We start from the raw sequence: 142,166 nt of genomic DNA, 5'->3' as shown, positions 1-142,166 counted from the left end.
CATGCTCATATTTGAAAAGCAATCATAACCTCTGTTGGAGAGCAGTGAAGGGGAAAAGGACCTGGGGGTCCTGGTGGATGGGAGGTTGACCATGAGCCAGCAATGTGCTCTGGTGGCCGAGAAGGCCAATGGCATCCTGGGGTGGATTACAAGGGCTGTGGTTAGTAGGTTGAGAGTGGTTCTTCTTTCCCTCTGCTCTGCCCTGATGAGGCCACATCTGGAATATTGTGTCCAGCTCTGGGCCACTTAGTTCAGGAAGGACCTCAGGGAACTGCTTGAGAGAGTCCAGCAGAGAGCCACAAAAATGATTAGGGCAGTGGAACATCTTCCTTAGGAGAGACTGAGGGAGCTGAGGGCTCTTCAGAGAAGAGACTGAGGGGTGACCTCACTCCTGTTGATAAAGATGTGCAGGGTGAGTGCCCAGACGATGGAGCCAGGCTCTGCTGGGTGATGCCCAATGACAGCACAAGAGGCAACGGTGGAAGCTGAGGCACAGCAAGTTCAATGGAAACAGGAGGGAGAATTATTTCCCTGTGAGGGTGGCAGAAGACTGGAACAGGCTGCCCAGGGGAGCTGTGGAGTCTTCCTCTCTGGAGATATTAAAAGTCTGCCTGGCTGTGTTCCTGTGTGATGCTGCTCTGGCAGCGGGGTTGGACTGGGTGAGCTTTGGAGGTCCCTTCCAGCCCCTAACACTGTGATTCTGTGATCCTTTTCTTCAAAGCAAAGGAGAAAACGTGCAAGAAGCCTTTATCTCTGCAGCTGTCACTGGTAACCAGCTGCTCTAAGGAGTTTGAACTTGTGTGGTTTATATCCTAAATACCTTGCAGCAGTCAAAAGCCTTCTGAAAGACATCAGGCTGTCCAGTTTTATTACTTCTAGAGGGCAAAGGCTCTGTCTGTGTACCCTGACAGCTTTCCTCTTTAGACTGATGGGTATCAAATGCCCTTTGAGTGCAATTCAAGAGTGAAACTCTTCTGCTTGACTGTTTTCAAGCTGCTTCATCTGATCACCTGATTGCAAAGGCCTGTAGTGATAGGATGAGGAGCAATGGTTTCACACTACAGAAGAGTTAGGTTTCAATTGGATGTCAGGAACAAGTTCTGCACCATGAGGGTGGTGGAACACTGGCACAGGTTACCCAGGGTGGTGGCTGGGGCTCCCATCCCTGGAGATGCTCAAGGTGAGGCTGGACAGGGCTCTGAGCATCCTGAGGATGCCCCTGCTGACTGCAGAGGGGGTTGGACTGGATGAGCTTTGGAGATTCCTTCCAAGCCAGACCATTCTGTGGTTTTTATGTTGAAGGCAGAGGGCAACATCACCATCATTTTGCTGACCTTGTAGCTAAACATTACAGTAAGACTGAATTTATATGAAGTTGGGAGGCAGCCACCAGCCAGGCTGGCTGAGTGCCTGTAGCATCCATTGCTGGCAGGTTTACTTTCAGGTGATGATTTTCAACCAAAGGTGTGGGGGTAATCTGAATGTTTGTAGGCACCTGAAGAAATCATGATGCAAATTAAGAATATACACAGCCTGATTTCCTAAGGGGGAATGAAAAAAACAATCAAAGAGGTTTCAGGATCAGACCACAAAGGAGGAGGCATTCATTTACCAACTGTTTGCTGTTCAGCTCCACTTCCACCTCTCCACATTGATTTTCTTTCACAGTGACATACTCCTCATCACTGACAAGTCAATTCCAAACAGCAAATCCACTTTTACAAGTGTTCAGCTCCTGTTCCTCTTGGGCTTCAGGAATGCCTGGCTGGATTCCATATGAGGAGCTCAGAGTTTGCCTCTGACAGACCTGTCTGACTTGCTGATTATCTGGGATGCTTCCTCAATCACCAGGAGAAAAATTAACTTCCCATTTGGACAAAATACCTGATGAAATAAATGTGGGCTAAAAACAAATGAGTTAGCTCTAAGCTCAGTGGCACCCTGGCCTGCATCAGGAATAGTGTTCCCAGCAGGAGCAGGGAAGTCCTCCCTGAAGGTGTTTGCAGCCAGGCTGGATGTGGCTGTGAGCAACCTGCTGTAGTGTGAGGTGTCCCTGCCCAAGGCCAGGGGGGTTGGAACTGGGTGATCCTTGAGGTCCCTTCCCACCTTTACAATTGTATGATTCTAGGACACAAAGCTTCCAGATCAGAAGCATAAAGATGTGATGTGTTTTGTTTAAATAAGGACTTCAGGTTGGGTCCTTAAGGTGTGTGCTGTAACCAGAGAGTAGTGAGAACCCAGAATTGCTTTCTTCCCCAGGAGTACCTGGGACTGTGCCTTCAGAAGGGCTTACACAGAATGGCTCAAGCTGGAAGAGGCCTTTAAGCTTATTGAGCCCAACCATTAACCCCACCCTACTAGATCACCACCAACCCATGCCTCTCAGGACCACATCTGTGTCTTTGTCAGATATCTCCAGGGGTGGTGACTCCACCACTGCCCTTGGCATCCTGTTTTCAGGGCTTGAGAATTCTTTTGGGGAAGACATTTTTCCTCTTGTCCAACCCAAACCTTCCCTGGTGCAACTTGAGGCTGTTTTCTCTTGTCTCATCACTTCTTGCTTGGGAGAAGAGACCAATCCCTACCTTGCTCCAACCTTCTTTCAGGTAGCTGTAGGGAGTGGGAAGGTCTCCCTGAGCCTCCTTTTCTCCAGTCTAAACCACCCCAGCTCCCTCAGCTGCTCCTCAGGAGCCTTGTGCTCTAGACCCTTCACCAGGCTTTGTGGCTCTTCTTTGGATGTGCTGCAGTGGAAGGATGGGTAAGGAATGAGTGTAAGTCTGTCCAAGCACCCCTTTTCTCACTCAAAAGCTGTGTTTCCTCATAGTATGAAAAAGAAGCATGGTGATTCTCAGCAAGTCTGTGTGAGAGAGCTTTCTCCTGGACAGTTTTTCTTCATTAGTGTAGTGAGACCTTCTCTTCCCATTGCCTCCTGGTTTGCCCTGCAAACTCAGGGTGGCTGTTCTTATCACCGTGGGGGAAGGCCAGGAAGAAGCAGCAGGGCTTGGAGCTGGGAGAAGAGCCAAGGAGCAGGTCTTGGAGCTGGGAGAAGAGCCACTCATCTCCCACACCATTCCACTGGAGTGCTGTCAGGAGCTCTCAGAGGGGCAGCACTAGCACTAGTAGGGTGGTCACCAATCATTACAGGCATTTTCTTCCCACTGGACAAGCTGCAGTCTTCAGCAGCTAGGACAATTGAGGCAGCTGTTCCACATCTCTGATATTTAAGCTGGATTTTCAGTGTCAGAATGATTGTCACACTGAAAGCCCTTGATGATTGTCACTGGGGAACTTCCTGAATGAAAAGACCATTGCAGACCTGAGCCTCGTTAAAGGCTGGGAATGCCAAGCACTCTTTCTAGCTCAAGAGAGAAAGCAATCAGGACCCATTCTGCAGGAAAACCAGCAGTGGATTGCAAGAGTGGGGCAGAGTTAAATGCTGGAAATTCACAAACCAAGCACTTTCTCAGACTGGGCAGAGGCAACCAAGTAGGGGCTGGGCAACCAAGATGCGTAGCAGCTAGTGTCAGAGGATAGGTCATGGCTGCTCTCTGCTTTAGCCAACAGGGTGACAATCCTAAGATGCATGAGATCACCCTCAGTTGCTCACCTGAGAGACCAAGTGGTGGTTGAGGTGGGCTGGAAGCTGGTAGGGCACTTGATAATGCAGCTGGGAGCGTGCACAGCAGGTGGAAGATGGACTTCCTCGTACCAAACATGCTGGAGCACCTCAGGCTTGTTCTAAAGATAGTTCTGGTTGCTACCTGAGAAAGTCTAAGGGAGGGCTACAAGGGTGCTGAAGAGACTGGAGCACTGCCTTAGGAGGAGAGGTTGAGAGACCTCGGGGTGGTTAGTCTGGAGAAGACTGAGAGGGGATCTGATCAATGTCCATGAATATCTGAGGGCTGGGGGTCTGGAAGGAAGAGACAGGGACAGGCTCTGCTCAATTGCACACTGTGATAGGACAAGGGGCAATGGATGGAAACTCCAGCACAGGAGGTTCCACCTCAACATGAGGAAGAATTTGTTTACTGTGAGGGTCACAGAGCACTGGACTTTGGCTGCCCAAAGAAGTTGTGGAGTCTCCTTCTCTGGAGACTTTCCAGCCCCATCTGGACGTGTTCCTGTGTGACCTGTGCTCTATGGTCCTGCTCTGGCAGAGGGGTTGGACTCAAAGATCTCCAGAGGTCCCTTCCACCCTCTAACATCCTGCGATCCCTGTTGCTTTCAGGTTATGTTTATATGGAATTGCAATGAACCTACTTTTGGTTGGTTGGTTTTATAGTGTCACATCAGAGTTGTGCTGCTGGATGCACTTTTAAAAGGAGCAGGAGGAGGTACTGGTGTCTGCTTTCAAAATAAGTAATGGCACTAAAGCCATACAAAAGAACTTATTCAAAGAAGCAAATAACAACCAAAAACACACACACACAAACCCACCCAACCCCAAACCACCAGACTAAACAAACAAAAAGCCAAACCCCAAACTAAACAAACCAAAACCCAAACAAAACAAGCCTGAGCCAATCTTCAAATGTTCCCATTAAAAGGAAAAGAAAACACACACACAAACCAAAAGCCAAACCAAAACCCTGAGACAAATACAAACCAACCTCAAATAAAGAGACACTCAGGTGAGAAATTCTTGTGTGTAAACCAGCTTCAGCAATGGCTGCTGAGGAGCTTTTTGTGCTCCTTCTCTTTGGCACAGGTGGGCTCCTGTTGGCTTCAGCTGCCTGTTGTGAGAGCAGCTGATTCATGGGATCATAGACTGCTAGGAGTTGGAAGGGAGCTCAAGAGAACACAGAGTCACTGCAAAGAAGGGGTGCTTAGGGCAGGTCACCCAGGAGTGCATCCAGGTGGGCTCTGAAGATCTTTAGAGGTGGACTCTACATGGCAGGTGTGCCTCTGCTTTGGGGTTTTCAGCCTTTGCTCCTGGATGTGGTGGAGATGTGGTGCAGTGGGCATGGTGGTGTTGGGCTGACAGCTGGATTTGATGATATTAAAGGTCTCTTTCCAGTCTTCATGACTCTCTGTTGAGCTCTGTGAGCTCAGCCATGGAGGGGTGCAAGGCAGGTGTCTGCTAGCATGCCTGGGCCCTATGGAAACACTCCTTTGCAAAGCATGCACTGCAGATGAGGTTCAGATCAGACACTGACTTGAAGCTCCACACCACCTATGGTCTGCAGCGGGGCTGTGGCAGACAATCTGCTTTTGCTGCAGCAGGGAGCAAGCTCCTTTTGATCTGGTCCTCAACCCCCTGGTGTGGAGACCCCTGCCAATGACTTCAAAGGGCAGCCTATTCCAGGATTAAATACTCTGGTGAAAAACTCTTCATGGCAAACACAGACATGTTTCTATGGCATTCAGAGGGGGACAAGATGAAGTTCTAACCGTGGCTTTCTATGCACACACTGCACTGTGTGGCCAGAATGCAAAAGCTCTTGCCCCCATACAGTAAACTTCCCAGCTAGCAGAAACAGGGATCAAAGTCATCCCTGTGCTGCCTGCTTTTCCAGAGGTCCCCAAAGCACTCAGTGTGGATGTGTTAGGAGAACAAGAAAGCATTTCAAAGGTTCTAAAAAGAAATCTGGCAAAGCCAGAGGCATTCCAAATCCACCTGGATGTGTTCCTGTGTGACCTGCCCCAGGTGATCCTGCTCTGGCAGGGGGGTTGGCCTGGGTGATCTTTCAAGGTCCCTTCCAATCCCTAACTCTGTGATTCTGTGAAAGCCTTATAGCTTTAGATGTAGGTTTGCAGGCTGGAGTTATCCAATGTGTGTCTGGGTCCCAGGGAGTTCACTTTTACTTAGACTAGGCTTGGTTTAGTAAATATTTGTTATCTAGGGTAAAACTGTAGTGCTCTTGCAACCATTTTTGTGGCTGTTTATTCAATGACACACTGAGAGTGGCAGGTGTTTACTGATCAAGTATGTAGATCTCTCTGCAATGGATATAAACTCCAGCACAGGAGGTTCCACCTCAACATGAGGAGGAACTTCACTGTGAGGGTCACAGAGCACTGGAGCAAGCTGCCCAGAGAGGTTGTGGAGTCTCCTTCCCTGGAGACTTTCCAGCCCTCTCCGGCTGTGTTCCTGTGTGACCTGAGCTGGATGCTATGGTCCTGCCCTGGCAGGGGGGTTGGACTTGAAGGTCTCCAGAGGTCCCTTCCAACCCTTAACATCCTGTGATCCCTGCTGCTTTCAGGTTATGTTTATGTGGAATTAAAATGAACTTGCATTTTCTTTGTACTGCTGCTTCAGACTTTTGTTAGATACACTCTCAAAGGAAGCAGGAGGAGGAGGTTCTGTTGCCTGGCTTCAAAACAGGTCAAGGCACTAAAGCCATTCCAAAGAACATACATCAAAAATACAGAGCTCTGTGCAGCAATTTCTCTAGAAGGAACTAAGTATTTGATTAACTAGAAATGGTTGTGAGGCTAATTGTCCAAAGGACCTTCCACTGAACACAGGAGAACTTTCACCCCACGACAAGTATTCTCACTGGGCAGCTGCACAGCTCCTGTGCTCAAGCCTCCTCAAGCAACCTCCAGGGCACAGCGGTGTCTCTGGAAGGCTTTAGTGTTTAACATATATCCCCTCTCAGCCACTCTTATCTGATTCAATTTCCTTCTGAGGTTCTGCCTCTGGGACTTTTTAATTTTCCAGGGTGTGGGTTTTGTCTTTCAGCAAGCTATCGCTCCTCACGGAGAGCCACCCTCCATACCTTTGCGTGCAGTAAACCCTTGGGGCTGAGGAGGAGAAGCATACAGCTCTGGGTGACACCTCGTTTCGTCAGCTCTGCCAGCTCCCTAAATATCCTGAGTGCTTAGCTCGTATTCACTGAGTCATTCCAGCTCACTAAGGGTCTGTGACTCCCTCGTAACCCAGGAATCTGTGCTTTGAAGGCGCCACTTTCCTCAGTTCTCTGCCGGGTACCAACAGCTTTGCAGCGGCTTCCTCAGCTGTCCACGCAGCTCCCCTGCTCTTTGAAAGTCACGTTTTACTCAGGCTTGAAAGCACTTCCTCCCACCTCCACCGCACGCAGAGAGATTTCTCTATCAGTGGTAGTTTGAAATAATAAGAATAATAACAACAACAACTGGAGGAAGAAAATGGCTTCGGAAAGGGTTGTGTTCCCATCGTATTTATTTGCTGCCAGTCTCTTTTGTAGCCTGGCTGGCATGAAAGTCACCTGCTGGCAATACTATTTTGTTGTTAATGCCTCTTTCATTACTGCCACTCTCAACACCTTCAGAGTAGTCAGATGATTTCCTCCCTGGAGGGCTGTGGTCCCCACTGCTGCAGGCTGATCTCCACCAGCCAGCTCGCTGGCAGGTCTGAAGTCATGCCAGCAGTTCTTTAACAGCCATTTATTCTTGCTTATGCCCACAGCTGACCCCTCCAAAGCTGTACTGTTTTGTGTCATTGATGCTAATTGATTCTCCTAAGCTCCTGTGGTGTACTTAAGAACGCAGAGTGCCGCCTCTGCCTTGCAGGAGGCAGGGGACTAAACCAACTTGCTCTCACCAAAATTCTGCATTCATACAGCAGCGACCAATGAATGCTGCTTGCTCCAGTGCACACCCCTTCCACTCCCTCAGAGTCTGAGGGTGGTGAATCCTCATTCCTTCTGAAACAGGTCCAGGTGCATGGGGAATACTCTCAAGGCTATCATCATCTTTGGCTTTCAGCAGTGATAAACCTTTGGCAGAAGCTCCTGTGGAAGCCATGCTGCTGCTGGCTCCCGGGGGCTACCTGAGGTGAAAGCTGGCTTAGATGTCTCCAGCCACAGTGGTTTGGAACATTCTGTCTACTGTTTCAGACAGCTCTGGATTGCCATCAGAAATCTCTTTTTCCACTGGAACAGATAAGGGAAAAATTCTATTTGGATAAGCAAAGCAGTGAGGAGTAGAGTTTAATTGTTTGGGATCACATTTTGCACTAAAGCTGATCAGAACCAGAGATTTTTTCCCCTCAAGATTAAACCACTTTTGAGGGTCCTCCCACCCCCTCCTTTTTTTCCCCAAGGAGGTTTCCACATCCAGGATGGAGTTCAGAAGAAAGATAATAAATAAAATAATCTGACTCCAGAAAATCCAAGACTACTGATGCCTGCTCAAACAGGGTTTAACACACACACCTCTATCCAAATAGGAGCAAAAGCCCTGCTTTGTTTGAAACCACAGCTTGCTAATTTGTTACCTGCTGTAGGGAGCTGATATAAAATCATAGAATTGTCAGGGTTGGAAGGGACCTCAAGGATCAGCCAGTTCCAACCCCCCTGCCATGGGCAGGGACACCTCACACTGCAGCAGGTTGCTCACAGCCACATCCAGCCTGGCTGCAAACACCTCCAGGGACGAGGCTTCCACCACCTCCCTGGGCAACCTGTGCCAGGCTCTCACCACCCTCATGGGGAACAACTTCTTCCTCACATCCAATCTCAATCTACCCACTTCTAGTTTTGTTCCATTCCCCCTGGCCCTATCGTTATCTGTCACAACAAAACATGCTGCAAAACCTAATGAGAGCAATTATTGGTTTAACTCCAGGTCAGTTATCACAGTCCTCTTGCATCCACAGGCTCCAAGGTGTGTGCATCAATATTGCCTGGCCAGTGGCATTGGTATGTGACACAGAGCAAGGTTCATCAATACCTACCAATCTTTTAAACCCACTCTGTTCTGGAGCTCTGGCACATGGATATTTCCATTCCTGCTTTTATCCAGGCCAGTTTTAAGGTTTCTCATCTGCCTCTGTGCAATGCTATGGTCTTCTCCACTGGTCAGGGCCAAAATCATGGCAAATGAGCAAGGCACACCTTTCCTAACTAGGAAATGCTGTGCTGGACTGAACATCTTTTTATTGAAATAGGCAAAGAGGTGTGGGATTTGGTTGGAGAAAATTGCTCTCTACAACTCCCTGAAGGGAGGTTGTAGCCAGGCGGGGGTTGGTCTCTTCTCCCAGGCAAGCAGCACCAGAACAAGAGGACACAGTCTCAAGCTGCACCAGGGGAGGTTTAGGTTGGATGTTGGGAAGAAGTTCTTCCCAGAAAGAGAGATTGGCCATTGGGATGTGCTGCCCAGGGAGGTGGTGGAGTCCCCATCCCTGGAGGTGTTTAGGAAGAGCCTGGATGAGGCACTTGGTGCCATGGTTTAGTTGATCAGCTGGTGTTGGGTGATAGGTTGGACTGGATGATCTCAAAGGTCTTTTCCAACCTGGTTAATTCAATCCTGGGTAGTAAAATTATGTTTGTTGGGTCTAGATGTCTTGGGGGATTTAGAGTCAAAGTTCTCTCCTGTAGCTGTCATGGTGGGGGAGTATTTTTTTTTTGTTTTGGAGGGGTTTGAGGTGGCTTTGTTGGGGGGTTGGGTTTGTAGTCATCAGGTGGGTTTCTTTGGTTTTGTTTGGGGGTTTTTGTTTATTCTTGGGGGTGGTTTGGTTGGTTTGTTTCATTCCTGAACAGAAACAGCCAGAGCTAACTCATTCATCAGCCTTTGCTCACCCTGAGCCTTCTGTAGCTTAAAAAAATGACAAAATTCCATTGCAAGGCTTGTGAAGGACACACTCACAGCTGGACACAGTGTGGCAGGGCTTTATCACTGGTTCTTAAGGCTGGGTAGAGGAGACTGTGTCACTTGGCTTTGTGGGAGGACTCTGTTGCCCTTTGAGGGGCCTCCTCTCATTAGGAGTGGGACCAGTGCTTGGGAGCTTATATGAGGAGAGCCTGAGGGAGCTGAGGGCTCTTCAGCTTGGAGAGGAGGAGACGGAGAGGTGACCTCACTCGTGTTGAAAGATGTGCAGGGTGAGTGCCAAGGGCATGGAGCCAGGCTCTGCTGGGTGATGCCCAATGACAGCACAAGAGGCAATGGTGGAAGTTGAGGCATAGGAAGCTCCATGGAAACAGAAAGAGGAATTATTTCCCTGTGAGGGTGAGAGAGCACTGGAAGAGGCTGCCCAGGGGGGTTGTGTAGTCTCCCTCATTGGAGATATTCAAAACCTATCTGTGTGTGTGTTCCTGTGTGATCTGCTCTAGGTGCTCCTGCTCTGGCAGGGGGGTTGGACTGGATGGTGTCTCTCAAGGTCCTTTCCAGCCCCTGACATTCTGTGAGGGTATCCATGCTGTCCTTGACAGAGGTCACTTGGCCTCAGCTGGACACATAAATAACTGGTCTTCAGCTGCCACACTCAGGGCTGTGTGCCCAAGGGGGTGTCTCTTTGGGATGTACCAGCTGGTGCAATAAAAGTTACTGCATTTTCCTCCAAACTCTGCTTGCCTTAGTGTAAGGACATCTGAAGAGGAAAATAACAACCCCCCCCCAGCTGGCTCCCCATGTCTTTAATTAACACACATCTTCAGGCACTATACCAAGAAATCCAACCTCCCCTTACTTTACTCTCAATACTCCTATTTGACTAGAAATTACTGTAATTAACTCCAGATTTCAAAATATCAACATGTGGAAGTGTTTGTGTACCCTCTAAATGAGTGCTGCTGGAGGAGCACAGCCATTACAAGATGCTGAGAGAATTCCCATTCACCAGGCAAAGGAAGACATTAAGGAAGTGGAAAATAAATGGGAAATTAGAGCTGTAAAATTATCTTAAGTGGGGAAAATCTGAAGGTAAAATGAAACCATTACACTGAACCACAATTCAGCCTAATGGGGACAGCCTTATTTGATTACAAAGCAAGCCAGGGCTGTTACTCATTATTGCATATGCCATTATGGTAGCACTGAGTGTGTTTACCTCCAGTGCAGGCACAGTAATGAAGCTGAGAAACTGGCCAGGTCTAAAGGCTTGCTGTGTTCCCTTTGGTGGAAAGATGTGGCTTTTATAGCTCCTGGAGACTTAGATATGAACAATCAATATGTAGTTGAATAGTGCTGTGGCAGGGGGGAACAGGCAGAGATCCCAATCTCTTGCAAAGAGTCTCTGAGGCATCAGCCAGCTCAGGAAAGAGGCTTACAGTTAATGGCTTTAATTTGCTCTGCCTTTTCCTTCTTGTTCTCTTCAATTCTTCCTGGACCTCCTTTCTAGGACCCAAAGCTGACCCTTTAATTTCACACCCTGTTGGCAGGTCCCAGCTCTTCTGTGTGTCTCTCACCTTACCTAAAACTGTAGGCTCAGGGGCTTGTACAGGAGTAATCCCAGCTGAGGAGAGCTCACAAGTATCTTGGACACCAAAACTTTGGATCCTGGCTGTGGCAGCCAGGAACAATTAGAGTAGATGATGTAATAATGGCCACTACAGAGGTGTTTTGATTCCAACCAAAATATTAGCACAGAGAACAGATAAAGTGGTAAAAAATGAAGGAGAGGGAGGGGGCTCAGAGAACACAGAGCTGGCTTCCATTATTGCACCTAATGGCTAACATATATTTTATGAGAAATAAAAAGTTAGAGGTGTCTTCTATTATGTATGCTACTCATGGCTGGGCATAAGGATTCCTCTGGTGTAAGGCCAAGTATCAGTTAGAGGAGCACACAATCAGCTCTGCTGTTAATGATCTGGCTGGAGTGAGTGGAGTGGGAGAACTGGGGAGCTGTGTACCCAACAGGCAGCAGATGATGGCTGGATGAGCCAGCACTTGGAAAAGAACATACCACAACTGAGCCACAAGAAAGAAATCAATCAATCTGTTCTGCTTTGCTATTGCTTTCCCTTTTGGAGGGGTAGAACTCACCACACTGACATCCTGGGTTTGAGTTAGAAAACAATAATTTAAGGCCTAAGCATCAGACTGACACCGAGTGTTGCACCAGGCAGTTTTATTGTGACTGGCAGAGCTCCTTGATCAGCACAAGGATCTGAAATCTCTCTAATGGTGTGCAGGCCACTCGAGGTAAAGCAGTGGAATGAAGGATGGAGAGCAAGTGTTCCATTCCCTCAGGTGTCTGCTTCCCTTGGTCTACTTTTGAGCCTTCCCAGTGCTTTCAGCTGACACTTTCATGAGTTTTCTTCTCATGCTGATTTTCAGTATTGTCCTACCAGACATCTCCATTTCCTCTCCCACTGAAAAGTTTTTCTTTCCTGTGTGTGCTGCCTAGAGTCCAGCAAACTGCCAGCCTAGTTCAGAGCAGCACAATGCCAGCCTGAGGCCACCTGAACTCATAGTGCTGTGCCTCAGGCGTGAACCAGTCTATCAAGGGGCACAGAGCACTGGAACAGGCTGCCCAGAGAGGTTGTGGAGTCTCCTCTGAAGACTTTCAAGGCCGATCTGGATGTGTTCCTGTGTGACCTGAGCTAGATTGTATGGTCCTGCTCTGGCAGGGGTCTTGGACTGGATGATCTCTTTGGGTCCCTTCCAACCCCTGACATCCTGTGAGCCTGTGAACTGAGCCACCACTGGCAGGTCCTCAATTCTCATTACTCATCTCTGAGACCAGTATAGAGGATGTCAGTTCCTAGAGGAGGCTTTGGATGGAATCCAGAGGAATTGCACAGCTAGCTTTGCTTGAGCTGTCGTGGCCAGCACGTGGCAGCAATGCTTGCAGGGCATGGCATGGGTAAAGCTCACCCTGTGTCCCTTTTCTGTTGAGAATTGCCTAATGGAATGATGGTGGAACTCAAGGGCCAGCCTGCAAGGTGCAGGAAGACTGTGTGACAGGGGATGGAGTCATCCAGTTATCCTGCCAGGGTCTTTAGGGCATGCCAGAGAAGCCTGGGCATGCAATGTAGGAACTGTGGATCTGAATCCTTGCTCTGCCCCTGGCATGCCCTCCTGTTTCTGCTGCTGCAGACAGAAAACAGAGCCAGCTTATGAATGCCCCAGTGCTTTAAACGTGCAAGCACCATGGTTTAGTTGATGTAGATGGTGTTGGGTGATAGGTTGGACTCTGTCTCAAAGGTCTTTTCCAACCTGGTTAATTCTGTATTCTGTAAAATGGAACAAGTTATGGGGGAAAAAAACAAACACCAACAAACACACAACCCCACCAAAACCAAACAACAAAACCAATCCACAGTGACCAGTTCTTCAGGAGTTCTGTAGACCTTTCCCATACTCTTTGTCATGGAAAGTTACTCTGAATGCAGAAGGGAAAAATGTTGTTCTTCTAGCCCTGTTAAAGAGATTAAGTTCTGGGGTATGGAAATGCAGAGCAAACACTTCTAGCCTCTTAAAGGAAGCTGTGCTAACAGGATTTTGTGGAGACTAGGGGTTTGTACACCGTCTGCCCAGCCATTATCCACAGGGAGTGTTCTACATGCACCAAGAAAGAACTGAGTATTAATGTGTGAGATTTAGCCTGGGTAATCCTCTTTGAACTCCTTTTGAAGTTCTGCTGCTCAATTCACATGCAGAAGCTGAGGAAAACTTCAGGTTTTTACCATGCAGACAAACGGAAACAGTCCTGAGAAGGAAGGAGGCAGAGCTTGTTTGCAGCTCTGCATCTAATCTGCTTAACCAGCAGACAGCTCAGGAAAGCAGATTTCTTCAGTGGGTTTCTGGCTTGAATGAGTTTTCCCTGTGACAAGAGTGTCCCTCCTTTGCTGCAGATACTGCAGATGCTCAGCAGACAACCTCCAAGTCATTGTCTGGGTTGGGAAAACTGCATCTGAAACTGCTGAGCAAGTAGCTTAAGGGCACGGCCGAGGAGGGGAATGAGCACAGGTTTACAAGTGCTTTGCTGCCTGCTTTGGGGATAAAGACTCCTTCCCCTCCTGAAGTAAAGCTGAATTGTTTGTAGCCAAAAAATGCATCCCCTTTCTGTTTCCAGGCCAGTTTTGGTCACTGTGTTTTGCTGGCTTTTCTAATATCTAAACTATTTTTACCCTACTGTATTCTTCCCCATGTTAATATCAAATCTTTCTTCCATCCTTTTCCTCCATGCCTGTGCTGTAGTTTCCACAGTGTTCATATGTAAATTATTCTGATTCACCATTTAAAAACTGAATCCTTAATGATAATTTAGCAAAAGGCTACCACAGGATGTTAGCAGTTGGAAGGTCATCGAGTCCAACCCCCCTGCCAGAGCAGGACCAGAGAATCTAGTACTGGTCTCACAGGAATGCATCCTGACAGGGCTTGAAAGGCTCTAGAGAAGGAAGCTCCACAGCCTCTCTGGGCAGCCTGCTCCAGTGCTCTGTGACCCTCACAGTGAAGATGTTTCTCCTGCATGTTGAGGTGGAACCTCCTGTGCTGGAGTTTCCACCCATTACCCCTTGTCCTATCACATGGTGCAAGTGAGCAGAGCCTGTCCCCTCCCTCTTGACCCCCAGCCCTCTGATATTGATAGACATTGATCAGATCCCCTCTCAGTCTTCTCCTCTGCAGACTAACCAGCCCCAGGGCTCTCAGCCTCTCCTCACAGGGCAGTGCTGCAGTCCCTTCAGCATCCTTGTAGCCTTCCACTGGACTCTCTCAAGTAGAACCCTGTGTAAGTCCAGTATTACTTTTCCTACACCTCTGGTATTTATCCCAGGAGCTCTGAAAGGACAAACTGCAATTCCACCTGCTGCTGCTTTCCTCAATTAAATTTCATTGTCAGTGTGAGGAGGAAAGATGCCAAGCTTTATGGTACTCACATCAGCAGCTAATTTGAAGCTGTCAGTACAGTACCACAAGTTGACATGGAGCTACCCCTGGGAAAACCTTTGTCTGCTTACCTCCTGGAGACAAGAGATGACAAACAACAATGAAGTGTACACTGTTGTCAAGAGCAGTCATGGAAGATCTTCTGCTAATTGCTTCCTCCCAGTACCTTCTGGAAAGCTATTTATTTATTTAGCCAGATAAACCAGCTAATTCCAAGTGGCTGGATGGAAGCAACATCATCATATCCCTACAGAAAGACCCTGAGTAGATTAATATTCAGATATCAACATGTGAAGGACAACCAGGGGAATGGGGAGTGTAGTGAGAGATTTACAAGAAAAAAAGGCAGAGTGTTCTTTATTCTCTCTCTTTATTCTTATTTTTGACCTCTTCAACTGGCCAAAAGGTTCTTTGTGTTAACTTTCCCTGTAATGTTGCCTGGGATAGCCACAAGCTATGGTAAGAGCTGCAGGCAAGGCGAAGAAGGGGAAGTCAGGGCAGGTTTCCTTTACTGCTGCTTCTGAGGACAAAGGCAAATCATCAGCTGTGGGAGTTAGCCCAGCAGATATGGATGTCCAGGGCAGCTGGAGGTGAAAAGCTTTGAAATACCTGACTATACCAAGAGCTGCAGCAAAGGTTTGCTTTTCAATCAAAATAATTAGTAGCAAAGCCCCAAACCATTGCAGCACAGAGGCTTTTTTTCCATCCCCCTTAATTACTTTCCATAGGGAAGATGTTAAAAATTCAAATGTTGCTTATCAGAAGGCTACAAAATTGATGGCACAAGAACCCCAGGCCTGGCTGTTCAAACACAGACTGCTACAGTGAGATGGAACCTTTTTGTCTCCAGCATTTTGCTTTCAGCTCTAGGCTGGTATCTGCTTGTTGGCTTCCATCCATGCACAGCCTCAGCATTTGCTTTCTGTGACAGGCAGGTTGTAATGAATGGCACTGGCACCTGAGAACTGAAATCCTCACTTTGTTTAAAGTGAGAGCCCATCATCATTAGGCAAAGCTGTATCCCAGAGAAAATGAGGCATGGAAATACATATTCTGATGGGAAGCAATCAAATAATGCTCTAGAAATCTCCAGGGTGGTTAAGAGTGCAGTGTATGAGACCTGGAATTTGGCTTGTTTGGTGCTGTTCACAAGGGGAAAGCTTTTGGTTTGGTGGTTCCCAGCCATGCAGACAAATATGCCCTCTCCTGGAAAGCACATTTTGCTGCCTAATGACAAGGGGCGAGGAAATGCATTGATTAGCCATTGGAATGGCTTCACAGCCCGAGTCAGAGCACGTCGGAGGGTGTAGGACTGGGTAGATTCAGATTGGATGGTAGGACAAAGTTCTTCCCCATGAGGGTGGTGAGAGACTGGCACAGGTTGCCCAGGGAGGTGGTGGAAGCCTCCTCCCTGGAGGTTTTTGAAGGCCAGGCTGGATGTGGCTGTGAGCAACCTGCTGTGGTGTGAGGTGCCCCTGGCCATGGCAGGGGGGTTGTCACTGGATAATCCTTGAGGTCCCTTCCAGCCCTGACAATTCTATGATTCCATGATAGATCTTCCAAATGCAATTAAAATAGCAAGGTTACTTAGAGTGAGTTTATAGCTTTCCAAGTAACTGGGACAGCAGGGATGGGATATGAATAAACTCTAGCATTGCATCTAAATTGAGGAACTGTGGCTGCTTGAAGCAGAGGAGGACAATGAAGAGTGCAGGCTGGTAAGATGCTGGCAGCTGAATCAGAGCAAGCAGTTTTATGTGGTTTGAAAGTTGTTTGTGTTAGGTGGCCCCAGGAGAAGGATGCTGAGTGAAGCCAAGGCCAGAGGAGACCCCTGTGCCCCAGACTCCCAATCTTTCCATGGGGTACTTCCTCCCAAAAGTCAGGGAGGGGTTATTGATTAACCCATTCTGTCTTGCTGGAAGAGCAGGGTTATAGGAAGGAAGAACTGCTGCTGCAGTAGGTTGGACTTGATGATCTCTGAGGTCTTTTCCAACCTGGTTGATTGAATAACACAAGGAAGGACAGGCTGATGCCAAAGTGTCATAGAAAGTGTGCCATGGTTGTGTCTTTAGTGATGTGGCTGGGTTGCAGTGTTTGACAAGCTGCCACAGACATTCCCTGCCCAGATCTGAAGCCTACAGAAGTTCAGGAGATCCTAAGCTGATGGCTGTCTGTGTGACAACCTTTGAGCTTTTTCATACCTTCTGCACTGGAAGTTTGACTTAAGCCCCACTGCCACAAGTGTCATCAGGCTGCATTTTCTGTGGGGACTTCTCCTGAGGAAAAAAAGAAAGGCAGAAGCTATCTATTCTCAAGTCTTTTCCTCAGGAATGTTTTCATTATCAAAGGGAAAAATGATGGTGGATCTTTTTCCTGCTTCTGCTGAAAACCTCTTCAAACACATCTGGGGATTTAACTTGTTGGAACTTCAAAATTGTCTGGTTCTGTCAATGGGGTTTGGAAGCCCTCCATCCCAATCAGCTCTCTGAAGCAAGGATGAGCAGCAATTTCTTCTTTGATTACTCTTTGCTCTATAGGAAATATTTCAGCATATTTGGTGCTTACTCTTCTGTGTCAATGGTGGAAGTGTAGCTTTTCTATTACCTTGTGATCCTTCTTTAATATTGGTTTTCCTGTGATATCTGCTTGCCAAGCTTCTAGCTGAAAGCTAAGGCTGTCGTTAGATCACTATTATTACCACTTTTCTTACAAGGAGAGAAAATAAAGATGCAGTCAGTGCTGATTTTTCCAAGGTCAGGGAGAAAAGGAGCATGCAGGGGGCACTTAAGGGATTAACAATAAAATAGAAATCACCACAACTGGCCTTCCACTATGCTGTTAAAATCACCAGGCTGCAGCATCACTGATGCCATTCAGCCTCTGTGGAAAAAGGCCACTGATGGAATCACTCACTGCAAGCTGACAGCTGCCCTTTGAGGCTGACCTTTTGTTGTACCAGTTCTCCCTGCCTCGGATGGTAATGCATCAGCATTTCCCATTTCAGACACCTGGATGTGGAGCAAAGAGTCCAGAGAGTTACTAACAGTGGAAGAACCTCCAGCAGCAAAAGGCAACATTTCTAGAGTTGCTACTCAACCTTTCTTTTTTCTGGAGAGGTCATAATGAGTATTTTTGTTTAGGGCAGGATTGAGCTTTTTGGAGAATAAACCTTAGGAGTGACTGAAGGAGCTGGGGCTGTTTGGTTGGGAAAAGAGGAGGCTGAGGGGAGACCTCATTGCTGTTTATAACTACCTGAAAGGACATTGTAGAGAGGCTGGTGCTGGTCTCTTCTCACAGGTAATTAATGATAGAACAAGAAGGAATAGCCTCAAGCTGCCACTGGGTAGGTTTGGACTGGAGAGTAGGAAACAGTTTTTCAGGGCAAGAGTGGTCAGGCATTGGAATGTGCTGCCCAGGGAGGTAGTGGAGTCCCCAAGTCTGTCTGTGTTTAAAGGTGGTTTGGATGTGGTGCTTGGGGCTACGGTTTAGGGGTGAGCCTTGTAGAGCAGGGTTCTGGGTTGGACTTGGTGTTCCTGAGGGTCTTTTCCAACCTGAATACTTCTGTGATTCTGTGAATTCAGGCTTGTCCTCTCTCACCACAAGTTTGTGTTGCATGTGGTCCTGGAGCTTGCAGCCTGAACCTTTTCAAAGAAGGAAAAACAGGAGGTGTGCATTCCTAACACTCATGGGTGTCCAGTGCACTGCACCACAGGGAAGGATGTAGAGTGAGAGCAGCAGATCCTCAGATCAGCCACTCTGTTCTGGTGACCATCTCCCACTACATACTGCTATTCACTGATGAAGACACAGACTGCAAAAAGAAAGTACCCAGCTCAAATCAGACACTGAGTTTATAAATGAATGATGTTCTTCATAGGCTCACAGGATGTTAGGAGTGGGAAGGCACCTCTGGAGATTGAGTCCAACCCCCTGCCAGAGCAGGACCTTAGAATCTAGTGCAGGTCACACAGGAATGCATCTAGATGGGGCTGGAAAGTCTCCAGAGAAGGAGACTCCACAACCTCTCTGGGCAGCCTGCTCCAGGGCTCTGTGAGCCTCACAGTGAAGAAGTTCCTCCTCATGTTGAGGTGGAACCTCCTGTGCAGGAGTTTCCATCCATTACCCCTTGTCCTGTCACAGGGTGAAGCTTAGCAGAGCCTGTCCCTTCCTTCCTGACCCCCAGCCTTCAGATATTGCTAGACATTGACCAGATTCCCTCTCAGTCTTCTCTTCTCCAGACTAACCAGCCCCAGCTCTCTCCTCATCAGGCAGTCTCCAGTCCCTTCTTCATCCTTGTAGCGCTCCCTTGGACTCTCCCCAGCAGATCTCTGTCCCTCTTGAACTGGGGAGCCCAGAACTGGATGCAATATTCCAGGTGAGGTCTCTGCCTTCCTGCTTTCTTCTGACCTGCATTTGAACATGGTCAGTGTCTTACACAGCTTGTTGGGCTGTGTGGAGAGTCATGTCAAGGCTCTCCATAGTTTCTGGCAGAGACCACTTCCCAGGCACACATTTCCTGTGCAAAATAGGAGCTGTAGCTGCTCACAGGTTGGGCTCAAAGTCTTTATGCTGTGTAAGAAGTCAGCTTAGGGTATCTGTTAAGCAGGCATAAAGCTTTGTGCCTGTTCTTCATCTGGCCTGTCCATGTTGCATGAACAAGCATGAAGCTGCCTCAAGAGACCTCCAACACTTTCCCTCTAGTAAGCTTGAAGGCTCAGGTGGACTGTACTGTGTACTTCCTACAGCTCATGTGGGTAATAGCACATAGCTGAGGCACATGGGAAAAGGGCTCAGACTTCCATTTCAGTGACTGCAGAGTCTTATTCAAGGCTCTCCAGTGAGGCCATTAACTAAAGTTGGAATGCAAGAGACATTTTGATCCAAAGGAGACAAAAATAGAGAAGCCTGCAAGTGTGGCTGTGGCAGTTGTACAAATCAATGTTTGTCCTTTGGGCTACATCTTTGAAAATCTCCTCTGACATATGTAGAGGAGCTAGGAGAGCAGGGCTGGCAGGGCCATCTGCTTGCCCTTCCACTGCAAACTACACGAAACCTTCCCACTGGGCCTCTTCTGTCTCTCAACTCAGCTGCCAGGGAGGTCATTGGGACTGGGCCAACGCTTTGCAGTCCTGACCCAGATAACAACACAAAGAGGGCACTGACCTTGTGGTCTGATTGCTGCCTCTAAAGTTCTCCTCACAGTAGTTGTGGTGTGGTTACTTGGGGGAAAAAAACCCCCACCTCACTCTGTCTGGAAAGTGCTTTACACAATCCCCCATGAATATGTAATTCAGGGAACTGTGTTATAAAAATGCTAGATTTCCTGATAGGATGAGGTAGGGAACGTGAGTGATGAATTCCTGGGGGTAATCTGTTTTACATGCAGTGCTTCAAAGCACAGAGCATGAGCAGCTGCCTCCTGTGCTCCTGGGAACTGCATAAATAACAACAATAATCGGGATTAGGGGAAACTAATGCAGTAATGGTCACGTGTGCCTGAGATTACAAGGTAATGCATCAGCCTGCAGAGCAAGACAATGCTTTAAGGTTGAAGGAATACGTTGTTGTGAGCAACCTGCCCTGGAGGAAATGGTCAGAACACATCACTTGTGAATAACTGGTGGTATTTGTAACAAATCTGGTATATGAGAGAGCTGCAGCATGTTAAAATACAGCAATCGGTGTCTGGATCTGGCTTGAGACTGATGGAGTGTGGATGCCTGTACCCAGAGGTCTGTTCTGTGTGGGTCCTGGGTGCAGATGCTTATCTTAATAGTTTTTCCCCTCCTATTTATTTAAATAAGGATTTCTCAGCTCTTTGATGTATTCCCAAGCCTGATCTAAAGCACTCTACAATCAATGGAAGTGTTTGAGAAGCATCAGATGAGACCCACTTGAATGGGTCCTCCTCAGCTGGCCTCTTTTGGGGATGAAAGTCTGATATTTTGGGGTGTCTGACTCTTGGTGGGGCTTGCTCTGCATGCCAGATCAGGGGGGATGGAGCAAAACTAGAAATGGGTAGATTCAGAGTGGATGTTAGGAAGAAGTTCTTCCCCATGGGGGTGGGGAGACACTGGCACAGGTTGCCCAGGGAGGTGGTGGAAGCCTCATCCCTGGAGGTGTTTGCAGCCAGGCTGGATGTGGCTGTGAGCAACCTGCTGTAGTGTGAGGTGTCCCTGCCCAAGGCAGAGGGGTTGGAACTGGCTGATCCTTGAGGTCCCCTCCAACCTTAACAATTCTATGATTCTAAATCAGCCTCATTTTAAACAAGGGCTACTTAACTCTTAACTGAGACCTAAAAGTCCAACATTGTAGGCTTACACTGCTACATCATTCAATATTCCATGCCTGCCACTTCTCAGATGTCCTTTGCTCAGTCCCTGTTGCTTGTAGCAGCCCTGAATTCAATCTTACTTGATGTGGATGTCTTCAAAGTTTATGTTGTAAGGGTCAGAACCTCTCCCCTCTCTGGGGCAAGAGAACTGTGCTGGTCAGTGTTTCCCTCTGCAGTGAATATCTATTCAGTATTTCTGTTGTGAAGGATTCCACCCAAGGTATGATTGGCATAGCCTTTGCTAATCAGAAAATGCATTGAATGATGACCTGGCTGACAAACGACAGCAATTTGTAATGTGGTTGGGAGCAAGAAACTTCAGTAAGTGCCAAGAGTTAATGATGTGAATAACTGGGCTGGGAGAGGAAAAGAGCAGTGTTGATGCACAGAGAACTGTGAAAATGACAACAGCTAAAGTAAGTCTTTGGGGAAAAGCTTGGCCTGGGAAGACCCTGAGCTAACAGAAATGGCCTCTGTCTGCTGGTAACAGGGAAGTGCTTTGGAATATTCTGAACATCTTCCTTACAGGTGTCAAATGTTGCCCAGATGGGCAGGTCTGGGAGTGGTATCAGGAAATCCCAATGCTGTCAGGGGTCTTCTCCTCCTTTTATTTAACTATCTGCAGCTGTAGGTCACATCAGGGATTTGTAAGTTTGAACTAGAACTATGGGGGGGGGGAATGAGTAGAAGTAGAAGGTGGTAGACAATCCTCCCAGGTTACCACTGACTGCCAGTAGCTGGTCTGACTTCTACCCTAAAGATAGCTCTGCCCCAGTCTCATGGCTTTATCCCTGCAGGCTCTGTCTGGCTGTCAAACTGAAGCTGTGTAGATCCACCCAGCTTACATGACCTGCATGACCTGCACCTGCCTGAGCTTTGTTCTCCTGCAGGATGTCTCATGTCACAGTGTGGTTCCTTATGCTGAAAAGGCCATCCCTCTGCAGGCCATCCTGCTCTGAAGAGAAACTAAGGGTGAGCATGGAAATATCTAGTCCAGAGCAAGCTGCTGTGCAAGGAGATAGCTTCAGGCTCAGTGAGCTTTCAGAGAGATTTCTGCTTGATTGTGGAGCATCACATCTGGTTCTAAACTAGGGAAGCCCACTGGTGAGACAGCACAGGTCACTGGCTGGGATCATACCTACCATTTCATCAGACCATTCCTTACCTTCACCAAGTTCAGTGCAGCAAAATTCATGACACCGCCGTTCTATGCACAAAGGAGACCTCTAATGCCTAACTAGTGCTCAGCCTCCAACCTTTCATTATCACACAGGCAGGCAGGGGCAGATAGAATAAATCAGAAGCACTCTGGAGCAATCAGCAGAGGACCAAGGACTTGAAAGCAGGATTACTCACTCGCTTTATGTACTGCCTCTACATGACAGCTGAGGTGCAGCAGAGGAAAGATGGGATGGGTTTCATGATTAGTAGCTGGTTTGTACTTGTCTTACAGCTAGCAAATGCTTACTTCCAAAGCTCACAGCCCAGTGCCTTTCATTAGTGATACCTCTGTGTAGTTAGGTGTTAGCACAAGAGACAGCCTAGAGAGCTGAGCTCTGTAACCACCTCTGAGTAATTTCCTGCGTGAATGCCTCGGTGTCATTTATTGCACTTTCATGGGCATGGCTGAGAACTGGCCAGCATCTTCACAAGATTTACTTCCCCATATTAAACTCTTGCAGGGTGAGCAGTGAGCATTGATTTTTGTTGTAACATCTCACTTTGAGGATGTTCATCATATTGCAAAATACAAGGCTGTGCTTATCAGAACCACCTCACCTGGACCTCTCACTGCCTTAGTCCAATTTGTCATTCCTCTAAGTGTTTCATGTTGCTGTTCTGCAGCCCTTGCATACTGAAGGACACTCAGAGTCTTTTAATCTGCCCAGCAGGAAAAAGTTGATTAAAAAAAAATAATCATCTTCAATTCAGTCCCAAAACTCTTACCAATTATTAAATCTTTCTGGATCTCTCCACTTTACAATGGAATCAACAGAGCTCAAGCTATGCCTTCATAACTCTCTTGAATTGCAGGCTGTAATTCTTGTGAAAACAGTTAACAACTCAGGCAATTTACTGTGGAGTTTAAGAAGTGGTTAACCCCTCTGGGAGTAGCTGTAAGTATAGGCTTTCAGGCTGTATAAAAAAGCAGCCAATCTGGAAACATCCAAAATACCTGGGAATGAAGGATACACATCAAGATATGGCCAGGTGGTCATGCAGGGGAATGTGCTGCCCAGGGAGGTGGTGGAGTCACCATCCCTGGAGGTGTTTAAGGAGAGACTGGATGTGGCACTTAGTGCCATGGTCTGGTTGATGTGGTGGTGTTAGGTCTTAGGTCAGGCTTGATGATCTCAGAGATCTATTCCAGCCTCAGCAATTCTGTGATTCAGCTTTGCTGTGCTGTTCTGCTCTGGGTTTCTCTCGGGGCAGGACTTTCACTCTGCACACAGGAAGGAAAAAGCACATCCAGCCTGCTGTTTCTGAAAGTACCGAAGCAGAGAGATGTGCCTTTGGATTTCCCACGGAAACAGTGAACAAAGCTCACTAGCTTCCCCTCTTCCAAAAGCTGCCTCGCTTTTGATTCGTGCTATTCATGGTCTCTCTTGAGGTTGTACTGTAGGAAAGCTTCCAGCTTCTTCCTGCACCTCCAAATACCTTTCCCTACTCCCCAGGATCCCCACTTCCCTCTCTTCTCTGAGATCAACTTGCTCAGCTACTTCAGAGCTGTGCTTTTGCCCATCTGCTTCCCTAAGATCTCCCCCTTCCTTATCTCTGTGGGGCTCTGCTGAAGTCACAGTACCACAGTACCTTAGGGGTTGGAAGGGACCTCAAGAGATCATCCAGTCCAAGCCCCCTGCCAGAGCAGCATCACTCAGGGTAGTTCACACAGGAATGCATCCAGGTGGGTTTGGAAAGTCTCCAGAGAAGGAGACTCCACAACCTCTCTGTGCAGCCTGCTCCAGGGCTCCGCCACCCTCACCGTAAAGAAGTTTCTCCTCATGTTGAAGTGAAACCTTCACTGTTCAACTTTGTAACCACTGTTCTTTGTCTTTTCACTGTGCACCACCCAAGAGAGCTTGGCCCCCTCCACGTGACACCCACGCCTCAGATATTGATAGACATTGATCAGATCCCTCTCAGCCTTCTCTTCTCCAGACTCAACAGCCCCAGGGCTCTCAGTCTCTCTTCACAGGGGAGATGCTCAAGTCCCCTAAGCATCCTTGTGGCTCTAATAAGATCTCTGATATTCCCAGCTGCTGGACTTTCTGTCATCTATTTAGACTTGAGTTCCCTCAGGCACCAGGAAAGACAACTGACAGAGAACATTTCAGCTGTTTTGGGGTTCTTTTGTGGACATGTGAGAGAGTAACAGGGCCTGAAGGTGCAGAAAATCCACCCAGCCTCTGCAAATCAGGCTTTAAAGTAACCTCAGGCTGGATAATCAGAAATGCCACTAGCAATCTGGAGAGCTTATAGCAGCTTTCTAGCCCTCTACAAGAAAGCTGGGGAGGGACTTTTGACAAGGGCTTGTAGTGATGGGATGAGGGGCAATGGCTTTAAGCTGAAAGAGGGTCGATTTAGAATGGATATTAGGAAGAAATTCTTTACAGTGAAGGTGGTGAGACACTTGAACAGGTTGCTCAGGGAGGCTGTGGATGTTCCCTCCCTAGAAGTGTTCAACACCAGGTTGGATGAAGCCTTGAGCAACCTAGGCTGGTGGGAGGTGTCCCTGCCCATGGCAGAGGGGTTGGAACCAGATGATCTTTAAGGTCTACTCCAACCCAAACCATTCTATGATTCTATGATATAGCCTCTGCCTTGAGCCCTTACACCTGTAAATTAGCAGTTCTGTGTTCTGGCTTTTTCTGTGTGGAAAAGGAGAACAATTGTGGTTCAATACACCTCACAAATGTGCTTCTCTGCTTTCCTAGCCTGCTAACTCTTCTGTAGCTGCTGCTGCTCCAAGGGCAGCTTCTCCTCCTCCAAGTCATTCTGCAGCTCTTCTGCATGCCTTTGGCTTGTGGAGCTTAATTTCCTCCAGCCTACTGCTCTTGTGCTTTTGTGTCTCCTGACCAAAAAAAGGAGTGTATAGCTTTCCATTAACTGGATCACAAGCACTCATATTCCCAATGCCAAAGACATTTCCCAGGGCAGACTTTGAATCCTATGACCAAGTGGTGGCTCAGATCAAAAACTCGTGGCCAAGCAAAATACTTAGCACCTTCTGTTTACTGTACAGATGTTCCTCTTTAAGATGCACTTCTGTGGAGAGAGATTTATAGACTTCACTCCCTGTCATAGCTGGCTACCATTAAAGGGGACTTATGCTGAAGCCCCCCCCAGGCAGCAAGGGCTCATATGCAGTGTGGCTCACAGCAGAGAAGTCCCAGGGTTTGGAGGGATGTGTGATTCCAGCTACTTCAGTTAGTTTCTGCTGTCCTCTTCTGCAGTGTATTTTTGCTTGATTGAGATGTCATACTTTCTTTGATACTCCAGCATGGTCAGAGCTAACAAAATATGCCTTTATTCCCTCCTGCCCTTTGCAGTCTCAGCTTTAATTCTGAAGATTTGGCCTATAAGCTTCAAGACAGATAAAGAAGAGAGTCTCCAAGATCAAAGAGGTGGTAGCAGATGAAAGGGGAACTAGAGAATGCCTTTAGGGATTAATGAGGAGTCTTGAGGAAAAAGGCACTGAGAACTCAGTCAGTCACTACCAAACTGTGTAGAAATATCTTCTCTGTGGGGAAAAAAAACCAAGCAGAATTACATAAAGAAGAATGGTTGCTCTTCTTTAGGCAAAAGCTGAATTTCTGATGATGGTGTGAAAGAGAGAGTGAGGATACATGGGAAGAAAAATGGGGTCTGCCACCATCCTGGAGATGAAAACAGAAAAGCAATGCTCAGGGAGGAAAGTTAAAGGATTCATTATTTATAAGTCTCTTGAGACCCCATGTAAAACAGCTCATGTTCTCCATGCACCCCTGTGATTTGTAGCAAAGGGAATGAGCTTCCTCTCCTGAGATGCTCAGGCTGTGCTGAGAAAAGTTAAGGTTTCTGTAAGAAGTCCACTAGAGATGCATGATCCTGGGCTTCACTCAAGCAGGAGAGGTCCCCATGCTGCAAGCATGTAAGCATGAGCCTCTGCTGACCTGCGCTGAACCTCTCCAAACCCTCTGCCTGGGTAATGAGCATCTGAAAATCCTAATGTGGAGCTCATTACTTCATTACTTATCACTTGTATTCTTCCTGCTGAATTTAATTAGCTTTCATAGGCTATGGGAGAGGAGTGAATGTCTGCTATCAAATTCTGGGTCATGATTGTATCTTTCTCTGAAGTATAATTAGAGAAGCTATCCACAGGAGTGGATGGCAATAACCCGTCCTGCATCACTGGATGTGTGGAGGCCAACCACAGCAGCAGGGAGTTGGACTTGATGCTCTTTATGGGTCCTTTCCAACTTGAAATAGTCTGTGATTCTAACAGCTTTGCCATGTGGCACCTGAGAGCATCCTTTGGCTTGCTGAACACAGAGAGTCAATAAATGCTGAGTAAAAGCCTGATATGGCAGGACAAGGGGAGATGGTTTTAAACTAAGAGAGGAGAGATTTAGGCTAGACAGAAGGAAGAAATTTCTTGTAATGAGGGTGATGAGACACTGGCACACGTTGCCCACAGCAGTGTTGGACACCCCACTGCTGAAAACATCCCAGGTCAGGTTGGGTGAGGCTCTGAGCAGCCTGATCTAGTTGAAGATGTCTCTGCTGACTGCAGGGAGATGGACTGGATGACCTTTAAAGGTCCCTTCCAACCCAAACCAATCCATTAGTTTATGATTCTAGAATTTCTCTGAAGCAAACTCAGCCTGCAGCAACTCAAGCTTGGGTCTGTGAAAAGGTTCAACCTGGGTCAGACTCTTCTGATAAGAGGGATGAGAAAATGATGTGTTGTCTAGCTTGATAAAGGAGAGACAGGTGGAGGACTGGTGGATTAGGAAGGTCAGAAAATCTTAAAGCAAGCTTTGGCAGACAGCATTAAGGTGTTGGTAGCTGGCAGGCTTGCATAACCTGAAGATGAGGTCAGTTACTCCTTGCCTAGCTGTAGACTTGGTGGAGATTTGGGATAGTTACAGAATACAGAATTAACCAGGTTGGAAAAGACCTCTGAGATCATCCAGTCCACCCTATCACCCAACACCATCTGATCAAGCAAACCATGGCACCAAGTGCCTCATCCAGTCTCCTCTTAAACACCTCCAGTGCTGGTGACTCCAGCACCTCCCTGGGCAGCACATCCCAATGGCCAATCTCTCTTGCTGGGAAGAATTTCTTCCTAACATCCAGCCTAAACCTCCTCTGGTGCAGCTTGAGACTGTGTCCTCTTGTTCTGGTGCTGGTTGCCTTGGAGAAGAGCCCAACCCCCACCTGGCTGCAACTTCCCTTCAGGTAGTTGTAGACAGCAAGAAGGCCTCCCCTGAGCCTCCTCTTGTCCAGGCTAAGCAACCCCAGCTCCCTCATAGGGCCCTGCCGCAGTCCCTGCAGCCTGGGTCACCTCGCTCCTTGGCTCTCCTTTACTTCAGGGGAAGTCAGGAAAGCCTTTGATTTAGCACCAGCATGGCAGATACAGCCTCTGAAAGGGCTAAGGACAGCTAAGGATTATGGTAGTGTTCATTTCTCATATTTCTGGAGTTCACTAGGACTTTCCCATGGTCCCAGGATGCTGGAAAAGCTTTGTGCCACTCGGGTGCCTGTCTCTCAACGGTCAGGAAACCACTGACAGTATCTCATAGGGTCCAGTTCCATTGCAGCTTGTAAAGCTCACACCTTAACAGGCATGGAAAGGTCCCTTCCAGCCTCAGGCTTTTGAAGACTGGACAATGTTTACTACCACAAATGCCATCCCAACCAGGTAGATTTCAAAGCACAGCAGACTGCCCCCTGGAAAGGCAGCATACTGCACTGCTGGCTGCCACTGGCTCTTCTGGGAGAAGAAAACAGCCTAGTGAAAAAAAAATCCAACAGGTTTAGAAATCATTTAAGGGAAACAACAAAAGCAATCCAAAAGTATACATTCTTGGGCTGTTAAATTACAGTAAAAGCCTGAGGTCATTATTTTATCATTAGCTTAATGTAATTGGTTAATGAAGGCTTCCAAGAATATATGGCTTGGATAAGAGATGCAATTAAATTGCTGCCAAAGTCATCATCTTTGCAGCAAAGGTTTCCAAGCGGCTATCAGTGTCCCAACAGCATGGGGGGCAGGGGCTGGTGAGGAGAAGTAGTTTTCATTTTACCCCAACATGGAAGTTTTCCATCATAAATCATTTACTGATCACAGGATGCTAGGGGTTGGAAGGGACTTCCAAAGACCATTGAGTCCAAACCCCTTGCCAGGGTAGGATAGAATCCAGCACAGGTCACACAGGACCAGATGGGGCTGGAAAGTCTCCAGAGAAGGAGACTCCACAACCTCCCTGGGCAGCCTGCTCCAGGGCTCTGTCACCCTCACAGTGAAGAAGTTTCTCCTCATATTCTTGCAAGAGAATCCCCTCCTCCTTCCACGTTTCAGAAAGGTGTGTGTTTAACGTGTGTGACTGAGAAGGAGGAAATGCAAGACTTAGGAAAGGACTAAGCATGGAAATGATAATAGCTCTCTAGCAAAATTCTCATGCTCATTTTCATTTGGTTGGTTGTGTTTTGTTCCCCCCACACACACACTTTATAACCTCTTGGGACTATAATTTGCTTCAAGAGCAGCTGTATCAGGCTTCAGAACAGACTGACTACTCCTGCAAAACAAGGCTTTAGCATCTTTCTACCAATACTATACATTTTTAGCAGGGAATGAAGGCAGAGTTTTATCTTACATAATATATCTATCTTCAGCAGGGAATTAAGGCATAGTTTTCATGGAATCTCAGAACTGTCAGGGTTGGAAGGGACCTCAAGGAGCAGCCAGTTCCAATCCCCCTGCCATGGGCAGGGACACCTCACACTACAGCAGGTTGCTCACAGCCACATCCAGCCTGGCTGCAAACACCTCCAGGGATGAGGCTTCCACCACCTCACCTTACCTTTATCTTGTTACATTTCACTATAGGGAGGTTAAAGCTCATAGTGGAAAGGATCCAAACAGCTCTGTTTGTTTAATTTGCATTTGTTCCTTGGGACTGCTTCAGTAGCTATGGAAGAGCTGCTTTCATTATTTAAAGACCAGGGAATCCCAATGAACTGGTTAACATTTGCTTGTAAACAGCAGAGAGTGCCACTGGTGCACCACAGCTGGAAAACAGTGCACATTAGCTGCAGTTTCTACATGTCTGCTACCATTTCAAGCACCATGAAGTCCCCTGAGGGAAACTGTAGAAAGAATTGTTAGCTGTGGAAAATCCCCTTGGCCATCCTTACACCCCCCCCCCAATCTCTCTCCAGCCAGGAGAATACAAAAAATGCTGAAGTGTAAACAAGCTGCAGCTCAGTTTCACTGTGAGTTGTTCCAGAACTCTAAATCTGCTCTTTGGTTTTCGACACAGACTTGTCTTCAACTCTCAAATTGAGATGAAATGACAATGGACACAAAACCAAGATGTGTGTGCATCATCCCTGGGGTTAACCCAATGTTTGTAATGATATTTCCACCTGTTAATCTTTTTTCCTTGATCACAGAATCATTCAGGCTGGAAAAGACCCCTAGGATCACCAAGTCCAACCACTGACCCTACTCTACAAGGTTCACCCCTAACCCATAGCCCCAGGCACCACATCCAAACCACCTTTAAACACAGCCAGGCTTGGGGACTCCAGCACCTCCCTGGGCAGCACATTCCAATGCCTGACCACTCTGTGACAAAACATTCCCTACTGTCCTGTCTAAAGCTACCCAGTGGCAGCTTGAGGCCATTCTCTCTTGTTCTGTCACTAATTACCTGTGAGAAGAGACCAGCAGCAGCCTCTCTACAAAAGCCTTCTGCAAAGGTCATGATTTTGCATGAATGTTTATGGATGAAGCCCCACAACTGGGTCATCCGAGCTTTTAAAAGCATTTTCAAATGACAAGTTTCCTGGAGAGGAATTTAGCAGCTGCTGGAAACTATGGAATTGAATTGAAGGGTTTTAACTCCTGCTTTTCATACAGAAATTGTTCTGATTCACCATTTAGAAACTGAATCCTTGATGATAATTTAGCAAAAGAACTATCACAGGTCACAGCATGTTAGAGGGTGGAAGGGACCTCTGGAGAGCTTTGAGTCTAACCCCCCTGCCAGGGCAGGACCATAGAATCCAGCACAAGTCACACAGGAGCACATCCAGACAGGGATGGAAAGGCTCCAGAGAAGGAGACTCCACAACCTCTCTGGGCAGCCTGCTCCAGGGCTCTGGGACCCTCACAGTGCAGAAGTTCCTCCTCATGTTGAAGTGGAACCTCCTGTGCTGGAGTTTATATTCATTGCCCCTTGTCCTATCCCTGGGAGCAAGTGAGCAGAGCCTGGCCCCTCCCTCTTGACCCCCAGTCCTCAGATATTGATAGACATTGATCAGATCCCCTCTTAGTCTTCCTTTGTCCAGACTAACCAGCCCCAGGGCTCTCAGCCTCTCCTCACAGGGTAGTGCTCCAGCCCTCCCTTGGAGTCTCTCCAGTAGATCACTGTTGTCTTCAGCTGGTTGAGGTTAGACAGAAGATTCCTCCCACCTCTACCCATGCTCCCAGCACAATGCTGAGACAGGAGAGAACAAAGAGGCTGCCAAGGTCACTGGCCAGGTTGCCAATCTTTCAGAAGGTATAGATGGATTTCCCCAACCCCAAGCAATTTAATGAAGAAGGCTGTAGTGCTTGGGGGATGCACAAACTGTTCTTGTGCTGAGAGGTTACAAAGCATTTCTGGAGAATATGAAGATTAATTTGCACCTTGCTGCTCATTCCTTATGAAACTAGGTGCTGGGCTTTTGGAGTTGTCAGTGTAGAGAGCTGGGAACTGCGCCATCTGGGGCAGGGGGTGTGTTCATATGCCCTATGCCCACCCCACGCATCATTCACCAGCATCATAGAATCAATAGGGTTGGAAAAGACCTCAAAGCTCACCGCTCCCTTCCATCCTCCCTGCATGTACAGACCTCGAGTAAGGTAAACTGCAGGTGGCTGCTGTTACCTCTGCCATTGCCTGTTTGGTATTTCCTGCCTGCAGTGCAGGAGTGAGGTCCTGGAGAGGGAGGTCACTGATTGCTTTGATCACCAGAAGCAGCAGAAGACACACTGCTGGGGCAGCCAGCCCAGAGTTGTCATTCACCCTACCTGCTGGCTGGGGATCTGTACTCTGGTACTGACAAAGAGGGCAAATCTGAGCCAGCTCACCTGAATTAAACTCTGACTTGCAAGTAATGTCCTGAGGCTTTCAGCAGCTCATCTCAGAAAGAGAAAAAGGGCATTTTTCTTGGAGTTCTGCTCACTGTCCCCCCCACCCCCGAGCTTTCTTCCTAATCTAAATGTTGGATTCTGTGGCTCCTGGTGGCATCTGTGCCACACAGCCAGCACTACAAAAAAGTGCTCTCCAGACTGGCAGAAGCTTCTCATAATTAACCCAGTTTTCAGCCAAAGAAGGAAGCCAGGATTTTTCAGACTTGTGTACTGAAGAAGAGCTACAACTACAGCCCAGGGCAGGATGGTCTGCTTCTCAAAAGGGATAAGCACAAGCAGGGACTTTTAATGCAAGGGGGAAAACAGCTCATTTGAACTCGGGAATCAGGGCTGGCTTAACTCAGCTAGGGAAAGCAGCCTGGATAGTCACTGTTCTGGGTTGGTAGCAAGGAGCAGAGGAAAGGATAGGTTGGAGTTGATGATCTCGAGGGTCTTTTCCAACCTGGTTAATTCTATTCTATTCTGAGAGAGAAGATACTACTGGAACACGATCAGGTAGGTACATGCTGCAGCAGCACAGTGGTTTTCTTGTTTTGGAGGGATTTCAGATCCTCATCTGTAAGAAGGAGAGCTTGCATGCTTTTGGTGCTGACTGTAGGCAATTTATTCACAGGATGTTAGGGGTTGGAAGGGACCTCCAAAGATCACTGAGTCCAAAACCCTGCCAGAGCAGGACCAGAGAATCCAGCACAGCTCACACAGGAACACATCCAGATAGGGCTGGAAAGTCTCCAGGGAAGGAGACTCCACAACCTCTCTGGGCAGCCTGCTCCAGTGCTCTGTGACCCTCACAGTGAGGAAGTTCCTCTTCATGTTGAGGTGGAACCTCCTGTGCTTGAGTTTATATCCATTGCCCCTTGTCCTATCCAAGGGTGAAGCTTAGCAGAGCCTGTCCCCTCCCTCCTGATCTCCATCCCTTAGATATTGATAGACATTTATTAAATGCCCTTCTCTGGACATGTTCCAGCAACTCAACATCTTTCCTAAACTGAGGGGCCCAGAACTGGACACAGGACTCAAGGTGTGGCCTGACCAGTGCTGAGCAGGCAGAATGACCTCCCTGCTCCTGCTGGCCACACTATTTCAGAGGCAGGCCAGGATGCTATTGGCCTTCTTGGCCACCTGGGCACACTGCTGGCTCATTGAGTCTCATTGAGTCAAAGTCCTCCAAAGGGATTTGCTTTCTAGGCAAAAAAGAGAAATGTGTGTAATGATATCCTGAGTTTTGTAAGCTTGTGCTTCTTGAACAGAACAGAATTAACCAGGTTGGAAAAGACCTTTGAGATCGCTGAGCCCAACCTATCACCCAACACCATCTGATCAACTAAACCATGGCACCAAGTGCCTCAGCCAGGCTCTTCCTAAACACCTCCAGTGCTGGTGACTCCACCACCTCCCTGGGCAGCACATCCCAATGGCCAATCTCTCTTGCTGGGAAGAATTCCCTGAAGGTCTCCCATAGAATTCTCCACCCAGGAGACTAGAAAAACTCCTCCTTCAAGACTGTCTCATGCTCTTTACCTGGCAAAGTGAGGCGTTTGCAGCCACTTTCTGAAGTGAAAATGTGATGGGTGACAGCTAGGGAAATATATTGCCATTAATATTGGGGTCAAGTCTGGGGCAGCAGCCTTCTCCTTCCTTCCCACTCTGAGGCAATGGTTTCATTGGCTTCAGCAAGCTCCTGCACTCCTTCCTGGGCAGCATCACTCACGTTCGTGAGGGTCTGTGCTTAAGACAGATTGGCTTTCACTTTGTTTTGCACGTGCTGCAGTCTGAAACCTGGCACCCCTGAAATGTGAGCAGTTTGTGTCTGCCTGAACTGCCTGTCATCTGTCTTCTCTGCTTCCACAATCAGCAGCTCATTTGCACTGCACATATGACTCAGCACAACTGCATTCATTGCCCTAGAGGAGCCTCATTTTACACGGTGTAAGCATCAGTTCATCTAATCCTCTCTGGCTGCAGAGACTTTCTCATATACATCATTATGATGTTGTTATTATCATTACAGCAGCAATATTAATAAAGAAATTGCAGGGTGCTGCCACAGTGAGCTGCAGGTTCTTTCCTCTGCCTGATTATTTTGGTGAGGAGACACTTAATTTCTTCCTACCACTTCATTTCTTGCACCTTTTATGCTCTGTGGAGTTAAGGCACTTTCTTTTGCTGACAGTGACAATAGGGATGTTCTGTATTTTCTTCATGATAGTATTAGAAGTAGTAATACAGGTTTGCATTTGTGCTTAAAAACAGATGAAGTAGTCCAACCTCAGAAAGTGAATTCACAATGCATTATATCCTGGCTCTGATATCTTGGCTCTGATCTGAAACATCACAGTATCACAGTACATCAGAGGTTGGAAAGGACCTCAAGAGATCATCCAGTCCAACCACCATACCAAAGCAGCATCACCCAGTGCAGTCTGCAAAGGAATGCATCCAAGTGGGTTTGAAAGTCTCCAGAGAAGGAGACTCCACAATCTCTCTGGGCAGCCTGCTCCAGGGCTCTTTCACCCTCACTGTAAAGAAGTTTCTCCTTATGTTGAGCTGAAACCTTCTATATTCAAGCTTGTGCCTGTTGTTTCTTGTCTTACTACTCTGCACCACCAAAAAGAGCTTGGCCCCCTCCACTTGAAACCTACCCCTCAGATATTGATAGCCATTGATCAGATCCCTCTCAGTCTTTTCTCCTCCAGACTAAACAGCCCCAGGGCTCTCAGTCTCTCTTCACGGGGGAGATGCTCAAGTCCCCTAAGCATCCTCCTGCCTCTCCCTGGGACTCTCCAGCAGGTCTCTGTCTCTCTTGAACTGGGGAGCCCAAAAGGAGACACTTATAAAATCCAAACTTTTAACTCCAAGATATGAAGGAATATAACAGATGGCTTAGCCACAAAACAGGACTCTTACCCAAATGATTTACACTGATTGCACAGCAAAACAGTCAGCCACTTGTTGACTTTATGGGGGAAACAACAGCCATATTTGACCTAGCTTTTTGGAAACCTTTGATTTATCACTACAAGAAGTGGCTGAAATGTCATTCCTCAGTCCCTTCTCTGTTATTTTTCTTTCTATTTCTGCCTTGCTTCAATTTGTGATCTTTCCTTACCCTATTCTTTGACTTCTAGAAAAGCCAATCACATCCTGGGCTGCATCAAGAGAAGCATAGCCAGCAGGTCAAGGGAGGGGATTCTCCTCCTCTACTCTGCTCTGGTGAGACCTCACCAGGAGTACTGTGTCCAGTTCTGGAGCCTCTGTTCCAGGAAGGATCTGGAGGTGCTGGAAAGTGTCCAGAGAAGGGCCATGAGGATGAGCAGAGGGCTGGAGCTCCACTGCTATGAGGACAGACTGAGGGAGTTGGGGTTGCTCAGTCTGGAGAAGAGAAGGCTCTGAGGAGACCTTATTGTGGCCTTCCAGTATCTGAAGGGGGCTACAAGAAAGCTGGGGAGGGACTTTTGAGGGTGTCAGGGAGTGATTGGACTGGGGGGAATGGAGCAAAACTAGGAATGGGTAGATTGAGATTGGATGTGAGGAAGAAGTTGTTCCCCATGAGGGTGGTGAGAGCCTGGCACTGGTTGCCCAGGGAGGTGGTGGCAGCCTCCTGCCTGGAGGTGTTTGCAGCCAGGCTGGATGTGGCTGTGAGCAACCTGCTGCAGTGTGAGGTGTCCCTGGCCATGGCAGGGGGGTTGGAACTGGCTGATCCTTGAGGTCCCTTCCAACCCTGGCAATTCTATGATTCTATAAAGCTATAAGAGCAATGAAGCATGATGAAACTCAAGTTAAATTAATTTCTAAATGGTATATTTTCCCTCAACCACAGACTTGAGGGGATTCATTTTCAATGTGCTCCGTGCTGGTAGTTAATTAGGAGAAGTCACTGCCTACGAGGACTCCAGGTGGTACACTCGACATTCCAAAAAGCCTTTGCCTGCTTCTAGACAGCCTTGAAAAATGTATCCCTGCAGTGATCAAATGGACCAAAATAGCTAAAAATAGAAAAGCTGCAAGGGGGCTCCATTGTTTAATCAAAGAGATGGACAGGAGCTGGAAATGGATGAGTCTTTGGGAAAGGCTACAGTAAATATGGCAGCCTGCTCCATGCAAATGTGCTGACAAAATCCACTCTCCTCCAAGAGGCAGGTAGGGCATCACCTACCTGGGGCAAACCTGGTGTTTTCATAAAGGCTTTAAGGCTGGGCATGCTGGAAGGTGCCCAGTGAAGGACCATGAGGATGAGCAGAGGGTTGGAGCTGCTCTGCTACGAGGACAGACTGAGAGAGTTGGGGCTGTTCAGTCTGGAGAAGGTTCTGAGGAGACCTCATTGTGGCCTTTCAGTATCTGAAGGGGGCTACAAGAAAGCTGGGGAGGGACTTCTGAGGGTGTCAGGGAGTGATTGGACTGGGGGGAATGGGAAAAATTTAGAAATGGGTAGATTGAGATTGGATGTTAGGAAGTTGTTCCCCATGAGGGTGGTGAGAGCCTGGCACAGGTTGCCCAGGGAGGTGGTGGAAGCCTCATCCCTGGAGGTGTTTGCAGCCAGGCTGGATGTGGCTGTGAGCAACCTGCTGTAGTGTGAGGTGTCCCTGCCCATGGCAGGGGGGTTGGAACTGGCTGAGCCTTGAGGCCCCTTCCAACCCTGACAATTCTGAGATTCTATTCTTTTTTATCTTGAATTAAATATTGTTCTTTGCCCAGAATTAAATCTGCATTTTCAGTCTTCCCTCACACCATCTCAGTAATTAGTTCCAGCATCTCTCTGTGCCAGTCACTGCCACCATCATTTTTGTTAATTAAAACCAGCCATGACAAGAGGAAATTAAAAATGTAAATGCCTCCAGTTTCATCCCGGTTGCTGCTGTGGAAGTTTGGAAGCTTTGAAAAGGCAACCATTCATTTGCTGCTGTTGTACTTGTTTTTGGAGCAGAGTGCTAAGGCTGAGGTTAGTTAATATCATAAATATGAACATGTAGGCTGCATTTCAGCAACCCATGAGCAAATCAATCAAATGCTGCTTCCAGGCAGCATCTCTTCTGCTGAGGAGAGAGTGATTGGCCAAAGCTGCATGGCAGCAGCGTTCTTATCCTTATCTGTGGGCAACATCAGCTCCACTTCCACCACAGCTTTCACTTCCACTGGGTGTGAAGCAACCCAGAAGAGCTGGAACTGCTTGTTTGTTTTCCCTTCTCTTTTACACCCATTACTTTTCCTTGCACCTGCTTTCTTCACTGCTGCTGAGAGGAAAAGGGAGGAAAAAAAGAGGATCAAGTTCATCCTTGCAGTAAATCCACTGATGTGAGCTCACATCAGAAGACTTCAGTCTTTTCAAAGGCAGAATTACCACAAGCAGCAAGAGGGGGTCCGTGTCGCACGAGGGCTTTGTAACAGAGCCAGAGCTCTCATCCTTTATTAATGAGGATTTTCTTTTGACAGATGTGCTTTGTATGCCAGCAGCTGCAAGTGTGTTACAAGAACTTTTATGGGAGGTGCCTGAGTTACTTACAGCTAAACATTGATTTTCCAAGAGGAGGTGGTAGCAAATCCACAGCGCAGCAGTTAATGAGCAGCTTTCGCTACACGGCCTCCTGCTGCTCATCAATCCTGTTCTTTGAGGGGACACGGAGAGGGCATCACGCTGGGACATGACAGGCTCACGTTTTTCCTAGCTGTGCCACCAGCCTGCTGGATGGCCTGGGTGAGCCTCTTCATCTGCCTGTGAGACAGTTTTCCCTACAGCAAAGTAAGCATCGTGAGACTTCTTTCTTTTAGAAGGTGTACGGCGAGGAATGTTAACTGCAGCACAACACAGGAGGATTCCTGACTCAGTTACAAGAAGATGCACTTTCTCAAGCAGATATCCACTGCTGATCTCTTCCTGTTAATGGTTTTGCCAGGCCACTAGCACCAGTGAACACCAGCAGCAAACACTTAATGGGACTAATTGTCACCGTGGGGACCATGCAATTAACCAAAGGAAGGCTTTTTGGTATCTAGGGTAATGTTGCATTTTGACCAGCAAAGGCTTCCTTCATGTAGATGAAAATCACAGTCTATGGCTTACACATTAGAATCACAGAATCATAGAATTGTTAGGGCTGGAAGGGACCTCAAGCATCATCCAGTTCCAACCCCCCTGCCATGGGCAGGGACACCTCACACTACAGCAGGTTGCTCACAGCGACATCCAGCTTGGCTGCAAACACCTCCAGGCAGGAGGCTTCCACCACCTCCCTGGGCAACCTGTGCCAGGCTCTCACCACCCTCATGGGGAAATACTTCCTCCTAACATCCAATCTCAATCTACCCACTTCTAGTTTTGTTCCATCCCCCCCAGTCCTATCCCTCCCATACACACTCAAAAGTCTCTCCCCAGCTTTCTTGTAGCCCCCTGCAGAAGGCCACAATTAGGTCTCCTCAGAGCCTTCTCTTCTCCAGACTGAACAGCCCCAACTCCCTCAAGTCTGTCTCCAGAGCACCTCCAGCCCTCTGCTCATCCTTGTGGTCCTTCTCTGGACACCCTCCAGCACCTCCAGATCCTTCCTGTAATAGAGGCTCCAGAACTGGACACAGAGCTCCAGGTGGGCTCTCGCCAGAGTGGAGCAGAATGGAGAATCACCTCCCTGGCCCTGCTGGCTCTGCTTCTCTTGCTGCAGCCCAGGCTCTGCTTGGTTCTCTGGGCTGCAAGTGCTCACTGCTGGCTCCTGTTGAGCTTCTCATCCACCAGCACCCCCAAGTCCTTTTCTTCATGGCTGCTCTCCAGCCAGTCCCTGCCCAGCTTATACTGGCCCCTGGGATTGCCCTGACCCAGCAGCAGGACCTTGCACTTGGCCTTGTTGAACCTTATGAGGTTGTCATGGGCTCACCTCTCCAGCCTATCATTCCTGCTTGAGGAAATGCATCATTTTCTCACCCCTACATATTTCCTAGTCTGTTGTGGTCTATCCACAAGCTGACAGTGTTGCCTAGTACTAAATACTGTCTCACACTAAGCTGTCTCAGACAGGGACTCACTGAACCGAACACGGCAGAGATTGCAAAACTGCAAATCAGATTGTTTTTGAACTAATCAAAGAGGCAAGAACTCATTTTGCCCAGTAGCTCTTCTGAGGATTGAGAAGATCCATATGAAAACTGGAAAGGAAAAAACCCAGGCTGCTGGCTGTTAGGAATGCAGTTGTGCTTTTCATTGAACTTTGTAATGAAACAAGGGAGAGGCTTAATTATACAATCCCAAAGGTAATATAGGGAATAATCAAGTTTCTGTTTGGTTCTCTTCTTATTCCTCTCTGCCATCCTCCCTGTGTAATTTCTAATCTTGCTAAGATAATTGTTGCATTACTGTCTTGATGTTTAATGCATAAATAAGGATAGGAAGTAGGTGAGAGCAGAGCTGATGTTCAGAGTGCCAGAGTGATTAGCCTCATCTGTTGCACAGCCACTGTCCTGTCAGTCACTAACCAGTCCTTTCAAGTTCTAAAAACAGGGGAAACAAAGCAAAAATTGAAGAAATGTGGTATCATCCAGAGGGGGTGGGGAATGGCTAAGGCTTTTTTGTGTTTGGTTTTTCTTTCTTCTTTGTAAATCAGCAATCGTCCCTTAGTAAATTGTAGCACAGTGGATTACTCATGCTTGCTTCTGTTCAAATTGCTTAACAAAGGACTATCAGCAGGAGCAGGGAGGACATTCTGCCCTGTACTTAGCACTGGTTAGGCCACACCTGGAGTACTGTGTCCAGTTCTGGGCCCTTCAATTGAAGAAGGACAATGAGACACTTGAAGGTGTCCAGAGAAGGGCAACAAAGCTGGGGAGGGGTCTGGAGCACAGCCCTGTGAGGAGAGGCTGGGGGTGTTTAGCCTGGAGAAGAGGAAGCTCAGTGGAGACCTCGTTGCTCTCTGCAACTTCTCCCAGGCAACCAGCACCAGAACAAGAGGACACAGTCTCAAGCTGCACCAGGGGAGGTTTAGGCTGGAGGTGAGGAGAAAGTTCTTCCCAGAAACAGAGACTGGCCATTGGGATGTGCTGCCCAGAGAGGTGGTGGAGTCACCCTCCCTGGAAGTGTTCAAAAAGGGATAGGATGTGGCACTTGGAGCCATAGTTTAGTTGTCAGGAGGTGTTAGGTATTAGGTAGTAGGTTGGACTTGATGATCTCTGAGGTCTTCTCCAACCTGGTTGGTTCTATGACATTTTGGCATCAGCCTGTCCTTCCTTGTGTTATTCAAAGTGTGCCATGGTTGTGTCTTTAGTGATGTGGCTGGGTTGCAGTGTTTGACAAGCTGCCACAGACATTCCCTGCCCAGATCTGAAGCCTACAGAAGTTCAGGAGATCCTAAGCTGATGGCTGTCTGTGTGACAACCTTTGAGCTTTTTCATACCTTCTGCACTGGAAGTTTGACTTAAGCCCCACTGCCACAAGTGTCATCAGGCTGCATTTTCTGTGGGGTTGAAAACTGGCTTTCTCCTTTAAACTGAGCAAGAAATCATACCACTACTGGCCAGGCAAATCATCTGCATCTCTCCATTTTGGTGAGTTTTGGATGCCAAGCAGCGTTTCTGCACTCTGGGAAGTCTGGAGACTTGAAATCTTCTGCTGCTTAAGGCTTCATGGTTAAAACACTTTTGACAAATACAAAACCTTATGGGTCTATGCTCACCTAATTTCTGTAGCACATCTGCTGTTCTCAACAATCTTGCGTTTAGGGTGAGCATAGAAGGGTCTTGTATTCAAATAGTCATAGAACCATGGAGTGTTTGGGGTCAGAAAGAACCTCTGAAGGTCTTCTTGTCTGCCCCCTGCAGTGAGCAGGGACATCTTCAAATAGAGCAGGCTGCTCAGAGCCCCAACCAACCTGTCCTGGAATGCTTGCAGGGATGGGGCATCTACCACCTCTCTGGACAACCTGGGCCAGGGTTTCACCACCCTCATTGTAAGGAAAAACCAAACAAATTCTATCTTAGAAAAGCTAGACTCTATGCTCCTTTAATTTAAACCCATTACCTCCTGTCTCACTGGACAAATAAGAGGAGGATTAACTTGTGGCAGTACAGTCTCTCTTTCTGGCATGTTTCTGAATGCCTTTCCTCTTGCAGAGAGAAGGCAGCTCTTGTTCTACTGAGGAGATAATGAAGGAATGAGCTTTGCACCTGAGCCCTCTGAAGCAAAAACCTCAGCACCTAATGGTGGCTAAGTAAGATTGATTGCTAGAGACAGGAGAATTGTGGCTGCCACTGGGCTGGAAATGGCCCTGCAAAGGCTATCACCTATTAGATTTGCTATAATCAGAAAGCCTTAAAAAGAGCACTCATAGCTATGAAACACAAGAAACTTAGTGTGCTTTTATCCTGTCTAAAGGCAAGTCAGAAGTTTTGAGCAGTAGATATTACCATTTCTTCTCCCAGGCAACCAGTACCAGAACAAGAGGACACAGTCTCACACTGTGCCAGGGGAGGTTTAGGCTGGAGGTGAGGAGAAAGTTCTTCCCAGCAAGAGAGATTGGCCATTGGGATGTGCTGCCCAGGGAGGTGGTGGAGTCACTGTCCCTGGAGGTGTTCAAAAAGGGATTGGATGTGGCACTGGGAGCCATGGTTTAGTTAGGCATGAGGTGTTGGGTGGTAGGTTGGACTTGCTGATCTCTGAGGTCTTTTCCAACCTTATTAATTCTATGATTTCAGAGAGATAGTCTACACAAAAAATAAAGAGAAAGATATAGGAACTTGTGGATTTGTTTGAGAGCTTCTTAACAGGTTAAACAAAATCAAGAGGGCTTTGTAAATATCACTGCTCTGACTTCCAATCTCCTTTGGTTTAAATATTGTATAGCTGGTGCTAAATCTTTCATTATTTTTGTAATGCCTTGTGCTCTGCAGCTTGCCCCCCCAGGATGTGCTTCAGATTGATCACTCTGCCCTCAAACTGGGGATATTTTCTTTAAAATTCTGTCGAGAATGGGGAGCCAGAGGACTGTTTTATCAAGGAAAAGTCATCTGCAATAACCCACTATAGGAAAAGACCATCTGTATTCCCCAGCACATGCAAAATGTACCAAAGAGTAAGGATGTGAAAATGCAAGGATGAAGATGGAACTGAACTGGTAAGCAGGGGAAAAGTGCCTTGGGCTCATAGATTTAGCTCTTCACAGAACCATAGAGTGCCAGGGGCTGGAAGGGACCTGGAGAGATCATCCAGCCCAGCCTCCCCCTGCCAGAGCAGGATCACCTAGAGCAGATCACAGTGGAATATATCTAGACAGGTCTTGAATACCTCCAGAGAGGGAGGCTCCACTGACTCATCTTGCCAGTGAAAAAGTGGCTATGCAATTTGTATCACAACTGAGGATCAGATCTCTTCTCATAGCAGAAATTCCAATGTTACTGGAAGAAACAGCTTGCAGGGGAATAGGAAATAAAATGAAGGAAGCCTTTCATGAGCAGCTGAAGAGCAAGCAAATTGAACCAGGGGATGTTCAGAATGGATATCAGGAAACATTTCTTTGCTTGAAAGGGTGGTCAGGCATAGGAAAAGGCTGCCCAGGGAGGTGGTGGAATCACTGTTTCTGGAGATGTTGAAGAAACCTGTGGATGTGGAACTTGGGGACATGGTTTAATGGCCATGGTGGTGTTGGGCTGATGATTGGCCTACAAGAAAGCTGGGGAGGGACTTCTGAGGGTGTCAGGGAGGGATAGGACTGGGGGGAATGGAGCAAAACTAGAAGTGGGTAGATCCAGATTGGATGTGAGGAAGAAGTGTTTCCCCATGAGGGTGGTGAGAGCCTGGCACAGGTTGCTCAGGGAGGTGGTGGAAGCCTCATCCCTGGAGGTGTTTGCAGCGAGGCTGGATGTGGCTGTGAGCAACCTGATGCAGTGTGAGGTGTCCCTGCCCATGGCAGGGGGGTTGGAACTGGCTGATCCTTGAGGTCCCTTCCAACCCTGACAATTCTATGATTCAATGACCTCTGAGGGTGTTCCCAACCTCAGCATTTCTATGCTGCAGTGATTTTCAGAGTAACAGGATCCCAGACAGTGCCATCAGCTTGCAATTCCTCAGCCACATTCCACTTTGGAAAAACCTGCCTTCTTAGGTTCCCTCATGCAGTGTGCCTTTTAAATGTCACTTCCATATTAATTGGTCTTGAAAAAACACCCAACAAACAATTGTTAGCTGCTTCCAAATATCACTTGTGTGAAAAAGATAATCTCCATAGGTTTGTGCATCCCTCTATAAACTGCCCTGCAAATTTCCCACATGCATTTCACAGAGCTCTGAGCTATGACCCCACAGTGAGTGGAGTTAAAAAGAGAAGAGTAAAATGAAGAAAAATTCTCAAGTAGTTTATCTTCTCTGAAGCTTTGCCACACTGATTGGGTCACTTCAGGCAAGCTTAATGAGGCGTGGAAGAAAACTGTATCCTTTTGGAAGCAAGTCCTAGATTCCAGAGATTTCTTAGTCTTGCATTTTATCCTAACTCCCATTTGAACAGAGGTCATACTTCTGAGGCATGAGATGAGTTTAACTAGTAAAACTCTTTAAAAAAGGAATTTTATGCAAAGTCCTGGAGGGACTTTTCTTTGCATTTGATATTTGTGTGTGTGTGTGGTTTGGGGTGGGCTGGGGGGGTTTTTGTTGTTTGAAATTTCCCTTTGTTTTTCTCCTGTGCTGAAGACAGAAAAGTCAAACAGAAAGATAAATACGATCAAATATGGGAATATTGCCACAGTATGGAGGGCCTTAAAATCAATTTAGCACATGGCTGAAGCCAGTCAAACTGTCTCTTGTGTATATGAGAATCAGCAAACCCAACAGCTCTAATTATTGCTCTGACATCCCCTGCAGGTTGGGAGAACAGCTTCACATTTTGAAGACTGTTCTTTTAGAGGAGGATGTGAACATTTTAGAACACCACCAATAAAGCCAAGACACAACTCTCTCTCTTTCCCAGGGGAACAAGCTCAAGCTGTGCCAGGGGAAGTTTAGGCTGGAGGTGAGGAGAAAGTTCTTCCCAGAAAGAGGAATTGGCCATTGGGATGTGCTGCCCAGGGAGGTGGTGGAGTCACCATCCCTGGAGGTGTTCAGAAAAGGCTTGGATGTGGCACTTGGAACCATGGTTTAGCTGTCAGGAGGTGCTGGGGGACAGGTAATAGGTAGGACTTGATGGTCTCTGAGGTCTTTTCCAGCCTGGTTGATTCTATGATTCTAATACAGCTGCTGACATAAAATAGAAGCCAACATACACAGCTCAGGCTGGACTCTGAAGGAATGCATTTTATTCATAGCTGCTGAGGCTGGGCTCTAATCCCAGTCAGGTTTGGGGTTTTTTAATAGAGTCTTCAGAGGCTGATTTTCACATCTCTGGATCCATGGCATTTGTCTCTTAATAGATACTGTATTTCAGCCAAGTCATTTCCCACCTTGCAGGCATTTTGAAGAACAGGACCCTTTGTATGTCAAACGTGATGGGCCTTGGGAGGCTTTTTAACATTACCTTACTTTTATCAGTGATCATAAAACTTGCTTTTTCAGCACTGTGTCAAAGTCAGATCAAATAATTACTGTACTTAGGGGAAACATTTACATAAGCTCTTTAAAACCTGAGCAGCAACACACCACCACAGAAAAAACCCAAAAGGTAAGGTTCATTTGATTTCTTTCAGTAGCTTAATGCCACATGAGAAAGCAATTGGAAGTGTGAAAACCAGCCATGGCCTCATTGAAGGAAAAGCTCTTGTGACCTGCTGCTGCTCCACTGGCCACAGATTTTTCCCTGTCCCATGGTTCTCAGACCTAATTGCTGTCAAGTGCCACTTTGCTCCACTTCTCACACGTGGAGTTTCTGCAGAGCTGCCTTCTACCTGCTCTGACCAGTCTGTCCCCCAGGCACAAGTGATCCCTTCTGCCAAGGTGGAGGCCATCCAAACTGTGCAGCTTCTCACAGCCAGTGTCCCATGCTTCTGGGCTGCTCACCCTCCTGGTTTACTATCAGAGCTTTTGACAGGGTCTTCTTTCCTCCTTCAACCAAGCCTCAGAGGCCATTTGCTAACCTTTCCTCTATGATTACAGTATCACAGTATAACTAAAGTTAGAAGAGACCTCGAGGATCATCGAGTCCAACCTGTCACCACAGACCTCAGGACTAGACCATGGCACCAAGTGCCACATCCCTCTTGAACACCTCCAGGGACGGTGACTCCACCACCTCCCTGGGCAGCACATTCCAATGATGAACGACTTGCTCAGTGAAGAACTTTTTCCTCACCTCGAGTCTAAACCTCCCCTGGCACAGCTTGAGACTGTGTCCTCTTGTTCTGGTGCTGGGTGCCTGGGAGAAGAGACCAACCCACACCTGGCTACAGCCTCCCTTCAGGGAGTTGTAGACAGCAATGAGGTCTCCCCTGAGCCTCCTCTTCTCCAGGCTAAGCAACCCCAGCTCCCTCAACCTCTCCTCACAGGGCTGTGCTCAAGGCCTCTCCCCAGTCTTGTTGCCCTTCTCTGGACAGGTGCACAAGTGATGCACAAGTGCTCTTCCCCTGCCTGCCCGAGAGCCACAACCTCCGAAGCAGCCTGTAAAGCATCACAGTAAGCCAGCTTCAGAGGCTGATTTGTAGAACATTTTTTAATCAGCATTTGGGTTCCAGCAGCTGTGTAGAATTTCTCTCCAACTGTCACAAATCTGGATTATTAGTTTATTCTCCTGCTGCCTATATACACGCAGAGCTCTGCCAGCCTGCTGCATGACTTTGTGACTCTTACAGAGGTGTTCCTAGGTGATCGTTCTTTGCTTTATTTAAACTGGAAGAGTGGCAAATCCCAAATCAAGTTCACCAGGAACTCTGGTGCACTTACATCTTGTGTTCCAAACCCACTATCTCTTCTTCCTGCCTGTGATCAATTTATTGTTACTCTAGAGGAAAAAGAAGTCATGGCACAGCTAGGTGAAAAGTCACAGGTCATCACTGTGCCAACTAAAGAAGGAAAGCAAGCTTTGTGCCTTTTAGTGCCAGAATTTTCCTGGTACTTCTGGGTTTTGCTTCTGTTTGTCTGGAAGGCTTTGGTCCTCCACCTAGTAAATATCAGTATACCAAAGAGATCAGGGCATTTTGCAGTATGCTTTCTCCAAAAGAGCAGTAAGGTTCACCAAGGAACCCTCATCCTGTAACAAAACATACATACATAGAAACATACAAAACATACATACATTGCCTAATGTTCCAAAAGTTGTTTTACTAGGAAAAGAATGAGCAATTACAAAGCTGCTGCTGAGGCTGAGTGTGTAATGCCTTAGCATAAACTACTACATGGAGCTGCTCATACTTCTCAGAGGAGCTGGGGGGTGTGCATTCATAACCTGTACAAGCATTGGTCACCTACAGCACTAAGTGAGAGCCAAGTCACTGCCACGGGAACTGAAGACCCACCAAATGTTGTGAACAAAGCCTTACTCTGATGTCTCTGTCTGCTTGCTGATGCCATTTGTGTTTAAACAGGGACTTTTCTCTTTCACAGGCTGCCTAGGCCTTTGATTTGATTCTTAGCATTTCGTTATCTTACCAAGCTTTAAGCATCCTCAGTTCCCCATGAGCTTTCAAGAAGCCCAGCAGCTGATAGCTCCATAGCATCACCGAGTCATAAACCAGGCCAGACCATGGAATTCACATCCCATTTTGTGGAGAAGAGACACAGGACTCCTTCCCAAGAATGAATTGTCCTGGTTCAAGTGGCTGGATTCCTTACCACAGGCAGCCTGCACTGCCAGCTACTGAATTAGTTTGTGCCACATTGAAATCTTCCAAGGCAGACTTCCATCCAAACCCTGGAAGGAGGGCCACACTTTGACATCAACTGCCAAACCTCACTGGTGCTTGGGAGGAGACCAGTTCTAACATATAATTCTCTGAAGAATGTGGAAACCATTTAATGAAAATGTTCTACATGACCAAATAAGAATAACTGAAGGCTTATGGCCTCATAGAAATAATTATCCAGCCTAGATCTTGGTTTGCAGGATCCATGACATGCACCAGCTAACACTGTACTGGATACCCACGTTTACTGAGGTCTCTGGGCCTCTGAATTTGGTTTCTGGAAAACCTGCACAGCTCAAAACATTAACAGCCTCTCTAATATGTAATACAGACAAGGACACTTTGCTTTCTCAATATCAAATGTATCAAATGCAATGAATTACTCTACTCGCATTGTTATTGGCTGTAGTCATGGAGTGGCAGATGGCTCCTTAAAATCAATCTTTGCTGCTTTTTCTGTGGTTTTTTGGTTGGTTTGGTTGAGTGGTTGGTTGCTGTTTTTTATTTTTTCCTGAAGCATTTCTTCTTAGAGATTTCTTCCTCCTTCAACATTTATGTCATGGAACATCAGGTTGTCAGGAACACTAACTGATTTATGAGTCTTAGCTGTACCACGTTGTTTCACGTGGATTTCAAATCCCAGCTTCACTCCTATTAGAGAAAATGCACAGATGCTGATAAATTGCTCATGGGCTACAAGAAAATATTACTTTCTGTCCATACCTAATAAAATAGCAAACAAATGCTTGCTCAGCTTGGGAAATCAAAGCACTGAAATACTCCAAGCTCCTCTCCTTTTACCCATTCACTGGATCATTTAGGGGCAAGGGTATCTGCTGCACAGTGCCTGGCACCCCAGGCACAAACACTCCCGTGCTTACCCACAGCAGCTATGCATGCACAGAAGCCACTCTCTGAACTTCAGTGGTAATCACACTACAAAAAAGCTCAGGGTTATAGTAGTGGACATTCTGATTTCCCTTCTAATGTTTGAAGTTCAAATCAATCCAGTGGGCATTGGATGTGGATCTCTCAGATTAGCATTCTCATCCCCCTGTGCCTGTGAGTGATTACACACAGATCTCTCTCTGTTTATCCAGTGTATTTCTCAGGGGATTGTTCACAGTCAGTGTACAGGGTAGGGCACTGCTCTTCTTTTGCCTTACTGGTTTCATGTAAACCCTCTAGGTTGCAATTTAACTCAGAACTTCCATGAGTTCTGAGCATTTAAGATGCTCTGCAGATGCAAACAGATAAATGCTGCCTCAACACCTCATAAACTGAACAGACAAGAGAAAAGTAGAGGGGGGGAAAAAGTGTGCTTCCTCATCTTGTACTGAGTGGGAAGTGAGACAAAGTGATGTAAATTCTGATCAACTCACTCTGCCTGGGTACTGTTTAATGCATTAGATGAGGTGGTTCAATTTAGAGATTGGCAAGGTTGGGGTAGAACTAGCCTGAGTTCTCTCTCCTATTCATTAGACCCTCTCTTTGTCTATTGATAACTTCTCTGATGCTGTGTGTCAAAGTATTTATCAGACATTTATGAGAGGCAAGGCTGGTGCAGCAGTAATTTGCCTGCTCAAGACTATCCCAGTCAATTAGCTCATGGCCCCAATACTTGGAAGAGATGTTAGCTGGGTAACAGAATAATCCTTTTGTAATAAAAGCTTTCAGTCTTTCCTGATTTGTTTCATGGCTCATTCAGAGGATTAAGCCACCCCAATACTGATGGTCCAACATCACTGCACTGTATGGACTCCAGCTCCTAACTCAGAAAGGAATGGGACAAAACCAGCACCACGGAAATTGAGTTTAATTTGTGAATGAAGCAATCATTTGTTCTACATTTCATCACCTTTGTAGACACCTAGAAAAAGAGAAATGCTTAAGGTTAAGGAAAATAGTTTGAGATTAAAAAATCAATACAATGGAGAAGTTCTTCCTTGGATGACAGTCACAAACAACCAACCAGTGAGATTGCAGACAGTCATTGCAACTCTCTTCAGCGTTTGCTCCACTACCTTTGAACATTCACACTTACATGTCCAGAAAGCTCAGGGGAGCTGGATCAGACCACACATGCTCACTTGGAGGAGACTTTCAAGACCATTTTTGAGCGTTTTAGCTGAAAGCATTTGGGAAGGCAGACAAGGAATTGTGTATTTGGCCAAAACCATTTGGTTTTGCATGAAACTGATAAGAGATCTAGGTACCAAATATTTCACACTCCAAAAGTCACATACTGACTTTATTTTGATCTTAACTTTAGCTGAACTCTGAAGTCCCAGGAACAGAATCTCTAGCATCAATACCTTTTCTTTGAGGCTTTTTCCCTCTGAAAATACACCAGGAAAGACAAAGATCCCTGGTAGTATAGTAAAGTTAGGCTGTGATTAAGTGACTCTTGACCTTAGATACTTTTCCTTTAAAAAAAGACCCCAACAACAAACTAACCCTGCTTGCTTGATTTTAAATAACAAGGTTTCACTAACACTCAAAACAAGGGAAGGCACATGGGGATTCATTGAGATGTTTCCATTCCCTTCCTTCAGTGCAGCTCTAGGAATACCTGCAGTGTTTCAATGCACAGCATGCTTTGCTCGATAAGAATGTGCTTGCTCATGCTTCTTTGTTGGAGAGGAGTGCTTGGCTGAAAGAGGATCCAATTCTCTGCTGATGCTGACTGCAAAACTCCTGGCTGTCTTCTTGAGAAAAGACAGCGTCGTGTCAGGTCAAGTGCTGGGGAAGCTGTCTTCTTTCCTGAGCTGTGATGTGACATGGCTGTACCAAACCTGCCTTTATGCTCTGCTATCTCAAGCTGCAGGTGCAGAGGGACAGCTTGTTTCAGATCAGCCGTCTGCCATTCGAAGAGGTTGCGGCTGTGGGGGCAGAGGACACGGCATGGAGCTGGGCTTGTGTAAGGCAGACAATGCTGTGAGGCTGTACAAGGCAAAGGACAACTGTGCAAAATGTGCTTTGTGCCTGAGTCCTGATAGAATGGCCTCAGTGAATAGTTTTTTATTATCAGCCCCCATTCAGCAAGGGACACTTCACTAGAAGAGAACTTAAGAAGGCTTGAATGCAGAGAGTAGAAAAGATAACACTAAGGCAACAGCAACATCATTTGTAAGTCAAATATAACCCTGCCCCACAGCAGATATGAATTGGTTACACATCCTGACTTCAAACTGGAGTTTGTATAATGGAATGTAACAGTGCACAGTTTAGGACTGTGGTGGCTCACTGGTGGATCCCAAGAGCTCCTGGAGCTCTAACTTGAGGCAATGGAAATTAAATATGTCCCAGAAGCTTTCACAGGATGATTCCTGCAGTAATTACTACATAAAAGAGAAACCTAAAAGAAGGAAACTGCGAACATGTGTCTACCTTGGGCCCACTTCTTCTTGTTCAAACACTCAAAAAAAAAGAAGAGCCAAAAGCTATGCAAAAATCATAGTTCTCGTTACTTATTTATTCATGAATTTATTAACATGGGTTTAATCATCAGCTTCACAGGCTCATTCTCCACATATGCTTTGTGAGGACAACAGCTCAAGCTGTGTGGAATGAAGGCTCTCTCACTGGGTATCTTATCGTGGCCGTTTGCTGCTCCCAGAGGTTTAGTGAGTTTCACATCCTTCCTGACCAGGCAGCCGAGCAGCTTGCAGTTTGATATGTGCTGTTTGTACAGCAGACACAGCTGTGTCTCTGCATTTACAGAGGAATGAGAGGACTCAGTGCCTTAATGTATTTTGCATTCTTGCTAGGCAAAGACTTAAATGTACAGTAAGGGGTGAAAGAGGACATACTGTTAAACAGCTCAAAACAGCCACAGGCATCTCTGGCTTTAGTTCACATCCACTTGCTGTGCATCAGTCTCTGGGTCAGTGAGTATCTACAGATGGACCCTAGGACTCACACATAGTTCCTACAAGGCATACCTCTTCTTTCCCCCTGACATCTCACAGTCTTTTGCCTTTCAGCTCCTCCAATGCTCCTTATCACTGCTCACAGAACTTTTCCTCATCTCCTCTCCCTCATCTCCTTCTCTCTCCCTCTGATGAATCTTCAGTACATATTTGTCTGGCTGATGCAGCCTGATTTTCACCCTATCTGACCCTGAAAACCACTCTCAGATTCCTAATTTTTCAGCCAATTTGGTTACACAGACCGGATTTTCTCTTTGGTTTCCCCTTTTCTGCTACCTTTCTCCCTGTCTTTAACCACCTTAAAGTATCTATTCCCTTCAAGCATTTTGTTTATCCTTGGTTGCCCAGGGAAGTAGTAGAGGCCCCATCCCTGGAGATATTCAAGGTGAAGTTCAAGAGGGCTCTGAGCAACCTGATCTAGTTGAGGATGTCCCTGCTGACTGCAGAGGGGCTTGGCTTAGATGACCTTTGGAGGTCCCTTCCAACCCAGACCATTCTATGATTCTGTGGTTTTCTGATACCAAGAAAGCTGATAGAAAACTGTCAAGAAGAGCCCCTGCTTCTATTGTGTAAAAAAAAAAAGGTTCCAAAGCACCCTTCTGGAAATCCAACAAACCAAGCAAACAGCCCTCCAAAACCCAGAGCAGCAGCAGGTTATCCAAGGACATGGTATAAAGGCAGTATTAGCAAAAAATAACTGAAATGCATGAAAGTAGTGTCTGTCTCAAGCTCCTGCAAAACTGACCTCTGGAGGTGTAGATCATATAGAATCACAGAATCATAGAATCAGTAAGGTTGGAAAAGACCTCAGAGATCATCAAGTTCAATCTATCACCCAACACCTCATGACTAACTAAACCATGGCTCCAATTGTCACGTCTAATCCTTTTTTGAACACCTCCAGGGATGGTGACTCCACCACCTCCCTGGGCAGCACATCCCAATGGCCAATTACTCTTTCTGGGAAGAACTTTCTCCTCTCCTCCAGCCTAAACTTCCCCTGGTGCAGCTTGAGACTGTGTCCTCTTGTTCTGGTGCTGGTTGCCTGGGAGAAGAGACCAACCCCCACCTGGCTACAGCCTCCTTTCAGGTAGTTGTAGAGAGCAATAAATCCTCAAATGGTAGGGGGGGAAAAAAAGGGGGGAAAAGCCTCCTTCTTCTCCAAACAGTTCTTTATCAGCTTTAAGAGCAGAGAGAGAGATTTTAGGAGGAGGTTTTGAAAAACAAGCTTCAATATTAATGTGACTTGAAAACGGCATTGAGCAATGCAGTGTGTTTCAAGAGCAGATTTCTGTGAGAGTGTTGGAAAAGATATCGGGGGAAAAAACCAGAGGAACAGCAATATTGCATCTTCTGTGACAAAGTGACACTGCAGCATTGCAAAAGCCATGTAGCCGGCATTATGATCTTGCCATCTTTGGCCATCTAGTGGCATCTTTTTCACTGTGAAAAATAACTCACAGTTGTTAGCTGTTTTGAAAAGAAATAAGGCTCCAAACAGTGCATGCATGTCAAGTCATGGGCCTGGAACTGTATTGTTCAAGCCATCCTACTAATGCTGTAGGGCACAGGGAAAAGTTCTGGATGCTTCAGTGCTCTGCAGCCCGGTGTGCCCCAGTGTGAATGTGCAGTGTTCTTGCATGTGGATGTATTAGCCAGGGTGGCCTTGCCAAGCATGAGTGACAGCTTGGGGGCAAGATGGAAGACAGGCTGGATTAGGCAGGACTTGATGCCTTAGGGTGCAGTATATCCTGGAAGTGTTCAAGGTAAGGCTGGATGAAGCTTTGAGCAGCCTAGTCTAATAGATGGTGCCCCAGCCCATGGCAGGGTGGTTGGAACTAAATGATCTTTAAGGTCCATTCCAATCCAAACCATTCAATGATTCCATGACTGAGGCATGCAGCAGCCTCATAGTGGTTACCACAGGAGGGCTGCCACTGTTGTGTTTCGCCATGTAAGAGGTAACTTTGGAGAAGAAATGACTACAGTAAAAGAAACTCTCTGGCACTAGCAGCAGGTCCAGCAGGATCCATACACCTGGCAGGGAGCCCTTTGCATGGTGAGGTGTTCCAGGAACGCTGCTCACACTGCCAGCACGCACAGGTTTCCTTGTGCAGCCAAGGCAGACCAGGCACAGAATCATTTTGCTGGGAAAAGGCTTTTATCAAGTCCAGCTGTTAAGCCCACACTACTTAGATCACCACTAACCCATGATCCTCAGCACCACATCTACATGCCTTTTAAATACCTCCAGGGATGGTGACTTAACTGCTTCCCTGGGATTGTCCCGTGGTACTCAGCTCTGGTGAGCCACACCTCAAGCGTTGTGTCCAGTTTTGGGCACCTCAGTCCAAGAGAGATGTGGAGGTGCTGGAGCCAGGGCAGAGGAGGGCAAGGAAGCCATCAAGAGTCTGGAGAATAAATCTGATGAGGAGCAACTGATTTTCTTCCCAGCAAGAGGGGTCAGGGATTGGAACGAGCTGCCCAGAGAGGTGGTGAAGTCCCCAAGCCTGGATGTGTTTAAAGGTGGTTTGGATGTGGTGCTTGGGGCTATGGTTTATGGGTGAACTTTGCAGAGTAGGGTTCCGGGTTGGACTTAGCGATCCTGAGGCTCTTTTCCAACCCGAATGTTTCTGATTCTGTGGCAGCCTGTTCCAGGGCTCGAGACCAATTTCGGGGAAGAAATTTTTCCTATTGTCCAACCTAAACCACCCCTGGTGCAGCTTGAGGCTGTTTCCTCTTGTCTTATCGCTGGATACTTGGGAGAAAAGCACAACCCCGCTCCGCTCCATCCTCCTCTCAGGCAATTGTAGGGAACGAGAGAGCCTCCCTTGCGCCTCCTTTTCTGCAGGCTACACAACCCCGGCTCCCCCAGCTGCTCGCTCCAGGCTGCGTGACTCACAGCCAGCGCGGCAGCAGCCCTGTCCCCGGGCCCGGGCGGCTGTTCTGCGGTTGCCCGAAGGCACCGTGGGGCGTGCTGGGCAGCGGACACCCCGGACCGGTGCCTGACGCCGCTGCAAGCACACCGCCGCCGCGCTGAGAGGGGCTGGACCCAGCGCAGGCTCCCCGAGCGGCGGCGTGCGCGGCCTGCCCCGGAACTGCCGTTCCCGAGCCGCGGGGCCCCGGCGGACCCCGGAGGCACGGACCGGCCGCACCGCCGCGGCGGCGCTTCCTGTGCGGCGGCGCTGGGCAGGGCCGCGGCGCGCTTGGCCAGCGGCTGCCCGGGCAGGGCCCGCTCCGCCGAGCCCGGCGTTCCCCGGCCTCGCCATGCAGCGCTTCACGGTGAACATCAAGCTGCCGGCGCGGACGCTGACGGGAGCCCTCAGCCCGCCGAACAGAGGGGCGGCCGACTGGTGAGGGGCCGGGCCGCAGGCGGGCGGGGCGGTCTGCGGCGCTCGGGGAGGGGAGAGGGGCGGCTGAGGCGGCCCCGGGCACTCCCCGCGGAGCCCCCCCCGGCCGCCCCGCGGCTCCTTTTCCTCAGCCGTGGGTTGGGCTTCCGCTGTCCGGCCCGGGTCTGCTGCTTCCTGCGGGGGCGCCGCTTTTTGAACCGGGACGCTCATACAGCCTGGGCACCGAGGTGCAGGCAGCTCCCGGGGCTGCCAGGGGTAGAGATCCCTGCGGGCAGCTGACTCTGTCCTCATGCGAGGGAGTCGCGTCCTGTCGTGCCAGGGTGGTCACTGGAATACTCGGGTCTTTTCCTGTTAGTGGCAGTGGACATGTTGGAGAGTTGTGTCCAAGGCAAGCTCCCTTCTGCTGGGCATTGGCTTCCAGCTGAAATCCGCCTCCGCTCCCAGTTCGTTGCTGGCAGAGCGCGAGCAGGGAGCCGCTGTGGAGTTGCTGTTGTCCGGATCCCAAGCAAGAGCAAAGCCATGGCCGTAGATGAACGTGACTCAGTCCCCCCTGGCAGCGACATTTAATTTCTCTGAGCAGAGGCCCTGGGGCTACACACTGTAGAGAGCAGGACATCCACTTCAGGTTTCTATTTCAGATGTTTTGGAGGCTTGATGTGCAAAGCCAGCACGTATTTGGGGGTTTGTGTTCATTGCTCTGAACGCTGAATTCGCACAGCTCTGCTGTAGAGCATTGTGCTCCGACTGCGAATCTTCAGGAGAGAAAATGATTGAGCTGAACCAAGTCACTTTTTTTCTCTGACTTGTGGCCTTTAGGTTGTCTTCTTGCAAAGCTGTGAACGTGGAAGTTCTTAGTCTGAAACATTGTCTTTCTCCTTTGACTGTTGCCACTTGTTTGGCATGCTCCGTAGCTAGATAATTGTCATCAGTGGCCTCGTTAACCCCTCCTAAAGTTAGACGAGCCTCGGTAGGTAATCGTTGTTCAGATGCTCTGTGTTTGTCTAAGAAGAAAAATAGGGGAAGGCAGTTGATATAATTTCAAATACATTGCTTATCTGCATGCCTCTCTAGCATTTGGGAGGGCACTGCATGAAAGCCTACATGCTGTCTTAAATTTGCAGAAGAGAATTGCTGTGAAGGAAGATGAAGAGGTTCTTTGTGGTAGCTTAGAGTTCCATCAGCAAATGGTTCAGCAGGGACTGCAGCAACAGCATTTTGTAGAGCTTTTAAGTTTTATTTAGTCAACTTTTGCTGCTTGATGTTTGTGGCTAGTAGCATGCATCCAGCTTACAAAAGCATAAGTCTCTTTTTTGCTGTGAAGTGCCTTGTGTTCTTTTCTGTTTGATTGATGATGATCTCTGCTTTCCTAGGGGCTGGCAAGGTTTGATTGCATATGGATGTCATTCACTTGTGCTGGTAGTTGATGCCAATACTGCTCAGACTTTGCAGGTTTTGGAGAGACACAAAGGTAGTGTTGTCAAGGTGAGATGTACATTTTTTTTAAGGTATATTACTTGAATCTAGTGCATATATTCTTTTACTAAGTCATTGTTCAATACTTGACATTCTCTTGCACTTGATTTTCATGTAAAATCTATTGTAAAATGCCTGTTGGTTACATGATTTCTTTTGCAGCTAAATCAAACCATACATGGTGAAGTTTGAGCATGAGATTGGTGGCATGCCTTTATAGAAGGTATATTGTTTAGCCTGGAGAAGAGGAGGCTCAGGGGAGACCTTATTGCTGTCTACAACTACCTGAAGGGAGGTTGGAGCCAGCTGGGTGTTGGTCTCTTCTCCCAGGCAACCAGCACCAGAACAAGAGGACACAGTTTCAAGCTGTGCCAGGGGAAGTTTAGGCTGGAGGTGAGGAGAAAGTTCTTCCCAGCAAGAGAGATTGGCCATTGGGATGTGCTGCCCAGGGAGGTGGTGGAGTCACCATCCCTGGAGGTGTTCAAAAAAGGCTTGGATGAGGCACTTGGAGCCATGGTTTAGTTAGTCATGAGATGTTGGGTAATAGGTTGGACTTGCTGATCTCTGAGGTCTTTTCCAACCTGGTTGATTGTATGATTCTATGAAGGTAGAGAAGTATGTGGTAGTGTTACAGACACAGAAGTGTGCGAGGACAGAGTTTCAAATTAACATTACAAAATCCCAGCTGAACATCTTTGTTGATCTTTCCTTTTGAGGAGGCAGCCAGTGTACCATTTGACTGGAAAATTAATTCAGAGCTTTTACTTCTCTTCTTGCCTATAAAAAAAAGGAACAATATCAGACAAAAGTGAACCTTTTACTTTAGGAATGAAAAAAATGGTTAAAATGGAGCAGGGAAGTCATTGTGCCTGGAGAAGAGGAGGCTCAGGGCAGACCTCATTGATCTCTACAACTACCTGAAAGGAGGTTGTAGCCAGGGAGGGGTTGGTCTCTTCTGTCTGGCAACCAGCATCAGAACAAGAGGACACAGTCTCAAGCTGTGCCAGGGGAAGTTAAGGCTGGAGGTGATGAGAAAGTTCTTCACAGAGAGAGTCATTCGTCATTGGGATGTGCTGCCCAGGGAGGTGGTGGAGTCACCATCCCTGGAGGTGTTCAAGAGGGGATTGGATGTGGCACTTGGTGCCATGGTCTAGTCATGAGGTCTGTGGTGACAGGTTGGACTCGATGATCCTCGAGGTCTCTTCCAACCTTAGTGATACTGTGATACTGTGACTGTCAGAGTTGCCCAAACATTGCTGTCACCTTAGAACTTGTGCTACTGATATGAATAATCTCTTTGGTGACAAATGTGAGGTGACTTACTTGACCCTGAGTAAGGAGAGGTTGTTTTTGTCAGTTACCTCAGAACAAAGGTATGTATATGACAGCTATCATGGAGCAAGCAGTGCCCTGTGAATCAATACCATGCATGCCTTTTGGGTAAAGCATAGCCTTAGTTGTCTTCAGGCTACCCTTTAAAATGGGCAAATCGATTCCAATTGTGTGAAGAAATTGTGTGAAGATGAAAGTGGTGTGGCAGTGGGAGCTGTAATAATGACTTTGCTTTAAAATCTCCACTTAGCTTGATAATGACTTGTAGCAAAATTAGGTTTTCATCCACGTTGTGATAGCATTTTAATGTCCTGCAGTTATGCTCACTGGCTTTGAGAAGGAACATGATTTCAGTAGGAAAGCAAGTGCTGAACTCCAAAGAGTTTTTATTTAATTTCTAAGATAATTTTTCAGACCCACTCTCTGGTGCTTTGTTAACAGAAATAGACTGTGAGGAGATGACTAGTTTATGAGGAGAAAGAATGAAGGGCAATTCTCTTTCTAGCTTTGAGAAATTACTGAGCCCAGGATCATTGCAGATAACAATAGGATAGAATAGAATAGACCAGGTTGGAAGAGACCTTCGAGATCATTGTGTCCAACCTATCATCCAACACCACCTAATCAACTAACCCATGGCACCAAGCACCCCATCAAGTCTCCTCCTGAACACCTCCAGTGATGGTGACTCCACCACCTCCCCGGGCAGCCCATTCCAGTGGGCAATCACTCTCTCTGTGTAAAACTTCCTCCTAACCTCCAGCCTAAACCTCCCCTGGCACAGCTTGAGACTGTGTCCCCTTGTTCCGGTGCTGGTTGCCTGGGAGAAGAGACCAACCCCCACCTGGCTACAACCTCCCTTAAGGTAGTTGTAGAGAGCAATAAGGTCACCCCTGAGCCTCCTCTTCTCCAGGCTAAGCACCCCCAGATCCCTCAGTCTCTCCTCATAGGACATCCTCAAGTCCAAACTGAGCTGTGGTTTGGTTTGTAAATGCTGTGAGCCTAAAGAAGCTGGGGCAGATCTGTAAGAAGTCTGCTGTGTGTGACTTAACCTTTGGCACCAGTGAACTCGGTCTACAGGGGATCCTCTCTCTGCAGAAGCATTGCTTCAGCTGGGAAGAATTTCAGATCATAGCCACTCTGTGCAACAACAAAAAAACCCCAACCAGCCAACCAAACAAAAAGTGATTATTTCATAATCCTCCTGCAGTCAGTTCAACTGATTTGATTGAAGGACTTCCTGGCCTTTGGGTCTTTTTGTAACTGTGTCTGCAATATGTAATGGTTTCACTGAAAACAGATCCAGACTAGTTGTCCACATGATGTTTGTGGGGTGCTGATAACTTTTATGTCATGGGTTAGATCTGATTTTTCAATTGGAATGCTACAAAGACTAACTTTTAGGAAAGAAAATGTACTTTACAGGAACAGTGTTTTGTTTGAGGCTTGACATTTCACTGGTGTGTGTTCTGAGATGCTAATAAAAGGTGATAATAAGGGGCTTTAAACTAGGTGAGAGTGTGAAAACCTTTACCTCTGGTTCTCTGTTTCTGACCAGTGCTGCTGCATTTTGAAATCAGGATAGAGAGTCAGTGACCAGTCCAGTAAGAAAACAAATTTTTCAGTAGGGGGATCATGTGTGGGGACTCTGTTGGAGCAGTGTGATTACTATGAGAAAAGAGGGCTTGGGGAGCACCATGAGCTCTGGTTGAGACTGGCTGCATTAAAGGTCTCCTTTTTGTTGTTCCTAACTTCATGGCAGCTGCTCCCTTGGGAAATGAAACTTTCCAGGCTTGGGATTTGCTGCAGAGTAATACACATTTAACTGAGGAACTGACAACTTTGCAGGTTTCTGTAATTACTTTTTTTGATAGTAACATGCAGGTCTCCTCCTGAACAGCAGGGAAGCAGGAATTGCATCGCTGAAACTGCAGAGAGAGGAGAGGCTCCCAAGAATTCCTCCTTATTCTGGTAGAAAGACACTTTGAGTTTATAGCTGGAGCTCTTTAGAGGCTTTTTGCTATGTATAATTTATTGGGCTAGACATTTGAGATGCATCCTGGTCACAGCTCTGAGACAGGCAGTGCAAAAGTGGCTGCAGTCTTCTGAATGCTATGATAAACCTAATTCAGGTTGTAGAGGTAGTGGTGCCTAAAAGACAACCCTTTTTGTGTGGGGTTTTTATCAGTGTCTTTCAGGATCTGCAGTAAGCGGTGTGTTTAGCCTCACCCTTTCTCTGTCAGCTGTGAAAGAACACAGCCAGCTACCTAAAGTGTCATTTTTGTGATAGGTAAATTCCCACTAGCTTGGCACTCAGGTTTCTTTATTTTGCTGTCTTCAGCCTCTCCTAGGGGCATAAGTTCACCTTTAAAGCAGACGGCAAAACAAAGCCCCGTTGACTAGATAAGGAAGGAGTCAGACTTACCTCTTTATCAGTATCACAGTATAACCAAGGTTGGAAGAGACCCCAAGGATCATCAAGTCCAACCTGTCCCAACAGACCCCTCAACTAGACCATGGCACCTCACCTCCACAGAGTCTTGTAGCCAATGTCTCAAACTTCGAGACACCCAGTTTTCATGAGTATTGCTAGCTTGCAGGCCCTTGCAGTTGAAATCCCAGACCAGAAAGCGATATGTGGAAATGAATAGTGGCAGCATGCAGAAAAGGATGGGAAGGATAACACATGTCAGGACTAGCTTGATGTGAGACATCATACATGTTTTAGCAGTTGGACTGCATGATCTTAAAGGCCTTTTGCAACCTAAGTGATTCTGTGTGGAAGAAAGACTAACCTTCCTTCCTCCCCAGTACACCATATACTTACTTTCACCAGATTAGGAAATGCTGTGTGTTAGGATGCATGTGCAAGTTGGATTGGAAACTTAGAGCTTCCATGCTGTTTGGGAATCGGTGAGTCTGAGTTTGCAGATGCAGACAGAACCTCAAATATTGCCATTGACTTTCTTCTGCATATTTGAGTAAGGTTTTATTGTATACAGTTGCATCTGTTTATGGATTGTTGTAGTCACCTTCAAGAGCAAGGGTTGCCCATTGATTTGGTCTGGAAATACCGAGCATGCAATCGTGCAGCACGGTGGCAACACACCTTACACCGCACAACTGATGGTAGCTGAAGTGTGTGCTTACACAGATGCTATTAATGTTAATTGTTGCTGTGCTGCTTAGTTAATTATGATTTGTTTATCCACCTGGGAAATGTGTAGTATGGTGTGAAGGGTTTGCCTCCTCTGACCACTTTTGCCCTGTCTCTTCAGGTGAAATGGGCTAAAGAAAATTACCATCACAACGTGGGCTCTCCGTACGCCTTGCGCTTGGCTTCTGCTGATGTTACCGGGAAAATCATTGTGTGGGATGTGGCCACAGGGACAGCTCGCTGTGAGATACAGGAACATGCAAAGCCAATTCAAGGTAATGACAGAGCATGCTCTCTGTGTGGAGGTCACAAATCCATCGCCTAGCTGTGGCAAACTCCACCCTGCCGTTGAATTCTCCTCTTGAGATGACTACCCTTCTCTCTCTGCTCCTTGTCTCTGTAGGCTCCCTGGCTCCCAGAGAGAGGTGCTGTGAGATTTAATTAATTTTGGTAATATTTTCTAGGACCTTCTAATGAAGAGTTCCAATCTGATGTTATTAATGTGATGGATTGAAATAATGTTTACAGTAGCAAGCTCATCTTCCTGCTTTTGAATTGGTGATGTAGTGCACTTTGCATTGCACCTGGATGTGAATGCCAGCTGCAGTTAGGAGTTCTGCTTATGCATATATGCCTTGACAGTTATTTAGGTAGTTCATCATTGAATGTACTAGCATGGTAATATACACTTGCAGTATAACTAGAGAGCATCTGTGCAGTTGTCTTGATTCATAGGAGTGAAGAGATTTTTGTCTGCATACCAATGTTAAGATGTGAGAAGTGGCTGTGTACCTCTTAGCAGAGAAGACTCTTGTAAGTAAGGGAGGTTTCACATGGGGTTGGAGCTAGCAGAATGAAGACTTGGAACTGAGTAGCACACCTTTGAATTAGGTTTCCAGTGTAATATCAGTAAACATGAAATGCAAGGATTAAAACAAACAGTCAAGAGAAGGAGAAAGTTTGGAGGCGGTATAAAGAACCGGGTTTAGCTTTCTTGTGAGATCATTTGGTGTTGGTGTTTGCTGCTTTTGTTTCTGTTCTGTGGGTGGAGCACAGTGCAGCTGGGAAGGTCTGAAATAGATGTATAATTCATTGGGTTGGAAGGGAGCTGTAAAGGTCATCTAGTCCAACCCTACCTGCAGGGACATCCCCAACTAGATCAAGTTGCTCAGGGGCCTGTCAAGCCTGACCTTGAATGTCTCCAGGGATGTGGCTTCCACACCTCCTTGGACAGCCTGTTCCAGTCTTCCACCACCTTCATACTGATTTCTTCCTGGTGTCCAGTATATCCCAAATATGGCCAGTGTAGCCCAAAAAAATAATTCTTCAAACAGTTTCTGGGCAGCTGGATGTTTGAAGATACTTTATCCATTTCCCACAAAGTCCTGATAGCAGTCAGGGATTTCACAAATCTTTGGGGCAAAAAATAACAACAACAACAAAAAGCCTCTGCCAGAAACCCTAACCAAGCAAATTAAAAAACAAAAAGAAGAAAGGCCCTGTGCTCAGCACTGGTTAGGCCACACCTTGAGTCCTGTCTCCAGTTCTGGGCCCCTCAGGTTAGGAAAGATGTTGAGATGCTGGAAGGTGTCCAGAGAAGGGCAACAAAGCTGGGGAGGGGTCTGGAGCACAGCCCTGTGAGGAGAGGCTGAGGGAGCTGGGGTTGCTTAGCCTGGAGAAGAGGAGGCTCAGGGGAGACCTTCTTGCTGTCTCAACTCCCTGAAGGGAGGTTGTAGCCAGGTGGGGGTTGGTCTCTTCTCCCAGGCAACCAGCACCAGAACAAGAGGACACAGTCTCAAGCTGTGCCAGGGGAGGTTTAGGCTGGATGTTGGGAAGAAATTCTTCCCAGCAAGAGAGATTGGCCATTGGGATGTGCTGCCCAGGGAGGTGGTGGAGTCACCATCCCTGGAAGTGTTTAAGAAGAGCCTGGCTGAGACACTTGGTGCCATGGTTTAGTTGATTGGATAGAGCTGGGTGATAGGTTGGACTTGATGATCTTGAAGAGCTTTTCCAACCTGGTCTGGTCTGTTCTATTATATTTCTTTTCTATTTGTGAAGATTTCTTTTTGCTTGTGCTGCTAGAGGCTGGAAGCCTGGCTTAGATGTGAGTGCTGTCCTGATTGTTCTGATGAGGGGTAGAGAATGGAAGGTGTGGCCTCTGCCCAGGTATAACACAATGAAGATAATATGTTGGAAAGGAATAATTAAGTGGCTTTTTCCTTTGTTTTTGTGCTTATCTATTAGTAGTGTCATCCAGCAAATATTCCCTTTCATTAGTTAGCAGCTTTTGCTTCATCAGTGGAAAAGTCGAGGTAGTGGTTAGGAAAAAAGCCTCAAAAGATCCAGGATTTAATTCCATGTTGCATCACACACTCAGGAGCATTTTTGTGTTCCTTTCATTGGTGCAGCTTGCAGTAGGCAGTAGTACTCTCCTGCATTAGTGAAGCTTGGTGTCTTGGTTCTGCTTACTTGTGGTAGGCACTTTTCTGCCTGGTGGCTGGAGCTGGCTAAAGCACTGGAGTGTGGTTAGCTTCGTGGCTGCACTGCTCTGCCTGGTCTGCTTCCAGCGCCTGAGCTCCTGCTGCTGGTGGCCTGCTTCCAGCTTTGGGCTGGCTCTTTCAGAACCAGCTGGGAGGGATAACTCTGCATGTTCTGCATTTCTGTTGTTTTTCACTGCTGTTGTCCACACTAGCAATATGCTTACAGATTATTTCTGAAGTTAAATTTGGAGATCTATTTCTTTTTCCCTTCTTTTCCCCCCCCCCTGAGAACCAATCTCAGTGAATTTCTAGGTACAGTTTATGTTGGTCTATAATTGGGGTTTTTTACTTGGAATTGCATTACTGTGGAAACCCACCTAGGCTGTCCTGTTAATGCTCTGGGTTTATTTATCCTGTGAAACTAGGTGGAATATTGTAAGTCTGCTGGTGTGGCACTGCAAATTTATTCAACTGTCTGCAGTTCATTTGCTTGGTTTTATTTCTTTCTGTATGTGTGTGTTATAAGTTGCTTTTCATTTACCCCAATTCACTGCATGTTGGATGGTTTTGCCCATGCTATTGTAGGATTTCTCCAGGTTTCAGACCCACTGAAGGCTTTCCAATCTGCCAACTTCCTTCTCTGGGTTGGGGGGAAAAATAAGCAACAGAATTCAATTTTCTGTTCTGTCCTCTTGATTTGGTTCATCAATAAACTCTAAACCAAAAGCAGCTTTATTATGCTTTCCATCTGTTTCTGAGGCCTCTGGCTTTTTGGAAGCCTGGAGAAAATGGTGCAAAGAGAGAGATGGAGCACCAGAGTGATCTGCAGATTCTCTGTGTGTTGTCCTACAAAGCTCTTGCAGAGAACAGCTGGAGCCTCACTGATTCAAAGAGGAGAAAAGGGATTCACTCATTATTTGATCCAAACTCATCTGAGGAGGAGTTAACCTTTTGTTAACACACAGTGTAACTAATCAGGACACACATGGCTAGATTGCCTTTCCTCCCTCTGAAACCCAGTGAGAAGCCCTTAGCAGCTGAGCTGATAAAACAGGGGAGTGACTGAGGAAGGAAGAGAGGCCGGGACATGAACAGGTCATGCAGTGAGTGGTAGGGGCTAGACTGGGGGCACTTAATCCATTGCCTGCCTTACCCATTCTGTTGCCTAAAACACTGCCCCAGGGAGCACTTGGTGGCTCTAATATAGCTCCATTCAGGTAGCTGAGGTCTCTCTGGTCTCAGTGACTGAAATCAGAAGTCCATTTATCTTGAATCCTTCAAAGATGGCCAGCCATGATGATTGGCAGCCATACCTCTTCAGACTGCCCCTAGCATTTCACCACTGCACTTGTGTTCTTGATTGTGTGTTACAGGCAGCTTCCTTTGACTCTTGAACTTAAGACTGTGTTTAAGAAGTGTTTGAAGTGGAGAAGACATTTATTTGCAGCTCCAATACTAACACCAAATATTCATTTGGGATGGTGTTATGGTTCATGATGTTATCCTGAATATTAATTGGAGTGGTTTATATTCCTTTCATTTGGACTCTACAGATAGGAATTCACTCTCTGAAAAGATCTGACTTCTTCAGCTGGAATGTGAATTGTCTGCATATGTTTAGACAGGTGTAACCCAGTTTCTTGCTGCTTGTTGAAAAGAGAAATCCAGGCCCTAAGAGAAACTTGAGTTTTTAGAGCTGTGAAACAGAAGCATCTTGTTCTAAACAAGTCCTTCTTCATTTCATTAAAGAGAAGGTATTGCAGAAGAAGAAGAGTTTTAAAATGGAGCAAACATGGTTTGAAAATTCATTTCACTGCTGTTCCTTCTTTCTTTTGACAGACATGCAGTGGTTGTGGAACCAAGATGCTTCTAGAGATCTGCTGCTTGCAGTTCATCCCCCCAACTATATTGTGCTGTGGAATGCAGACACGGGCACCAAACTCTGGAAGAAAAGTTATGCTGAAAATATCCTCTCCTTTTCATTTGACCCCTTTGATCCATCACACTTAGCTTGTAAGTCTATTTGTGCAAGGTAGTGTGACTTGAATATGTGGCCAGGAAAAATGTAAAACTGCAATGTTAATATTGAGACTAAAAGTAATGGGTTGGAGAGAGCAGAATCACAGAGTGTATCTGCTTGGAAGAGACCTCAGAGATCATCCAGTCCAAGCCTTGACCCAGCACTGAAGGGCTAAGTGCCAGCTCCACAGGCTGCTTAAACACCTCCAGGGATGCTGACTCCTCCACTGCCCTGGGCAGCCTGTTCCAATGTTTGACAACCCTTTCAGTGAAGAAGTATTTCCTAATACCCAGCCTGAACTTCCCCTGGTGCAGCTTGAAACCATGTCCTCTTGTCCTGTCATGTGTCATCAAGGAGAGGAGGCTGTCCCCTCCTCACTCCAACCTCTCTTCAGATAGTTGTAGAGAGCAGCGAGGTCTTCCCTCAGCCTCCTCTTCTCCAGACTGAACACCCCCAGCTCCCTCAGCCCCTCCTCACAGCCCACGTGCTCCAGGCCCTTCTCCAGCCTCTTCTCTGGACATGCTCACAGCACCTCAGTGTCCTGCCTGGAGTGAGGGGCCCAGAACTGAGCACACCACCTGAGGTGTGACCTCACTAGTGCTGAGCACAGGGGGATGATCCCCTCCCTGTCCCTGCTGGCCACCATGTTTCTAATCCCATCCAGGATGCCTTTGGCCACCTGGACACACTGCTGACTCATGTTCAGCCGACTAGCAACCAGGAAAATGTCATCAATGCCAAGAAGACATCTCAAAACCAAGACAGGGGACAGGGTGGAATCTTCTATAGTATGATGCCACTGTGTGTGTGAACAGATGAGCTAGGCACAAGCAGAGAAGTTAGAGATCTGAAAAGGAATGTTTTAGGCTTTACAGAAGTTGTAAAGTGTGTAGCTAGGGAGCTGGAGGAAGGCCACTGTGGAGAGCCCTGTTAAACTGACATTAGAGGCTGTGAAAGGATCAGTGCTGAGGAATCAGCGAGATGAACAGACGAAGAGTAAATGTGATTTCCAGCAGAAAGGACCTCAGCATGAACTGCAGTTTCAGGAGCAGTTCAGCCATCAAGGGGGATGTAGTGCAGAACTGTACACACTTTAGCAGAAAGAAACTTAGAGAAAGAAGAGTCACTGTTGTATTCTTCAGGTTAGCTTCATCACTCCTGGTCTGTAATGAGGCAGTGCACTTCCCAGGCTCTGTGCTTGTATCAATCTGTCATGCCATTCAGTGTTCTACAAAGACACTGAGTGCAACCTTAGCTACATCTTGCCACTTAGCTGAACCTTTGTTCTTCAACATAAATGAGTTAATTGTTCTTTGAGCCATAGAATCAGAGGATCATTAAGGTTGGAGGAGACCTTTAAGATCATCAAATCCAACCATCCTTTGCATGAGAACAATAAATGGTGACACAGAGTGGTCAGAGTGTGGGCAGCCTTGCATTGTTTGCATTGTGGAGCTTAGAGAAAGCAGTTGATGAGGCAGAGTAAGTTCTGAACAGCCAAGGGGTTGCTGCCAGGAATTCCCACACTATGTTTTTCAGTGTTGGCTTAAAGCAATTGTATTTTGTGGCTATGAATGAACTGTAATGGCCCACCTGCTGCATTGAAGTAGAAGGTGCTGGCTTTCTAGGCTGATGGATTTTCTACCTGATACAATATTACTGAGCTGAAATGTCAAGAAAAATGGAATGCTGCATTCAAACTGCAGGTTGTATTTTGCTGCACTAAAACTTGTTTCTCTTGCTACAGTGCTCACCAGTGAAGGAATAGTGTTCATCTCTGACTTCTCTCCTTCCAAAGCTCCTGCCAGCTCAGGGAAGAAAGTTTACATCTCTAGTCCCCATTCCAGCCCTTCTCACAACAAGCTGGCTGCTGCTACAGGGGCCAAAAAGGCCCTTGATAAAGTCAAAATCTTAATCAGTAATGAAAAGCCAAGGTGGGTTGCAAATATTTCTCCTCAGATAATGTGTTTTTCTATGCCTCTATATATGATATATATATAAAATTAGGAGAAAGCCTGTAAGTTAATGAGTTGAAAAAAGAAAATGGCAGATAGATCATAGAATGCTCTGGGCTGGAAGGGACCTCCAAAGCTCATCCAGTCCAACCCCCTCTGCAGTCAGCAGGGACATCCTCAACTAGATCAGGCTGCCCAGAGCCCTGTTGAGCCTCACTTTGAATATCTCCAGGGATGGGAGCCCCAACCATCTCCCTGGGCAACCCATTCCACTCTTCCACTACTCTCATGGTAAAGAACATGTTCCTAATACCCACTCTAAATCTGCTCCTCTCTAGCTTGAAGCCATTAGTAGGATGTTATTTAGGAATATAATATTGACAGTCATTCATCCAGGTCTGTTCATAAAACAGCCACATCATCCCAGCATGCTTCTGGAAGTTAATGTCATCATCTTCTCCCTCCACTAAGAGATTTTCATGCAGGTGTGAATTCAGAAACATCTTCTTAGGGGGAAAAAAAAAGACAGGAATGGGCTGACATCATGAATTTCAGTTGTGGCATGAGAGGGGCTATGATAAAAGCATAAAGGGCAGAACTGTTGTTCTGATGTGCATAACCCTGCAGCAGAAGGTGGGGTTTTTAAGTGAATAGTGAAATCAGGATTCATCCATACCCTATTTGTGTCTTTTCTGACCTTATGAAACTAAAGTTGTTGCATTTTGAATGGGGTTTTTTGGTGGTTGGTGGAAATCCTTTAGGCCACTTTCTTATGTGATGTAATTCTGCTTTTTTTCCCCCCCTCTCATAGTTTCTATTTGAGTAATAAACATTCTTCTCAAAGCTCTAGTGCATCTGAGAATAAGCTAAGCAGGCCATTATCAGCTAGCAGATATGAAATCTAGACTGTGTTTTAATGAGGTGTTTAAAATGCAAACATCTGAGAAGACTTAATGCCTTCTCTGGTAACCATGTAAGAAACTCTGACTTTTATGTGAAGTTGATGGGCACAGACCTTGTCATTTTGTGGTCTGTGTTGCCTGACTTGTGCTGCACTGGGCAGAACACCTCCTCTGCAAATGCTGAGACAGCACAGCCCTTTGGTATGCCCTGTAATAACAGCAGATCATTTTTTCTCCCCTCTTTTCCATCCTGACCAGTCTGGAATGAGGAAAAGGGAAGAACAAATGTAGCAGCAGTGATTTGTCTGGGTTTCTGTGAGTTTGGAGAGACTCAGCAAGGAGGAGCAGGAGGAAAAGTGACTCATACTCCTCAAGCAAGGAATGAGATGCACAAGCCACCTGTGGGGGTTGGGGGTGTGGAATCATGAGGAGATGAAAAACAGAAGCAACCCCACAAAAGGTGTGATGCCTTACATGAGTTCAGAGGCTTTCAAAGCTGAGCACAGTGTGAGGGGGATTTTCTTCCAAGTGACTTAAACACAGTTCAGTGGATGGCATGTGCCTTCTAATGAACCTCTTCAGCTTGAAGGCAGTCTCCTGTTAACAGTGAAGCAAATGATGGAGAGTCCTGCCCTTTGCCTCTTCGTTTGAGTCTGGGGAGTGGTAGTCTTGGTAGACTGGTTCTGTTCATTTCAAAGTAAAGCCATGTGCCTAATAATGCAAAAATGGCACTCAGCAATATGTTTAAGGGTAATTTCCCATGAGCAGCAGTAAAGGTCATGGCAGCCACTGCACTGCTCATAATGGAGTTGCTCTGTGTGTGAGATGTGCAGGAGCTGGCTTGTTGCATATGGATCACATACCATGGTAAATTCACAGTCTTCATAGACAAAAGCCAACAGACCGTGTGGCTTGTGAAGGTCAGTGGTGCTTTGTAGCAGTTCCATGGAATTCTGCAGTGGCCCAGTGATCAAAGCAGGGAATGCCTGGAAAAGATGGAGCTGCAGGCAGATGTGTCCTGTGCGTTGCAGCAGGAGGTATTGTTGGCACAGTGTGATTGAAGGTTGTTTCTGATGTCTTTCAGTGCTGAGTCTGTGACACTCAACGACTGTCTCCAGCTGTCATTTTTGCCTTCCAAAAGAAACTACATGCTGCTGTTGTACCCCAGAGAAATCCTGATCCTTGACTTGGAAGTGAACCAGACTGTGGGTGTCATTGCAATTGAAAGGACAGGTGTGCCTTTCATACAGGTAATGACAGTTTGATTGCTCTCTGCCGTTGCAATAGTTTCCTGAGATCATCTCTGAGTGCATGGTGAGGCCACATCTGGAATCTTGTGTCCAGTTCTAGGCCACTCAGTTCAAGAAGGATCTCAGGGAACTGCTTGAGAGAGTCCAGAGCAGAGCCACAAAGATGCTGCAGGCAGTGGAACAGCTCCCTGCTGAGGACAGGCTGAGGGAGCTGGGGCTTGGAGCAGAGGAGCCTGAGGGCTGCCCTCATTCATGTTGATAAAGATGTGAAAGGCAGTGTTGGGAGGACAAAGCCAGGCTCTGCTCAGGGATGTCCAGTGACAAGACAAGGGGCAAAGGGGGCAATCTGGAGCAGAGGAGGGCCCATGGGAACAGGAGGAAAAACTCTTTTACTGTGAGGGTACTGGAGCCCTGGAGCAGGCTGCCCAGTGAGGCTGGGGAGTCTCCTTCTCTGGAGACATTCAGAACCTGCCTGGATGTGTTCCTGTGTGACCTGCTCTGGGTGACCCTGCTCTGGACTGGATGATCTTCCAAGGTCCCTTCCAGCCCCTGATGTTCTGTGATTTGTGATCCACTGATAGTTGTGTTTTGAGTAGTTCTGGAGGATGAAAAGAATGTAACTCATCAGAGAGACAAATCTCCTCAGAACCAAGCACTGTTTAACTCAAGTTCTCTGAAGCCTGCAGCAAAGCCAGTTCAGTTTGCAGTGTTACCCAAGATGCCAGTGTGGAAACAGTGCTGTGGGGAAAGTGCATTTCATTCTCTGGGGGTTAAGCAGCTTTCACAGAAGTTAATGCTACTTCTCTGATCATCTGCTTTTGCTTAATTAGGCAGCTGAGTCTGGTCCCAGGTCTTCTTGACCTGGGGGTACTGGTTGATAGTAGGCTGAACATGAGCCAGCAGTGTGCCCAGCTGGCCAAGAAGGCCAATGGCATCCTGGCCTGCACCAGGAACAGTGTGGCCAGCAGGAGCAGGGAAGTCATTCTGCCCTGTGCTCAGCACTGGTTAGGCCACACCTTGAGTCCTGTGTCCAGTTCTGGGCTCCTCAGTTTAGGAAAGATGTTGAGATGCTGGAAGGTGTCCAGAGAAGGGCAACAAAGCTGGGGAGGGGTCTGGAGCACAGCCCTGTGAGGAGAGGCTGAGGGAGCTGGGGTTGCTTAGCCTGCAGAAGAGGAGGCTCAGGGAAGACCGTCTTGCTCTCTCCAACTCCCTGAAGGGAGGTTGTAGCCAGGTGGGGGTTGGTCTCTTCTCCCAGGCAACCAGCACCAGAACAAGAGGACACAGTCTCAAGCTGTGCCAGGGGAGGCTTAGGCTGGAGGTTAGGAAGAAGTTCTACACAGATAGAGGAATTGCCCATTGGGATGTGCTGCCAGGGGAGGTGGTGGAGTCACCATCACTGGAGGTGTTTAAGAGGGCTTGGTGCCATGGTTTAGTTGATGAGATGGTGTTGGGTGGTAGGTTGGACTGGATGATCTCAAAGGTCTTTTCCAACGTGGTGTGGTCCATTCCACTCCACTCCACACTCCACTCCATCTCTGAGGTCTTTTGCAACCTGGTTAATTCTATTCTGCTCTAATGTGGTGTCTCTGTGCCCCAGGTAATTCCCTGTTTTCAGCGGGACGGCTTGTTTTGCCTGCATGAGAACGGTTGTATCACGCTGAGGGTTCGTAGATCTAACTGCAGCATAACTGGGACTCCAAGTGAAGAGCCAGGTATGTTTGTTTTGTGGCAGAAATGTCCAGAAATGCCCTTTGGGACATTTTGATTCATGCTTTACCCCCAATATTAACCATCACGCCTCACAGAGGATGGTGAGTTGCACCCTTTCTGCTGGTGGCTCTTTTCCCCCCTTCTTGTCCATTAAATAGAAGTTTATGGTGCATTTGCCCCAAAATGGCTTGTGAGTTGTCTGATACTCAGTGCAAAATAAGATACATTAATATCCTGAAAATCTTTGTATCACTAAATAATACTTTAATTGTGAGATGGCTTAGTAGTCCCATGTTCAGGAAGTTGATGAATCTGCTCTCTTTTATCATAGAATCAATAAAGTTGGAAAAGACCTCAGAGATCAGCAAGTCCAAGCTGTCACCCAACACATCCTGACTAACTAAACCATGGCTCCAAGTGCAGTGTCCAATCCCCTCTAGAACACCTCCAGTGATGGTGACTCCACCACCTCCCTGGGCAGCTCATCCCAATGGCCAATCTCTCTTTCTGGGAAGAACTTTCTCCTCACCTCCAGCCTAAATTTCTGCTGGCACAGCTTGAGACTGTGTCTCAATGCTCTTCTTAAACTGAGGGGCCCAGAACTGGACACAGGACTCAAGGTGTGGCCTAACCAGGGCACAATGACTTCCCTGCTCCTGCTGGCCACACTATTCCTGATACAGGCCAGGTTGCCATTGGCCTTCTTGGCCACCTGGGCACACTGCTGGCTCATGTTCAGCTGCTGTCAACCACTACCCCCAGGTCCCTTTCTGCCTGGCTGCTCTCTGCCACTCTGACCCCAGCCTGTAGCGCTGCCTGGGGTTGTTGTGAGCAAAGTGCAGCACCCAGCACTTGGACTTGTTAAATGCCATCCTGTTGGACTCTGCCCATCTGTCCAGCCTGGCAAGGTCCCTCTGCAGAGCTCTCCTACCTTCTAACAGATCAGCTCCTGCTCCCAGCTTGGTGCTGTCTGCAAATTTACTACTGGGTATATATTGTTCACCGTTTTTCCTAGTTGTTACACAGCAAGCAAGTGGATTTCAAGTGAGGAGCTCACTCAACCACAGAGCTCACTGATGCTGCAGCTTTACCTCTGTGTGTTAATCATGTTGTGTGCTTGCCACTCTCATGCTTTGTCTTCTGTGGGCTGTTGATGTTGCAGATGCAGAGCCTGTTCAGGAGCTGATTTACGATCTAAGAAGTCAGTGCGATGCAATCAGGGTAACAAAAACAGTTCGGCCCTTCAGCATGGTTTGCTGCCCAGTGAATGAGAACTCTGCAGCTCTCCTGGTCAGTGATGGCAGAGTCATGATCTGGGAGCTGAAATCCAGCCTCTCTGGCAGAACTGCACGCAGCAGGTAATGGGATTTATTTGCCCTATCAGAGCTTTCCCCTGGTAGATTTACAAGTGCTGTGTGCTATCTAAATACATTGCAGAAGCAGCAGTGATGCCCTTGTGTATATATATGGCAGCGTGTGATTGAAAGGAAGAGAAGCAAAATATATCATCCAAATAGATTAGTTCCCTTGCTTTGGGAAAATGAAGGAACTGTAGTTACTCTTCTTGCTTTGAAGAAGAATTCCATTCTGAGTGGTTGGAATAAGGAAAGATAGAAGCAGAGAAGCATTTCAGGGGCTGGAAGGGACCTGGAAAGGTCATCTGGTTCAACCCCCCTGCCAGAGCAGGAGTAGAATGGACTTTCACATTCACACAGAATCACCAAGGTTGGAAGAGACTTCAAAGATCATCAAGTCCAACCTGTCACCACAGACCTCATGACTAGACCATGGCACCAAGTGCCACGTCCAATCCCCTCTTCAACACCTCCAGGGATGGTGACTTCACCACCTCCCTGGGCAGCACATTCCAGTGGTGAATGACTCTCTCAGTGAAGAACTTTCTCCTCACCTCCAGCCTAAACTTCCCCTGGCACAGCTGGAGACTGTGTCCTCTTGTTCTGTTGGCTCATTTCATTTGGCTTTCTTCAGACTGTATCATTTTTCTCAGGAATGGATCCCTCACTTTCAGTGACATCAAAAGACTTCAACATGAGCCTGGGAAGGACTGCTTTTAGCAGGGGAAAGGTTTTCTGCCAGATGAGTGTGAATTTGCCACAGAACAGTATGAGGCTGCACAGCAGGTGGCTGGAGCACGGTGGTGTAGACAGTATTTATTTATGTAGAGCTCTGAGAGCTTTGGATTTTGAGCAGTCTCTGAAATGATACATGAAGTAGAATAGTTCTTTGAGCAAGGTCTTCTGCAATAAAGCTGTGATGAATGAAATAATTAACTCAGAGCCACAAGAGGAACACTGAGTCTTTAGCACACTTCTAAAAGTCAGTGGTGCTGGATTTTCAGCCCAGGTCCTTTTGTTGTTCATCTGTGAGTTAATGCTCTTATCCTTGGTGTTCTCAAAAATGCTGTTGGGTGGATTCTCCTCATGCATATCCAAGAGAGCTGCTTAGGATCTGCATCTTGCTGGGGTTTACTTCTTGAATTCCTGGGCTCCATTCTAAAACACTGGGTTTTGTCATGATTATATAACCAGGGAAAAGGGAACAGTACAAGACCCACTGAGCTTAGAGGGGTCAGGTTCTGGATGCAGTTAGATTGTGCTGAAAAGGAAAGCATACTTCTAGTTGGCAGAGTCTTTAATGGCTTTTTTTTTTAAGGAGTCTTCCTCCATTAGTTCTTAGTCCTGCCAGAGTTGATGGTCTTAAGTAAAATTTGAACTCAAAGTCTGTTAAAATAAGATTCTTAAAGAAAAAGGCTTTGTGCCTCCCTTAGTTTCATTTTTATATGCAGATAGGTGCAGGCAGTAGTCTTTAGTCTTTGCTTATGACATCAGTCTGCCCTCAAGCCTCAATTGCCAAGGCTAGAAGGGCCATTTGAGTCCCTTCTTGATGGAGGCTGCACTGAAACCCAGTGACAGACATTGGGCAAAAAACTAACACAACCCCCTGATGAACAGATAGCTCCCAAGGCTATAAACCCAGGTAATGCTGTTAGTTTTCTGCTGTAGCTTTGCATATGCAAAGGCACTCAGGTTTCACATGTTTAGGTGAAGAGCATTGCTTCAGTTCAGGCTTTCATTGTCTGGAATCTATAGAAGAAGTTATTCCAGGTTAGGCAAAGCCCTTCCCCAAGCCTGGGAATCTATTATCATAGAGTCATAGAATTGTTAGGGTTGGAAGGGACCTCAAGGGTCAGCCAGTTCCAACCCCCCTGCCATGGGCAGGGACACCTCACACTACAGCAGGTTGCTCACAGCCACATCCAGCCTGGCTGCAAACACCTCCAGGCAGGAGGCTTCCACCACCTCCCTGGGCAACCTGTGCCAGGCTCTCACCACCCTCATGGAAACAACTTCTTCCTAACATCCAGTCTCAATCTAACCAGTTCTACTTTTGCTCCATTCCTCCAAGTCCTATCACTCCCTGATACCCTCAAAAGTCTCTTCCCCAGCTTTCTGGTAGCCCACTTCAGATACTGGAAGGCCACAATTAGGTCTCCTTGGAGCCTTCTCTTCTCCACACTGAACAGCTCCAACTCCCTCAGTCTGTCCTGATAGGAGAGCAGCTCCAGCCCTCTGTTCATCCTTGTGGCCCTTCTGTGGACACCTTCCAGCACCTCCAGATCCTTCCTGTAATAGAGGCTCCAGAACTGGACACAGTGCTCCAGGTGAGGTCTCACCAGAGTGGAGCAGAGGGGAAGAATCACCTCCCTGGCCCTGCTGGCTCTGCTTCTCTTGCTGCAGCCCAGGATGTGATTGGCTTTCTGGGCTGCAAGTGCTCACTGCTGGCTTCTGTTGAGCTTCTCATCCACCAGCACCCCCAGGTCCTTTTCTTCAGGGCTGCTCTCAAGCCAGTCCCTGCCCAGCTTATATCAGTGCCTGGGATTGCCCTGACCCAGCTGCAGGACCTTGCACCCACAGTTGCTTAGCTGCATTCATCAGCAGTTTAATATTCAGGCACTAGCTCTACTTACAAATTCAAATGCAGTGTATTTGCAAGCCTCTTTTCACTGCTTCCTTCAGAACAAGGGATACCCCTGTCTACTTTTCAGTTCCAAAGCAAGGTGAAGTTTATTTTGCATTCTGTGTATTTTTCTGTGCCTTATCTCCTGGAAAAGTTGTTCATGGGAGCTGATGGTGGGAATAAGCTTCTTAAAGTGTTCTCAAAGTAGCAAGTTTTCAGAACACTGAAAGAACATCCTGAGCAACTAAAAGAGCCCAAGAAAACCAAGAATTGAAGTCAGCAGATGATCCAGTTTTCACTAGGCCCTTGTTTTCATTTCTTTTACAGCAGTTCAAGTGCATCCCCTTTGTATTCTCCTGTCTCCTTTTGTGGAATTCCTGTAGGAGCATTCCAAAATAAACTCCCAGACCTCTCACTGGACAACATGATTGGTAAGAATTTCTTCCACTGATATCACTGCTACTCATTTCTGTATTTTTTTAAAGCTGAATAGCTCCCACCACCTCAGTATTGAGAGGCATTCCAGAAGAATGGTTACCTTTCCATTTTGAAACTCATTTTTTGTTGGAAGAGTGACCAGTACTGCTCAGAGAGAAAACAGTGCAGGTTTCAAGTTGCTTTTGGGGAAAGCTGGTGGAGGCAGCTTACCTTGGTGGGAGGGTCTTCTGCACTTTGATGTTTAAAGAGGATGTTTGGGGCATGATTTTTCTCTTACCTGCATTTACTGTAGTCATTTATGTCATAGAATAGAAATAGAATTAACCAGGTTGGAAAAGACCTTCAAGATCGAGTCCAACCTCTCACCCAACACCAGCTGATCAACTAAACCACGGCACCAAGTGCCTCAGCCAGGCTCTTCCTAAACACCTCCAGGGATGGTGACTCCACCACCTCCCTGGGCAGCACATTCTAATGGCCAGTCTCTCCTTCTGTGAAGAACTTCTTCCTCACATCCAGCCTAAACCTCCCCTGGTGCAGCTTGAGACTGTGTCCTGTGGAGTGGAGTGGAATGGAATGGAATGGACCACACCACGTTGGAAAAGACCTTTGAGATCATCAAGTCCAACCTCTCACCCAACACCAGCTGATCAACTAAACCATGGCACCAAGTGCCTCATCCAGTCTCTTCTTAAGCACCTCCAGTAATGGTGCCTCCACCACCTTCCTGGGCAGCACATTGCTACTGTTCTTTTGTACCTTGCATCACTCAGACTGGTACACAGCAGTGGACTGAAATGTTTTGTGTGCTCATCTTTGTTGTGTCTGAGCAGATTTGTTGCATTGCTAGCATTAGACTGCACTCAGTCTGTTGCTGTTGGGAGTTAGACCTCCATAAGGCTTTGAACTGGACTAATAATTTAAAGATACTTAAAAACCAAATGCAACTAAAGAAATGCAAATATTTAAAAGTCAATCTCTTTAAATCTAGAAAAGAAATCTATAAAACTATAAATAAATCTATAAAATATTTTTAACTAACCTTCAAGCCCTCCACAGCCTCTCTGGGCAAACTCTGCCTCCGTTTCACCACCTTCATTGTGAACATTTTCTTCCTTACATCTAGGAATCTAAGGAGGATTCCTAGATACAAGAACTATTTCTTCCCTGTGTCTAGGAGTCTCCCCTCTTTCAGTTTCAAGGCATCCCCCCTTGTTCTGCTGGATGGATTGTCCTCATCTTTCTTAAGAGCCCCCTTTAAGCAGTGAGAAGCCACGGGAAGTTCTCCTGGGAGCCTTCTCTTCCAGGCTGAAGAGCCCCAACGTTCTCAGCCGTTCTTCATGGGGGAAGTGTTCCATCTCCACTTAAAGTTTTATACTAACAAGAGGCTTAATTTTTCAGCAGGGCAAGGCACAATTGCTGGAGAAGAGCAGTTGAAGAATTCTGTTGTGCAGGAGGTGCACCTCAAATTTCTGCTGACTGGGCTTCTTTCAGGCCTTCCCCTGCCTCCCTTTGCCATCCGCATGTGCCCACCTCTCACAACAAAAAACATCAAACAGTATGAACCAATCCTTGCTGTTGGTAAGTGCCTTGGATAGATTATTCTTTGCTCTGAAAAGAGCAGATTCTGTATTAAGTACAAATACAGTTTCTACTGAAGAAAAATCTTTTGACCTTGTGTAACATGGATATCAAACATTGTACTACTTTGCCTCCATCATAGTCTTCAGAGTCTTTTTCTCCTGCCCTGGGTTTAAGTAATGCTACAGAATCACAGGATTATTGAGGCTGGGAAAGACCTCTGAGATCATCAAGGCCAGCCTATGACCTAGCACCACAATATCAGTTAAACCATGCCACCTAGTGCCACATCCAAACTTATCTTGAATGCCTCCAGTGATAGCAACTCCACCACCTCCCTGGGCAGCCCATCCCAGTGCCTGCCTTAAGAATTGCAATATATTGGCAAGTTAATGGTTAAACCTGATGATCCAGAGGGTCTTTCCCAACCTAAACCATTCTAGAGGTTTGTATTTATCCTTTCATTCACTCTGACATTGGCCCATTGTTACACTTGCTATTTCACATGCTGCTCTCACTTTATCCTAAGCATCAATAAACAGGGTTTGCTGCAGCACTGAATTCCAGGAATAAATAAATGAACCTCACAGACACTGTGGGTTTGTTCTGATGTTGGTACCTAAAAACCACACTTTCAGCATGTTGTGTTTCCTGAGGGATTCTGCTCTGCCTCGTTACACATGTAGTTAAGCTCATCTAGATGCTAGAATAGTTACCTGTGGGCACCTGATTTATTATTGCCCTAGCTCCTGATTTTTCTGACATGCCCTTTCAGACCACTACAGGGATTTCACAGTGTGTCCATGCAGGCTGCTGTCTTTGCAGACTGGAACAGCAGACACAGAGATTTAAAGACTGTGATAAGTTGTTAAATTAGGCCTCCAGGTCTGGGTTGTTCAAGTGTGCTCTTGATGTATGTAAGCTATCAGTTGATTCTGGGCTGTGCCAGCCACTTGGGAGATTCTCCTTATTCTTAAGGTTGACTGCTCTCTAGAGCCTTCTTAGGTTTCTGAACAGGACTGAGGTCTACCACAAAGCAGAATATTATGCAGGGGCTTATAAAGAGGCTATCACTCCAGTAATGAAAGTGCCATAATAATGCATGAATGTATTGTGTACTTACTGTAATACTGCTAGTATTACTGAGCTAAGGGTGGCATCAGTAGCTGTGCTTTAAACTGGGGGCAAGCTCTCATTACATGATGTGGTGCTGCTAAAATGTAACTCTGTTTTATATGAGCTGTAGCAGTTAAAACAGGTGAAACATAATGATCAGGAAACTGGACAAGTGTGTATAAACTGCATGTACAGCAAGGCCTGGCTGCATTCTAGGCTTGAGGTACCTGAAGGGTGTCTTAGGTACCCATTGTTGTATTTAGTAAAGTTGATATGTAGAAGAAAAGAAGAGAAGAACAACTAAGGCTTCCAGTGTCCAACAGAAAATTGTAGCTCTCAGCACCTCAGAAGATTTGTTGATCTAGTTGAAACTAAAAGCTGCTAAGTTCCTGATGTGGCATTTGGAAGAGGTCATTGCTTCAGGGATCAGAAAGCAGAATTGCATTAAGGATTTGGCAAAATCTACCCATGAGTTTCCCCTGAGATTGTTACACTATCACAGTCTCACAGTATCACCAAGGGTGGAAGAGACCTCGAGGATCATCGAGTCCAACCTGGCACCACAGACCTCATGACTAGACCATGGCACCAAGTGCCACGTCCAATCCCCTCTTGAACACCTCCAGGGATGGGGACTCCACCACCTCCCTGGGCAGCACATTCCAATGGCCAATCTCTCTTTCTGAATGACTCAGTGAAGAACTTTCTCCTCACCTCGAGTCTAAACCTCCCCTGGCACAGGTTGAGACTGTGTCCCCTTGTTCTGGTGCTGCTTGCCTGGGAGAAGAGACCAACCCCTTCCTGGCTACAACCCCCTTTCAGGTAGTTGTAGAGGGCAATGAGGTCACCCCTGAGCCTCCTCTTCTCCAGGCTAAACAACCCCAGCTCCCTCAGCCTTTCCTCACAGGGCTGTGCTCAAGGCCTCACCCCAGCCTTGTTGCCCTTCTCTGGACACCTTCAAGTGTCTCGATGTCCTTCTTAAACTGAGGGGCCCAGAACTGGACACAGGACTCAAGGTGTGGCCTAACCAATGCAGAGTACAGGGCACAATGACCTCCCTGCTCCTGCTGGCCACACTATTCTTGATGCAGGCCAGGATGCCATTGGCCCTCTTGGCCACCTGGGCACACTGCTGGCTCATGTTTAGGTGGGTGTCGATCAGCACCCCCAGGTCCCTCTCTGTTTGGCAGCTCTCAGTCACTCTGACCCCAGCCTGTAGCTCTGCATGGGGTTGTTGTGGCCAAAGTGCAGCACCCGGCACTTGGACTTGTTGTTGGTGCATAACAGTTAATACTTGAGGCATTTCTTCCTCTTCAGCAATCAAAACAAAACATTCTTTACCTGCCACTGCCTGTGCTCTGCAAATGCAAGAACAGTGAGCATATTTTCTCCAGACTCCCCAAGGCAGGCAAAAGGTGGTGATCCAAATAGATTTCACTGCCTGCAGAGAATCTTGGAGGTTTTGGTATTTGGAGTCTGAGCTCTAGAAATCAAAATACCTTTGCTAAAATTAAAAATGTCAGTCAGAGGTGTTAAAAAAAAGAAAAAGTGGGGAGGGGAAGAGATGAATAGCTGAAGATCCTGCATTTTCACTAGAGTTTGAAGAGGAACATAAGCCAAGTCTGTATTTACTGTTTTGGGTTTTTTTTACACCACTCTTTCTAGGTACAAGTAATGGCTCTGTCCTGGTCTTTCATCTTACAAGTGGACTCTTGCACAAAGAGTTAAGCATCCATTCCTGTGAAGTCAAGTAAGTTTTCAGTCTTGATTCCTACTGTTATCCTTCTGGGAGATAAATATCAACCCATCTAACTAATGTTGTACCAGCAAGGTGCATGGCTTGCTTCATTGTTTATGCCACTCAAGAAAATCAGCTGTTGAGAGGTCTGACCTAGCAGTATCCTTGCTATGTGTGAGCAGAAACAAGCTGTCAAAACTGGAGTGAAAATGACACTGAACTAAATATTTGTGTTGCATCTGTGCCCTGCTGGGCTAGGATGCATATCAAGTACTTCCAGTTTCTTTAGTGCATGGTAGTACACAGTCTTCTTAGGGCAGGAAACTTTATGACAGTGTCTTCCCAATCTAACAGTGACTCACAGATGGTATGCTTTGAAACAGGTTGCCCAGGGAGGTGGTAGATTCAGATTGGATGTTAGGAAGAAGCTCTTCCCCATGAGGGTGGTGAGAGCCTGGCACAGGTTGCCCAGGGAGGTGGTGGAAGCCTCATCCCTGGAGGTGTTTGCAGCCAGGCTGGAGGTGGCTGTGAGCAACCTGCTGTAGTGTGAGGTGTCCCTGCTCGTGGCAGGGGGGTTGGAACTGGATGATGTTTGAGGTCCCTTTCAACCCTGAAACAACTGTAGTTTGTACATCAAGGTTTATTTGCTTTGCCCCATTGGGGCTGAAATTGCTACTGAGAGTTCTAGCCCTAAGTGAAGTAAAAAAAAGAGGTTTAACACCAAATACAGGGCTCAGTATTTATCCATGCTGAGAACACTGATAGACAACTCGTGTCAGAGTTGTGACTTGGAGTCTTCATCAGGTTGTGGTCTCCATTTCAATGTTGAGTTGGTGCAAAGTACAGGTGACTGAGAATGGGGAGCTCTGAGAATTCATTATGGAGAGACCTGCTTTGAATCTGCCACCAAAATCCCCAAAGTGCATTTGAGGTGTGATTAGGCAGCACTGTAAGAGTAGAATTCCCCTTGCTGTTCTAAACCATTTGGGGTTTTGGTTTCATACCATTAGCTACTTACTAGTTGCACTTTATTTTCTATTGGGCAGCACAGGGCATTACTGCTTTGGTTTTTTCTCATTAAGGTGATTAGAGAATTCAGAATAAAAATCCCTGATAACATTTCACAGCTGTGGGAAACAACAGCAGCAGAACAACCAAACATTGGAAAACTGCTTTACCTTTTAGTTAAGTTTTTATGTATTCTTAGTTTGGGGCTTACACTCTGTAAAGGTTCTGAAGCTTTTGGAAAGCTTCAGGAAGATGTTGTCTTTCTAGGAGTTGTCCTAACTCAAGTGCTATGTTCAGACCAAAATCAATATGATTGTCAACTTTATTTAGAATAGAATAGAACAGAATAAACCAGGTTGGAAGAGAACTTCAAGATCATCGTGTCCAACCCATCAACCAATCCAACACCACCCAAACAACTAACCCATGGCACCAAGCACCCCATCAAGTCTCCTCCTGAACACCTCCAGTGATGGTGACTCCACCACCTCCCCAGGCAGCCCATTCCAATGGGCAATCACTCTCTCTGTATAGAACTTCTTCCTAACATCCAACCTAAACCTCCCCTGGCACAGCCTGAGACTGTGTCCTCTTGTTGTGGTACTGGCCGCCTGGGAGAAGAGACCAACATCCGCCTGTCTACAACCTCCCTTCAGGTAGTTATAGAGAGCAATAAGGTCACCCCTGAGTCTCCTCTTCTCCAGGCTAAGCAACCCCAGCTCCCTCAGCCTCTCCTCATAGGGCTTGTGTTCCAAACCCCAAGAGGAAAGAGTTAGATTGGATGTTAGGAAGAAGTTCTTTACCATAAGGGTAGTGGAACACTGGAACAGGTTGCCCAGGGAGGTAGTTGTGACCCCATCCCTGGAGATATTCAAGGTGAGGCTGGACAGGGCTCTGGGCAGCCTGATCTAGTGGAGGATGTCCCTGCTGAGTGCAGGGGGATTGGACTGGATGAGCTTTGGAGGTCCCTTCCAACCCAAAGCATTCTGTGTGGTTCTGTGAATTAGAAGAACCATAGAATAACTAAGTCTGATACCTGCTCTGTCTTCTCAGTGGAGCAGTCTAAGCTGTTGTGGTGTGAAAGGAGATGATAATGCAGCTTTGGTGCAGGTGAGAATATAGTTGAGATGTGTAGCTTCTGGCTGAGCACAAGTGGTGCCTTTGTAATGCCTCTCAGTGCTGATTTAGTGTATTCTGATAACTGTGAGCAGAGCAGTGCTTATTCCTTTCCACTGAAGCTTAACAAGGTCAAGGTTGCAGCAGGTTTAATTGTTAAAATGAAAATCTGGTTACAGGAAAGATGTGTATAGCCTGCAGACAAAACTTGGAGCTGACTGCATTACAAACAAGCTTTAGCAGCTGAGTTGCAGTTGAGCCTCCTTGGGGAAGCTGCTTTACAAACATTCATCACCTACTGGGAAGAAAATAACCTTCCTCACCCGCAGAAAGATGACTGAAAAATGGCAGCCACTTGTGTCAGCCAGGTTGGGATGCTAGCCTTATTTCTGTGCAGTAGTAAACACAGGTTGCCTGACAAGCATAAGCAATGCTGCAGTGGAATCCTGTGTGTTTGGAATGGAATCCTGATGCCTCCATGATGAGAGCTGCCATTAGCTCAGGTACACCATGTTCAGCACTCAACTGTAATTTCCTCTTCTTAACAATCTGCTTTGGCTGCTGATTTTCACTTGGGGACATGTGCACCATACAGATACCTCTGAAGGACAAGGACAATTGGTTTTGAATAATGAAATTGGAGGCTGTGCTTTCTGCTAATATGATTGAGATCTTAGCAGCATTTTCATTTGAGAGATGATTTGATTTCCAGTTTTCCCTTTCTCTTTTAAAGTCATAGGATCACAGATTCTTGCAATTATTGAGTACCAGCTGCCTTCTCATAAAGTCACAACCATCCATGCTCAACTAGAAAAGTCGTTTGTGTTTTTAGCCTCTGTCATTTGTTTGCACTGGAAGCATTAATCAAAATGTCTGAACTTGACCCCTGAAGTAACTGAGGCAAGCTGAATTCATAGAATCCCTAAACTTCAGATTCTTGAGCCTCAGCAATAGTTTGCAGCTGAGTGTAACCCTTAACTCTAGTAGGCAAGATGTCTTCTTTTAGGAAGTGTGTCCAGCAGATCAAGGGAGGTTCTCCTGCCCCTCTATTCTGCCCTGATGAGGCCACACCTGGAATATTGCATCCAGCTCTAGGCTCCCCAGTTCAGGGGGGACAGGGATCTGCTGGAGAGAGTCCAAGAGAGGGCTACAAGGAGCACTGCCCTATGAGGAGAGGCTGAGAGACCAGGGTCTGGTTAATCTGCAGAGGAGAAGACTGAGAGGGGATTTAATAAAAGTTTATAAATATCTGAGGGCTGGGGGTCAGGAGGGAGGGGACAGGCTCTGCTCACTTGCTCCCTGGGATAGGACAAGGGGCAAATGGATATAAACTACAGCAGAGGAGATTCCACCTCAACACGAGGAGGAACTTCACTGTAAGGGTTACAGAGCACTGGAACAGGCTGCCCAGAGAGGTTGTGGAGTCTCCTTCTCTGGAGACTTTCTAGCCCCATCTGGATGCATTCCTGTGTGACCTGTGCTGGATTCTTTGTTCCTGCTCTGGCAGGGGGGTGGGCTTGATTTCCAGAGGTTCCTTCCAACCCCTAACATCCTGTGAGCCTGTGAAATTGTGCAAATGGGCTCTCAATGGGGAAGGGCATTGCTTGTTTCCTTCATTAAAACTTGAATCTTCAGATTCTCAGGTGCTGTGAGTGGCAACAAGAAGAATGGTATTGTTTCAGGGGCAGGCAGGTAGCTAAGGTTTCCTTTTCCTTGTGAGTATCTTGGGTTTCTGTAGCTTTGTATTGGTATTGACAGATGGCCACAGAACAGCAAAGTAAAGGACATGTCCTGTTATATCCGAGCTGGTGAGAGAAGTGCAGAAAATGCCTTTGGTCTTTGGGAATGGGATAACTCCTGGCAGTAAGAAGGCATGCTGAATGTTCTGTGCTTTTTCCAGAACCACAGAGCAGAATAGTTGATAACAATCAGATAGGTGTCAGAATTCCACTTCCTTTCATTTCAGAAAGCTCCCTGTGTTTGCAACCCTGCAGGGACTCCAATGTCTCTGCAGTGTTATTGCAACTGTAGGCTTCTATTCAGTCATCCCTGTGATGTTTCAATTAATAATTGAATACACCTCTTTTTGATTGAAAAACTATAGGCTTCTATTCAGTCATCCCTGTGATGTTTTAATGAATAATTGAATTCACCTCTTTTTGATTGAATGAACTTTCATAGCTCCTGTTAGGAAGATGAGTGACTTTGCTTGAGGACTTGGAATAAAGCTTGCTGCTTGGGTTTTATTTGTTTGTTTTTAAGATAGAGCTACACTAATGATAAATATGTCTGTACTTTGTATGTGGAAAGTACTGTGGGAGTGATTTATTCCCTCCTCCCCCTGGCTTTGATTGCATTGCCTTTGGGAACCTTCCCCTTAGTACAATGTGAGCTGGATTTACTGACAGAAAATCCTAAGTACTGTTGTTTGTCTTTCTCATATTTCAAATCTGTTCATGCAAGACAGGCCATGATTGTACTTTTGATGTAAGAGAAGAATTAGCTGTCCAGCAGATGGTTCTTGAGTAATCCATGCTTGAAGGATTTGAGGAACACCTAAATCCTCTTATCCATGTCAAAATGAACTTGGGCATATGTATGTATTGGAGCAGTCCCAGTTTTCTCTTAGATTAGTTCCTTGATTTATTTCACAGATGAAGCAGTTGGCAATTTATGCTGGCACAGAGTGTGTGTGGGAAAGGGGAGCAGAGGATTGTCTCCTTTTGGAACAGTACCACCTAGTGCCACTTGCTCTCTTTCTGTGGCCTGTGCTGTATTTGAGGGATTGTGGTGACCATGTGTTGTACACAGTGTAACCTGACATCCTTGTAACTCTTCAAGGTAACTTGGTTTGTGGATGCCTAAGAAAAAGGCCAAGATTTCAGTTCCTGTGTGATAACCTTTGACATCTGTTCAGGCCCTCTCTTTCAGTTTCATCTTTCTTTCTTTCTCTGTACTCAAAGAATCAAGTCTCCTCACTCTACTATCCATACAGCTATTTTCCTGTATCCTGTCAGATTTGAGTGACTTGGTTGTTCTTCCCATTTGGTGAAGCACTGATTCAATCAGTGCAGGGCTTTTAGTCTGCTCTGGTGCTGAGTATCTGTGAGGGATTTGCACAAAAGCTGCCAGTGCTTCCAAGTGAGATTTTTGTTTCAACCAGAGCAGGAGCTCGTGTAGTCTGAGCAGAGAGCTCTTAGTAACTTCACCTTGTACTCGTGAACATGTAGCTTCTTTGTAGGCTTAAATGTAGTGTTGCCATCAAGTGTAGAAAATTACTTCTGGGCTGTTGTCAAATTGAAGAATATGCATGGGGGGAAAAAGTAAAAATTGTGCTTCAGTCCATTTGAATATTTTGGCTAAAGTGCTCCTTTTGCTCTCTTCTGATGACAGGGGGATTGAGTGGATAAGCTTGACCGGCTTTATTTCCTTTGCCACATCAACACCTAACAATCTGGGACTAGTAAGGAATGAGCTGCAGCTGGTGGACCTACCAACAGGTCAGTATCTCCTGAGAAATCTGTAGAAGAGGCTGACAGATTTGCTGGGGAGTGACAAACCTAAGTTCTTACTGTCTGTCATGACAAAATAAAGCAATGCAGAGGAGTTTTAACTGGTTCTGCTCTTCTGTCCTTGGGAAGCTGGGTAATGTGTTCCATCTGGTGCTCTCCAGACAGACTTGAAACAAAACCTCTGCAAAGATGTCTGTGGTTGGGACTTACTGACAGGATGAATGTATGTCAGCAGGAGGTACAGAAGCATTCACACAGCACGGGTATTAGTCAGATATTTTGTTCACAAAATGCATAGGTTTCCAAATGTCTTTTGTCTCAACCTGCCCCCAGTCTTTCATGTGCACCTGAAATAGTGTGGAACCATTTTTTGTGGTTTGGAGCAGCAGCAGATAATTTTTCAGGATAGGCCAAGCATGTGGCCAGAATTTGAGTGTGTGTATGAATGTAAAATTTGTGGATTCATAGAATGGTTTGAGTTGGAAGGGACTTTAAAGATCATCTAGTTCCAACCCCCCTGCCATAGGCAGGGCACCTTCCTCTAGACCAGATTGCTCAGGGCCTCATCCAGCCTGGCCTTGAACACCTCCAGGGTGGAGGCATCCACAACCTACCTGGGCAACCTGTGCCTGTGTCTCCCCACCCTCACTATAAAGAATTTCTTCCTAATCTCCATTCTAAATCTACTGTCCTCAGGCTTCAACCCATTCCCTCTCATCCTGTCACTACAAGCTCTTGTAAAAAGTCCCTCCCCAGCTTTCTCGCAGGCCCCCTGCCAAGCACTGGAAGGCTGCCCTAAGGTCTACCCAGAACCTTCTCTTCTCCAGGCTGAGCAGCCCCAGCTCTCTGAGTCTATCTACTTAGAAGAGGTTCTCCAGCCCTCTGATCATCTTTGTGGCCTCCTCTGGACCTGCTCCAGCAGTTTGATATTCTTATGCTGGGGACATCGGAACTGGATGCAGTAGTCCAGGTGTGATCTCACGAGAGCAGAGCAGAGGAAAGGAGAGGACTCACTTCCCTTGTAACTCACAAACAAAGTGTGCATTTTAATAATGAGATAAGACACTTTTGTAAAGGATTTGTAAGGTTAACAAATAAAACCACTTTCTAAAAGACCCTGTTGATAGCAAACCCAACAGGTTATGTGTGTTTTTCAGCTCTCCTGGCCTTCTAATGCATGCCAAATACATTTGTGATTGAGCTCAATATTTGCACAATACTAGGAGGTGTAATTTGGGAGCTGAGACAGCCCCAAACAGGAAGCACTTCAATAATTTTAAATTAGTTTTGGAATGTGAAAAGCTGAAGCCACTTAATGTGTAATTGAAGAGCCTGAATCTTCCAACACGTGGCTAATTCTGAATTGGTTTGTGCAGCATAAAGTGGCTTTGCACATTCTTTTCTAAAGAGCAGGGAGAAGACTCAGTTTTTGTATTTACAGGGTGCTGCACAAAGAGGCTGTCATTTTAATGTCACAATACTGTAATTTTTTTCCTGATGGTGTCTTTTGTTCACTTGTTTCAAATCAAGAGAGAAAAGACACATGCTTCGCCGAATTGCTTTTCGTGTGAAATGGGAGTTTGATTTTTCACTCAGCTTGGAAATCAGTATTGGAACAGTGATAAACAGAAGTGAGGAAGGGCTCAGTATTTCTGCAGGCAACCAAGTTGCAAATAAATGGGAATACTGATCTCTACAACCACCTGAAGGGAGGTTGTAGTCAGGTGGGGGTTGGTCTCTTCTCCCAGGCACCCAGCACCAGAACAAGAGGATGCAATCTCAAGCTGTTCCAGGAGAGGTTTAGGCTGGAGGTGAGGAGAAAGTTCTTCCCAGAAAGAGTAATTTGCCATTGGAATGTGCTGCCCAGGGTGGTGGAGTCCTCATCTCTGGAGGTGTTCAAAAAAGGCTTGAAGCCATGGTTTAGTTAGTCATGAGGTGTTGGGTGATAGGTTGGACTTGATGATCTCTGAGGTCTTTTCCAACCATATTGATTCTATGGTTCCCCCACACTGACACCACAGTGTATGTTTTGCTGAAAAAGCATAACTTTTCCTCTTTTAAAACTTAGAAGAAACCGCATAACTGCTTGATTGTGGGTTCTTCCATTCTGGTGCTCAGGAAGCTGTGCTGGTTTGCATTTACTTCATGAATACTTTGGCAAAATTCTCATTTTCCTTTCTGAACACCAAGAGGGAAGAAAATTCCTGGGGTGTTTGATCACTAATGAAGACAGTAGAGGTGGGAGGTTTGCTGTAGCCTGGCCTCTGACATGAGAGCTCTAACAGTGTTGTTGCTGACTAGATTCATTGACATTAATTAGTGTAAGATCAGTAATTGAGCTATGAGCAGCCACAGGGGTGGCCGAAGTGTGAACATTTGAATTTGCTTTGAATGCCAAGGAGAATGAAACTTGCATAGGAGGTGTTGTGGTACCCTGGTGTTTGTAGGTCATTGTTTTCATGATATGTACAATACCTTCACTTCTACAGCTCATTGTCCAAGGGGATGCAATTTTTGAAGCTATGATGCTAAGTTTTTAAGCCTGGAAAAGGAGAGACTGGCTCTGCCAAGTGTAGAATGAGTTAGTGCTTCATCGAGGAAGGATTTTCAGATGAGGTTCATGGCCGAGGGAATTTCTCTTAGAAAACTTGAAATCTACTGATGAGTTTCCAGCTTGTGGAATTGAGAGCCTGGCTCATTGGCTTTGAGTGGAAAATAATAACCCTTTGAACTCTCTCTGTATATGTGTGTCATGTTCATGATGCATCAGTTTCAGTTGTGCTCTTGAAGCAAGTCAGATATTATATTGGACAGCAGAGTTGACATTGCTTTTGGTCCTTTGAAATGCAGTAAAACTTTGACAGGGACAAGTTAAATGTAAGGTCTGGTAGGATGCTTGGAGATGTTCTATTTACAAACAGAATAGTTTATAAACTATTTCTATGTTTAGTTCAGTAACTATTTCTGTTTTCCCCTTCTCCTTTTTGGTGTTGCAGGCAGGAGCGTTGCATTCCGTGGGGAGCGAGGCAATGATGAGCCAGCTATTGAAATGATAAAGGTGTCTCATCTGAAGTAAGTAGATGAGCCTGGGGAAGTTCATAAATGATACTTTAACTCCTGAAGATCTCCATGACTTGACAGAAATAACAGAAATTCCAGGAAATAAAAGCAACAGCCTTCTCTGAGAGTCTGGGAAAATCTTGCAACAGCATCAAGAGAAAAATCAGACTATTTGTTCCAAAATGGGAATGTCTCTCTGCTTCACTTTGTCTCATCAGGATCATATCACACTGCAAGCTCAGTCACTAATGTTGTACTTTGCTTAAGGACATTTTGATGATATTAGGGAGAATAAAAATCCTGAGCAACTTTTGTCAGCTTTGATTAGGTGATGAGTGAATTCCCTTTGCTGTGAGTTAGGCCTTACTTAAAACTACAAGATTGGCATTAAAGGTGGGATGGATTTTCACATTTATTCACTTATCCAAGTAAATATTTCACACCTGTATAATAACTGTCTGCTGGAAAACCAGAGGTGAGGTATGGTTTGAGAAGTCACCTCTCCAATAAAGACAGGCTGAGAGAGTTGGGGCTGTTCAGTCAGGAGAAGAGAAGGCTCTGAGGAGACCTAATTGTGGCCTCCCAGTATCTGCAGGGGGCTCCAAGAAAGCTGGGGAGGGACTTTTGAGGGTGTCAGGGAGGGATAGGACTGGGGGGAATGGAAAAAAAAAAAAAGATGTGGGTAGATTGAGATTGGATGATGGGAAGAAGTTCTTCCCCACGAGGCACTGGCACAGGTTGCCCAGGGAGGTGGTGGAAGCCTCATGCCTGGAGGCTTTTGCAGCCAGGCTGGATGTGGCTGTGAGCAACCTGCTGTAGTGTGAGGTGTCCCTGCCCATGGAACATGAGGTCCCTTCCAACCCTACCAATTCTATGATTCTACGTCAGCTGATGAATGACCAAACTGTTTGCCATCAAATCCACGTTTTGACTTCAGGCCTGTGACAGGAGGCCCTGGTCTTTCTGTTATCAAAACTAATACTAGTAGTACTCTGCACTTTCCTGTGTAAATAAAGTAGTGTTGATTTGAACAAGGCATTGTCTCTACATTTTAGTAGGTTTATTTCTTTAGAGAAGGGAAAAAGCTTGTGTGTGTTCCAGAGAATCTGCAGGAGTTCAACCACATAATGAACTTATTACTGCATTAAAAATGAAGGAGTGCCCTGGGCTTAGATGAAGAGAACAGAATGTTAAGTGAGCAGAAGACAGACTAATGCAGTTGTGAACAGTAGCTGCAGAGCCTCTCTTGGTTTTCAAGTTGAATGTGAGAAGTGGTAGAAGGTGTTTTGCTCATCTAGCTCTGCAGATGAAAGGTCTGAAGTCATGACCGAGAAGCGGTTTAGAGTAAGAGGATTTTATGTTCATTTATCACTGGATTAGGAATGTGTTATGCATCTGGAGTGGAGGGAAGAAAAAATGTGTCCAACCACAGCCTTGGCATGTCTGTCTGCTATCTTGTGCAGTCATCAGCTCAGGTTCAACATGGCTAAACTAGAGGCGCTGCTGCTTTCCCTGAATTCCTGCCCTTGGCTTCTGAATAGCAGTTGAGCAGTACCCCTTGACAGAGCTGTCTAATTCCTCTGGCTTTGAATCATAGACTTGTTTTGGTTGGAAAAGACTTGTAGGAACTCTTTCAGCTTTGAAGGAGGACTGTTTTTCAGAAAGACTCTCTTGCACCTCATTAACTCAGAGAAAATCACAAGTTTCAGAGTGAGATTTGAGTCATGTGAATTTTCTCTGCTTCCTCGGGTTTTGAGCCTTTCCAAAGTGCTGATACTAACATCACTTGTGAAGTAAAATGCTCAAATTAAAGGGTAATGACTACTTTTGATGAAGTAAACTCTTACTTGTTTTAGGCAGTACCTAGCTGTAGTATTTAAAGACAAACCACTGGAGATCTGGGATGTCAGAACATGCACTCTGCTCAGAGAAATGTCCAAAAACTTCCCAACAGCGACTGCTTTGGTAAGGAATAACATCTGTTACTTCCTGTGTAGTAAATGTAGTGTGCAGAAATCTATGAACAATTTTGCATCAGAGTACTACTGCATCTGTAGCACACAGGTAAGTGCTTTCACCCTTCTGTTTTCATTTGTCATCAAAGAGAGGCAGGAAAAACAAAAGGTGATCCTGGTATAAAATTCTGATCGACTGCTTGGGTGGTGGAGGGAGCAGTATCATAGAAAGCAATCTTCATTGAAATCATTATAATGAACAGGAAATTCAGAGACTAAAGCTCTGTGTTTTCCATATTTTCCTGGACATTTCTCTCACAGGAGTGGTCACCTTCTCATAACCTGAAAAGCCTGAGGAAAAAGCAGTTAGCGGCTCGCGAGGCCATGGCCCGGCAGACAGTTGCATCAGACACTGAAGTGAGCAGTGTAGAATCTTCTGTGATCAGGTATTTCTCACTCTCATTTTATGAGATCAGTTGCTGGTTTTTTACCACATGCCATTGTTCTGTAGAACAGAATGTTTTGGAACCCATTCTTGGGGCCATGGTGTTTGTTCAGCCTGGAAAAGAGGAGGCTGCAGGGAGACCTAATAGTGGCCTTCCAGTACCTGAAGAGGGCTACAAGAAGGATGGAAAGAGACTGTTTAAAAAGACCTGCATTGATAGGAGAAGGGACAATGGCTTCAAACTAGAGCAGAGCAGATTTAGATTGGATGTTAGGAACAATTTCTGCACCATGAGGGTGGTAGAACACTGGGGCAGGTTGCCTTGGAAGGTGGTTGGGGCCCCATCCCCAAAGATAATATGAGTGAGGCTTGACAGGGCTCTGGGCAACCTGCTCTGGTTGAGGATGTCCCTTATGATTGCAGATGTCCCTTATAACTGGATGACCTTTGGAGGTCCCATCCTACCCAAACCATTCTGTGATTCTAGGAAACCAATTTTATGGGCCTCCCTTTAGCTTTTAGGTGTGGAACTTTGATTTACTGCTGAATGAAAGAAACGGGGTACCTGTGTCTGCCAAGTGTGTCTGTAGCAGTCTAGTAGTTGGTCCTTGCAGTAAAAAGCTCTTTATTTGCCCCTGAACATTTCCACAAGTGTATGAATGACTTAACTGCTGCTTCTGGAGCAATGGTTCTGCAGGATGTACACATTTTTGCTCTGCCTGTGTGCATTAGCTGGGGAGAATTTGCCTTGCAATTGTAATTTCAAGAAAGAAATATTTGTATCTCCTTGTGTTCTCTTTCAAGTTTGTTACAGGAGGCTGAAAGTAAATCAGAGCTGAGCCAGAACATCTCTGCCAGAGAGCACTTTGTGTTTACAGGTGCTGATGGGCAGGTTTATCATCTCACAGTAGAAGGAAACTCTGTAAAAGACAGTGCAAGAATTCCTCCTGATGTGAGTTTCAGTTTGCTTTAATTCATTTATTTTTTTCTTGGCTGTGATTGCCTGAAAAAATACCACAGGCTATGCATTGTAGGGGTGAGGGGCCAGTAGTGGTAGATGGCCATTGCATCAGCAGTTTGAAATGTGAAATAAAGATTCCAGCTTAAACACTGCAGCAATTCTCTTTTCACAATCTCCTGTATTGCTACTGAGAACACTGTGGAAAGAAATGGGTTGGGTTTGTGTGTTTGGTTGGGGTTTGTTTCACAAGTTACAATCTTCACAGGCTCTCTCAGAATAAAGTCCAGGACAAGAATTTTATTAAAGCACATATAAAAATGAAACTTGCATGGGAAAAGGAGATGGTTTTGAAGCATGGTTGTGTTCTGTTAGTGGATTTCTCTTATGGTTTAGTTGATTAGATGGTGTTGGGTGGTGGGTTGGACACCATGATCTCAAAGGTCTCTTCCAACCTGGTCTGGTCTGGTCTGGTCTATTCTATTCCATTCCATTCCATTCCATTCCATTCCACTCCATTCCATTCCACTCCATTCCACTCCATTCCACTCCACTCCATTCCATAAGCAGTAAGTCTGCATTCAGTACAAGGGCTGGGGTGATGTGTGGTAAATGCTCCTCTTCCAACCTGGTTTATTCTGTTCTATTCTCTTATGTCATAGGGAGAGCTTGAGTGGGCCAGAGCTCTCTTTTGTGAGTGTTAAGTGTGGGTTTTCCCCACTTACTCTGAAGAACAATCTTGCTGCTTTTTTTCCCCCTTCATTTTTCCACTTGCTCTTGAAGGCTTTGATAAATGAAGCTCACAAATAGGAAATCTTTTCTTTTTGCTTAGTGTTGTGATTGATGAGCTCTGTCACGTCGCTGTTCCCTTGCAGCAAGAGACACAGAAGTGATTTGCATTGCTTTAAACCCAGAATTTCTCACAGGGAAATTTCTTTTGGAGCACATTGAAGGAAATGTGCCTGACTGGATAAATGCTTCTATTCAACAGAATTATTTCCTTCCCTCAGTGGGCAGAATTTGGTCTTACACATCATGTCATTTATTTATTTTTCTGAGACAGAAATACTAGTGCTGAAATGTTTGTTCCTGTGTTTGGCTCCATTAATCACAATATTTCACTCTGCTGCTTCAATAATTGCAGGGCAGTATGGGTAGCATTACATGCATTGCCTGGAAAGGGGATATCCTGGTTCTTGGAGATGTTGATGGAAACTTGAACTTCTGGGATTTGAAAGCTAGAGTGTCCAGGTATGAGTGCAAATCCAATCTGACAAACATCAGATGATGAGTGTTAGAATGTTTTGGGAAGGGGTTTGTTGCCCCTCCTCATTTTTAATCTTCACTGTAAGAGGTCTGCCCAGGGAGGTGGTGGAGTCACCATCACTGGAGGTGTTTAAGAAGAGCCTGGATGAGGCACTTGGTGCCACAGTTTAGTTGATCAGATGGTGTTGGGTGACAGGTTGGATTGGGTGATCCCAAAGGTCTTTTCCAACCTGCTCTATTCTGTATTCTGTCATCTGTGAGTTTTGAGGTAAAAGATGCAAGGATTTTGAAACAGATTTTCACAGAATGCCTACTGTGTTACCATTCTCTTTTGCATTCTCAGCTGAAGTTAAGTCTTTTATCAGCATTTTTAAGCCAGCTCAGTACTCCTGCTCAGTCTGCAATGGCTTCTCACAAAGTGTTAAGCATTGTGTTTATTTCAAGCATTTCATCTGTTCAGGATACCCTGGAAAGTTGTTTGTGTCTGTAGAGAGAGAGACAGATTGTTCTCCTCAATCTGTACAGTGTCAGGATGTGCAATGTTCATGAGGAGGATTTCACTACCTGCCAGTATTAGGTGTGGAAGGATTGATGCCGATGCTGCCCTTTTCTTTCCTTAGGGGCATTCCCACGCACCGCAGCTGGGTGAAGAAGATCCGGTTTGCCCCGGGGAAAGGCAACCAGAAACTCCTTGCCATGTACAACGATGGAGCAGAAATCTGGGACTCAAAAGAGGCAAGTATCTCCTGCTTTCATGTGCTCTTCATTGCAAAATACACAGTGTTTCTCACAACCAGGACAGGTCAGGGGTTACGTTTGCCTTCGTTGTGATTTCTTGCCGACAGTCGTGTAATGAGGTGGCATGGCATGGCCCTTGTACTTGCAGCATTTTCCAGCTGCCATCAGTGCAAAGTGCTTTGCACTCATAAAGCTGACACTGTCTCCAGCATACCCTCTGTCATTCTTCTGTAATGGTTATTGAGGCAGACATGAAAAGTTTAATGGGGAGTCCTCAGTCTTACAGTCTATGGACACAGGAGTGTTTTTCCTTACAGATTTCATGTGTTAGGGAGTGCCAGAAAGGAGACACTTCTTAATTAACATTCTTAGCATAGCATAGACCAGGTTGGAAGAGACCTTCAAGATCATCATGTCCAACCTATCATCCAACACCACCTAATCAACTAAACCATGCAACCAAGCACCCTATCAAGTCTCCTCCTGAACACCTCCAGTGATGGTGACTCCACCACCTCCCCAGGCAGCCCATTCCAATAGGCAATCACTCTCTCTGTGTAGAATTTCTTCCTAACCTCCAGCCTAAACCTCCCCTGGTGCAGCTTGAGACTGTGTCCTCTTGTTCTCTACCTTCTCATCTTACAAGTTCTGTAGTAATGTTCAGAAGTCTTCTGGGAATTACTTCCTGGAGCCTTCAGGGATTATAGTACTCTGGGGAAGGACAGCTAGTTGTACTGGTTTGATTTAGCACCCCCAGAGTATGTTCAGGCTATGAGGAGAATGTTTGTTATTTTCTGTGAACTTTATAGTGAGCAACAATTCCTAACTCAATTTGAGCAGCATGAAACTTTCCACTGATGATAAGAGTTGGACAGTAGATCATGTAGGCAGAGTAGAATATTATCCCATGGGCCACTCCAAGACTGTTTTTGCATAGTTTTGATGCTGTGGGATACATCTCCTGTAGATGTTCCCTCTTTCTGTGGGGACAAGGGAGTTTCCTACATGGAAGGTTAATTCACATTTTCAACCTAAACTCATTCAGAATATTTGCAGAAATAATTTATAACCTGTCCTATTGTCCATATGATCCTCTCCTTAGAACTTCACCTTTGCCTACAATCAGTTATTTGATGTTTCCACATTTTTCTCTTGTTCCCTCAGTGCCCCAGAGGTCTCATACCACCCTAACTCCCTGCTCTGCTTGAAAATTCTGCTGTTTCCTTTCACTTGTTTTAAGCACAACAGAGACCTTATCAGTATGTCCTTAATCCTAACAATTACAGTAGTCTGTGATGCTACAGAAGGGCAACAAAATGTCCAACTACTGTCCCTGGTTAGAAGTACAGTTTAGGTTTGGTTTCTTTCTGCTTGTGGACAGTAAATCATCCTATTCCCATACTGTTCTTAATTGGATGGCCAAAAATATTTCTAGAGCAGTTCAGTATTTACCAAGAATGATGTATTTATGAAGAGCATAAACTGATTAAAAGGCATGCTTCCCCCTTCATGCTTATATGCTCAGTTAGGGACTGGAATTAAAGAGGGAACAGAAATTTCCACAGTAAAGATCATAGAATCATAGAATGGTCTGGGCTGGAAGGGACCTACAAAGGTCATCCAGTCCAATTCCCCCCTGCAGTCAGCAGGGACATCCCCAACTAGATCAGGTTGCCCAGAGCCCTGTCCAGCCTCATCTTGAATATCTCCAGGGATGGGACCACAACCACCTCCCCAGGCAAACCTATTCCAATATTCCACTGCCCGTTCCTAACATCCAATCCAAATCTGCTCTGCTCTAGTTTGAAGCCACTGTCCCTTTTCCTGTCCCTGCAGGCCTTTGCAAACAGTCTCCCTTTATCCTTCCTGTAGCCCCCTTCAGGTACTGGCAGGCTGCTATTAGGTCTCCCTGGAGCCTTCTCTCCAGGCTGAACACCTCAGCCTGTCAAGGTAGCAGAGATGCTCCAACTCCTTGATCATTTTTGTGGTCCTCCTCTGGACCTCCATCAGCTCCATGTCCTTCCTGTACTGGGGACTCCAGACCTCCAGATACCAAAAGGCAGCAGTAGAGCTGTATCAAAAGGGTCTTTCTCACCTCTCAACTGGGAAGAAGTATTACTTGAGGGCACCATGTGCCTCACTCCAAGGTCTCTAAGTTGCCCCCTCTTTAGAAAAGCCCATCATTAAAGGGATTTGTGACAAACTTCACCTTTTATCACCAGTTTTGTGGTGTGCTTCAGGGGCACCTGCCAGAGCTTTACAGAGTGTGATGGAGAGCCTAGTGAAAATGAGCAATCACTCCACTTTTCCAGGTGCAGATGGTGAGCAGCTTGAGAAGTGGGAGAAATGTCACGTTCCGAATCCTGGACGTGGACTGGTGCACCTCAGACAAGGTGGTGCTGGCCTCAGATGATGGCTGCATTAGGGTCCTGGACCTGTCCATGAAACCTTCCTGCTTTAGAATGGATGAACAGGATTTAATAGGTATGTTGATTGCTTTGGGTTGGGTTTTGGTTTTACCTCTTGACCCAGTGATGCTTTTCAAAGTGGATCATGGAAACCTTCAGCACAAAAGATCTGGAGGTGCTGGAAGGTGTCCAGAGAAGGGCCACGAGGATGAGCAGAGGGCTGGAGCTGCTCTGCTGTGAGGACAGACTGAGGGAGTTGGGGATATTCAGTCTGGAGAGGAAAAGGCTCTGAGGAGAGCTAATTGTGGCCCTCCAGAATCTGCAGGGGGCTACAAGAAAGCTGGGGAGGGACTTTTGAGGGTGTCAGGGAGTGATAGGACTGGGGGGGATGGGAAAAAAATCTAGAAATGGGCAGATTGAGATTGGATGTGAGGAAGAAGTTGTTCCCCATGAGGGTGATGAGAGACTGGCACAGGTTGCCCAGGGAGGTGATGGAAGCCTCATGCCTGGAGGTGTTTGCAGCCAGGCTGGATGTGGCTGTGAGCAACCTGCTGCAGTGTGAGGTGTCCCTGCCGGTGGCAGGGGGGTTGGAACTGGCTGAGCCTTGAGGTCCCTTCCAACCCTGATGATTCTATGATTTTATGAGTCCAGAGCATTGTCACCTGTGGAGGTCCAGGTGTCCCCATAGTGCTTTTCATATCTGCAGATAACTTGTGTAGGCTTAGGGCACAGAGGTAGTTTCCTCATACAAGTTTAATCTCCTGGATAAACTATACTTTTCAAATTAGCAGCCTAAGAGCTTCTTGTACAGCTGGCTAGCAAGCTGACCTAGAAAGCATCAGTACATCAGCTGGGTGGCAGTACCTATGACTGATACTCATCACATGGATTTGATCCTTTCACTAATGTGTGAAAATGGCTTTTCTGACCTCTCAACAGACCAAAGGCAGTTTGTAGACAGATTCATTTCTTTGCAAAACAGATTGAACTCCAAACCAGCAAAGCTAGTGATGGTTGACTGCTTTGTGGCCATATCTGAGAAAGGAATTTAAATAATTAACTGCTGAAATAAGTTAACTAAGCTGCAGTTTTTCTATTCTTTATTTCTAGTGTTCCAAATAACTGCTTCTGGTTTGGTCCTTTATTGTCTATCCTGCCCTTGCTCACACAATTTCCCTAAGATTCTGACTCAGACACATCTAATAAAAGGGGGATGTGGTGAGCTGTGGTGTGGGATGGTTGAAGAAAGCATTTATCACAGCTATTTTTTTTACTGTCCTTTGAGTGCTCTGTGATATTAAGCTGTAAAAACTAATGTTCTGAAACCAAGCACTCTCCAGTCGAGATCCAGCAGGGCTGAGGTCACTTGTGATTCAGCTCTCCTTCTGCCTCTGCACTCTGATCATCTTTTAATTAAAAAATCACATGGACAAGATTCCTGCATCCCTCAGTGCCTGTGGAGCAGAGGGAATTGCTGAGTGTCTGATAAACTAGCTGCCTGCTGCTTGGTTTATTCCTGAGGCACCAAGGAGCATTTACCACACATCACCCCAGCCCTTGTACTGAATGCAGACTTACTGCTTGTAGAATGGAATGGAATTAACCAGGTTGGAAAAGACCTTTGAGATCATCAAGTCCAACCTATCACCCAACACCATCTCATCAAGTAAGCCATGGCACCAAGTGCCTCATCCAGTGATGGTGACTCCACCACCTCCCTGGGCAGCACATTCCAGTGGCCAGTCTCTGTGAAGAACTACTTCCTCACCTCCAGCCTAAACCTCCCTTGGCACAGCTTGAGACTGTGTCCTCTTGTTCTGGTGCTGGTTGCCTGGGAGAAGAGACCAACCCCCACCTGGCTACAACCTCCCTTCAGGGAGTTGGAGAGAGCAAGAAGGTCTGCCCTGAGCCTCTTCTTCTCCAGGCTAAGCAACCCCAGCTCCCTCTAAGATCATCAAATCCAACTGTGTCAGCACCACCCTGGTCATTAAACCATGTCCCCAGGTGTCATGTCCCCAGGTTTCTTGAACAACACCAGGGTTAGTGACTCCACCACCTCCTCTGGGCAGATTGTTCCAGTGCCTGACCACACTGTCAGTGAAGAAACTTTTCCTAATGTCCAACCTAGCCCTTCCCTTGCACAATTTCAGGTCATTTCCTCTTATTCTGTCACCTGATACTGAGGAGAAGAGACCAATCCCCACCTCACTTCAACCTCCTTTCAGGTCCAGCAATGAGGTCTCCCCTCAGCCTGCTCTCTAAACAGCCTCATACCCCTCAGGAGCTCCTCACCAGCCCTGTTCTCCAGACCCTTCACCAGCCTTGTTGCCCTTCTCTGGACACAATCCAGCAACTCAGTGTCTTTCCTGTAGTGAGGGGCCCAAACCTGAACACAGAAGTCAAGGTGCAGCCTCGACACCAATGATCATGCACAGCTCTGCTTACTGCCAGTGTAATGTATGTCAGAAATCTGTGGCTAAATGCAATGTGGAGTGTCCTGAAATTCTCCTTTGAGCATGGGGGCTAAGCCTGCACCTTCTCTGAGATGGTTTTGCTTGCCTGTAAAGATAAGCTTTTATGTCTAGTAACACATGTTGTGTTTGTAAGAAGCCAGTGATTGATGATTTGCTTCTGGTGCTTACAAACAAGGTGGTCCATTTAATGGCTGCTGCACACAGTGTTCCTGCACACACAGCCACTCAACAATGAATCTTTTCCCTTTTGTTTCAGAGCCTGCATGGTGTCCCTATCTGCTTGTTCCAAGGGCTTCATTAGCTTTAAAAGCTTTCTTATTGCATCAGCCATGGAATGAGAAACACTCCCTGGATATTGCAAGCATGTAAGCAGGAATATCTATCTCTCTCTCTATAAAATATTATGACTTTTCTGAGATCCAACATTTTTATTAGTCCTTCAGTGCAAATGACTGTTAGATGCCCAAGGTTCATCTCTCTGAGACAGGCAGAAAGATAATGGCTTCACTAAAACTAACAAATAGAAAAGGTTTGAAGATCAAGCATTTTATTTCTTCTGACATTCATGAGCCCTTGGCTGTTGAAAGCTGCTGTCTGCTTTAAGCTGCTGGCAATAGTTTTATGTCCTGGCCAGGTTATGTTGTTTCAGAGAATAACTGTGTGTTCTCTTCTTTCAAGAAATTAATGTAAGAATGGCCAGAGTTGGTTCCTAAAGGATAACTGGAAGTCTAACAGACCTGTCTTCACTTTTAGTGAGCCATGCTTCACACCACAGTGGGAGCACTTCTCCTTGTCACAGAACCACAGAACGATAGGGGCTGTAAGGGACCTCTGGAGATCATCTAGTCCAACCCCCCTGCCCAAGCAGGATCACCTAGGGCAAGTTGCACAGGACAGCATCCAGGCGAGCTTTGAATGACTCCACCACCTCTCTGGGTAGCCTCTCCCAGTGCTCCACCACCCTCAAAGGAAAGAGGTTCCTCCTCATGTTTAGATGGAACTTCCTATGTTCATGTTTGTGCCCATTACCTCTTGTCCTGTTGCTGGGCACCACTGCAAAAAGACAGTCCCCATCCTCCTGACACCTACCCCTCAGGTATTTATAAGCTTTGCAAAATCCCCCCTCAGTCTTGTCCAGGCTAAAAATCACACAATCACAGAATCAACCAGGTTGGAAAAGACCTCAGAGGTCACCAGGTCCAACCTATTACCTACTACCTAACACCTCATGACAAGCCCCAAGTCCCTCAGCCTTTCTTCACAAGACAGATGTTCTAGTCCCCTAACCATCTCTGTAGCCTTCTGCTGTACCTTTTCCAGCAGTTCCTTGCCCTTCTTGAAATGGGGAGGCCAGAACTGGTTCTCCCTGCCTCTGCCCTGCTGAGGCTCATCTGCAGATGAGGCAGGTGGATGCATTCCATGTACTGTCTGTGGCTAGGCTTTGCCCTTTCCTTTTATTCATTAACCTTGAAACTAATTAAAAGTGAGAAGTGAAAGATTGGTGGCACTGACTCTGAGGTAGAGAGGAAGCAAACCTACTATTTCGTTGGTGGTTTGGAACTAGTAACTAGACAAAGAATATTGCATGGGTGGCTTAGCCTAAGAACATGCAAGGTTGATTGCAGGTATGTGGCTGTGTGTGTTCTTCTGCCAGTAATGCTTTTCCATCTCAGATGATTTTGTCATTTTGCTAATATGGGAAACCTCTTTCTGCATTTTTTTCATCCAGTGATTATCCAGAGAATGAAAATATTAAAAACCTCCTTCAAGAGCAGTTGAATTCATTGTCCAAGTAAGACAATTCCTATTCTTCTTTGAATAAGCTAGGGAGAAGAAGAATTGCCACTAACTGAATTCCTTGATTTGCCTTCTCTGCTAGAGAAGTCCAAACAAAGAATTCAATTAGTGGCAATTCACAGCTTAATGAAGGAATAATGCTCTGTCTTTCTGAAGATAAGCTTGTAATGAGTTCATTTTGATGTTCATGGGCCTCTCCAAGGTGGGGCTTCATTCATTTTGAATAAGCAAAGTTTGTTAAACACTGACTCATCAACATGTTCTTTTTTGAGCATCTGGAAAGCATCATGGAAATCAGTATTGACATTTTAACACCAACAGTGTAGCAGTGACTGACAGCTAGGGACTTAAAGATACCACTTGGCCTAGCTCCTAATTTGTGATTGACCAGTGAGCATTTGTCATTTCCAAGCAGCACTTCAGTGATGTGTAGTTCTTTGTGGAAATCTTTCACTGAATTACAGAACCACAGATTGGGCTGGGTTGGAAGGGACCTCCAAAGGTCATCCAGTCCAACCCCCTCTGCAGCAAGCAGGGGCATCCTCAGCTGGATCAGGCTGTCCAGAGCAAGGTGGCCAGCTGAGGCTCACATTCTTGATCAGTGTCTGCTTTTAGAAAAGCAAAGCCTGTAAAGCAAGCAGCCAAAGCCCTGCACCAAACCTGCTGCACAGCAGAGGGGCACAAAGCCACCTCCCTTTTGCTTTCTTGAAGATAAACTTGGCATGTTTTGATGCAGCCTGAAACATCTGTACAGAAACTGACTTCTGGTGTGTGGATCTCTTGTGCTGGGCACTGCAGAACTGCAGGATTATTCTGATTGAGTTAATCCTGTCATTTGTAGAGCCACTGCAGACTCATGTACAGCTTTGTATACACCCTTGTGGTTGTTCCTTTCACTGCAAGAATAAGGAACTCCTGATGGCCTCGCTGTCTGTGTTTGGTCTGGAGCTCAATCCTATTTGAAGGGATGTGTGCATGCTGTTGTAACGGGTTTGCTAGATGTGTGGTGTGTAGTTTTGGTTGGTTGGGGGTTTTTTAATGTCAGAATAGAAATGGAGTATGTTGGGGGTTTTGTATCAGCAGGTGATTGACCATGTTTGTGTTCAAAGCCAACCAAAATAAGCTGCACTGCAATTTACAGATGATTTGTGGCCTTTTCTCTTTGCAGTGACATAAAGAGACTTTTGCTTGATCCAGATTTTACTCTCTTGCAAAGATGTCTCCTGGTTGCCAGGTAGGAGAGATTCAGGGAGCTTCCTCAAATGTCTCCTAATAAAATGCTGATCCCATTAGTGCACAGGAATGTGCTGAACTGCTCAGTGCAGTTCCTAAGCCATTTTGCCACCCACCTATCAGAGTGTTGCCAGGACCAGGAATGGAAAGGTTGCCTTACTCAAACACTTTTTATTTGCTTGCTGGATGCAGAGAGCTGCCTTCAGTTTTGGTGGTACTTTCCTAAGTGCACTTCTGCTGCCTACATTGCCTTGAGTCATACAATGTCCAAAACTCTGCTTCAGAACTCCACAACACTCCAGAGGTTCTGTGCAGACAGGGCAAGGCCTGTCTTTTATTTCAAATGGATTTGTTCTGTGTTCTGCTGCTGCCTAAACTGTAGCTGAGTTTAACCTGTCTGTATGCAGAGATGCTTTTCAAACTTAGTAACTTTCTTGTAGTTGAAAGGGGATGTTAGTGATTAATAATGAACTAGTTGAAAGGGGATGTTAGTGATTAATAATGAACTAATAATAATGAAATCCCAATTTCCACATCTATTGATGCTGAACATTCATTAAGGGTTTCATTGCTGTTGTAACAGTCTGCTGGCCAGCCTCTTACTTCTCCAGCTTGCCCAATGCCATGCCAGAAGTTTTTTGCCCCATGTAGTTTGTCCCATTGGTGATGCAAAGTATTTGTGGTGCCCACAGGAACACGTGGTCTGGGTGAACAGCTGTTTTAAAGGTGTCATGTTTTGATGGGGCACATGAAAACATGCAGGCATTTCACATCTGGACTTCTGTCTTCTCAGGCTGTATGGAGATGAATCTGAACTGCATTTCTGGACTGTTGCTGCCCACTATTTGCACAGCTTAGCCCAGGAGAAGCCTCCACAGCCAGCAGACACAGCCATCCTGCAAGAACCATTGGTTAATCCCTTGGATATATGCTATGACATACTGTGTGAAAATTCTTACTTCCAGGTATTTCAAGTTGCTCAGAAATACACTTAGTAAGGTTGTGATCAGCACCATAAGCACTCAGCATTTGACACCTTCTGCTCATCTTGCCTCACTCACTTTTTTTCAGTGATACACCTCTCTGGATTAAATCAGTCCCTGTTACTTAAAAATAAGGGGTGCTCTAGAAACTCTCAAGTACTTCTGTCTCTCCTTAAATGCTTGGGTTCATTTCTTATGGTGGTCTGACCTCTCAGCATACTTCTGTCTCTCCTTGAATGCTTGGGTTCATTTCTTATGGTGGTCTGACCTCTCAGCATACTTCTGTCTCTCCTTGAATGCTTGGGTTCATTTCTTATGGTAGTGTGACTTTTCAAACCCTTTTCCTTCCTTGTGCAGAAATTCCAGCTTGAAAGGGTAAATCTTCAGGAAGTGAAGAGGTCAACATATGACCATACCAGGAAATGTGCTGATCAGCTTCTTCTCTTGGGCCAGGTTTGTGGGTAATATTTGGTTTTTTCCTTCTCTTTCTCTCTCCATTTTACCTGCTTGCCCTACTGAAGCAGAGTTTTATCTAACTCATCTGTGGTGTTTCCTCCTGCTAGTCACCCAGTGCATAGTTTTTTGCTGTCTTAATCTGCTATCACACTGCAAACTCTGTGTCATTACCTGGTATATAATAGTGTTTGTTGTTACCTACATCAGGTGATTGGGAGGCCTATAAAAACCTTTCTCTCCATCTTGTGGCTAGGAAAGAAAACTGAACATCTTGAGTATGCCATTGTGGTAGTTTTGAGCTAGGCCCTAACTCAGAGGGGCTGTAACTAGATGATCCTTGGGGTCTCTTCCAACCCTAACAATTCTATGGTTCTATGAATAGGAAGTAATGCAGCCCATAACACCCAGAACATCTATAATTTAGCATCTTTGGGATAAGTCAGGCTGGAGCATGAGGCAGTCTGCACTTGCTGCTCTCATTTTATCTAACACAGGATGTCTGTGAGCTTTTGGCAGATCCTTACTGAGCAGTGAGACTGCCCAGAGCTGCTCGCTGGGACCCTGACAAGAGTACTGTTGCCTTTGTACAGCATATAGCATGCAGTTGTGCTGCATCCACATTCCAAACCCAGCTTTAATACTGGTAGTTTGACCTGAAATGATTTCTGTGCCACTGAGCACCTCAGCATGTCAACAAATGTTAGCAGTGAAAGATGCCAGAAGTGTTTCATCTGTAGCTAGCCTGTGTAGAATGCCACTTCATGGCAGTCAAAAACTGCCCTGCCTGCAGCAGTTCAGAGCCAGGTGTCTGCAGCCAGTGTCCTGAGCCTCACACATCAGGTGCTCAGCGGCAGCTAACCTTTTCAAGGGCTGAGTCCCACCAGTGGATGAATTAATCCCCGAGGCTTGGTTTTAAAGTATCAGCCCTTGGGATCCCAGCCAGTTTCTGCATCCTCACAAATGGATTTCTCCTCTGCTTACATGGAAGGCTTCTCTTCCTTTTTATAACTCTGCAAAATATTATGTAAGCAAGGAAATAAAGATCCTGAATCACATTTTCCTTGGTGCTCCTCTGGGAATGTTAGCCAGTGATTGATGGCCTTCATGATGGGTATTTAAATGCTGTCCTTACTAAGGAGGCCTTTGCAGAAGAGAATCTTCATTATTGCTATGCTGGTAGAGATTTTCTGGTTCAGAGTAACTCTCCTTGTTGCTTGTCCCACATCTTAAAGAAAGGGTCAATATATCAAGACTTGTGTTTCAAAGTGGAAGTATTGATCACAGTTGCAGTTGGTTTATTTTTCTCTTGCCAGACTGACCGAGCAGTGCAACTCTTGTTAGAAACCAGCTCAGAGAATGCACATTACTACTGTGACTCACTCAAAGCCTGCCTGGTCACAACTGTCACCTCATCAGGGCCATCTCAAAGCACCATCAAACTGGTGGCAACCAACATGATAGCCAATGGAAAGCTGGCAGGTGAGACGTGACTCGAGTTTTCCCTTTGCGTCTAAAGTACTTCATCTCATCTTTATTAAGGCTGCTGAGGGAGATGGGAGAGGAGACAATCCTGTTGTAATAGATGGTGCATGTGTTGTAGCATGCCCTACCTGGGGTAGCTGACACAAGAATGATCAGTCAGGTCTAAAGCTCAACTTGTTTTGCTTGGTTTCCATTGGAAAACATAGTTCTAGAGTAATTCTCTGACACCCAGCTTCTGTGGCGAGAAATCAGGGTTTATCATCTCTGTATGCTAAGAAGGATGCAGAGATGCTTTTGCTGGGTACAAGTGTGCTGCTCCATACTTATTTAGCAATCCCTTTCTTCAAAGACCTTTGCTATATTGTGCCTTGTGTCTTGCAGAGGGGGTGCAGCTGCTGTGTCTGATCGATAAGGCTGCCGACGCCTGCCGCTACCTGCAGACCTATGGGGAATGGAATCGTGCAGCCTGGCTTGCAAAGGTAGCACTTCCCACTTTTGAGTCTGCTAACAGAAACGACCTGCTTAGCTAGGAATGCTGATGAGGGTGCTCAGGCTCTCCAGAGTTAAAAGCCTGCAACCTCAGTTTGAAATACCATCGCCAGTTCTTCCTGTGTGGCGAGCTGCACCAAGCCGATCCATTCGGTCACCGTGGGCAGCTTCTTCAGCCTTTTGACTGCAGAGGTCTGCCCTGGTTGTCCAAATGGCAGAAGTGGAGCCTAAACATGGTTGGGGTAGTCTCTGTTCTAATTGTTGAGGAGTGCTTTGTAAAGTTGCATGTGGCTGCAGCAGCACAGAGATCACACTGAACTCCGAAATGCCACTCCTGGAGCGCCTTATCCACGTCAGTCATTAGTGACTGTGTGTGAGCTCCATGTAGCTTGTGTGCTGATTTGGAACTTAGCACCAGCCACATTCCTTTGGGTCAGCTTCTGTTTTGATATGCAGATGTCATTGCAGTAATGGCATGAGTTCTCCAAATTACAATGGACAGCAGTGAGTGAGGATAACGTTTCAGTGTCTCTAAGTTAAGTTTCTGGTATGCCTTCTGGACAAAGTTGGGCTCACGTTTAGTAAATGAGTGCATCCCACTCCTAAGAATAGAGATGTCTTGGCCCTGACTCTTTAGTAAAGGTTAGAGATTTCTCACTTCTTGATACTTGCTGTTTTAGAAAAGTATTGTGGTGAAAATGATGTCTGCAGCACCTATTACAGGAAGGATCTGGAGGTGCTGGAAGGTGTCCAGAGAAGGGCCACGAGGATGAGCAGAGGGCTGGAGCTGCTCTGCTATGAGCACAGACTGAGGGAGTTGGGGCTGTTCAGTCTGGAGAAGAGAAGGCTCCGAGGAGACCTCATTGTGGCCTTCTAGGATCTGAAGGGGGCTACAAGAAAGCTGGGGAGGGACTTTTGAGGGTGTGAGGGAGTGATAGGACTGGGGGGAAATGGAGCAAAACAAGAAATTGGTTGTTAGGAAGTAGTTCTTGCCCATGAGGGTGGTGAGAGCCTGGCACAGGTTGCCCAGGGAGGTGGTGGAAGCCTCATCCCAGGAGGTGTTTGCAGCCAGGCTCGATGTGGCTGTGAGCAACCTGCTGTAGTGTGAGGTTATAGCAGGGGGGTTGGAACTGGCTGCTCCTTGAGGTCCCTTCCAGCCCTGACAGTTCCATGAGGCTATGTTAACCACATGTAAAAGCAGTATTTTTATACCTCTATCTTTCTAACTTTCCTTTCTATTGCATCAGTTCAGGGTATGATGTACACTGCATAGTGAACCTGATACTTTCAGGTGCTTTTACTTCTGCTCCAGTGTGTTTCTCTGAACAAACACACAGACCAGCAGCAGAATGCTCTCTGAGGCTGGCAGCTGGGAATTCACAGGTGGCTTTCCCATCTCCTGAAGGTCCGTTTGAGCTCCGAGGAGTGTGCTGACGTGTTGAAGCGCTGGGTAGATCACCTGTGCTCTCCACAAGTCAACCAGAAGTCCAAAGCCCTTCTTGTCCTCTTGTCACTTGGGTGCTTTACTAAAGTTGCAGAGATGCTGCACAGGTAAAGATGAAGCAGTGCACTCTGTGTTTTATCTTGTCCCAAAGGGCTGTTTAAGCATTTGTGAGTCTGAAGGGGGGGAGGGAGTCTGCAGCTTCTGATGTCTGTTTCTGTTGCAGCCTGTGTGATGAACTTTAACCTCAGCAGTGTGTCGTATTTGTGTGCCAGAGCTGATGGCTTTGTTGCCATTTCCATACCATGGACTGGCACTGGAATTGACTGCAGCCTTTCAGATTGCTGGGGAGCGTGGGCCAAGCAATAGCAATGTACAGGAGCTGTGATTCTTTCTGACTAAGCTGGGCCTTCATCTTGCAAAATTTTTGCATCACTTCCTTGAGTGCAGGAAGGAAGGAGAGATGTAAGAAGCCTGGGGAGAGGGCAGTGCCATACTAATAGATGTGAGGGAAGCATGAGGGAGCACATGAGGATAGAGTGAGGTGTTCTACCCACTGCCTGGGAGCAGGGTAGCAGCAGTCAGTGCTGCTGTGGTGTACAGAGCACCCAAGGTGTATGAAGCATGAAGATGCAGAGAAGCTGTGGTGTGGGAGTGTGACTGTGTCACAGGGGTGGTACAGGTTTCACCCTAATGATGATCTGAAGCCTTCTCTCGATTTGCTGCTCCAGACCTAGGTGCAAAGTCTGTTACAGAAGTCTCTCTGCAAGGGTTTGGATGCACTGCCTTGGAATGCTTTTGTGTTTTCCTCACCTAACAAATGATTGCCTTTTTCTCTCTGTTTCCCAGCATGAGGTACTTTGACAGAGCAGCTTTGTTTGTTGAAGCTTGCCTGAAGTATGGGGCATTTGAAGTTAATGATGATACCAATATCCTTTTTCTGACTTCCTGGCTTGGCATCTAGGTCCTCATACACAGTGAGTATGTGTGAGCCACCCTGAGGTGAACTTGTCTGAGCAGGACCAGGGGTTCCTGTTTTTATTTTCCAGATTGGGTAGGTTGAAGAAATTATCATAGAATCAACCAGGTTGGAAAAGACCTCAGAGATCATCAAGTCCAACCTAGCACCCAGCCCCTCCTGACCACTAAACCATGGCTCCAAGTGCCACCTCCAAGCCTTTTTTGAGCACCTCCAGGGACAGTGACTCCACCACCTCCCTGGGCAGCACATCCCAATGGCCAATCTCTCTTTCTGGGAAGAACTTTCTCCTCACCTCCAGCCTAAACCTCCCCTGGCACAGCTTGAGACTGTGTCCTCTTGTTCTGGTGCTGGTTGCCTGGGAGAAAAGACCAACCCCCACCTGGCTACAACCTCCCTTCAGGTAGCTGTAGAGAGCAAGAAGGTCTCCCCTGAGCCTTCTCTTCTCCAGGCTAAGCAGCCCCAGCTCCCTCAGCCTCTCCTCCCAGGGCTTGTGTGGAAACAAGTGATTTATTTGCATAAATCCATAACATTAACATTTCATTCCCAGAAAGAGTAACTGGCCATTGGGATGTGCTGCCCAGGGAGGTGGTGGAGTCCCTGTCCCTGGAGGTGTTCAACAAAGGCTTGGATGTGGCACTTGGAGCCATGGTTTAGTTGTCAGGAGGTGTTAGGTATTAGGTAATAGGTTGGACTTGATGATCTCTGAGGTCTTTTCCAACCTGATTGGTTCTGTGATTTTATGATTACCTCTTTTCTGGTGCTCTGTGAGGCCACTGTCACTGGAAAGCCAACTAAAAGTGAGAAAAACAAACCTAGGAGAGAGAAGAACAATTGCTAAGCTGCTACTGCTGCCAGCTCTGTAGTGAAACCAATGGGTCTTGAAACACTGGATCTGAGGAAAAGAAGATCCCTTCATTGAATCCCTTTATACACCAGCACTGCTCTAGTGATTGAAGTACTTTATGAGGGAGTCACTTCTGAGGCAGCAAAAGCAAAGAAAATCAAAGGTCAGGATCAGATGAGCTGAAAATGTAAGAAGTATTTCTAAATGTATCTGAAGTGTTGTTCAGCACAGGCTGCAGAGCTGCCCGGCTGTTCTGGGAACTCTGAAAAGTGGCTCTGGTTTTGGTGTTACCAGAGAATCATTGAATGGTTTGGGTTGGAAGGCACCTCCAAAGTCATCCAGTCCGAGCCCCCTGCAGTCAGCAGGGGCATCCTCCATTAGATCAGGTTGCTCAAGGCTTTATCAAGCCTGACCTTGAATATCTCATGGGATGGGGCCTCAGCTACCTCCCTTGGCAACCTATTCCGGTACCCTCATGGTGCAGAGCTTGTTCCTGACATCCAATCTAATTTCAAACCATTTCTCATCACTGCAGGCCTTTGGAAGCAGTCCCTCTGCAGCCTTCTCATAGGCCTCCTTCAGGTACTGGAAGGCAGCTGTACCACAATGAATAGTAATGCACATGTGAGTGACTGGTTATGGTTTATGGAGTCATCACTGATGTCAGCTTGTAAATAAAGAGCCACTAAGTCATCATGTAGATAACTCCAGGCCTCATTTCATGTAGACAACTCTAACAAACAAATCTTTTAGTCTGACTTAGAGTTTCTTAGTTTCTTTTGCAAGTTATGACTTGGTGTTGTGGTAGATTATGGTAGGATGTGGAGGTGCTGGAAGGTGTCCAGAGAAGGGCCATGAGGAGGAGCAGAGGGCTGGAGCTGCTCTGCTGTGAGGACAGACTGAGGGAGTTGGGGCTGTTCAGTCTGGAGAAGAGAAGGCTTCCAGGAGACCTCATTGTGGCCTTCCAGTATCTGAAGGGGGCTGCCAGAAAGCTGGGGAGGGACTTTTGAGGGTGTCAGGGGATGATAGGACTGGGGGGGATGGAGCAACACTAGAAATGGGTAGATTGAGATTGGATGTTGGGAGGGTGGTGAGAGCCTGGCACAGGTTGCCCAGGGAGGTGGTGGAAGCCTCCTGCCTGGAGGTGTTTGCAGCCAGGCTGGATGTGGCTGTGAGCAACCTGCTGCAGTGTGAGGTGTCCCTGCCCATGGCAGGGGGCTTGGAACTGGCTGATCCTTGAGGTCCCTTCCAGCCCTGACAATTCTATGGTAGTAGCTACTTGCACATACCTGAAGTGTGTCTGAGTTCATAGCACTTTGCATATTGCCTAAGAAGTGCTAACATTTGAGTAGTAGAGTTTAGAGCAACTATTCATTTGGGTTTTCCTTAATGCTTCCTTCACATAAATTGATCCATGCTATATATGCAGACTATGCCAGGAGCTTGAAGCTCCTGGGCTTCAAGCAGGGAGCTATTCTTTTTGCCTCAAAAGCAGGAGAAGCTGGCAAAGAGTTACTGACTGAGCTCAAGCAGCCTAAGGAGGAGGTGACACAAGAGTAAGAATTCTCTGTCTGAGGAGACTGGGTTAACTGCCAGCCTGAGGTTCTGCTGTGTGAAGCTGCATTTTGCCCTGGATCACTGCAGCAGCTGATGCCTGTGATTTGAGCAAAGGTGGCTGGATGTGTGTGGAGGAGAGATGAACAGCTGGCTGATGTGTGGGGTGTGCTGCAGTTGTTTTCCCTTTCAGGAGGAAGGAGCCTGTGCCACACAAGAATATTTCCAGCTGTAGCAGGAGTCAGATTTCAACTCCTGCTGAGTTCTCTACATAAAGCTCTCCTGTTCCTTCTCAGCAGTCTTCACAGCTCTTCATTCCTGTTGTATTTATCCTGTACAAATGATGCAGTCTGTACCACAAGAATATACATATGTGTAAAGAATAAATGCAGATCACAAAGCACACTTCTCTTTCCTGGGACGTTGTGTGTTCTCACTCCAGTTCTTCTGTTGGTTTAGAGCAGTTCCCTGGGTTGTCCTTTTCCTTTAGCAGGTTCACTTATGCCTTCCAGAAGTCCTTGTAACCTCTTTTTGTTCAGTGAAAGTGTTGCTGTAGCCTTTGGTACTCGCTCCCTGCTCACCTTAGGGACGAAACTCTGCCTCCTTGTGTCGACTGCTTGATGGGATCAAAGGATGGGAGAAGATCCTACCTCCTGGGCAGCGAGGTAGGCTCCTGCAGCATGCTCAGGAGACTGCTAATGCTGTCTCCACACACAGCTAATGTTTTGTTTGGCATTTGAATCTGTTGGTAAAAATGGGGGTTAGAAAAAAGGCATTTTGCAAAGCTCAAGTCTGGCTCTTTACTTAGATGCTTTCATTACTAACTTGTCTTAAGGTCTGGATACTTAAGGGTGCCAGCAGGTACAACTTTTTCATCTTCATGCCAGTATTTCTGCATTTGAGTGCTTGTTTTTATGGCTGGTTCTTATGTCAGAGACATCTTTCCTGCTTGCCCCTGAGTGACTGAGATTTTCCAGCTGAGGAGCAGATGCTGAGGTTGAATTGCCCTTGCTCAGGGCCTGTGAAAATTAGTGTTGGCTGGGAAAATAGCATTCTTCTTTCTGCCAAGTTGTTGGGGCTACTGAAGTTTAGGACACAGCAATGAAAAGAATCAGATCATGTGCAAGGTCTCTTACTTGAGTGTAATTTGTGGCTTGTCTACTTAAAGTCATAGTGCATTGAGTTCTCCTTATGTTTGGGTATTTGTGGGCACCAATTCCATGCTCTTTCCTAGAGGAGCACCTACCTTGGCACTCCTAACTCCATAAACCACCTACTTCAAGTCTGAAGTAGCATCTCTGAGTAAATTTGAAGGGTTAGGCTTTCCCACCATGGTGGGGTTTATGTGCATCCAAGCTGTGAGTTTCAGTGCTCTGAGAAGAACAGTGTTTTATCTGCAGAGGTATCTCATTTCTCCTTGGCCACATCCTCCACACACCACAAAATGCTTTCTGTTCAGTGTGTGGCAGATAATGCTGATGTAGTTACTTTAGCTTGGGAAAATAACCATACATGGAGATTTGCCTTAAGTATTAACTGGTGAGCAGCAGAGTGGGGCACAATTCACTGCCATTACCAAGGAGCTGAATTCTGGCTGCTGTTTACCACTACAACACTGCTCTCTTCCTGCTCTTCTCTTTGGTAGCAGTCCCCATGGAGAAGGTTACTCCAGAGTTAATGCAGGCACACACAGGCTTGTCCTTTGAGTGATCATGTAGCATTGTCTGCTGGAAAGAAAATCCTGCTCTAATGTGCACTTGGGTTTCTAAATCTAATGTTTGTACCACATTGCAGAGGCCTTGTAACGCTGTGAATGTTTCTCTGTACTTTGAATTGTGAAGGTTGCAAATGCTCTGTGGCATTCCCTGTTGAAACCTTTGCAATGCAGATAGTCTGCAGGAGTGATTGTAAAGTTTCTTTAGCTAGCAATGCAGCCATGCTCCAGCAATAAAACCAAACTTGTGCATCTCCCTGTGTCTGTGTTCAATACAAAAGCATCACCTGCTGCACTGGGATCGAACCCTGGTGGCTGATGGTCGTCATCTTTGCCTTCCAGCCTGGCACAGGGCTGGTGGGAGTGGAGGAAGTGATTGTCCCATGTTCCATACTAGTACTGATGAAGTGTTGCCTTTGGGTGGTACCAATTCCCAAGCTGTACTAACACCCAGTTGGTACAGGTTCAATTAGAGCAGGACCTTGGTTCTGCCTTCTGGTGTTTAACAGCATGGAAATAATGATGGAATCATAGAATGGTTTGCATTGGAAGGGACTTAGAGATCAGCTGGTTCCACCTCTAGTTCCACAGGCAAGGACACCAACTAGACCAAGCTGCTCAAGGCCACATCCAGCAGGGCTTTGAGCTCTCACAGGGTTGGAGCCTCCACAGCTACTCAGGGCAACTTGTGCCAGGGAAGAATTTCTTCCTGGAGTCTCCTCTCGATCCAGCTTGTTCCAGCTGGAAGCCAGCAGCCCTTGGCCTGTCACTGCAGGCCTGTATCAGAAGTCCTTCTCCAGCTAAGTGACAAAAGCAAACTTTGTTTCCATGGTACCCTGCACACTTCTCCTGGCTTCCCCTCTGAAGCCAGGGAGCAGTGCACACCTTGGTTTTCCCTAGGAGGCAGCTACAGCTCCATCAGTGGAGACAATCAGCTTCTCAAACTGGGAATGCAGTCAGCAGTGCTGAGGTCTGTGCCACTCCACTCTTGTCCTGCCCCTTCACAGACCTCTCCTCTTAGCTCTTAGTATGCTTCTGTCACTGGGACTTATCTGTAGCTTTAAAAGCAACTTCTAAGTGATGTACACTTGGCTTGGACAGAGTGAAATAGGAGCTGCTCACTGGGATGGCTGAAGGGCAAGCCTGAAAGTCTGGAGCATACACAAAGCTGAGGTGAGTGACTTCCAGAAGCTTCCAGTTAATAGAAGTTTAACTTCAAATCTCTGTGAGACTTCCTTCCTCCAGACACTGTGAGTACTTCAGGCAGCAAAGTTTGTAGTCTGCATCTTACAGATTTTGCATGGGGAAGCTTTTGGCTGCAGTCTGTCACTCAGCCATAATCCTTCTGGGACCACACAAGGACAGCACAGTTTACAGTCACAGGATGGGCTGGGGTGGAAGGGACCTCCAAAACCCATCCAGTCCAGCCCGCTCTGCAGTCAGCAGGGACATCCTCCACTAGACCAGGCTGCCCAGAGCCCTGTCCAGCCTCACCTTGAATAGCTCCATGGATGGGGGCTCAGCCACCTCCCTGGGCAACCTGTTGCAGTGTTCCAGCAGCCTCATGGTGCAGAACCTAACATCCACAGCGTGTGCTGCCCACATCTGCCCCTCCTTTGGGGAAGCCATCTTTCAGGCCTGCAAAGAAAGATTGTGCAGGGGTTCCACAAAAAACCTCCAGTGTCTCCCACCCCACCAGCTTGCTTCAAAACCACCTGATGTCAGCTTTCACCAAGGCCTGCCTTCTCTCTGAATCTTCAGCTGTGGACAGAATTTTGCCTGTGGGATGACTTCCTGTGTGGTGAGATCCCAGCTACACACGGCGGCGTCCATCGAGCCAGCGACTGGGGCAAGCAGGTATGAAGTTGGAAGAGAATCTGAATTCCCTTGGGAACTGAACTTCAGGTCCCTGCTTTTGCTGTTTCAATTTTGTAGCCCTGCAGCCTTTGGAGCTCTGCTGAATGTCTTGAGGAGCAATCCTGTGTGAAAGCTGTCACTGCACAGCAAAATGTTTGTGCCTTGAGTATCTGCAGACACGCCAGCAGCATCCAGCCCCTGAGTTTGCTTTGCCATTCTGCCCTGCCTGCCTTGTAACAGAAGCCTTGTAGCCACTTCCCCCCCCAGGGCTAAGCAAAAGGACTTTTTTCCTTTCTTTTTCTTTTCCCCCAAAGGCTTTTTCTCTCCAATTTGAGAATTGTCAAGTTCTCCCTCTCCCAGTTGCTGGTAGTTTTTCCCCCTTCATTCTCAGAAACTCATGCTGGGCTTTGGTATCTGTCACCTCCTGCCTTCACCCAGCAAGGGGGCAGAGGCTGTTCTCTCTGCACAGTGAATTGCTGTTATTAGTCTCTCACCTACCAGTGCAGCTCAGTATGGGAACACGCTGCAGGATGAGGGCTCTGCACAGCCCCTTCAGGCCTGCCTGCTCTCCTCTGGTATTTCTGACTCCACAGAGACATCTTAGGCACCAGTTCTTCTTAGCCCTCACGCAGTCACAGAATCATGGAATGCTGGGGGTTGGAAGGGACCTCTGCAGGTCTCTGGAACATGTCCAGAGAAGCTGGATGGAGCTCCTCTCCTATGAGGACAGGCTGAGAGTCCTGGGGGTGTTAGCTTAGAGAAGAGAAGGCTCTGAGGAGACCTTATTGTGGCCTTCCAGTATCTGCAGGGGGCTACAAGAAAGCTGGGGAGGGACTTTTGAGGGTGTCAGGGAGTGACAGGACTGGGGGGGATGGAGCAAAACTAGAAAAGGGTAGAGTCAGATTGGATGTTAGGAAGAAGTTGTTCCCCGTGAGGGTGGTGAGAGCCTGGCACAGGTTGCCCCGGGAGGTGGTGGAAGCCTCCTGCCTGGAGGTGTTTGCAGCCAGGCTGGATGTGGCTGTGAGCAGCCTGCTGTAGTGTGAGGTGTCCCTGCCCATGGCAGGGGGGCTGGAACTGGATGATCCTTGAGGTCCCTTCCAACCCTGACAATTCTGTGATACTGTGACAGAGCTGCCAGTCCTCTGATCATTCCTCTGCATGCATGAGAGGGTGGTGCAGGACTTGTAACCTCCAGCTATAAAATACAAGGCTTGTGAATGCACATTGATTCCACCAGTCAAGTTCCAGGAGGTCCACTGCACTGGAGATTGGCAGGTTCTCATAAACCTCAAAATCTGAGCTCAAAGAAACTCTTTTCATCCTTTTTTGGGGTTGGTCAGAACAGAATCTATGCAACCTTTGCTGGTTGCATAGATGAAGTTTTTCCTTGGGTGCTGTGTGGTGGTTTGGTGACCAGTCACTTCTCTGTGGCAGAAGAAAATGACCCTGAGAGCACGAGGATGTGTTGAAAGCAAGGGAGCTGATGCTTGGAGAGCAAAGTGGGGATTCTTGGAGGTGGAAGATAAGGATTTGTTACACAACAAGCTTTTTGTCCACTTGATTTTGCCTGAGCAAATGCTTGTGAGGAAGCTGTTTCAAGTTCATCCCTGGGTGATGAGGGCACCCTGGCCTCTGGTACACAGCTATGAGTAGAGCAGCTTTATACTCCTTTTTGCCCAGGATTTCCACTGCTTGTCCTGAGCTGATACTTATCTTTGAAGCCAGAGACTTCTGCATGTGGAGAGTCCTATGAACAAGAGTTCATCTTTTAAGGGCCATTTGATCTTTCCTCTGAATCAGAAGCACCTTTATGACTTCTGATCCTTGGGGTCTCTTCCAACCTTAGTTACTGTGATACTGTGATACTGTGAGTTTATTGGTTTAGGTATTTGGCCCTTGCTGGCTGGGAGCAAAACTAGAAAGGCTTTTTCTCAAGATGACAAGACAGAGTTTTTTCTAGCTGGGGAGGTCAGTAGCTTTTGACTCTTCCCTTGCCCTGTCTCTGTTGCTCTGCTCCCTAGTTTGGGGCCAAAGGCAAACAGGGCTGAGCTGTGCTGTTAGCCTCTTGGCTGGAGGGAGGAGGCTTGGCAGGAGCAGCCTGGTTGGAAGAGTTTCAACCTGAAAGCAAAGCCACATGCTGAAGAAAGGGATGCTCAGAGAATCCTATCTCCTCTGAGCCAAGAACATGGGCTCATTACTCTGCAGCTTCTCCTGAACAAGTTGAGATGAGGCAGTGATCTTGGCTACACATAGTATCAATTAGCCTTTTCCCTTTGACTGATAGCATCCCCCCAGATGCCTTTTGTTGGGTTGCTTGGTCTTTTCTTAGTTCTTTGAGCACTCTGCTGTATCTTTACAGCACTTTGGCTGGGTCTAATGTCTTTTTCAGGACTAAGGGAGTGGGCAGTGTCCATCTGCTCAGTGAGGACACAAGCACAGGCTGAGTCCATCCCTGCTGGTGTGCTTTCCCTTGCTCCACCCCACATGTCCCTGGTCTTGCTGGTGCTTGTGTGGCAGAGTCATGAGAGAGGTCTGGAGGTTGGGCTGGCTGGCAAATCATGAGGTTGGTTTGTTTGCAGGTCTTTAGCTGGCTCAGTGCCCTGGCCTGCAGGGTTCACCACGTGCTTACCGAGGCACAGCGAGGTGAATGCAGATGTGAGGGTTTGGGCTTAGGGTAGCCTGGCTGCAGCTTGCCTGTGCAGGCATGGAACTGTGCTGCTGATCTGAAACCTCTGGGGAGAAAGAGAGATGTGAGGGCTTTGGGGTTTCTTCTGAACTGCACAATTTGACTTGCACCTTCTGCATTTGAAGTTCCCCACACAGAATTATTTGCATGGTCATGGGGTGTACCATGAAATCATTACAGGGCTTGGGGCAAAAATTCATCCCCAAACAAAAAATCATGGAGTGGAGCAGAAAAATGCCTGAGTCTGTTCTGCCTTGCTGTCTTCTCAGTTCAGTAATTTCTTGCATCTGAAATTTTAACTGGTGCCTGAAGGCATTTCAGTATTGTGGCTCTGAGCAACCTGCTGCAGTGTGAGGTGTCCCTGGCCATGGCAGGGGGGTTGGAGCTGGATGATCCTTGAGGTCCCTTCCAGCCCTGACAACTCTGTGATTCTGTGATTGTATCTTGACTTCTGCCTGCTTGCATCCCATCCCTCCCTAGCAGACAGAGCACCTGATTCACCTGGAGCACTTGTTTACTTGTTTCTTGATGCTGGGCAGCCCCCAGATTTCATTCCCCCCATCTGAAAGGCCAGTTCTGCAAGCTGCCCTCAGAGGTTTCCTGCTTTCTGCAGTGTTAGGCAGCTGAACAGGAGCTGCTGCAGGCAAACTCGAGCACAAGCCCTGTGAGGAGAGGCTGAGGGAGCTGGGGTTGCTTAGCCTGGAGAAGAGGAGGCTCAGAGGAGATCTTTTTGCTCTCTCCAACTCCCTGAAGGGAGGTTGTAGCCAGGTGGGGGTTGGTCTCTTCTCCCAGGCAGCCTGTGACAGGAAGTTTAGGCTGGAGGTGAGGAGAAAGTCCTTCCCAGAAAGGGTAATTGGCCATTGGGATGTGCTGCCCAGGCAGGTGGTGGAGTCCCCATGCCTGGAGGTGTTCAAGAAAGGCTTGGATGTGGCTCTTGGAGCCATGGTGTAGTTGTTCAGGAGGTGTTGGGTGCTAGGTTGGACTTGATGATCTCTGAGGTCTTTTCCAGCCTGGTTGATTCCATGATTGAAAATCCTGTACGAAGCAGCTCATTCTCCCTGCATTTGGGGAAAGAAGGCAGGCATGGATGGGTTTGTCCTAACTGGAGGATCTTCTCTCTCTCCCCCTCTAGAAAAATAGCTCTTAAATACTTATCAAGCCAAAGAGATCTTACTTTCTGACTGTTCCTTCCAGTTCTGTCCTGTGGCTTACCTCAGAATCTGCTTTCTTCTTCCTTGTTCCCACTCTGCAAAGTTCAGGCTGCTTTTGATTAGAAGCAAACAGAAAGGGCAGACGAATGCATGGCAAGGAGAAAGCAGCCTTGCTCATATGGAAGGAGAGCAGGAAGGCAATTTGCCAGTGATCACCTGCTCCTAGATGTGCTGTGTTCTGGGAGCAGCTTCTTCCCCCAGCAGGGCTGAGCCAACCCCTTAGGGACTTTTAATTATTATTTCATGCCACAACCCTCTCATCAAAAAGCCAAGACACATTCTTTGAACTCAGCTGAAATTCCTCAGCCATAGGATAGACTAGACTAAGACTAGACTAGACTAGAATAGAATTAACCAGGTTGGAAAAGACCTTTGAGATCAGTGAGTCCAACCTATCACCCAACACCACCTGATCAACTAAACCATGGCACCAAGTCTCTTCTGAAACACTTCCAGGGATGGTGACTCCAGCACCTCCCTGGGCAGCACATTCCAATGGCCAATCTCTCTTTCTGGGGAGAGAGATTCAGCCTAAACCTCCCCTGGTGCAGCTTGAGACTGTGTCTTCTTGTTCTGGTGCCGGTTGCCAGGGAGAAGAGACCAACCCCCACCTGGCTACAACCTCCCTTCAGGTAGTTGTAGACAGCAATGAGGTCTCCCCTGAGCCTCCTCGTCTGCAGGCTAAGCAACCCCAGCTCCCTCAGCCTCTCCTCACAGGGCTGTGCTCCAGACCCCTCCCCAGCCTTGTTGCCCTTCTCTGGACACCTTCCAGCATCTCAACATCTTTCCTAACCTGAGGGGCCCAGAACTGGACACAGGACTCAAGGTGATTTGCCAAGTACCTCAGTGCTCTCTTTCTGCCACTTCTTCATCTGTGATGCACTTGTGTGAAATTCCAGTGCTTTGTGGTGATGTCCTCTGTGACTTCAGCTTTCAAACCAAAGAGGGAGTGTGAACTCAGAGGCTGACACATGATTAGCCCAAGCAGCCCTCACAGGCAACGTGCTTCGACTTTTTTATTCCAAGAAGTGATGGATGAGTTAAATAACAACAGGAAATGCAGACAGAATGAAACATGGAATGAAATCAAATGAGATATAAGAGAAATACAAACTAAAATATACAATAAAATGTAAAGTGATAGAAAATGGAATATAAAATTAAATAAACATAAAATAGAAACTAAAATAGAAAATACAGTGAAATCAAATGAAATAGAAAATAGAAATGAAATGAAATCAAATGAAATAAAAATCAATTCAATAAACTATCAAATGAAATAAAATCAGGTATAAAATACAAACCAAAATGAAATAAAAAGAACTCTCAAATCAAATCAAATCAAATCTAAAATAAAACTTAAAGCAAGCCAAATAAAAACCCCAACCCAGAGGAATCACAGCAGGAGGAGTGCAAGGAGGTGAGTTATGAAATGCTGAGCCTGGAGGGGGGAAATAGAAGAGCAGAGCAGAGTGTGTGGAGATGTACGGAGCTGGTGTGCACAGAACAAGCTGAAGCGGCCACAGCACTCCTCTCCAGGCAGCTGGAGGCAGTGGGAGTGCTGGGCAGCAGCATGGCTGAGCTGCAGCAGGAGAATCCATCAGGTGGTGGTGCCTGAAGGGCAGCCCAGCACACAGCATCCTGCTCCTGGAGCACCGGGCTGACTGGGCAAGGCAGGGAACAGCACTGGGCTGTGCTGCAGCCTGACCTGGGGCTACAACAGAAAGGCAAAGCAGAAGAAACCAGCTGCTCTGCTTCTCATGTGGGCAGCAGGGCATTTACCTCCTCCTACACACATCACAGAGATGCTGAACACTTGCTGTTTCTTTCCTCTTGCTCCCTACCTGAGCCTTCATATGCATATCAATAGCTGGAGGTAATTCTTCTTCCTTCTTCTTTTATCTTCTTTCTGTCTCTTCCTTCTTTGTTCTTCTCCTCCCTCCTTCTCCTCTCTTCTTCTCCTCCTCCCTCCTTCTCCTCTCTTCTTCTTCTCCTCCTCCCTCCTTCTCCTCTCTTCTTCTTCTTCTCCCTCCTTCTCCTCTCTTCTTCTTCTCCTCCTCCCTCCTTCTCCTCTCTTCTTCTTCTCCTCCTCCCTCCTTCTCCTCTCTTCTTCTCCTCCTCCCTCCTTCTCCTCTTCTTCTTCTCCTCCTCCCTCCTTCTCCTCTCTTCTTCTTCTCCTCCTCCCTCCTTCTCCTCTCTTCTTCTTCTTCTCCTCCCTCCTTCTCCTCTCTTCTTCTTCTCCTCCCTCCTTCTCCTCTCTTCTTCTTCTCCTCCCTCCTTCTCCTCTCTTCTTCTTCTCCTCCCTCCTTCTCCTCTCTTCTTCTTCTCCTCCCTCCTTCTCCTCTCTTCTTCTTCTCCTCCTCCCTCTTTCTCCTCTCTTCTTCTTCTCCTCCTCCCTCCTTCTCCTCTCTTCTTCTCCTCCTCCCTCCTTCTCCTCTCTTCTTCTCCTCCTCCCTCCTTCTCCTCTCTTCTTCTTCTCCTCCTCCCTCCTTCTCCTCTCTTCTTCTTCTCCTCCTCCCTCCTTCTCCTCTCTTCTTCTTCTCCTCCTCCCTCCTTCTCCTCTCTTCTTCTTCTTCTCCCTCCTTCTCCTCTCTTCTTCTTCTCCTCCTCCCTCCTTCTCCTCTCTTCTTCTCCTCCTCCCTCCTTCTCCTCTCTTCTTCGTCTCCTCCTCCCTCCTTCTCTCTTCTTCTTCTTCTCCTTCCTTCTCCTCTCTTCTCCTTCCTTACATTTTTATTGCTATTGTCTTAGCAAAACAAAAGTTTTTCTTGCTGTTGCAGGGTTTGGGGGGGAAGGGGGTGGGTAGGTGGAGGATTTGTCTCTTATTCTGTGCAGTGAGTTGTCAAAACCATTTTCCTTCTCCGCTTCAGTCTCCCCTAATCCCGAAGCCCCTTGGCTTGAAACGCGTCGCCGCGACCTGCCTCAATGGGCTGTGATTTAATCACGATCCTGGAGGGAGAGTTTCCATCTGCTGCAGGAGAGGGCAGCAGAGATCAGCAAATGCAGAGGGTCGTGGGACAGTCGCAGGGACACGAGGGGAGCCAAAGGTTTTGAGTCCCTGCCCGAAGAGGGGCAGCTCCAAGGCAGCGGCCAAGCAGGAGCAATCTCAGTTATGGATCTCGGTGTCATTTATAAACGGCTGGTTTGGAAAGCGAGGAAGGACATGGAAAGTGTCCAGTGTTCTTATGAGGAAATAAGAAGCAGGAGCTAGGGCTGCTTTGCAGCACAAGGCCACAGCTCTGCTGAAATCTCTGCTGGTAAGAAATGCTTGAAAAAGCCATTGTTATGTACTGATCAAAACGTCAGTTTGCATCTAGTGCAGGCAGGGTGGGCTTTGCTTTGAAGCTTGGTGGCTGATCATGGCCAAGTCTAGTTCAGTTTATTTAGGGTCCTGTACCTGGGTCGGGGTAATCCCAAGCACCCATACAGGTTAGGCAGGGACTGGCTTGAGAGCAGCCCTGAAGGCTGGGAGTGCTGGTGGATGAGAAGCTCAGCCTGAGCCAGCAGTGAGCACTTGCAGCCCAGAGAGCCAAGCAGAGCCTGGGCTGCAGCAAGAGAAGTGTGGCCAGCAGGGCAGGGAGGGGATTCTGCCCCTCTGCTCCACTCTGCTGGAGCACTGAGCCCAGTTCTGGAGCCTCTGTTGCAGGAAGGATCTGGAGGTGCTGGAAGGTGTCCAGAGAAGGACCATGAGGAGGAGCAGAGGGCTGGAGCTGCTCTGCTGTGAGGACAGACTGAGGGAGTTGGGGCTGTTCAGTCTGGAGAAGAGAAGGCTCCCAGGAGACCTCATTGTGGCTTTCCAGGATCTGCAGGGGGCTCCAAGAAAGCTGGGGAGGGACTTCTGAGGGTGTCAGGGAGTGACAGGACTGGGGGCAATGGAGCAAAACTAGAAATGGGTAGATTGAGATTGGATGTGAGGAAGAAGTTGTTCCCCATGAGGGTGGTGAGAGCCTGGCACAGGTTGCCCAGGGAGGTGATGGAAGCCTCATCCCTGGAGGTGTTTGCAGCCAGGCTGGATGTGGCTGTGAGCAACCTGCTGTAGTGTGAGGTGTCCCTGCCCATGGCAGGGGGGTTAGAACTAGCTGCTCCTTGAGGTCCCTTCCAGCCCTGACAGTTCTCTGATTCTGTGTTGAAGGTTTGCCTCTTAACCATTCATTATTTACCATAGAGGGAGGGTTTCTGTTCTAGAAAGCACTGAGAACAGATCTGGTGCACACAGAACACAGAGCACCTGTAGCCTATCTTCAGGTGACAAAAGCAAACTCCTGCTGCATTTACCTGGAGGGTCAGAGGCTCCAATATCCAATATGTGCCAATATCCCACAGCAGATCACTGGCAGCCCTCCTGTGTGCCAGCAGACATCACAGGAGCTTATGTTCTGTGCCTGCCTGTGTGTGGGAAGAAGGAAGCAGCAAAGAGAATGTGTGACAGGAGAAGTTTGCTCTGAATGGGTGTCAAAGATGTGTAGTCCCACTGGCTGGTGTGGGTGTCTGTGGGCACAGCAGATCCCTGCCTGGTGTGGGTGTCTGTGGGCACAGCAGATCCCTGCCTGGTGTGGGTGTCTGTGGGCACAGCAGATCACTGCCTGGTGTGGGTGTCTGTGGGCACAGCAGATCACTGCCTGGTGTGGGTGTCTGTGGGCACAGCAGATCCCTGCCTGGTGTGGGTGTCTGTGGGCACAGCAGATCCCTGCCTGGTGTGGGTGTCTGTGGGCACAGCAGATCCCTGCCTGGTGTGGGTGTCTGTGGGCACAGCAGATCACTGCCTGGTGTGGGTGTCTGTGGGCACAGCAGATCCCTGCCTGGTGTGGGTGTCTGTGGGCAGCAGCAGATCACTGCCTGGTGTGGGTGTCTGTAGGCAGCAGCAGATCACTGCCTGGTGTGGGTGTCTGTGGGCACAGCAGATCACTGCCTGGTGTGGGTGTCTGTGGGCACAGCAGATCCCTGCCTGGTGTGGGTGTCTGTGGGCAGCAGCAGATCACTGCCTGGTGTGGGTGTCTGTAGGCAGCAGCAGATCACTGCCTGGTGTGGGTGTCTGTGGGCAGCAGATCACTGCCTGGTGTGGGTGTCTGTGGGCACAGCAGATCACTGCCTGGTGTGGTTTTGGGGGATGCTTTGTGTTGGCTGTTCAGAGCTGTGCTCACTTGGAACTCGTTCACCCAGGAATTTGAGGAGCCAGTGAGATGCTCTGGGTAACAATGAGTGCTGCTGAGTCTTTCACTTGCAGGTCTGGTTTGAAGGCAGCTCAGACTGACAGCAGTTGCACCCCAGGAGAGTGATAAATTGCTGCCATAAATAAAGATGATGCAAACACTGGTGGTGTCAGGGGAGCTCCCTCCCAAAAGCAGCTCTGGCTTCACTGATGCAAGGCTGTGCTTAGCTTTCCTGTTAGGAGAGAGATGAGAAATGTATTTCTCTCTGCCAGCAGCGAAGTTGGGTCAGTGCTGGCCAGGCAACAGCAGTTCCCCTGAGCAGTGCTTACAGGTCTGGCTGGCTCTGGGGTTTGGTCACCTGTCCTCATGTGAGTCAGGAATGGCTGCTCTGAAAGTCTGCTCAGTTCCTCTTTAAAATGTGCATTTCTTGGGGCTTCTTCCTCTGCTGGTGACAACTTCTAGAGAGGCCTTTTGCTGGATTTATTCCAGGCCAGGCTGGAGGAGGCTTTGAGCAACCTGCTCTAGCAGAGGGTGTCCCTGCCCACGGCAGGAGGTTGGAGCTAGATGATCTTTAAGGTCCTTTCCAACCCAAACCATTCTCTGATCAGCACACAGGGAGTGAGAAAGGGCTCTAAGCTGCTGGCCAGCCTTGCTTCTACTAACATGCAGGTGCCATTTCCCCACTGAAACAAACCAAACCCAAGATTCCTGAAGCACAGCCAGGGCAGGGAGAGATGAGCATTGCTTTGCTCCAAGAGCTGCTCTCATCCTCGGCTGAGAGCCCAAACAAGCAGGGCTGGAGCAAAGGACAGTGACAGTTTTCACCTTGTGCATCTCACAAGCTGCTGCAGCTGGGGACAATGGAGGCAATGCCACCAGCAGAAGGCCTCCTTTTTATGTCCTTTAGGTCACAGCACTTCCTTGAGCCATGAGTAAGAGATTGCATCATTTCAGTTTTAATCACTCATATTGCTGGCAGTTGACTCAAATCTTTTTCTAGGTCCAGCTTCATAGAATCACAGAATCAGTAAGGTTGGAAAAGTCCTCAGAGATCAGCAAGTCCAACCTGTTACCAGTACCTAACAGCTCCTGACAACTAAGCCATGGCTCCAAGTGCCACATCCAAGCCTTTCTTGAACACCTCCAGGGATGGGGACTCCACCACCTCCCTGGGCAGCACATCCCAATGGCCAATCTCTCTTGCTGGGAAGAACTTTCTCTTTACCTCAAGCCTAAACCTCTCCTGGCACAGCTTGAGACTGTGTCCTCTTGTTCTGGTGCTGGTTGCCTGGGAGAAGAGACCAACCCCCACCTGGCTACAGCCTCCCTTCAGGTAGTTGTAGAGAGCAAGAAGGTCTCCCCTGAGCCTCCTCTTCTCCAGGCTAAGCAACCCCAGCTCCCTCAGCCTCTCCTCACAGGGCTGTGCTCCAGACCCCTCCCCAGCCTTGTTGCCCTTCTCTGGGGAGCATCTCAATGTCCTTCCTAAACTGAGGAGCCCAGAACTGGACACAGGACTCAAGGTGTGACCTAACCAGTGCTGAGCACAGGGCACAATGACTTCCCTGCTCCTGCTGGCCACACTATTCTTGATGCAGCCCAGGATGCCCTTGGCCTTCTTGGCCCCTTGGGCACACTGCTGGCTCATGTTCAGCTGCTGTCAACCAGCACCCCCAGGTCCCTCTCTGCCTGGCTGCTCTCAGCCACTCTGACCCCAGCCTGTAGCTCTGCATGGGGTTGCTGTGGCCAGTGTGTAGAACCTGGCACCTGGAGCTGCTAGATGCCATCCTGTTGGACTCTGCCCATCCATCCTGCCTGGCAAGGTTTGTTGCTACTACTTTTGTTATCTTTTTCTGCCCCCTTGGTTTGCTCTTTCTAAGAGGAACTGACTTGCTGCAGGCAAACCTTGCCCATGCATTCCCTGTCTCAGCCTTCTAAATGAGGGGATGTTTTCCCAGAGGAATGACTTGTGCTGGGAGGCTGAGTTCCCTCCAAACTCTTCCCCTTTCCCCCCTCATCTCTGTAGGGTTTCCTCCTTGCCAGCTCCTGGCTCATGTTCCATGCTGCTTACGTAGCTAACTACTGAAGATGGTTTTCTTGTCAGTGTCTCTGAGGCAGAGGATTTTATGGCAGCAATTATCCTGGAATGAGCACTTTGCTGGGACTAAAGGTTTCAATTAATGCCATCTTGGGGGCTGTGTTTGTAAAGTCTGTTCTGTGTGTGAGTCATGGGCTGCTCTGTAATGCTGTCCTCCAAACTTTGTGTCCAGTTCTGGGCCCCTCAACTGAAGAAGGCTCTTGAGACACTTGAAGGTGTCCAGAGAAGGACAATGAGGCTGGGGAGAGGTCTGGAGCACAGCCCTGTGAGGAGAGGCTGAGGGAGCTGGGGTTGCTTAGCCTGGAGAAGAGGAGGCTCAGGGGAGACCTTCTTGCTCTCTACAACTACCTGAAGGGAGGCTGTAGCCAGGTGGGGATTGGTCTCTTCTCCCAGGCACCCAGCAGCAGAACAAGAGGACACAGTCTCAAGCTGTGCCAGGGGAGGTTTAGGCTGGAGGTGAGGAGAAAGTTCTTCTTCCCAGAAAGAGGAATTGGCCATCGGGATGTGCTGCCCAGGGAGGTGGTGGAGTCCCCGTCCCTGGAGGTGTTCAAGAAAGGCTTGGATGTGGCACTTGGAGCCATGGTTTAGTTGTCAGGAGCTGTTGGGTGTCAGGTAATAGGTAATAGGTTGGACTTGCTGATCTCTGAGGTCTTTTCCAGCCTGATTCTGTGATTCTGTGAAAGCAAAACAAACAAAGCAAAGAGCAGCAAATCAAACTCATATTTGCTTTGAGAGTGCAGGAAAGGCTTGGACTCTTCTGCAGATCTGGCAGGTTCTGGTTCAGCTCTGGCAGTAATTATTCAGAGCAAAGATGGATTCTGTGTGAGAGAGAAAGAAAACCCACGTAATTCCTAGGGAGTCTCGACAGGCCACACAATCAAAGTGCTCTCTGACAGCTCTGGACAGTGGGAAAGGATGGAAATGCAGCTCAAATTTGATGTACATGAATTCCTAAGGTAGAAAAGCCAGCTTGTCTTCCAAGGGGCCCTGGCATTCTGCCTCTGCCCCAGGGTTGCTGCTTGGGCAGGAGGTCATCCCTGCCATGCCCTCTCCACATTTAGAGCCTCGTTTAAAATTGCAGCTTCTGCTAACCCCCCATCTGCTGTGTTTCCAGATTGGCTTAGCCCAGCTTCAGCTTCTGGCCATTCACCATGAGGCCAAGGGGAAGGCTTTGCTGGCTGTCAGAGCTGGAGAGCTGCTGGATGCCGGCCAGCTCTGACCCCTCAGCCAGGCTGCTGCAGTGCCAGGGTCCCCCAGCTCCCCGCTGGCAGCAGCCAGCAGAGAGGGCACAGGGGGCTGCATGCATGCCCTGAGGCTCTCACCACTACCTCCCCGGCCTCAGGCACTCTGTTCCTTGCCCACTGCAGTTCTCGAAGCAGGAGGTGCTGTTCTCCAAGACAATGCATGCAGCAGGAGGGAGCATCTCCGGTGCCTCTGTGTAACAGAGTCGTTCCCTTCCTGTCGGAGCCCCCTGCTGGAGCTGCCTGTGAGCCTTGCCAAAGGGCTTGCTGAGCTCCTTCCCCACTTCCAAGCGCCTTCAGGAAGGCATCGTTTTACCACTGTCTGTCTGGGAGCCGAACCTGGCTTCTCTTGTGATCAGATTTCAGCTCCTGCAGATCGTTGCTGAGCTTCACAGCAGTAGTGACTCCTTCAGCACAGACCTGCATCAAGCAGTCTTTTGTCATAGCAGGCAAGGTACCTCCCCAGAGCAGAAAACTCCAGACATGGATACACTGAAAACCTTTCCCTTGCTGCTAGCTGAGAGGCAGAGGTTGTTGCAGCTGCACTCACAGCCATAACACTGCTCTCCATTTCTCCATGCTCTCCTGGCATGATTGCAGAAGCACAGAATGCTAGAGCTTGGAAAGGACCTCCACAGATCATTGAGTCCAACCCCCTGCCAGAGCAGGGTCACCCAGGGCAGGCCACACACGAGCACATCCAGGTGGGTTTGAATGTCTCCAGGGAAGGAGACTGCACAGCCTCTCTGGGCAGCCTGCTCCAGGGCTCCAGCATCCTCACCATAAAGAAGTTTCTCCTGGTGCTGAGGTGCAGCCTCCTGTGTTCCAGTTTGTTGCTCCTTGTCCTATCACAGGGCACCACCCAAAAGAGACCATGATGTTGGGCAGCAGGAGTTCACTGCTCCCTCCAAATTCCTTCTGTGTGCCCTGTGATTCTATGGAGTGTTCAAAAAAGGCTTGGATGTGGCACTTGGAGCCACGGTTTAGTTGTCAGGAGGTGTTAGGGATTGGGTGCTAGGTTGGGCTTGATGACCTCTGAGGTCTTTTCCAACCTGGTTGATTCTGTGATTCAGCACTGCTGGTCACACAACTGAACAAACCTTCCAGTGGCAGCTGGGTCTGGTCACTACCAGGAGCATGATTCACTGCAAGTGATGTTTAGAGGCCAGTTACTGGCGAGCCTGAAGCACACTTGGCATGATGCTGCAAGGACTCGTTCTGTCTCATGCTACCAAGTGAAACACGATCGTAGAATGTGCTGGGCCGGGTGCCACCCATGAGGGTCCCCTTGTGCAACTCCCCTGCAGTGGGCAGGGACATCCTCAACTACAGCAGGCTGCTCAGGGCCCCAGCAAGGCTGGCTTTGAATGTTGCCAGGGATGGGGCTTCCGCCACCTCTCTGGGCAACATGTTCCAGTATTTCATAGAATACATAGAATAAACCAGGTGGGAAGAGACCTTCAAGATCATTGTGTCCAACCCATCAACCAATCCAACACCAGCCAAACAACTAACCCACGGCACCAAGCACCCCATCAAGTCTCCTCCTGAACACCTCCAGGGATGGTGACTCCACCACCTCCCCAGGCAGCCCATTCCAATGTGCAATCACTCTCTCTGTATAGAACTTCTTCCTAACATCTAGCCTGAACCTCCCTCACTACCCTCACAGCAAAGAGCTTCCTTCTAATGTCCAACACAAATCTGCTCTGCTGCAGTTTCAAACCCTTGCCCCTCATCCTACCACCACAAGCCCTTCTCAACAGTCCCTCCCCAGCTTTCTTGTCACTTCCTTTCAGACACTGAGGTGTTGCTCTAAGGTCTCCCCAGAGCCCTCCCTTCTCCAGGCTGAACACTCCCAGCCTGTCTTCACAGGAGAGGTGCTCCAGCCCTCTGATCATCCTTGTGGCCCTCCTCTGGGTGCTCTCCAGCAGGTCCAAGAGCCCCTAGCCAAATGCAGTGGAAACACTGGAGGATCATTGCTATTTGTTGATGGATTTGTTTGTTTGCTTTGCTTTCTTCTTTTTAAAGGGTGTCACCTCTCCTGGCTGGTCCTTCAGCACCTTTTATTAGCTATCAAGTTTTCACATGATGTACCCAGCAGAGTATTTCACTGCAACCATCTTCCAAATGAAACTTTGAGGCTCCAGGAAAATTGTGGCAGTTTTGTTTCAAGTCTCTGCCTACAGCACAGCAGAATTCCATGCCAAAGGCTGAAGCATCTCATCCAGGGTACATGGAACAGGATGGGGATTTAAGGGAAGGTAAAGCTGAGCAAATACCAATAAGCATTTTAAAATAGGAAGGAACAGGAGCAGGCTGCCCAGGGGGGCTGTGGAGTCTCCTTCTCTGGAGATACTCAAGCCCTGCCTGGGTGTGTTGCTGTGTGATCTGCTCTAGGTGATCCTGCCCTGGCAGGGGGGCGTTGGGCTGGATGATCTCTCGAGGTCCTTTCCAGCCCCTGACATTGTGTGTCTCTGTGCTTCTCCTTAGAGCTGTTGACTGCATCATCTCAAAAGCAGTGCCCCAGCCATAGCTGGCAGGAGCAGGAGGAGGCAGAAGGTTTGGATGCTGCACTTTGCTCTCCCCTCAAACTCTCCTGTGGGTAAGTCACTTGCTCTGTTCTGTGCTCAGCAGTCTGCAAAGTGAGGATGAATTCTGCCTTCCTCTAACAAATGCTCTGAAGTCTGTGGGTTAAAACAATGCTACCTGACAGGCTGGGAGTTTACAGGATGCTAGTGGCAGGCTCAGCACTGAAGCAGATGTAAAACCAGGCCATGTGCCTTCTTGTATCACTACTGCAAAGTCCTGAGTGGAGAACACACTGCAGGGGGTTTGTTTACTGTATCCTGCAGTGGGCATCTCCTGCAAGCACGATGTGTTTGCCACCAGTGATTCACACAGCTTACAACACAGAAACCTAACTGCTAGCTGGGGCTGTCCCAAGGTGAAGAAACTCAGGTTCCAGAACAAACCAGGAACAGAAGAAAGCACTGTCAACAGCTTCTGAATATACTGACTGTTCCTGATGCTTTAGTGGCAGAGAAGTGTCTCTGTCACTGCTGGGAAGAGCTTTCCAAAGCATCTTCTGAGAGGGCTGTCCAAGCAGACATAAAGTAGGTTGGCTTCCTGAAAAACAGGACAATTCCACTAAAGGCAAGCAACAAGGAGCAGCTTAGGTCAAGGCAAATTACAGAGTTGGAAGAACTTCAACCTCATCCTGAGCCTTCCAGTGCTGTCTGGCACAGCTGTGATGAAAAAATACACAGAATCTACCAAAACTGAGTGTGCAGTAACAGCAGCAAGGCAGCTTTGCAGAAAAAACCTCTCTGGTAGATGGGTCAGAGGGGACTGGGGAGCTTTTTGGTGGGTATGGCTTGGAAGGTGTCCAGAGCAGGGCCACAAGGAGGAGCAGAGGGCTGGAGCTGCTCTGCTGTGAGCACAGACTGAGGGAGTTGGGGTTGTTCAGTCTGGAGAGGAGAAGGCTCCCAGGAGACCTCATTGTGGCCTTCCAGTATCTGCAGGGGGCTACAAGAAAGCTGGGGAGGGACTTTTGAGGGTGTCAGGGAGGGATAGGACTGGGGGGGATGGAGCAAAACTAGAAATGGGTAGAGTCAGATTGGGTGTTAGGAAGAAGTTGTTCCCCATGAGGGTGGTGAGAGCCTGGCACAGGTTGCCCAGGGAGGTGGTGGAAGCCTCATCCCTGGAGGTGTTTGCAGCCAGGCTGGAGGTGGCTGTGAGCAACCTGCTGCAGTGTGAGGTGTCCCTGCCCATGGCAGGGGAGTTGGAACTGGCTGATCCTTAAGGGCCCCTCCAGCCCTGACCATTGTGTGATCCTGAGACTCATGGTGAGTAATGTTGGCCTTGGCTGGTCAGAGATTAACTGCCTCTGTCAAGCCTTTGGGGCTTTTTGTTTGCCTGCAGACAGCTCTCACTAATTGAGGTGCACACAAAAGCACTCCAGGGTAGTGTTGCTGACATCAGGATGATGCAAAGCAGACTGTGTTTACTAAAACAACTTCTCCACTCAAATATCAAAGTATCAACAGATCAAAAACTTATCCTCAACCAGGGCTGCTCTTCTCTGTTCCCTTCCTTCCTTTTTTCCACTGTGTGTGATTTTCATTGTATGTGTACAAAAAAGTTGTGGGCAGGATGCAGTGCAGTTGCCATGGAGGATGTTTGCAGATTCGAGTTGATTTGGAGCTGCATTTTGAGCCGTGAATCTGTTCAGGTATGCAGCAGCACAATTAGGAGGCCCAGAAAGATGAGCTCCTGCTTATTGAAGTATTTGGTGACCTCATTTCTCCTTATCCAAAGTCAGTGAAACTTTGGGGTGTGCCAGCAGGGCAAGAAATCATTAAGAGCTGCTCCTCAAGGAGACTTCCTGCCAGGATTTTCCCATGGCACACGAGGAAGCAGAAATAGCCTCTCCTGGCAGGGATGCACTCTGAGCTTTCCCATTCCCTATGGTAGCTGCCCTATTGAAGAGCAATATTTGCCACCCCCAGGTGTTGGGTTTGCAGTGGTCCTGACCTTCAGACAGTTGCTGGCCCACAGCACAGTAAGTTTTGCAGAGGTCACTCTTCCATTTCAGTCTGCTGAAGTCCCACATGGTTCTTTCCCAACTTCTGTACCCAAGTTATTGCCTCCTACATTATTCCCTGGGAAGTGCCTCCTACATCATGCCCTGGAATGAAGCTGGAGGTGGGGAGATTCAGGCTGGAGGTGAGGAGGAAGTTCTTCCCCATGAGAGTGGTGAAGCCCTGGAATGGGTTGTCCAGGGAGGTGGTTGGGGCCCCATCCCTGGAGGTGTTTAAGCCCAGGCTGGATGAGGCTCTGGCCAGCCTGATCTAGTGTGGGGTGTCCCTGCCCATGGCAGGGGGGTTGGAACTAGATGATCCTTGTGGTCCCTTCCAACCCTGACTGATACTTTGATACTGTGCCCTGGAAAGTGCCACAACTTCTGATCAGTCCTCTGTGTGCCTACAGTCCTGTTGATAAATGTTTGTTTGTTTGATCCTGGGGCCCAGGTGAAGCATTCAGCTCCCTGTGACCAAACTTCACCTGCAGCCTGTCAGGAGGTGGAAGCTGAACAGCAGGCTTCCTTGTCACTGGGAAATGCAGCTTGTTGGGAGGGAAATCCTCATATCCATCTGATTCCAAGCCCAGGTCTTACAGCTGAGGTTGTGATGTGAGGACATCAGGGGCAAGGCAGCAGCAGGTCACATGCACCTGTGAGCATCTGGCCTGTGGGTGAGTAGCTGGGCAGCAGTTGATGAAACCTCTGGGGGTAATTTGCTTTCAATGGAAGTGGGGAGGAAGGGGGCACAAAAAAATCCACAGGTGAGATTTTGTTTTTCCAAACCACTGCAGAACAAATTCCTCTTGTCTTGTCACTCTTAATGCAGAATTCCTTCCCTGACTCCTCTTCCCCCGCTCCCATTTCATCCCACAGCCTGTCTGTAGCTGGGAGGGAGACTCAGGCTTAAACCCTGTTACATCTTTGCTGACTCAGCACTCCACAAAAGGCCTTTGCAGCGCCTGCTTCTGATCATGCAGTAAGGTAGCCAGAACAACAGATTTTGAGCCAGTGCTGGGACATGAAGCCAGGGCAGGGAGTACAAGGCATTAGCCAATACTGTCCTCACCATCTGCAGCAAGGTTTGCTCTGAAGTGGTTTATGAATACATCAAACTGGATGAAGCCAAGCAGGGAGTGCTAGCTCCAAGGCATACACAGTGTAAACCCAATAAAGGGAAGCTTTCAAGAGAGGAATGTGTGAGCTAATGCAATCCTAAAGCAGCAGGAGCTCATGCTTCAACAAGTTAGATGCATTTTTGTGCCTGTGGTTGATAACTTGCCCCTACTTGTCAATGCTAATTATCTTCCAGTAAATGAAGGTTCAGGTCGTAGTGGTCACTGTGCTCAACGCTGCAGTGAACAACTCCTCAGCTGTCCAGCTGCTGCCTCACATGTATGGGTTAGAGAGGTGGCATGCAAACAGCTCTGTGTAACACATGCTGACAGGCATGAGGGTACAGGCTCCAGAGGGAAGGTGTCTGCATGACAGGGAAGGAAAAAAAAGGCCAGACTGAGAACAAAACACATTGCAAACAACAATGAGCACAAGCCCTACCAGGAGAGGCTGAGGGAGCTGGGGTTGCTTAGCCTGGAGAAGAGGAGGCTCAGGGGAGACCTCCTTGCTGTCTACAACTCCCTGCAGGGAGGTTGTAGCCAGGTGGAGGTTGGTCTCTTCTCCCAGGCACCCAGCACCAGAACAAGAGGACACAGTCTCAAGCTGTGCCAGGGGAGGTTTGGGCTGGATGTTAGGAAGAAAGTCTTCCCAGCAAGAGAGATTGGCCATGGGAATGTGCTGCCCAGGGAGGTGGTGGAGTCACCATCCCTGGAGGTGTTTAGGAAGAGCCTGGCTGAGGCACTTGGTGCCATGGTTTAGTTGATCAGATGGTGTTGGCTGATAGCTTGGACTCGATGATCTTGAAGGTCTTTTCCCACCTGGTTAATTCTGTATGCTGTGCACTACTTGTCCTGAGAGGCAGAGTTTTGCCACTAGAGCAATCTGTTTTGAGGGAGCATTTATCCAGCCTGCCCTGATGGAGCTGTTCTGACTCATGTGTTTCAGGTAGGAGGCTGTTGGTTGGTCCCTTGGGGGGATGACAGCAGATGGGAGTTCTTGCTGATGGTTTGCTCTGTGGAATTTCACCTGGGCCTTACCTGGCAGGGGTGCTGATAGATGGAGTCTATCAGGCACAGTAGGAAAGAGGAGTAGCTGACCCATAGTGCCAGATGGAGCTTTTGTACTCTATTCCCTGTCTAGACTCAAGGAGCTTTCCTAAGGGCTTCACCATCACTGCTCAGGGCTTCAGAGGCTTTAATCTGTGATTTCTGTGAGCTACCAGCTGTGAATTACAGCCTTGGTCATGGGCCTCGCTGTCTGCTCTGCGTGGGGGCAGCAGAGGGGAGTTCTGCAATTGCTTTTGCCTCCCATGCTACAAAGATGCAGCAAAGAACAGAAACTGCAACTTTAAACACTGAAAAGTAGCTAAAGGGCAGCCAAAGCACACTCCAGGGTAGCAGCCTGCAGCTGGATTGTGGGGCACACAGGGAAGTTTCAGCACAACTCCTCACACACTGCTGTTCAAGCATCCGGTTAACTGGCTGACCAAGGGTGCTGAAAGTTGTATAAACACATCTCCTGTTGATAGCTGTTGAATATGTACATGGTAGCAGTGCTGGATGGCTGGGAGTATTGGAGCTCTGCTCTTAAGTCTCCAGGGGGTTCTCTTTTTTAATGTTCTTTTATATTCCACCCCCACACCCCCCTTTCTTTATCTTTCTTTATCCTTTTCTTTTCCTTTGCTTTTGCCTTTTCTTTGCCTTCCTTTCCCTTTCTTTTCATTCTCTTTCCCCTCCCTTGCCCTTCTATCCCTTTCCCTTCTTTCCCCCTTTCCCTTCTCTCCCCCTTTCCCTTCTCTCCCCCTTTCCCTTCTCTCCCCCTTTCCCTTCTCTCCTCCTTTCCCTTCTCTCCCCCTTTCCCTTCTCTCCCCCTTTCCCTTCTCTCCCCCTTTCCCTTCTCTCCCCCTTTCCCTTCTCTCCCCCTTTCCCTTCTCTCCCCCTTTCCCTTCTCTCCCCCTTTCCCTTCTCTCCCCCTTTCCCTTCTCTCCCCCTTTCCCTTCTCTCCCCCTTTCCCTTCTCTCCCCCTTTCCCTTCTCTCCCCCTTTCCCTTCTCTCCCCCTTTCCCTTCTCTCCCCCTTTCCCTTCCTTTCTCTTACAGCTGATCTTGTACACAAACCCCAATGTGTATTTGTCATTGGGAGCATTGGGGGTAGGAATTCTGAGTTTCTGTGTTGCTGATCCTGACCTCTGGTTTGCTTTTTAACACCTACCTGTCACTAATCTTTGTGGCTATCTCCCTCTCATGATGTGAGAGGGAGATATGTTTAACATGAATAGTTTCAATGTGGTATTTTGATGCCTGTATTCCCCCCCCCCCCCCAATCCACAGTAGATATTGATTTTTGTAACTGTTTGCACAGAACTGAAGTTAATTGCTTTGTCTTCTGACACTTAAAGAAAGACTACTGAAAAAATCTCAGTATTTACCAAGGCAGCAGCTGTGGTTGGCTGATTCTGATCTGGGAAGTCTGAGCAGCTGGGCAAGCAGATGGGTGTCTGTAAAAATGTTTTTCATAGCAAATGCTCCTGGAAATGGGGGGGGGATCATTTAAAAACATTGAAGGGAATCACAGCAAACTCTGACAATGGATACTCAAGTGAGTGGTCTTTACCCTCATGATCCTGTTCCTGGCCTGCATCAGCAACAGTGTGGCCAGCAGGAGCAGGGAAGTCATCCTGCCCCTGTGCTCAGCACTGGTCAGGCCACACCTTGAGTCCTGTGTCCAGTTCTGGGCTCCTCAGTTTAGGAAAGATGTTGAGTTGCTGGAAGGTGTCCAGAGAAGGGCAACAAAGCTGGGGAGGGGTCTGGAGCACAGCCCTGGGAGGAGAGGCTGAGGGAGCTGGGGTTGCTGAGCCTGGAGAAGAGGAGGCTCAGGGCAGACCTCATTGCTCTCTACTACCTGAAGGGAGGTTGTAGCCAGGTGGGGGTTGGTCTCTTCTCCCAGGCACCCAGCACCAGAACAAGAGGACACAGTCTCAAGCTGTGCCAGGGGAGGTTTAGGCTGGATGTTAGGAGAAAGTTCTTCACTCATTTGTCATTGGGATGTGCTGCCCAGGGAGGTGGTGGAGTCCCCATCCCTGGAGGTGTTTAGGAAGAGCCTGGCTGAGGCACTTGGTGCCATGGTTGAGTAGATGAGATGGTGTTGGGTGATAGGTTGGACTCCATGATCTCAAAGTTCTTTTCCAACCTGGTTAACTCTGTGATTCTGTGGATGTGGCTACTCACATGGCTGAAGGATGCAAGCCTGGATGCAGAGTAAGTGGTTAATGTGGTGGGATAATATGCTGAGTGCTTTGAAAGGTTAGGCAAGACACACTACAACATATTTACAACTGACTGCTAATGCTTGCAGTTCCCAACTCATTTTAGTGTCTCTGTTGGTAGTATTTGATATACACCTCCTCTAGCTGGTAATAGCCCAGTGCATAACAGATTTTCACTCCTTTTGGACACTCTCATGGTAAAGATCCATAGCTTAGAACATTTCTTTTTATTCTAAGTTTTTAAATTGGACCAAAGCCACAAGCTTTTGAAATGTCTTTCGTCCTCAAGGCAGGCTGAGAGCTCCAGGTAAGCTGTAAAACCAAATTACTGAAGCTTAGTCTGAGCCATGAAAGGGATTCTGAACTCCTTCTGTCCAAGAAGTCATTCTGAAGACCTTCCTGGCAAAACCTAGGGCTGGTGTCCAGCCTTTAGAGGCTTTTCACTGGGGCTGGGAAACCTGGGCCAAGAAAGAGATCTGAAGAGGTTGATTTTGTCTCTTGTGTCTTGTCCAGGTTTGGAAATTTGAGTGCCTAGCAGCTGGCTCCATGGAGCTCTTGCCTCCTCTGGGGCTGGCACCACATCTGCTCTAGCTGTGGCAGTGTCCCTGATGATTGCTTCTTCCATGGCTGACTGAAGGCTGTTGCATCAGAGGAGAGGTGGGTGAGCTGGCTTTCCTTGCCTCCAAGGTTCCTGGTTATCTTTGACTGTCCTGGGCTGAGCTACTGTTCATCTCTCTTGTTGAAGCTGAGTTACTGTGCAGCCAGGAGCAAAAGCCTCATACAGTGAAAGGGAAAAGGGGAGGCAGTCAGGCTTGTGGCCAAGGACACATGGGGAGTACTTGCTTGGTCTTCATCACTGTTGTTTCTGTCAGGTGAAGTCAACTCTCTTGGACTCTTCCAAAAGATGCAGCCATTGTCAGGCAGGTGCTTTCACAGGACCACAGAATGCTAGGGGCTGGAAGGACCTTGAAAGCTCATCCAGCCCAACCCCCTGCCAGAGCAGGAGCACCCAGAGCAGATCACACAGGAACACATCCAGGCAGGCCTTGAATATCTCCAGTGAGGGAGACTCCACACCCCTCCTGAGCAGCCTCTTCCAGTGTTCTGTCACCCTCACAGTTAGATAATTCTTCCTCCTGTTTCCATGGAGCTTCCTATGCCTCAACTTCCACCACTGCCTCTTGTGCTGTCACTGGGCATCCCCCAGCAGAGCCTGGCTCCAGCCTCTGGGCACTCACCCTGCACATCTTTATCAACATGAATGAGGTCACCTCTCAGTCTCCTCCTCTCCAAGCTAAAGAGCCTCAGCTCCCTCAGTCTCTCCTTGTGAGGAAGATGTTCCACTCCCTTAATTATTTCTGTGACTCTGTGCTGGAATCTCTCACACAGTTCCCTGAGGTCCTTCTTGAGCTGAGGGGCCCAGAACTGGACACAATATTCCAGATGCAGCCTCAGCAGGGCAGAGTAGAGAGGGAGGAGAACCTCTCTCGACCTACTGACCACAGCCCTTCTAGTACAACCTAGGATGCCTTTGGTCTTCTTGGGCACAAGAGCACATTTTTGGGCACAACAGTTTAGTCATGAATGCTGTTTGCACTGAAAGCTCTCACTAGTAACCCCGCTGGAAGAGCTGACCAGTGGGCACACCATATAGATTCATGTTTTCAAGCAGCACACTGACACAACCCACCTGCTGCTTGGTGTCCTAAAAACAAACAAACAAACAGCCGTGCAGGAAGCTCATTGTTTACAAACCCATTGCAGGACACTTCCCAGAAGTGTTTACTCCTCTGACAACATTTCAATCTGCAGCAGGCTGCCCAGGGGAGTTGTGGAGCCTCCTTCTCTGGAGACTTTCAAAACCCCCCTGGATGCATTGCTGTGTGGACTACCCTCACTGATCCTGCTTGGCAGGGGGGTTGGGCTGGGTGATCTCTTGAGGTCTCTTCCCACCTCTAATGTCCTGTGACACTGTGATGATTTCTAGCTAAAGGGCATCAGGTCTTGGGAGATCTGCTCAGCAAGCAGCACTGCACTGCTGTGGATGCAAACACCTGTGCCCAGCCAGCATTTCTCTGCGTGTGTGATTAATGCACTTAGGATATTCCTGCTCTTAGCTGGACTGAACCTGAGCTGACCTATGTTTCAAGCAGGCATCTGAAAGAAATGAGGAGCCTGGTGTGGGGGAGAGGGCCCTTTACTTTCCTCTAACTTACAGAAGCCTCCAGAGACTTACTTTGTTTTGACTGTGGATGGTGAAAACAAATTCCCTGCTCATGCAGGTCAAGATCTTATCAGGCAAACCCGAGTACAAAGCACGTTTCACATTCAAGCTGGGAGCCCTTGGAAGCAGAGCCTTGCTGCCAAGGGTCGGCTTTGCAGCAGAACTAGCACCAGCACTGCTGCTTACCACGATCTTGGTTTTCAGGTGGGTGACTTGGATCTGCAGCTACACACAGTGCTCTCATCACAACGGAGGGGGCAGCGTGGCTTAGCGTGAGTCACACAAGCGCTTTCAAAGCGCTGTGAAGATGTAAGGGCACAATCCAGGTCCGGTAACTCTGCTCTGCCCTCCTGCCCCAAGAGTGACTGACTAGGGGCTGTAAATCAAAAGCCTCCATGAGGCAGGGGTTTGACATGGAAATGTAGACTACACACTAGCTGAGCCCTGACTCGACTGCCTCCTGGTTGCCTGGGGGACACACAGTAGGTGTTTATTCCCCTGAGCAGCAGCTTTGCCTTGTAAAGGAGCTGGTAAGCAGAAATGCAGCTGAGCAGTCCTCTGGGGAGAAAGCTTTGGGTGGGTTGGGTTTTTTCCCCCCCTGTTGCTTGGGGAATGGGATTTGTTTGCTCTCCTGCTCAGTCCTGCTTCTCTGCCTCCTTGTTCATTCATCTCCTGTTTGAGGTTGTGTTTGGAGGAGATGGCATCACCGCAGAGAGCACTCCTAAGGCTCTCGAAACACAGATGTTAACTAGAAGGATAAACCCCCCCACACACATGCAAGCAAGCACACTCAGGCACACACATACACACACTCACAGCCCCTTTTCAGTCTACCCTGGGAGAGGCTGCTGTGCTTTGAATGCTGTTTTAAGAAGCAGTCAAAAAATCTTCAGAAAGCCAATCAGAGCCTGGGCTCTGTGTGGCCAGCAGGAAGACTGCTCCATCTGGAGCACTGTGTCCTGCTCTGGAGCCTCTAGTACAGGAAGGATCTGGAGGTGCTGGAAGGTGTCCAGAGAAGGGCCACGAGGAGGAGCAGAGGGCTGGAGCTGCTCTGCTATGAGGACAGACTGAGGGAGCTGGGGCTGTTCTGTCTGAAGAGGAGAAAGCTCCAAGAACTAATTGTGGCCTTCTAGGATCTGAAGGGGGCTACAAGAAAGCTGGGGAGGGACTTCTGAGGGTGTCAGAGAGGGATAGGACTGGGGGGGATGGAGCAAAACTAGAAATGGGGAGATTGAGATTGGCTGTGAGGAAGAAGTTGTTCCCCATGAGGGTGGTGAGAGCCTGGCACAGGTTGCCCAAGGAGGTGGTGGAAGCCTCCTGCCTGGAGGTGTTTGCAGCCAGGCTGGATGTGGCTGTGAGCAACCTGCTGTAGTGTGAGGTGTCCCTGCCCATGGCAGGGGGGTTGGAGCTGGCTGATCCTTGAGGTCCCTTCCAGCCCTGACCATTCTGTGATCTGTCCGAATCCTTTTGCCGCCCTTAGGAATCACCGACAGGCTTCCATCCTGTTACCAGCAATCCATTTGACCACTGGCATCTGTGGGCCCAGCTTCATTTGTTTTCACCTCATACCCTTGTCTCCACACTGTAACTCACCCAGCACAATCTTGCCCAGGGAGCACTCCCCTGCCCCTCCAGCTGCTTATCTGGCCGGCGAGCGGAGCTGGCGCGCTCGCAGCAGCCTGCTTGCTCAACCTTATCTGCTTTAAGCTTCTATATTTAAACAGGGAGAGCTCTTTGTGGCTGAACTAATAGAAAACATAGCTGGCCTGGCTGCCTGACTTTCACAGAGAGGACATCTATCACTTTAATGTGGCATTTCAAAGAAGAAGGCATTTAATAGCACTGGAAGACAAAGAAGGGAGTCTGTCTTAATGCACAACTAGCCGCCTAATGATTAACTTCTCTCCAGACTTAATCAGTTTGTTGTTGGGGGAGGGGGGGGAACAACAAGTGCCATGGCTCTCCCCCCAGCCTCCCCCCCAAAAAAAGGCCAGAAAAGGCCAAAACACCAAAACCCAAGCTCATAGCCAAACAAAAATTGGGTTCTTTCCCTTCCCTTTTCATACTTGTGATAGAGGTCTTCATTTCTGCGAAGCTGAGAGAGGAACGTGAAGAAAGCAAAGTACAAGGTGGAGTTTAATCCCAGGGCAGATGTATTTGGGTCCACACTGCTGACTGCTATACAGGTAGAAATTCTGTCCCCTGGTTCTCCTGTGGCTATGTCCAGGTCACAGCACCCATCCCAGTGTTTCAGCAGGTGCACAGAGCAGCTTCCTTTCACCTGAAAGCAAAGAGAAATGAGAGGTGTCAGGAAGAGCCTGAGAAACCCTGTGAAGCGTGACTTTCAGGATGTGGAAGTCTGGACTAAGAACCACAGCAGCTGCTCAAGGAGCCATCAAACCTGTAGGCCAAATTCAGCTCTTGCCCAATGAAGTATGACCCCATTGTGGCTGGTGGAGCTGTACATGGAGTTTGCTGCACTGCCTGAAGTGATTCAAAAGGGCAACAAAGCTGGGGAGGGGTCTGGAGCACAGCCCTGTGAGGAGAGGCTGAGGGAGCTGGGGTTGCTTAGCCTGCAGAAGAGGAGGCTCAGGGGAGACCTCATTGCCATCTGCAACTCCCTGAAGGGAGGTTGTAGCCAGGAAGGGGTTGGTCTCTTCTCCCAGGCAACCAGCAGCAGAACAAGAGGACACAGTCTCAAGCTGTGCCAGAGGAGGTTCAGGCTGGATGGTGGGAAGAAGTTCTTCATAGAGAGATTGGCCATAGCAGTGTGGTACCCAGGGCGGTGGTGGAGTCACCATCATTGGAGGTGTTTAGGAAGAGCCTGGATGAGGCACTTGGTGCCATAGTTTAGTTCATCAGATGGTGTTGAGTGATAGGTTGGACTGGATGATCTTGAAGGTCTTTTCCAACCTGGTTAATTCTGTTCTATTCTAAAACCTGTGTAGAGTTGTGCAGGACACACTTCAAAAGCATACTCATGAGCAAGACTCAAAGGCACTTGAAACAGGAACAGCAGTGAGCCTTCTCCATGCTGAAGAGGGCAGTGGATGCAGACCATGATGTTTCCTGTGCACTGAAGCGCTTCACAAGGTGCATCTGTCCCCCAGGTGCATCTGCCTCAAGGTCAGTCCCATCCCCAACTGCAGAGCTGCAGGAGGACTCCTGCTTGGTAGAGCAGGGAAAGGCAGGCAGCTGCCAACACGTTGTGAAAGGAGAGGGGCTGCTCTTACCCTCACCCCAGGTCCTACCTGTCTGGGGAGCTTCTACCTTGAGAATACCTTGGGAATGGAACAGTTTTTCAGCATGACTCTCTAAGCCAACCTTACTGCAGGTGCTTCCCTGCATATGTGTTGGTTTGCATAGGGTAATAGTCTCTGCCCTCTCTTTGCCTGCTTCCTGGAGAGCTGAGAATCCCATGTGTCTTCTCTCTGGCTGCTGCAGAGCTTGCAGATAAACTCATCCTCAGCCTTGGCTAATTCCTCCCTGGGATTCTGTGATGTAGGCATGCTCCTGGAAGTTCAGTATGCACTCTCCCTTCAAAACCAAGTGCAAGTCTCAGGTTAGTGTCCCTGGATAGGGATCACTTAGTGGTGATTGGAATGGGTGTTCCTCTGGGTAGAGGGCATGGTGCAGCCTCTGAGCTGCTCACACCTCAGAGCCGTTTCCTGGGTCACCCCAAAGGGCACTTTGGACATACCTGCCATGATTTTCCTGTGAGGGAGCCCCAGCAATGTTGAGCCCCAGCTTGGCTCTGGCCTGCCCTACATTGTGGCCTAAAGCTCTTTCAGAGGTGTGTGAACTCTCCTGAACCCAGCCTGCACTCAGGACATGGGGCTCTGATTATTAAACACTTTTTCAATGTCTGTAGCAGCTTTCACCCAAAGACCTTAGGACACTTGAACACACTCATGATTAACTGCACACTCTGCACCCTGTCCCAGTAGGAAACACCTGGGAAAGCCATGTCAGCCCTGAGTACACTTTCCCAACATGAGGGCATGCTGGAGAGGGCCCTGGACCCAGATCTCTTTAAAAATGTCTCAGATAGCTCCACAGTTCTGCTTTCCACTTCTGCAAAGCTGTCTGGCAGGAAGGGACCTGGGGGTTCTAATGGCCAAGCAGCTGAACAGGAGCCAGCAGTGTGCCCAGGTGGCCAAGAGAGCCAATGGCATCCTGGCTGGGATTAGAAATGCTGTGTGCAGGAGGAGCAGGGAGGTGTCCTTGCCACCCTGTTGAACACCAGAGCTAGATCAGTCCTTCCTCTGTGCAGGTGGTGTTTAGAGAGAGATTATTTTCTTTTGGTTTGGTTATTTTATCTTATTTTTATTTTATTTTTTACTTTATTGTCTTCTTTTTCTCTTTTATTGTATCCTATCCTTTCATTTTCCTTTCCCTTTATTGTTTCTTCAAACTTGTGTCTGTCCTACAGCCTAAACTGCAGCTGCTTTTGCTGTCCTGCGTGACTGGGCTCGGTGTCTTTGCATAGATCTGAAGGCAACTGCCAGTACTTGAAAGTCTTCTACCTCCTTTTAGTCTTTCTGACAGAGCTGAGCAAAAAACCCAAACCCCAGAACTGCCTGGCCTGAGGCTTGTGCCAGCTTCCTCAGGTGGCTGGGCTTTGACAGCCCTGTCACACTTAGGTGTGAGTGGCAGTTCATAAACCGCCAGAAGTACGAGGTGGAAAAGACTGTGAGGTCACCAACTCCATTGCCCTGCCAGGGTGGGATGATGTGCCACAGGTGTTTCTGCTCTGAGACCAACAGAAGTGCTGTGCCGGTGCTGGCTGCCATTGATTCTGTGTTCTGACTGAACCCCTGTGGGTCTGAGCCACCACCTCACAGCAGTGGGAGTCCCAGATACTAACTCAGTTCTTCCCAGACTTGGGACATCATGTTTTGAAACATGATCTCCTGTGATCTTCTGTCTGGAAGAGGAGAGGGCAATAAAACACAGGGATGAGTTGGGTTATTCATGCAGGGTATGGTTTCTATAGCTGGTGAGAGTTAGACAGCAAGCTGTACCCACTCAGGAAGAAAACAGCCTGGCCTGGCCTATTTTTAAGTCAGGGAGGAATTTCCTTTAGCCACAGGGTAGTTCATTCACAGCTCCATGTGCTTTCCTTCCTTAGTAGTTTAATGCTGTGGGAGCCAGCAGTGTGCACTTGCAGCCCAGAAAGCCAATCGCATCCTGGGATGCAGCAAGAGGAGCATAGCCAGTAGGAGGAGGGAAGGGATTCTCTCCCTCTGCACTGCTCTGCTGAGACTCCACCTGGAGCTCTGGGTCCAGTTCTGGAGCCTCTGTTCCAGGAAGGATCTGGAGGTGCTGGAAGGTGTCCAGAGAAGGGCCACAAGGAGGAGCAGAGGGCTGGAGCTGCTCTGCTGTGAGGACAGACTGAGAGAGTTGGGGTTCCTCAGTCTGGAGAAGAGAAGGCTCTGAGGAGACCTTATTGTGGCCTTCCAGTATCTGAAGGGGGCTACAAGAAAGCTGGGGAGGGACTTTTGAGGGTGTCAGGGAGTGATAGGACTGGGGGGGATGGAGCAAAACTAGAAATGGGTAGATTGAGATTGGATGTGAGGAAGAAGTTGTTCCCCATGAGGGTGGTGAGAGCCTGGCACAGGTTGCCCAGGGAGGTGGTGGAAGCCTCCTGCCTGGAGGTGTTTGCAGCCAGGCTGGATGTGGCTGTGAGCAACCTGCTGCAGTGTGAGGTGTCCCTGCCCAAGGCAGGGGGGTTGGAACTGGCTGATCCTGGAGGTCCCTTCCAGCCCTGGCAGTTCTGTGATTCTATGATCTTCTGTTATGATATTCTCTTCAAAGGATGTCCCAAGCTGGTGATTACTAGCGAGGCTTTACAGCTTTTGTCCTCACCTTGTAGTAGCAGGTACTTACTACTTCATGAGCCTCTGACACACAGAAAAGAGAATCAAAGCAAAGAGTAACTGGGTTTTTAGCACAGCATGAAGTCCTGTTTCCTCTCTGATTGTGCATCCAACGTTGACATTAGCCAGCAGATATGCCCCTGCCATGCCAGGGGTTCATTCTTGGAGCATGAGGTCAGGCTGACTGTGAAAATGAGTACCAGAGAAAACATGCTCAGCAAAGTGCTCAGCTGGTAAAGGCCCTGTGCTGAGAACTCTGGTCAGCTGCTGCCACCCCATAGTGTTGCACCATAGTGGCTACCCTGTTCCTCACCTCCTGAGGGATGTGGCAACGACCATCCTGCCACTGAACACCCAGGAACTGCATCTCCCTGGCAGGCCCTTTGACCTTGCTTCTCTTGATGGCAAAGCAGCCTCCAACAGGCTATGGATTATCCTCTTACCCTTCTGCTAAACTTC

The 142,166-nt window shown here is 47.6% G+C and overlaps 1 protein-coding gene across 1 annotated transcript; it reads left to right on the top strand.

Annotated features, from left to right (window-relative positions):
* The first annotated feature begins 53,168 nt into the window (after positions 1 to 53,168).
* Positions 53,169 to 108,970, top strand: WDR11 (WD repeat domain 11). The gene is made up of 29 exons (XM_054163532.1): positions 53,169 to 53,364; positions 54,732 to 54,843; positions 59,445 to 59,598; positions 63,643 to 63,816; positions 65,571 to 65,757; positions 67,765 to 67,930; positions 69,528 to 69,642; positions 70,803 to 70,998; positions 73,946 to 74,049; positions 75,461 to 75,637; positions 78,419 to 78,503; positions 84,009 to 84,115; positions 87,124 to 87,199; positions 89,044 to 89,152; positions 89,464 to 89,588; positions 90,392 to 90,539; positions 91,690 to 91,796; positions 92,432 to 92,546; positions 94,862 to 95,033; positions 97,688 to 97,796; positions 99,161 to 99,223; positions 100,397 to 100,462; positions 101,255 to 101,426; positions 101,802 to 101,897; positions 103,214 to 103,379; positions 103,764 to 103,861; positions 105,277 to 105,422; positions 106,162 to 106,244; positions 108,544 to 108,970. The coding sequence occupies exons 1-29, from the start codon at positions 53,279 to 53,281 to the stop codon at positions 108,696 to 108,698; spliced, it is 3,669 nt and encodes a 1,222-aa protein (XP_054019507.1). The 5' UTR covers positions 53,169 to 53,278; the 3' UTR covers positions 108,699 to 108,970.
* Positions 108,971 to 142,166: the final 33,196 nt, after the last annotated feature.

Source organism: Dryobates pubescens, chromosome 8 (genome assembly GCF_014839835.1).
Source record: "Dryobates pubescens isolate bDryPub1 chromosome 8, bDryPub1.pri, whole genome shotgun sequence".
In the NCBI taxonomy this organism is placed as follows: Eukaryota; Metazoa; Chordata; class Aves; order Piciformes; family Picidae; genus Dryobates; species Dryobates pubescens.
The sequence above is the reverse complement of the archived record's forward strand: the minus strand, read 5'-3'. Positions and strand labels throughout refer to the sequence as shown.

Bases quoted from the DNA above. Each gene is read 5' to 3' on its own strand.
- WDR11 (XM_054163532.1), top strand. From the start codon at position 53,279: ATGCAGCGCTTCACGGTGAACATCAAGCTGCCGGCGCGGACGCTGACG. The intron at 100,463-101,254 runs GTAGGAGAGATT...CTGTCTTCTCAG, and splicing joins AGATGTCTCCTGGTTGCCAG to GCTGTATGGAGATGAATCTG. The intron at 101,427-101,801 runs GTATTTCAAGTT...TTCCTTGTGCAG, and splicing joins GTGAAAATTCTTACTTCCAG to AAATTCCAGCTTGAAAGGGT.